General features: G+C 37.6%; 17 protein-coding genes, 1 long non-coding RNA gene and 2 pseudogenes across 27 annotated transcripts; 12 read left to right on the top strand and 8 right to left on the bottom strand.

Annotated features, from left to right (window-relative positions):
* Positions 1-5,061: 5,061 nt before the first annotated feature.
* LOC121778728 lies at positions 5,062-5,575 on the top strand (annotated as a pseudogene).
* Positions 5,576-6,916: 1,341 nt separating this feature from the next.
* LOC121792305 lies at positions 6,917-9,902 on the top strand. Of its 4 annotated transcripts, none has more exons than XM_042190195.1 (3): positions 6,917-7,032; positions 7,582-8,353; positions 9,581-9,902. In XM_042190195.1, exons 2-3 carry the CDS (start codon positions 7,810-7,812, stop codon positions 9,601-9,603), a joined length of 567 nt encoding a protein of 188 aa, XP_042046129.1. In that variant the 5' UTR covers positions 6,917-7,032; positions 7,582-7,809; the 3' UTR covers positions 9,604-9,902. The 4 variants fall into 4 exon arrangements, with proteins under 4 accessions (XP_042046129.1, XP_042046128.1, XP_042046131.1 ...); XM_042190194.1 differs by having other exon boundaries at positions 6,941-7,083; XM_042190197.1 differs by having other exon boundaries at positions 6,942-7,032; positions 7,587-8,353.
* Positions 9,903-11,958: 2,056 nt separating this feature from the next.
* LOC121768397 lies at positions 11,959-12,752 on the bottom strand. 2 transcript variants are annotated; one of them, XR_006043365.1, is made up of 2 exons: positions 12,691-12,752; positions 11,959-12,555 (listed from the first exon to the last, which is right to left on the bottom strand). It is a non-coding gene; the product is annotated as an uncharacterized LOC121768397 (long non-coding RNA). The 2 variants fall into 2 exon arrangements; XR_006043364.1 differs by lacking the exon at positions 12,691-12,752 and adding an exon at positions 12,629-12,687.
* Positions 12,753-25,954: 13,202 nt separating this feature from the next.
* Positions 25,955-32,077, bottom strand: LOC121792304 (importin subunit alpha-4-like). The gene is made up of 10 exons (XM_042190193.1): positions 31,689-32,077; positions 30,917-31,013; positions 30,743-30,834; positions 30,535-30,666; positions 30,212-30,397; positions 29,913-30,076; positions 29,665-29,743; positions 28,461-28,589; positions 27,560-27,687; positions 25,955-26,605 (listed from the first exon to the last, which is right to left on the bottom strand). The coding sequence occupies exons 1-10, from the start codon at positions 31,923-31,925 to the stop codon at positions 26,221-26,223; spliced, it is 1,629 nt and encodes a 542-aa protein (XP_042046127.1). The 5' UTR covers positions 31,926-32,077; the 3' UTR covers positions 25,955-26,220.
* Positions 32,078-42,500: 10,423 nt separating this feature from the next.
* On the top strand, positions 42,501-45,018 carry LOC121792303 (rRNA N6-adenosine-methyltransferase METTL5-like). The gene is made up of 9 exons (XM_042190192.1): positions 42,501-42,663; positions 42,736-42,792; positions 42,948-43,045; positions 43,128-43,197; positions 43,289-43,337; positions 43,578-43,666; positions 43,777-43,824; positions 44,582-44,641; positions 44,721-45,018. The coding sequence occupies exons 1-9, from the start codon at positions 42,604-42,606 to the stop codon at positions 44,829-44,831; spliced, it is 642 nt and encodes a 213-aa protein (XP_042046126.1). The 5' UTR covers positions 42,501-42,603; the 3' UTR covers positions 44,832-45,018.
* Positions 45,019-45,164: 146 nt separating this feature from the next.
* LOC121792302 (rhodanese-like domain-containing protein 6) lies at positions 45,165-49,269 on the top strand. Of its 2 annotated transcripts, none has more exons than XM_042190190.1 (9): positions 45,165-45,445; positions 45,562-45,723; positions 45,966-46,071; positions 46,275-46,419; positions 46,893-46,974; positions 47,269-47,351; positions 47,623-47,755; positions 47,884-48,037; positions 48,328-49,269. In XM_042190190.1, exons 1-9 carry the CDS (start codon positions 45,260-45,262, stop codon positions 49,086-49,088), a joined length of 1,812 nt encoding a protein of 603 aa, XP_042046124.1. In that variant the 5' UTR covers positions 45,165-45,259; the 3' UTR covers positions 49,089-49,269. The 2 variants fall into 2 exon arrangements, with proteins under 2 accessions (XP_042046124.1, XP_042046123.1); XM_042190189.1 differs by having other exon boundaries at positions 45,169-45,445; positions 46,224-46,419.
* A 1,952-nt stretch (positions 49,270-51,221) lies between these two features.
* LOC121764849 (protein AGENET DOMAIN (AGD)-CONTAINING P1-like) lies at positions 51,222-53,937 on the bottom strand. Its single transcript, XM_042160877.1, has 4 exons — positions 53,365-53,937; positions 52,505-52,633; positions 51,830-52,283; positions 51,222-51,497 (listed from the first exon to the last, which is right to left on the bottom strand). The coding sequence occupies exons 1-3, from the start codon at positions 53,830-53,832 to the stop codon at positions 51,831-51,833; spliced, it is 1,050 nt and encodes a 349-aa protein (XP_042016811.1). The 5' UTR covers positions 53,833-53,937; the 3' UTR covers positions 51,222-51,497; position 51,830.
* A 2,799-nt stretch (positions 53,938-56,736) lies between these two features.
* LOC121778721 lies at positions 56,737-58,130 on the top strand. Its single transcript, XM_042176126.1, has 3 exons — positions 56,737-57,267; positions 57,354-57,579; positions 57,679-58,130. The coding sequence occupies exons 1-3, from the start codon at positions 56,737-56,739 to the stop codon at positions 58,128-58,130; spliced, it is 1,209 nt and encodes a 402-aa protein (XP_042032060.1).
* An 8,216-nt stretch (positions 58,131-66,346) lies between these two features.
* Positions 66,347-67,813, bottom strand: LOC121792300 (galactinol synthase 2-like). The gene is made up of 2 exons (XM_042190187.1): positions 67,404-67,813; positions 66,347-67,257 (listed from the first exon to the last, which is right to left on the bottom strand). The coding sequence occupies exons 1-2, from the start codon at positions 67,737-67,739 to the stop codon at positions 66,598-66,600; spliced, it is 996 nt and encodes a 331-aa protein (XP_042046121.1). The 5' UTR covers positions 67,740-67,813; the 3' UTR covers positions 66,347-66,597.
* Positions 67,814-71,479: 3,666 nt separating this feature from the next.
* On the top strand, positions 71,480-74,235 carry LOC121792301 (ABC transporter I family member 20-like). Its single transcript, XM_042190188.1, has 7 exons — positions 71,480-71,868; positions 71,961-72,094; positions 72,453-72,572; positions 73,395-73,490; positions 73,574-73,726; positions 73,799-73,876; positions 73,985-74,235. Exons 1-7 carry the CDS (start codon positions 71,697-71,699, stop codon positions 74,186-74,188), a joined length of 957 nt encoding a protein of 318 aa, XP_042046122.1. The 5' UTR covers positions 71,480-71,696; the 3' UTR covers positions 74,189-74,235.
* An 821-nt stretch (positions 74,236-75,056) lies between these two features.
* On the top strand, positions 75,057-79,824 carry LOC121792298 (dihydrolipoyllysine-residue succinyltransferase component of 2-oxoglutarate dehydrogenase complex 2, mitochondrial-like). Of its 5 annotated transcripts, none has more exons than XM_042190186.1 (15): positions 75,057-75,075; positions 75,316-75,387; positions 75,505-75,579; positions 75,858-75,915; positions 76,008-76,035; positions 76,514-76,584; positions 76,871-76,948; positions 77,047-77,102; positions 77,337-77,381; positions 77,473-77,730; positions 77,817-77,911; positions 78,432-78,522; positions 78,598-78,708; positions 79,100-79,294; positions 79,399-79,824. In XM_042190186.1, exons 2-15 carry the CDS (start codon positions 75,337-75,339, stop codon positions 79,588-79,590), a joined length of 1,404 nt encoding a protein of 467 aa, XP_042046120.1. In that variant the 5' UTR covers positions 75,057-75,075; positions 75,316-75,336; the 3' UTR covers positions 79,591-79,824. The 5 variants fall into 5 exon arrangements, with proteins under 5 accessions (XP_042046120.1, XP_042046117.1, XP_042046116.1 ...); XM_042190183.1 differs by having other exon boundaries at positions 75,071-75,203; XM_042190182.1 differs by having other exon boundaries at positions 75,071-75,203; positions 75,313-75,387.
* Positions 79,825-82,964: 3,140 nt separating this feature from the next.
* LOC121778712 (histidine-rich glycoprotein-like) lies at positions 82,965-84,335 on the top strand. Its single transcript, XM_042176117.1, has one exon. The coding sequence runs from the start codon at positions 82,965-82,967 to the stop codon at positions 84,333-84,335; it is 1,371 nt and encodes a 456-aa protein (XP_042032051.1).
* Positions 84,336-88,266: 3,931 nt separating this feature from the next.
* On the bottom strand, positions 88,267-93,649 carry LOC121778702 (annotated as a pseudogene).
* Positions 93,650-94,151: 502 nt separating this feature from the next.
* LOC121778695 (putative clathrin assembly protein At5g57200) lies at positions 94,152-97,247 on the top strand. The gene is made up of 15 exons (XM_042176094.1): positions 94,152-94,237; positions 94,308-94,377; positions 94,508-94,605; positions 94,743-94,881; positions 94,983-95,110; positions 95,195-95,287; positions 95,359-95,409; positions 95,476-95,541; positions 95,604-95,669; positions 95,801-95,881; positions 95,959-96,039; positions 96,138-96,308; positions 96,382-96,457; positions 96,583-96,704; positions 96,825-97,247. Exons 1-15 carry the CDS (start codon positions 94,157-94,159, stop codon positions 97,245-97,247), a joined length of 1,746 nt encoding a protein of 581 aa, XP_042032028.1. The 5' UTR covers positions 94,152-94,156.
* Positions 97,248-97,640: 393 nt separating this feature from the next.
* LOC121792297 lies at positions 97,641-99,387 on the top strand. Its single transcript, XM_042190181.1, has 3 exons — positions 97,641-98,121; positions 98,860-98,963; positions 99,067-99,387. The coding sequence occupies exons 1-2, from the start codon at positions 97,725-97,727 to the stop codon at positions 98,928-98,930; spliced, it is 468 nt and encodes a 155-aa protein (XP_042046115.1). The 5' UTR covers positions 97,641-97,724; the 3' UTR covers positions 98,931-98,963; positions 99,067-99,387.
* A 134-nt stretch (positions 99,388-99,521) lies between these two features.
* Positions 99,522-102,769, bottom strand: LOC121792296 (TBC1 domain family member 5 homolog B-like). The gene is made up of 4 exons (XM_042190180.1): positions 102,667-102,769; positions 102,417-102,593; positions 100,117-102,026; positions 99,522-99,838 (listed from the first exon to the last, which is right to left on the bottom strand). The coding sequence occupies exons 1-4, from the start codon at positions 102,692-102,694 to the stop codon at positions 99,683-99,685; spliced, it is 2,271 nt and encodes a 756-aa protein (XP_042046114.1). The 5' UTR covers positions 102,695-102,769; the 3' UTR covers positions 99,522-99,682.
* On the bottom strand, positions 102,738-104,703 carry LOC121778681. The gene is made up of 2 exons (XM_042176076.1): positions 103,927-104,703; positions 102,738-102,770 (listed from the first exon to the last, which is right to left on the bottom strand). Exons 1-2 carry the CDS (start codon positions 104,701-104,703, stop codon positions 102,738-102,740), a joined length of 810 nt encoding a protein of 269 aa, XP_042032010.1.
* Positions 104,704-110,726: 6,023 nt separating this feature from the next.
* Positions 110,727-116,983, bottom strand: LOC121792295 (glycosyltransferase BC10-like). Its single transcript, XM_042190179.1, has 11 exons — positions 116,665-116,983; positions 115,788-116,280; positions 115,199-115,297; positions 114,552-114,652; positions 114,367-114,438; positions 113,843-113,933; positions 113,416-113,496; positions 111,711-111,773; positions 111,490-111,612; positions 111,282-111,320; positions 110,727-111,207 (listed from the first exon to the last, which is right to left on the bottom strand). The coding sequence occupies exons 2-11, from the start codon at positions 116,166-116,168 to the stop codon at positions 111,070-111,072; spliced, it is 1,188 nt and encodes a 395-aa protein (XP_042046113.1). The 5' UTR covers positions 116,169-116,280; positions 116,665-116,983; the 3' UTR covers positions 110,727-111,069.
* Positions 116,984-127,041: 10,058 nt separating this feature from the next.
* LOC121770507 (AT-hook motif nuclear-localized protein 16-like) lies at positions 127,042-128,032 on the top strand. Its single transcript, XM_042167225.1, has one exon. The coding sequence runs from the start codon at positions 127,241-127,243 to the stop codon at positions 127,913-127,915; it is 675 nt and encodes a 224-aa protein (XP_042023159.1). The 5' UTR covers positions 127,042-127,240; the 3' UTR covers positions 127,916-128,032.
* An 8,046-nt stretch (positions 128,033-136,078) lies between these two features.
* Positions 136,079-136,624, top strand: LOC121778663 (plant cysteine oxidase 2-like). The gene is made up of 2 exons (XM_042176054.1): positions 136,079-136,175; positions 136,266-136,624. The coding sequence occupies exons 1-2, from the start codon at positions 136,079-136,081 to the stop codon at positions 136,622-136,624; spliced, it is 456 nt and encodes a 151-aa protein (XP_042031988.1).
* The last annotated feature ends 3,760 nt before the right edge of the window (positions 136,625-140,384 follow it).

Below are 140,384 nucleotides of genomic sequence, written 5' to 3'. Positions count from 1 at the left end.
TAAGGGGATTGAACCGTCTAAATACACTCCGTCGTCGTATAAGTAGCTTTTAATTTAGAGAACTTTTGTCGCCCATATTCAAGTAGTGAACTTTTTTCAAGGCAGATGATAATATGAACGAATACAAATGATAATTCAATACTACTTCGGTCCATATAATTTCAAGCTAAAGAGACATCAAAATAAGAAATTTAAACTATCACAAAAGATGCACCTTGGGGGATAATTTCATTCAAAGTACAAGTAGCAAAGATGGACGCATTATGCTTTAAAATTGTCACCCGGCCGGGTGATTTATTGGTGCAAAACTCACCCGGTCGGGTGAAATGTCTCTGGACTCCGCCTTCGTTAAATTTGTCACCCGGGCGGGTGGCATTAGTAGGCCAAAAAAACACACCCAACCGGGTGAGTTTTAATAGACGCATGATCATCATGCGTCTTAGGTAAAGACGCATGAGGATCATGTGTCTTTTATTTTTTTATAATTTTACGGACGACGCATGAGGATCATGCGTCGTAGGGAGAGACGCATGAGGATCATGCGTCTCTAACTTGCTAAATGAGATAGAATCAGAATTTGCCCGAAAAAGAGAGGGAGGATTTTCACCCGGCCGGGTGATTTATTGGTGCAAAACTCACCCGGTCGGGTGAAATGTCTCTGGACTCCGTCTTCGTTAAATTTGTCACCCGGGCGGGTGGCATTAGTAGGCCAAAAAACACACCCGACCGGGTGAGTTTTAATAGACGCATGATCATCATGCGTCTTAGGTAAAGACGCATGAGGATCATGCGTCTTTTATTTTTTTAAAATTTTACGGACGACGCATGAGGATCATGCGTCGTAGGGAAAGACGCGTGAGGATCATGCGTCGTAGGGAGAGACGCATGAGGCTCTTGCGTCTCTAACTTGCTAAATGAGGCAGAATAGGCAGAATTTGGGAACAAAGCACAAAATACAATTTCAAGGAACAATTCATCAACACAATTCTATAAGAAATTACAATTCATCATAACACATTTGTGACAGATAGATGAAATTACAATTCATCATAACTAACACATTTCTTCTCATGCTAATTTCTCTTCGTCCCCAGCTCCTACACAAAATCAAAACTTGTGAAGAAAAAATACATGAACTGCAGACGTCACCATTTTCTTCGGGGGGAGGATCCTACATAACAGTCCGACAGTGCAATTTCTACCGTCATGCCCCTCTAAGCCGTAATTCCTGCACTTGCGGGGAGCTCTCGGTTCATCTTCCTCGCGGACATCCATTTGATTAGGAATCCTCCTTGTTCTGCCTCGTTCGCTTTTTCAGCGTCGGTCTCGCTGATAATAGCTGTCCCATCTTCTGTCCTCCTTGCTGGATATTTGCACACGGCATGCCACCTTCTTAATTTGCTCTCAACCACCCTAAATTTCCGGTGTTGCCTCAGACTCCACATAGTAATAGCAGTCTTCACATGCAGCTTGCTATCAAATTTTGTTCCCGCATTAATCCGATATGGGTGTTCTTCATCCCAGTACATGGTACTGCGTTCATTACCAACTTCAGGTGCCATAGAAGGACCACTCGGCAGTCTGCGAAAATATTTCAACCCAGTGTGAACGTATTCTGGAAGTGGTTGTTCACCTTGCACGACGGGTTTATACACTACCTCCTCATCACTAGAGTCAGCACCGGAATCATCACTTAAAATATCATCAGACGATGATGACGACAATTCTTGATCATCAAGGTCTCCTCGTACAACATGAACATCAGCATGCTCTTGTACATTCTCTTGAATATTCAATCCAACATCAGCAGCATCTGCAACATCTGTTTGCTCATTCATACCGCAATCAATGCTCATAGGTTCAAACCTCGTAGATGATCCAACACCATGATCAACAATTGGTGTGATGAAGGCATTTCCAACAGACGAATACTCAACAAATAATTCAATATGCCGAGTAGAATTTAGAGCCGCATTGAACATAAAAAACACACTTTCATCACTGTCAACCCCAGTACATACATAACTCGTACCGGTACCCAAGAAACAATGCCTCCAAGATATTTCGATGAAGTGTTGGTTTGAATCTATTCTTATCTTATCACATAGCATTGCAACTAATTCAGATAATGAAACACATGAATTCAATACGATAGAAGCTCTCACACGCGGAGGATCATAACAAATGCCCACTTGAGGAAGTTGATATATTCTACCACCCCAATATAAATTCACGAATACTTGCATGATTTCTGCAAAAATATATATACAAACCAACAACAATTAAAGACAATTTTTTTCAATAAACCCTAATTTAGTAAGTTTAAAATAAATTTATCAAAAACCCCAATAATATGCAAATAAACAACAAATAAGGGAGCAATGTTGAAAGATTGAAGGAAACTTACCGAAATGTGAAGGGAATCGCCAAGGAAATCGCCAAGTTTTGTCTTGCTCTCTTTCTCTCGCGTATTCTGCCTATTCTAGCTGATTTAAGCAAGTTAGAGACGCATAAGCCTCATGCGTCTCTCCCTAAGACGCATGTGCGTCGTCTATTAATTTTTTTTTAAAAAAAAGACGCATGAGGGAGATGCGTCTCTCCCTAAGACGCATGACCCTCATGCGTCGTTAAAAAAACGAAAAAAAAAGAGACGCATGACCCTCATGCGTCTTTATGAAAGACGCATAATTGTCACGCGTCTCATTAAAAGGAGACGCATGAGGGTCATGCGTCTCTCCCAAACCCGGAACAAAAAAAAAAGTCCAGTACAAACATGGAATGATATCTCTATTCTAGAACAATAAAAGAAAAAACCCCTTGAACTCCCATCTCGGCGAAAACATCGACCGCCGCCAACCTCGAGAGCTCCTCGCTGTTACACAGCACCCCGTCCATGTCAAACAGCACCGCCGACACTTTCCCCCATTCGCTGCTGGGGGTTTCTCTCTTCCAATCTCACGCACGCCTTCACCGTTCTTCCAATCGTTCTCCTCCCGCATAAGTTCGAAGATTTTTCCTTTTTGAGCAACTGATTTTCGAGAAATCTGGATTTGGAGTTGATGAAACACAGATTTGTGAAGTGTGCTCTTGAATTGCATACTGAAAAGGGGGTTGGAACTGGTCTCAAGGCCATGGATGGTGGTGGTGTTGATCAGGGAAGGGGAGGGAGTGAGTTTTGGTTTATGGTGGTAGGGAGTTGACAACCTTATCGTAACATGCATAATTTCTGCGCAATCGTGTAACTGTTGGAAGATTTTCTCACATTTTTTCGCTCCTCTTTTTCTGGTGTCGAATTTTTCAAAAGCAATAATACTGCACGGTTTCCGTTATAACTAATGGAACTATTCGCTAATGTCAGCGATTTTTATCAAACTCTTTGTAAGGTAAAAAGAAAAGAGAAAATAGCATATGATAGTAGTTCTTCCATAATCATTACTCAATTAGTCGGCTTTTCCCAAATCAATACTTATATAAAATGGGAATTTTATACACATTTACGAAAAACAAATTTCGAAACTTACATATAATTAGTTAGTTATTTGTAAATCACAATGAATAAAAATATGTATTTATAATTAGCAGACAAAAGAGAAGACAATTAATTAACTATGCATGCATCTTTATAATCCTTTTGTCCATTGCTAATATGCTAAAGTGCAAAAGGTAAAAAATAAGTGTTGTGAGTGAATTACTTTTTGTAACTGAAATAATTATATTAACTTAATTCAATGTGTATGATGCCGAAAAAATAATATTTAGTGTGTTTTTGAATTTGCATATAGTTGTTTAATGAAGTACTTGTAAAGGTTTAATGGCTCAAGTAAAATGTATATAGTGCTAAAAATATAATGTGCATTTTTAATTGTTACCGGACACCGGTGACAGATTCAGGGGACATGAGGGGGCGACCGCCCCTCCCCGGTGATCCGCTACCATGGATCCCGACATGATTTTTCTTTTGTCGCCCCCTCTGTTAGCTTCAGATAAATTTTATTTCACCCCTTCCATCTAAGGTTTCTGGATCCGCCACTGATTGTTACGATAATAGGAGTACGCATTTGGTCTATCTTTTAAATGTTGTTACAATTTACTACCATTAGTGTGTAAATAATGAACATGAAATAATTAATTTTCTACCACTTATTTTTTTAACCACTAATTTATAGTAGTATATATTTGGCTTAATTATGATATACTTAGTTAGATTTATTTTTACTTTATCAATTTAACTGGTTCAACCGTTTTAACTATAATTAATAGCTTAGTTGATGTCCATACCAGTTCGCATTTTGACATATTGGTTTTACGGGTATTTGAGTTTAAATTCATGTACTGTTCTGGCATTGGTGTCTCGAATCTATAGAAAAATCAGCGACAAAGTGAAGTAGTCAGCCAGCTGACCTAGCTAATCTATATATGATCTTCCAATTTAACGTCTAATCATAATTTGAGATAGTATTTTGATTGTTAATTGAGTAATATTTCTTTGGTTATTTTCTCCTAGTTGAGAGCACCGGAAAAATATAAAAATAAAAAATCATCCACGTCGTCATCATCAACTTCTTCTTCTATTATTATTATTATTAGTGAAGTTTACACAAAAAGATTGGCCACGCACCAGTTAAATCGAGCATTGTTTTTAGTTGAAAGATTTGATGGACTATAATACTATATAGTCTATAAGTATAAAATATAGTCATAAAACAGTTTAATTATATATGAGCAGAAAATCTATTTAAAAAAATTAAAGTCCGTTAGATGAGCATAGTAATTAATCAATTACTACAAAGCGGTTTTTACTCCATATATTAATTGCATCGATCCCGACTTCGTTTCATCTTCTTCATTCGTCAGTTAATTTATGCATCAAATTAAGTCCAGTAAAGAAGATTAAATGTCTCTTAACACAACAAACCCTTTATCTTTTGCAGTATACTCCTAAGTCCTAACTACACATGCATTTGTGATTAGTGTATAGTATATTAACATATGAACCATTAATTCAGTCATTATAAATAGGATAGTAATGCAACGGCAAAGTATCACTAAATTAAAACAGAAATGTCTTCAATTTCGTTGAACCCTAGAACCTCCAAATACCATGTCACCTTCGCCGGAACCACCGTCACCGACAAGGCCAGCATCGCCTCCGACTGGAGTGGCGGCCCCATCACGTCAGCTACATGAGCAACAAGTCCGCCACACTCCAGCTGTGCATCAACGACAAATGCCTCATCATGCAGCTCTTCTACATGGACCAGATCCCCCAATCAATCAACGACTTTCTCCTCACCCCTAATTTCACATTCGTCGGGATCGAGGTCGAAGACGATGTGAAGAAGTTGAGGAACTGGATTGCCTCAAGAGCAAGGACATTCGGGCCGCATCTAAAGCCCGCTGGCCCGGGCTGAAGGATCTTGCCAAGGGATTGTGTGGGCTCAACATGTTGAAGCCCAAGCATGTGTGCATGAGTAATTGGGAGGCTAGAGTGCTCAGTGAAGCTCAAGTTGAGTATGCTTGCATTGATGCTTTTGCTTCTTACAAGATTGGCCTTAAGCTCACTTTCGAGGTTTAATTATTGATGAGTATTATCATATGCATTTCCATTTTAAAATATTACCAGCCTAAATAAGAGCTGGACTGCTGGAGTTCGGAATATGTGTGTTATTGATTAGTTATGTTGCTCACTAAATGATCGTTATGAAATACAAGATACAATTACTCAAATGAATGATGTTGTTGTTCCACGTATTCACTGACCAAGGTCGTTAGTTTCCTTAGGTAAGGAAATTTTTCACTGCACCGTTAGTATCCAAACCTATCTACATTGTGAAATTTGATTTTATTTCTACAAGATACCGACTAGTATCTATCGTGATAAATATGTCCACTATTTTGAATCTACAATACAAAAGATTTACTCATTTGCTTTAGACATTAAATGGTGGTAAAATATCTCAAATGAATAAACAAACACAATAGTATAATAAAATTACTTCTTTTCATAGAGTTTGAAGTTTATCTTATACTACAAGTAGCCATTCATCCTGAAATATGTTTTTCTATCTCTAACACCTTATGGAAGCACACTATTGTTTAACTCTATTTGTTTTGTTTTATCATTTAGTTTGATTTTATTATATTAAAAAAATATTAGTATTTTTTATTTAAATTTTTTATAGAAGTTAAAGTTTGATATATTTATTTTATATAATTTTAAATAACTGAATAATTCAAAAAAATAACGTCAAACGTGTATTAATGCTCACTAGGCATATAATTTCTCAATTTTAAATTGCCTTAGATTTTACTTTCATGCTGAGTCAGCAGCATTATCTTAGGACACTTGTATTTAAATAAGAATATCAACATTCAATCATCCTGCATAATGGATAGTAAAATTATGGATATGTCACTCTTTTGTCCTCGCCTACTATTTCCCATGTGCACACGATGTCCGATTTTTTTACTGTGGATTTATTAATTGCTATATGCAGTTTTTGTTTTTCTTTTCCTCTTTAGTCTTCATCTATAATTGTAGTTAAATGGAAAAAAACGTCAAATAATATATGTTATGAATCATGTTTTTTAATTGGGATAAGATTATATTTTCAAATTGGGATATGATCTCATGTGTGTCTATTTATATGAGAGTATGACACATAATTATGTAATCTGGAAATAATCTGTAGCCACAATCTGAATACAATCTGTTCTCGTTTCCTGCTCGTGGATGTTCCTTTCTTGTCCGTGGATGTAGCCAATTGGTGAACCACGTAAATTCTATGTCTCTGTACGCTTCTATTTATCTTGATTACACAATTGCTCTATTCGGTCACAACAATATCAATAACCGTATTTATTTCTCCATTAAGTAAAAAATAAATTTAGTTAGTACTCCGTTTTTATTGAAAAGAAAAAGTGGATCAAGTATTGAAGTCAATTCGATTCAATACAAATTTCTCCTTGAATGGAGTACCAGTAAAGGAAGGTCTTTGACCAAATCAAATCCCCAACACTCGAAGCTTTTGGGTAAATCTTCCTTCACAATTCTTCTTCACTATGTTTCTGTTACATTCAATGGTATGTTAATCTTGTTTCCCGTTGTTTTTTCGCTACCTTCAATGCATCTCCTTGTATGCCTTTATCTCTCTGTGCTAAAAATTATGCTCACTTTCTGCTGCTCATGTTTGGGATGCCCTATTAATCTCGCCCCCATCCTCTCTATGTCCCTTTTTTTGTGTTGCTCCTGCTGTTGTCCACGATTTATTTTTGAGGAAATGTGGGAAAGCGTTTCCGAGTCCCTTCTAACTGATGAAAGACAGGTTTACTGGGTTATCCTCTTCGAAAGTACAGTGTTGAATTTATTTGTTGTTCCAGTGTAGATAATGAAATAGACAACAAGAGTAGTGTGAAAATGCTTTTTTGTTTGCAAATCATCATAGATTTCTTGGTTCCAAGCTGCTTAATTGCGTGTACATATGTTAGTTCTTTGTTAAAGGATTGCAGTTTTGGAGTGACATGATTTTCTGATATGGATTCCTTTGTACGAACTATTTTAATCTGTTTCGTGCTATTCAGTTCAGGACGCAAAGTGCAAAGACAGCATTGTGGATTTGAAGGAAATATATGAATGATTGTCAGTGAAGCTATGAGTTGTTGCTATTGATGAAGCTTTAACTACTAGCTTTAGCAGCTCCTTAGCTTAAAATTAGATATATTGTGAAAGGTACAACCTTTGGGACAGTTGAGTATAATTCTGTATACTAGCTGTTTTAGCCCATTAACTTCATAAAGAGGTTTTGGAGCATGAGTCAGGTTTCCAGTGGGAGTGATTTAGATTTAGACATTGACTTGGAGAGTGGAGGAACAACAAGTGAAGATGATGTGAGCAGAAATTTGGGCTGTGGTTATACGAATTCAAACAGGCTGTTGGGTAGGGTCAGGAGTGGGTTAATCAGTTCTGAGATACTAAGTGAATGTACAAGTGACGAAGACTGTTCGTGTTCACAATATGACAAAATAACAAGTTCTGATGAAATTCATGCCATGAACAAGGAACAGTTGGGGAGATATGCACAGGTGGGGCTTAAGAAGGGAGATGATGAAAAGCCTAAGAAGCAGAAGAATTCTACTAAGCCATCAAAGCCTCCTCGTCCTCCTAGGGGTCCTTTATTGGATGCTTCTGACTTGAAGTTGTTGAAGGAAATTACTGAGCTCAAGTTGAAACGTAGAACGATGGAAAGAAGTAGGACTATGAGAAAAGTAAAAAAGGAGAAGGCATCATCATTGAAAACTAATGTTCTTGCATGCTTGGTGACTGTGGCCTTTTTACTGGTTATCATCGTTGAAGGTAAAATCATGTTCATAATTCTTAAAGCATCTAGTGCTTGCAATACTCAGTATATTTTCTTGTGTTGTGCATTAGTCTAACGATTTTCATTCCTGGATTCAATGTCTCTCTAACTCTAAGTAGCTTCAAGGCTGGTCATGGCCGATAAGCTATTCAAGTTTTTTGGGTATTGAAAATATAATAGACCAAAGCTATATTTACATAGTATCTGGGTATATTCTAAAGTAGATTCTGGCTAATATCTAATCCAATTCTGGTTGATGTCTAGTTTAACTCTGGGATCAAGAGTACTGTATTAGTAACCTCAGAACCGCATATTTGATAAAGTGAACTTATGCTTCAAATCTAAGATGCTTATTCCACTTCTTGCGTAATATTAGGACACTGTATGTTCCATTCGATAAGGTTATTGCTTGGAAGAATTTGTTTGACATCCCTTTCAGAATAGATGCTTTAGTGCCTCTAATATGACACAAACACACAATCACACACAAAAAGGCCATGCTCTTCCTTTTTTCAATTTGATTTGTGAAAACTTGTTCTGAGGTCACAATAGCTGCAGTTTTCATTTACTCTTATCACTTCAAGCTGCTCTTGCTTTCTATACCATTAGAAATCATATTGCACGTTGCCACTCATGTTTACCCAAAAGTGTTGTAGGTAATTGTGTGACAAGGTCTAAGCTATCAGTAAGACTTCATTGCCAGCTATCAAATTTACCTTTGTCATTTGAAAGAGGGTTCGTAGATTAGAGAAGAATATGATAAAGTGGAACATGGTACTGGAAATGAAGAGAGAATAGTGTACTCATTGGAACATATCTTATAATTTCTTCTTTATGTTCTAATAGTTATATAATGGGTCATGGCATATCATGATCTTAGTTGTTGAATCTTCAGATTTTTGGGTTCACCAGTGTGACTCCAATTAGTGATATCTCACCAATACTTAGGTATTTTTCTTGTTCAACCTAGGAATTCTCCAGGTAGATTTGATTACAGTAACATGTTGAAAATATCATATGTGATTTAAGCCATCGAATAGTGTCTCAAGAATATTAGGTAATGTAAAGGTTCTAGTGAGCATGTCTCTGCTTCTTACTTAGTAGTATCAAATGCATTTTGTGTACTGATCTTTCTTGAACAAGATTCTCAAAGTAAATGGAATTTACCACTCAATGAGTTTGATGATTGATATAGTCTAAAGTGCTCTCTTCAACTATTGCAGGCTGCAGCGTAGTTATGCCATAACATAAAAAGTTCAGAGAGTAATGAGGGTGGCATTAGAGACCGGTGTGGTGGTGCCTCCACAGAGCTAACTTTTTATTTATTTTTTTTGTCTTTTCATTCCTTCTCTCATTCTCTTAGTTGAAGTCAGCACAATCTAGAGATCTTTGTTGTATGTCCATCACATAATATTTTTGTTTTAGGACTTTTGTGAGTCTTCGGGATTTTCAGGTGCGCCAATATTCATCATTGTACAAATTGGGATCTTCCTCCTAACACTTACTGATGGACTGACTCTTCACATATGTCTACCTTCTCTATCATTCATGTGTTTTTGAGTTCATTCTAGTCTTTTATTTTGTTTATGGAGTAGTATATGATTTGTGACCGACATAGTTCATTTAAAAAATTGTCTTTAGTTGTAAGTTTCTTGTTATCAAATTATATACTCCATGTAATTGAAATATTTGGAGCGAGAATGAGTTTGTCTTCTTTATTAACCTGTAGTTTTTAGGTATAGTTATACAAGTGTTTTGTCGTGTATGCAGAGAAAACACATAAATTAAAGACTCTCACTTAGTGATTTGGTTTATGACATTTACTTGTAATTAGGGATAGGATCTTATCCCTAGAATTTAGTTGATTGAATACTGGTCTGCTGAAAAAGTAAGCAAACTTTGAGATATCACATTCGCAGAGTAGTTCGCAGTTATCAAAGAAAGTTACTCAATAAAAAATTAGTTAAAGTTTGCAGCTTTAATGAATAATAGTCTTATATGTGCTCTACTTTTCTCGTCTTGCTTTTGGTTTGGTCCATTATATACTTTAATAATACTACTAGTAATAATATAGTAACAATAATAACAGCTAATAGGGAGTACGAATGTTATATAAGGAGGAACAAGGGGGAAAAAATAGAAATATGATTTCCTTTGATTGGAAAGGAAGCCAAATTGCATTAGGAAAAATTAGTGCTGTCACATTCCAGGCTAATTACACGGGATTAGTCATAATCAGACAGCTAGGTCCAAAGTTATAGCAGTCTGACATCATCATCTCTTCCCCAATTTATGCTGATTTATTTAAGTCTGCAAGTTAGACAATTTCTTCAATTGAGAATTAGTATATCTAAAAGTACCACTACCAGTCTACCATATATCCGTATATATCAAAAAGGAGTAATTTGTTTTAATTTAAAAGCTATAGTAGTACGAAGCTGCATTGGCTATGATAAGTGTCTCTTCCCAAATTAAAAAGAATAAACAGACGGATATTAAAAGTTTTATTAACTAGTAGTATTCGATATGTATATTCTAGTAGGAGAATGATTTTATTCTTATATTTTACTTTTGAGAGATTATATGCGATGATAAGACAACATCTCTAATGGTTCTCGACAGGTCATAGGCCTGTCATAGGCTAGCCATAAACTCCTTCTGCCACATTATCAGCACTAAAAACTCCCCCTGCCACATCATCAGGACAAACAATAGGCTAGCAATAGGCTAGCCACAATAAACAAAATACGGAATTAAATTTACGACACAGATACGGGAAAATTCAATAATAATATTTAAATTTAAAAAAAATACATTAATTAAAAAAAATCTAACGACGTGCAGTTCTCCGCGCCCACAACTCTTCAATTAAATCCTTTTGGAGTCGAATATGAGCATTCACTTGGCGCATGTGATGTGTAAATTTTGAGCTTTTATATTAATGGATTTAGAACACACAAGTTTAATTAATTAGCTCTAATATTACAATCTATCTGCAAGAGTACAGAGTCGATTGTAGTACTTCGAGTGTCGAACCACAGGGAGGCGTAGGTTATTTAACGAGAATTGACAAGATTAATAAAATAAATTTACAAACTAAAGTACGAAAATGGAGAAACTCAAGAGATTGAAAACGTCGCTCCTAATATGCTCCATATGTGAATTAACTTAACGGACCAATTAACCCTAGGATTAAAGATTAATCTAATGAAAGTTGTAATAAACTCGTTCATTCTACTCACACTGAACATGTTCGTAGATGCTTGAATTTAACCTTGCTGAACACTAAGATCAAATTCGTACTCGTCGGATTATCACTCCTACAGACGCATAGTAAGCTCTAATCCAACTTCTACGTTCCAACGTACATGATTCATTTACAAAATCAATTAAACATTCCTACAGACGCATAGTAAATGTCCAACAAATATTGTAACGACATGTAAATCAACTTATCCAAGATTCATATGCTGAACACGATACAAATCTCAAACTCTTTATCTATGTTTCCACCTTTTAACCAAGTTAAAGAGACATTGGCTAAAAGACAAGATTGAATCATAAAACAGGCCGGAATTATAATTCAACGTAAAAAGCACCGTAGAAAAGATCATAGAATAATATTAATACATAGAATCCTAAAGTAATTCACATCTTTCACTAATTAGGAGCAACGGAAGAGTTTAGTTACACATCCACAACCAAACGAGAAGAACCATAGAACTCAATGTGTAGATAGTAGTAAATCTCCTCCGAGATGATGAAGATTAGATCTCCCTTCCTTCCTCTTCTCTTCTTCTTCCTCTCTTCTTTCTCTCCAATCTCTGTCCCAATCGTCCCCAGGAGTCCTCCCCCTTTCTGCTCTGATTTTTCTCGTTTTTAATCCTCAAAACTGCCGCCAGAACTGCCATTTTGCAGTTGAAACTCCAAAACGCCCGACCGGGCGAAATTAGAAGAGGGAATCGCCCGACCGGGCCAAAGGCTTCTGGATGGCTCGCGGGGAAACGCCCGACCGGGCGTTCCGAAAGATGACATCGCCTGACCGGGCGATAAATCTGGACTCCGAGTTACCTTCAAAAATGACCCGGCTGGGTGGGTTTTCAACCCCACAAATTCACCCGGCCGGGTGACTCATTTTTCGAGCTTTCTGAACTCACGACGCCATTTGCACAACCTTTTCGCCATCCGAGCTTCATTCCTACACCATAAAACATATTTTTGCAAGCATCAAACTATATAAATCATGTAAAGTTAGGGGAATAAAAATGTACAATTTGATTCACATCAGCATGTCGGCATGTGCCTTGAGGCGGCCGACTTCATCGTGAGGTACCTCCTTCGTACGTTGGGGGCGGCCACGCCGTGGCTTGGGCCGGCTTCATTAGCATCGTCATTGGCCCAACTAGTCATTGTACATCTTCATCTTCGACAATCATGTTGTGCAGGATAATACAGGCGTCCATTATATCAGCAATGCAGTCGACATGCCACAAACGCGTTGGACCCCTAATTGCCGCCCATTGAGACTGAAGCACACCAAATGCGCGCTCCACGTCCTTGCGCGCCGACTCCTGGCCTTCCGCAAAGTAGGCCTTCCTCTCATGTGATGCGCATCTGATCGTCTTCACGAAGACAAGCCACCTAGGCCTCCAACTCTTCGTTCATTTGCCATTCGTACTCCGCAGCATCCCCACCACTACCACCACTACTACCAGCGCGTTACTCATTTCACGTTGTTGCTCTTGTACAGAAATTAAGATGAAGAGAAAACTCGTTAAAATAAATGGTGCGAATGAAAATGACGTGCAAATCACGTATATATATAGTGTTTTGAAAAATTAAAAATAAAAAATTGAGCTGGCCGATCAGGAGCCTGCAATGGCGGTCAGCCGACCGGCGAGCGGATCGGCCAGCGCCCGAAAATCGGCGTCGGGTCACCGATTTTTTCGCCGAAATGGCGCTCGCTGGTTCCAATGATTCGGGGAGCGGACCGGCCAACGCCGAAAATCGGCTAGCCGATCCGCTCGCCACCACTGGAGATGCTTTAATGAGTCATGAGTGGCTTGGTAAAAATGGAAATTACTGACATAAGAAAAGTAAACGTGATTAGTTAACTTATGCTTATACATTGACAAAACTGCCCTCGGCCTGGGACAGTCAACAGCAGTCACGAGGCAGGCCATCATTGGCTGCCACTCTCTAAAATTTTAAACAGAAAACCCCAAAAAGGGGAGAAGAAACCACGCGTTAACATCACGCGCCGTCATCATCAAAATTCCAACCGCCGTTTCTCCACCGAGAGTGTGGAGATTGTGCAGCCACAAAACTGAGGCACGAACATAGTGTACAGTAGAAGACGCCACATACTGACTACTATTAATTAATTTCCGATTCACAGAGTGCAGCCGCAGAAGACGAAGAAGAAGCAGAGGAAGGAGACCAGCGCCACCGATTCCATGGCGGAGATGACAGACCAGACGACGTCGTCCACGTCGGGGAGGCGGATGCGCGCGCTGATGAAAGTGAGGCTGGCGATGCTGCTGCTCCACCTCGGCGGCGGCGTGAGGTAGGAAGTGAGGAGCCTCGGCCACCGGAAAAGCGACGTTGGCAGCGAGAAACTCACGTCCAGCAACCGCGAAACCGTCGCCTCCGTCCAACCTGACATTTCCCTCTGTGTTTTACACGCTGCGTGTGTGTGGTGTGTGTGTTTTCTGTTTTGATGAAATTGGGACGAATATTCTAGTTATTAATAATATTTGGGGATACTGTGGGGCGATCTGAACCGTTGATTTCTTCGGTCGATCCGAGGCAGATTTCCAACGTTTATGGGCACTCCAGTTTACCCCGCTCATTCTTTACGCCATCCACTACGCTGTCTCTCGTCCCTTAACCGTTCCTTAAACTACTATTTGAGGGTTACATTGTACTTTTTTACTCCATCTCTTAACTAAGGGACGAAACCTGCTACGCTCTGTCCCTTAAATTACTATTCATTCAATTTCATTTTTTTATTTTTTTTCTCCAACATATTTAATTAATAAAAACAACATTTCATTAAAATAAAATAACATTACAACTTAAAATTCAAAAAATAGAAAAAAAACATAATTAAAATCCTAAAAAAATAAAAATGACATAATTTAAAATACAATTTTATAGAGACAACCAAGAATGAGTTTGTCTCTCATTGAGAGTGGAACATAAAACATTCAAGGATGTCTCTATAAAAGAGAGACAACCAAGAATGAGTATGCCTCACATCGAAAGTTGAAAATAAAACATTCAAGGATGTCTCTATAAAACAGAGACAAGCAGGAATGAGTTTGTCCCACATCGAAAGTGGAACATAAAACATTCAAGGATGTCTCTATAAAAGAGAGACAACCAAGAATGAGTTTGTCCCACATCGAAAGTGGAACATAAAACATTCAAGGATGTCTCTATAAAAGAGAGACAACCAATAATGAGTTTGTCCCACATCGAAAGTGGAACATAAAACATTCAAGGATGTCTCTATAAAACAACCATGTCGAAAGTGGAACATAAACATTCAAGGATGTCTCTATAAAACAGAGACAACCAATAATGAGTTTGTTCCACATCGAAAGTGGAAAATAAAACATTCAAGGATGTCTCTATAAAACAGAGACAACAAAGAATGAGTTTGTCCCACATCGAAAGTGGAACATAAAACATTCAAGGATGTCTCTATAAAAGAGAGACAACCAAGAATGAGTTTCATAAATTCTCAAGAGCATAAAATATATAAGGTTTAATACAAATTTATTGTATTCATTTATTTGTAAAAATTGTTTTTAAATATAAAAAACAATTTTAATAAATAAAAAATATTTTTTTTAAAATTCATTTTTTTTAAAAAATGAATTATTGCGTCAGCGTGACGACGCCCACTCGCGGGCCGGCGAGTGGGCGTCACGCATGCCCTGGGAGCTCGCCACGTCGCCTCGGCGCGTGGCGAGACGTCGCGTCCCGCGTCGCGTGGTCGCGGGCTACGGGACGGCATGGAGACGGGCTGTGGACGGAACGCCTCGCTGCAACGCGTCCCGCGGCGGTTCCGTCCCTCCGGAACGAAACGCGGGACGGTCGCGGGACGCGTAGTGGATGCTCTTATAACACCTAATATTAAATATTAAAAAATAATAATATCTCAAAGCTTATACTAGTATTTCATTTCCAGCCATATGATTTCTGTTATTTTGGCCGTCACTTTTACTACCATGGCTAGAATAAGTAAGTTCTCTTGAATAACAATGGAAAAATTCTCAAGTCGTTTATAGGCGTACTCTAACTATTACAACCGGAGAGTAATACAAATACAAGTGAAATGGAAATTACAACAAAAATAGAAAGTAACTGTACTAACTATAAGTCGAGTCGAGGAAGGTCCTTTTTCCGCAAGATAAATTACGCCCCGGCCAGTGCTCATGGATTGACGTAGTGTCCCCAACGATAAAACGACTTCGTCCTAGTGAGTAGAAGTACCTCAAACTCACTAGGCACCGGTGACCTTTCGGAGTTTCGAGAAAATGAGGAGACGATACTCCTAAAGCGGCTATATGTGAATGAGAGAATTAGTTTAGAGAGTGAAAGGAGAGCTTCTGATGTTGATATTATGAATTTCTCCTTTAACCTCCACACATATATACAGGCTTAGGAATGATGGAGTGGTGATCATTTTGGAATTTTCTTCTAGCAAGTTGTTATCCAAAATGATATTATAGTGATCATTTTGGATCTTGCTTGTTCCAAGTAGCTTCCAAATTGATCCTTAAGACTTAAGTGATCATTTTGGATTTTACCTCTTTCAAGTTGCTTCCAATTTGATCACCAACTTGATCCTTTAAGTGATCATTTTGGACTTTACTAATTCCAAGTAGTTTCCAATTTGATCACTCCAACAATCCCCCACATTGGTTAGAGCTTCACAAGCTCAAACCAACATATTAGTCACACCTCCATCGGAGGAATGCATATGCAAGTATGCAAATACTAGCCTCAATTCTCAAGATATAATATTGCATTTGAAATGGTAGTTTGGGGCTTTGAACCTTCCATAGTCAATATGATCGGGCATATCGGCGGCCTCGTGGACGTGATGCCATAAACCATTCCTCCTTGGTGTATACCGAGACAATGTTATTGACACAATATTATTTACAAACTCATCAGTTCTCACGTTTGTGTCCTTTTCGAGCCATGGAACACCATTTTGGATTCATAAGTGATTTTACACATTTTGAAACGGCCCTCACTTCTCACTTACATAGGGGATTCTTTTTCGAGTATCCTGCTATACTCTACTTCCTAGAGATTTCCAAGAAGCATTAAAAGTAAAAGACTTAACCTCTTACCACATGCAAGTTACAACACTCAATGTTTTCTAAGGAATGGGCTAAGAGTAAAATCTTCTGAGTGTTACGACTAGATTCATATAGCTTCGTTTTTTCCCATTGAACCAAACCCATGAGATCTCCAATCGTATGGTTGGGTTACCACTATAATCATCTTTTAGATGTGGTTTTTCAACCCCATTCCTTCTAGCAGCTTAAGCATTTGATCACGACATAACCCTTTGGTTAATGGATCCGCTAAGTTATCTTTTGACTTTACATAGTCAACTGAGATAACACCACTCGTGATCAATTGCCTCACGGTATTGTGCCTTCTACGTATATGTCGAGACTTTCCGTTATACAAACTATTATGTGCTCTTCCTATAGCCGCTTGGTTATCATAGTGTATCACCACAGTGGGCATTGGCTTCTTCCAAAATGGAATGTCTTCTATGAAGTTTCTAAGCCACTCGGATTCTTCCCCTCCTTTATCTAAAACGATAAATTCAGATTCCATTATGGATCGAGCTATACGTTGACTTCCACGAGACAACACCACCCCCCACAGTGAACACATATCCACTCGTTGAAAATGAGTCTTTCGAATCAGAAATCTAATTTGCGTCACAGTATCTTTCAAGTACTTGGGGATATCTGGTGTAATGCATCCCAAAGTTGAGAGTATACTTTAAGTATCTCAAAAGCCTACGAAGAGCTTTCCAATGTTCATTATTTGGATTGCTCGTAAATCGGCTCAGCTTGTTCACTGAACATGCAAGATCAGGTTTGTGATAAACATTAAACTCCCTATGATCCTTGCATATTCTTCTTGAGCAATAGGCTCACCTGTGTGCGCGCTTAAATGCACATTTGGGTCCAATGGAGTCTTAGCTGGCTCACATTCAAATGAGCGGAACTTCTTGAGCACTTTCTCAGCGTAATGAGACCGTGTCAAAGTAATTTCCTCGTGATCTCTTACAATCTTGATTCCAAGAATCACATCAGCTAGACCCATATCTTTCATGTCGAAATTTCTTTTCAACAGATTTTTCGTCTCGTTGATAATACGACTATTACTGCCCATAATCAACATATCGTCTACATAGAGAGTAGAGACACACAATAACAAACCCATTATTTGTGTTTTTAATGTAAACACACTTATCACACTCGTTGATAGTGAATCCATTTGACAACATCACTTTGTCAAACTTCAAGTGACATTTCAATGGCGCTTGCTTTAATCCGTATAGAGACCTCACTAGTTTGTGTACCTTCCTTTCTTGGTCAGGTACAACAAACCCTTCAGGTTGCTCCATATATATCTCTTCTTCCATTTCACCGTTCAGAAATGCAGTTTTCACTCCCATTTGATGAATCTCCAGATTGTGCAATGCAACAATCGCAAGAAGCATCCGAATAGAAGTGATTCACGTAACCGGTGAATAGGTATCAAAGAAGTCATAACCTTCTTTCTGCTTAAAGCCTTTCACAACTAAGCGAGCTTTGTACTTATCAATAGTACCATCAGCTTTATACTTCCTTCTCAGGATCCACTTGCACCCTAAAGGCTTACAACCTTCTGGCAAGTCCACTAACACCCATGTGTTATTTCTCATGATCGATTCAATTTCACTATTGATCGCTTCTAGCCAGAATGGCACATCTAGGCCAGACAGAGCTTTTGCTAGTGACTTTGACTCATCATCCAACATAAAAGTAATAAAGTCGGGACCAAAGGTTGATGCACTATTTATTAGCACTAAAAATACTTACAAGTTTACAGGGTAGAACTAGTATAGCTAAAGGTCAGTACCGGGATATCAGACACATGGAATAAGATTGCAACTGACTATCATATACTAAGCGTCATATACTATTTAGAGACACGGAGTTTTTGATTTTGAATTTTATAAACTAGACAAACAAAAAAAACAGAAAGCATAAAAATAAAATAATACAAAGCAGACAAAAGAATGTAGAGTTTTAGAATCCAACTACTATAATATAGTGATGATTATTCTTATAGAACCTTTACCTTTATGTGTCTCCAGAATTATTAGGAAAGTCGCGATTCTAGAATAAGCCCTCTCTCGAGTGCACCTATTCAGTAGATTAGACTTTAACTATCAAAGTCTACTTCCAATAGATTATATTCTAACTCCTTAAGTTCCTAAGACTCAAGCCCTCACAAAGGGTCCCCTCTCTCGAGTGCAGATTAACCTATGTGTTGTACTCGTTCCTTTTACCACGTAAAACTAGATATCTCTCGATTAATCTAGTTAAACGAACATAGTTCTCAAGTTGGTCAGACAAAAGAACAATAAAAGCATAAGAACAAGAAAAATAATCACAAGCTAGGAAAAAAGGTTCAATTCAATAAATCAAAACACATGTGTAATAGTTTTCACCAAAAAAAATCTACAAAGTATGTTTAACTACTCATAGACAAGTAGTAAAATCAATAATAAAAGTACTAGACATGAAAGAAATTGATAAACCCAAGGTTGAATGTTCAATCTTCAGTCTTCTCTTGCCTGGATCTGCAGAGCTCCGCTTCGATGTAAGATGGATGAATTATGTATGGAATATGGAATGGAAGAAAGTGTAGAGAGGGAATAGGATTGGAGGCTCTAAGATAGAGATTATGAATTAGGTTTGGGTATTTATAGGCGGAGAAAGGTTTATTTTTAATGATTTTCGTGCCCTACAAGAAATAGGAGAGATTTGGCTTCACAATATGATAATTTATTTTCTTCCGTGAATTTCCGCATAAATTCCCGCCAGTTTTGACTGCACTGCGCAACGTTCGTAGAATTGTCATAACTTTCTCCACATAACTCCGATTGAGACATGCGAGATATCCACGCGAAGCTTTTTCGAAGACGAAGAGAATGGCATGTAGTAAACACTAACCGGATTTCAAAATCGCTGGCAGAATGGGCTCGAACAGAGGCTGCTGCACTTTGGCCTTTTTTCACCTTTTTCTATCTTTTTCTATCATTTATCACCAAACACGTCAAAAATACCAAATGTATAATATATGCAATTTAAGAACATAATTTGCATGATTGACATTTAAAACCAGTCAAATATAGCCCTTAAAAACATGCAAAATCCGTGTTTGTCAAAGGTCTTTGCAACTTTGGCTCTTTTGCTACATCTTGGTTCTGCATTCTCAGGACTCAACCTGGTCCTTTTCAGAGAATGAGAACTAGTTGCTTCATCCACCATTCTTTCACTAGAACGGTCCTCTTGCTTCTTACAAGGATAAATATTCTCAAAGAATATAACATTTCTTGATTCCATGGTCGTTCCTTCAGCTATGTCAGGCACAGCTGACCTATGGACCAAGAAACGATAGGCGTAGCTATTGAGTGCATATCCAATAAATATACAATCGACAGTTTTGGGGCCAATTGCACTTGTTTTGGAAGAGGCACTTCTACCTTCGCTAAACATCCCCAGGCTTTGAGGTATGAATACGATGATTTCTTTCCTTACAACAACTCGTAAGGAGTCACATCCCTACCTTTAAGTGGAATTTTATTCAGAATATAATTTGTTGTTAACACAGTGGGGTAACCCTGAATTAATCAAAAGAGCATTCATCATCTCTTTTAGTGTTCGATTTTTTCGTTCAGCAACGCCATTCGACTGGGGAGAATAAAGAGCCGTAGTTTGGTGAATTATACCACGTGCATGACATAATTCTGCAAACGGGGCTACATATTCACCACCTCTATCACTTCGAACACACTTAATTTTACAACTAAGTTGATTTTCGGCTTCATTTTTGAAATCTTTAAACGCTTCAATTGTCTCATCTTTACCTCTTAACAGATAAAGGTAACAATACCTTGTGCAATCATCAATAAATGTGATAAAATATTTTTTACCACATCTAGTTTGCACAACTTTCAAATTGCATACATATGTATGGATCAACTCTAGAGGTTTTATGCTCCGTTCTACCGAGTGAAACGACAGCTTAGTCATTTTAGCTTCAACACAAACCTCACATCTTTCATGTGAGTTGAATTTGTTGACTTTTAGTAAATCGAGATTCACTAATCTTTTTATAGCACTTAAATTTACATGTTCCAATCTACAATGCCATAAATCGGAGCACTCAAGCAAGTGAGAAGAAGATGCATCATTTTCATTACTTGATAATTTCGGAGTGCGGCGCACAACCGTTGCATTTAGTTTGAACAGTCCATTGGAAAGATAACCTTTTCTAAGGAAAGTTCCAAACTTAGTCAATACAAACTTGTCAGACATAAAAACTAACTTGAAACCATGACTAACAAGTAGGCTAACAGAAACTAGGTTCTTCCGGATGTCTCGGACATGCAACACATCCTTCAGTTTCAGCTCATGACCTGACGTCATCTTGAGCTTCACTTCTCCCAAGCCGAAAGCTTCAGATGATTTTTTGGTTGCCCATGTGAAGCTTTTTCCTTCGACTTGTTTGTATGTCGAAAACTGATTTCGATCTGAGCAGACATGTACAGTCGCTCCAGTGTCGATAAACCAAGACTTTGGGTTATCTACATAGTTTACTTCAGAGACCACGACCGCCAAGTCATCCTCATCGAAGTTCTTCTCGACCAGGTTCAAGTCTTTCTTGGCTTTCTTTATCTTGGGTTTTTGGCAGTCCTCCGCCATATGACCCGATTTGTCACAGTTATAGCAATTGCCTTCAAACTTTCGGGCAACTGCGTTCCCTTTCCCTTTATCTTTCACATTCGGGCGGGGACGTTTTGAGGATCCTCCTCGCTCTATCAGATTTTCTTTCGCGTCTTCCGAGCTCCCGGGCTTCTGATGATAACGCTCGTTGTCCTCTTCAACACGAAGTTGAACAATCAGGTCTTCAGGTTTCATCTCCTTCCGTTTGTGCTTTAGACAATTCTTAAAATCTGTCCAGCACAAAGGAAGCTTCTCAATCATTGCCGCAACAATGAACTGATCTGGTAAGACCATCCCTTCAGCGTGGACATCATGAATTATGATTTGCAGCTCTTCTGCTTGTGCCACCAATGGACGAGAGTCCACCATCTTGTAGTCCAAAAATTTCACAACTACCTATTTTTTGTACCGGCTTCCTCGACGCGGTACTTCTTGTCAAGAGCCTCCCACAATTCTTTTGAGGTCTTAGTCCCTGCGAAGATAGAGTAAAGACTATCCTCTAAGCAGTTCAGGACGTAATTCTTGCATAAGAAATCGCCTTGATGCCAAACACCGTAGGCATTCCGGACATGGAAGTTTGTCTCTTCCTCAGATACGACAGGTGCATCTTCCGTGAGGAAGTTGAAAACACCTAACGGAGTTAGGTAGAACAACATCTTTTGTTGCCAACGTTTAAATTTAGAGCCCTTAAATTTCTCGGGCTTATCGGCCTGAGGCATCACCCTCGAGGTCGAAACAGGTGTCGGCGCCGATGTTTTAGCAGCAGCAAAAGTAGATCCATTTTGTTGGTGTTTGTTTCCTCCAGCTCCATGGTTTTCGTTCATTGTAGCTTCGATCGACATCACCTAGTTTACAACTAATTTGTCTTGCGACTGTTGGATAAAATTGGGAAAATTCCCGAGCCTTTACAGGCAATACTCTAACTATTACAACCGAAGAGCAATACAAATACAAGTGAAATGGAAATTACAACAAAAATAGAAAATAATTGTACTAACTATAAGTAGAGTCAAGGAAAGCCATCTTTCCGCAAGACAAATTACGCCCCGGCTAGTGCTCACGGATTGGCGTAGTGTCCCCAAAAATAAAATGACTTCGTCCTAATGAGTAGAAACACCTCAAACTCACTAGGCACCGGCGAACTTTCGGAGTTTCGAGAAAATGAGGAGACGATGCTTCTAAAGTGGCTATATGTGAATGAGAGAATTAGTTTATAGAGTGAAAGGAGAGCTTGTGATGTTGATGTTATGAATTTCTCCTTCAACCTCCACACATATATATAGGCTTAGGAAACGATGGAGTGGTGATTATTTTGGAATTTTCTTCTAACAAGTTGTTATCCAAAATGATATTATAGTGATCATTTTGGATTTTGCTTGTTCCAAGTAGCTTCCAAATTGATTCTTAAGACTTATGTGATCATTTTGGATTTTACCTCTTTCAAGTAGCTTCCAATTTGATCACCAACTTGATCCTTTAAGTGATCATTTTGGACTTTACTTATTCAAAGTAGTTTCCAATTTGATCACTCCAACAAGTCCTACTTGTATTATTATTATTATTATTATTATTATTATTATTATTATTATTATTATTATTATTATTATTATTATTATTATGTTCCAACAAGTCCTACTTGTATTATTGTTATGTTGTAAATGTTATACTAGTATTCCTTTAATTTGTGTTTTCCTATTGTGGATTTTAGAAGGAGAATACTTAATGCTCCCTCCCATCTTCTGACAAACTTTGTGTGATCCAAGTTTGTTACATTATGAGTTTGTCAGTAAAATTTATTATACATTACTACCCGATTTAAATGTCAATCAAATCTCAACAACCATTTCAAAATTTCAATTTCAACCACCCTATCATAGAGGAACTTGTTTTTAGTCGGTAGATATATGTACACGTACGTCATGACGTCAACTTCATCCGACAATTTTTAGCCAAGTGAAAAAATGTTTTAAAGCATTTTTTTAATTGTAATTTATTACTATGAGTTTATATGTGTTTCTTTCCGGAAAAAATAGTCTTAATTTTACAATTGTATAGTACAGCTTATAAACATCCATAGACATTCATAAGTATATTTCCAAATTAAAAAAGTAGTCCTATATTTAAAAGTCATGCATTAGAAATGTGAATCATTGGCATGATTGACGTTTTCTTTCCAAAGTGGGTGGAGTTTCAAATGCTTTCACCTCGAGCCGTTCCCGCTTCATTTGGAATGATTTTTTGCAAAATTATTTATGAGTATGATACAAGTACTATTTTATTTATGGAAGTTTATTCCCTACACAGTTGAACTAACCTAATCTAATTTATTGTCGTACATGTTTAGTTCACACTAAAAACACCATATGAAAGCACAGTATAGTATTAGTAAAGCCTTCCAAATAGATAAAGATGAATAACTGAATCATTCTCGCTCTTAACTTTGTCTTATGCATTTTCTCTTTGCCAAAAAGAAATGTAATGCTTTCGTATCTCTAACTATTTTTTAATTTTAATGGGAAAGTTATAGTGCTTGGCGTTTACTGATTTCCTAAAATTCCTACGCTTTAAATGCATTTTTCAAATTTTTATGGATTATTTCACTTTTGGAAATTTTATGATAGAGAAGACAGACAACTTCTGTTGAATGAGAATTGACAATTGACAAAATCGCTCTACCCCATAATTTTTGGGCATATGTCCAACTCGATAGAAATGACAAGTACCCAATAAACCTTTTAAGAACAACAAATCTATGTGACTAAATTTTCTATAATAAAAAATTAATTTAATTAAAAAAAATGTTTATTTATACATTTAATTAAAATATATGGATGCATATATAGTATATGGAAAGTGCATAATATTGTGGTCATATATTTATGATTTGTGTATAATTTTTTTTACTTTTTTAGAACCATAAAAGTAATTAGTGCATACTTTAATTCAAATTTTAAAAACAATAGAAAGGAAATTCAAATATAAAAATAAAAATTGAGGTTAAAGGTTAATAAGTCTTTTTAACTTGTCCACTTACTATATTTATTATTTTAATATATAATTAATACATCAAATTATTAATATAACCTTATTTTGGTTGTACAAAATTTGATTGTTTATCATCACTCTTTTAAGAAAGACTTCGTTAAATATAAACCTTTTTACTAATGATAGTAAAAAATTCTAATTTCTTAAGTCAACAACAATTTATATCAACAACGTATTTCAAAAAATATCCTCAAATTTCATTAAATATCACAATTCTCACCGTTTTTATAAAATGTTCAGCTATATATAAATTTAATCTCAACACATAAAACGATAACAAAAAAAAGAAAGAAGGGTCAATGGTTTTTTATGTATCCAACTCTTATTTTTCCTTAAAAGTTAAGAACACCTTCTGTAATATGCTATAATTTTGAAACACAAAAAACATGAATTTACTTTTGCTAAAATATGGTAGCTTTATGTGAAATGAATTAGTTTTACTTATTAACCCTTTCTTTTTTAAAGAAAAGCAAATTTCAGAAAATATTATTAATTGTGGAGCTTACAATTTGGTTGTTGTTATATAATGTTAGGACGGTTGCAATAAATAAAATTAGGGGAGTCGGAGTCGGCCCACATTATTTGGGTTAATGAATCAAATAATTTTGAAAGTAATAGTAGCAATAAATACAAGTGGTTGAGACATCCCACGTTATTTAGTTTGATGATAACAGCAATAGGAGCAGGGACATTTTTGTGTAGATTTTACTGCAATGAGCTTGGGTTCAAATCCCACTGTTATCATGTAGTTGCTTTCATGCACAAGTGTGAGACCTTGGGAGATGGGCTTCTGGCAGCTAGTGAGTTAAGGCCTCCCCCTTAACGGGCTACTGTGTACCCTGATTGAACTCCCTCACATGATGTCGGGCCGGAGTGTGGGGGCCGCCAAGGCGACGAATCGCTTTTTTTGCTGCAACGATAACAACAATAGGAGCAGGGACATTTTCGTCCAATCAGTAAGAAATTGTGTTGAGGGTGGGCTCAATTAATTGATGGATGGATGCCACGTTCTTCACATGCCCATTCCTTTCACGGAATACTGTTTTGATTTGTGAATTATTCCTGAATATCTATTCCCTCCATCTTATAATTTTTTTTTTTTACGTGCATTTGAAACAATACAAAAATTAATACACAATTAATAAAATAAAAGAGAAGTACAAAAGATAGTTAAAATAGTAGTAGCATTTGAAATAATATAAAAATTAATACACAATTAATAAAGTAAAAGAGAAAAACAAAAGATATTTAAAATAGTAGTAATAATGAATTGAAGATAACTTCCCATATACAAAATGCTCATATTTTTATGAAGTACACATATTTTAGTGGGATGGAAGGAATATGTCTTTTAAGAAGAAAAAAATAGTAACCGAAATGGTTGAAATGGAATTCTGAGGTGTATGTGTGTCCATTGCAAATAGGTGACACCATTCCTTTCTACTTCTCTTCCTATCACTTGATAGTAACATTAAATGTTGGGAAAGTGCTTATATATTAGTATCATACAACAATTTTACCCCATTCTTATATCAATGCTATCAGAAAAATACAAAACAACGAAGCTTGGCAATATCCCTCGAGACTTGATATGACTACACCTAAATGTAAAAAGGACTACAAAGCAAGCTTACACTTCCAACAATCCAAAATAAGATTTGTGAGACCAAAAACTATGACAGACGAAAACAAGAACAGAAACAGACACAGACAGTTTGAAACTCGAAAAACATGAGCAAACTTGAAATCAGGAGGCACTTGATAAAACCTTTTCAACCAAAGTTGAAGCCCCCGGGAGGAACATTTGGCTTGCCATTGGCGAAGCTGAAGCCTCCATCTCCCAGATTTGCATCCGCACCATCTGCCAGATTTTGATCATCATCTTCCTCGACCCAGTACTTCTCTAGTATCTTCACAGCCTTTTCGTATATTTCATTATTGTCATGGCTCTGGAGATTCTCTATTTTGTCCAGTCCTTCACAATCATCAATCATTTGTGCATATATATTGATTCCACCATTTTGGCCGTTTTCTTTATCAGCCTCACCTATCTTCAAAATGTTCTCGAGTCCCTCCAGGCATACAGTAACAATCCTTGCGTCAGGACAGATTAAGAGATCACACAGTGGCTTAATACAACCTTGAGTCACTAAGAATCTGCAATTTGACATAACATACAGTCAGTCGGCATTGTGGAGGTCCACAATCATAAAAACGGAAAAAGAGATACAAGGACAGTAGTCTTTGCCGATCCCTGCCAGCAAAAGCAAAAGTGAACGGATAAAACCAGTGAGAGATCATTTTACTAAATCATACTAGTAATTAATTGGAGTCACACCATTTTGAATGCCCAAATATCAGCTTCCAGTGAGAGATTACATTATGCTACTATTAATTTGACGGATTGTGGATTTGGATTTTGTTAGCAGACATACATAAAGACATAATACCTGACCTTATTACCAAAACAATTATTGGTCACAAATATCAAGATCAACAATTTTCTGAAAATTGCCTTATACTGCTAAATGCTTAGGCTGCAGTCAGATGGCATGCTATAAATTCTTTCTCTAACCTATACTAGATACATTTAGATTAGATCTCTCTCAAACATTTTCCAAGAAACCCCTAATTTTCCAGTGCAAGAGCCAACCCAGATCCTTAGATGGAGAGAAACAATGGTGATGTATCCTACAAAGAACATTAAATGCATTTTCTTATTCTTTGAAATTTATATGCAATTGTTCTATGGCACACTGATTTAGTGCTCATGTACTATCTTCACAAATATCAAATAAGGTTATTTTAGTAACAAAAAGTTTCAAGACAGTTCAAATTAAGAAATTTGACTACATTCTGGTACATCCAGAAAAGGTAAAGAGGACTAATTCCATGGAAATGAGGGAGTAAATGTGAAAAGAGGAGGAGAATATATATGAGGGTAGAGGGACTACTGACCGTGTCCTTCCAAATACTATGGAGCAGCGACCTATTCCTTTTAATTTCAATTTATTGAGTACTTTTGAGCTTATCTCTAATGAGGCATTAAGATCAGCTGAATATATATAAGTATAATACCCCCGCATTTATAACCAAATAAACCTGACATACCTAATCTGCTCCGGTGATCCACCAGAGGTTGCATTCGAGATGGCCCATGCAGCCTCTTTCTTTATTTCAAACTCGGCGTGTTGAAGAAGTTGCACCAATGGCAGAATGATGCCCGTCTCAATGACAGCCTGTTCCAGAATAATTAAACAGAGACGCAGATAGGAAACCAATCACAAGACACCAAAGCAATATAGATAGATTAAAAAGTATAAAAAATGCTTTGAAAATCCTTCTCTATTACTTCTGAAGAAAATTCAAAAAAAATCAGTCCGTATTCATAGAGATCATAAAGAACTTGCCTCTTCATTCATATAATTGCATTCAGTTAAACTCACATTAAGTTCGTAAACATCTACCCTTTTCCCTCCCTTTTTAAGATTAATTTATAGTCATCTTGTCCTCAACATTTATCAAAACTAAATCATAGCATTGCTTCCACCCATTATCCTACACATCAACTTGTCTTTGGCCAATATGGCTGGCAAGTATAAATTACTTGAATTGTTAATTGACCTAACCAAAAAAGAATATGCGTACTTGTTTCCACTATTTCTCCAGTATTGCCATATAGAATGTCTTACATTATCATCTCAACTATCAATTAACCAGGTTAAAGAAGACATTATGATTTTCAGTCCATACATTTGCATGAACAATAGCCATCTAACATAGATTCCCTTCTAGCAATATAAAGAATCAGCAACCACCGAAAAGCACAACAAACTGAAAAAGTCAATTAATATCCACTCATTTGTATTTGATAAGTAGATGCAGTAGGTTCCCAAGTTCATCATGGATTACACGAAGTGGTTTTCATAAAATGGATTTTCTTTATGCAGTTATAAAATAGGAATTCACTTGCAGGAAACAGAGAAGGGGTGTCAATTGGGGGAGGGGGTACCTGAATTTGAGCTCTATTACCAGCAGTGATATTAGAGATCGTCCAACAAGCTTCCTTTTTAATGCTTTTCTTATGGTTTTGAGTAAGCAGCTGTTGGAGGCAAGGGAGTACTTGATTGTCTATCACAAACTGCCAAATATATGAACTTAGTAAACATTCAGAGAATATGAAGTTGAAGTCAAGCAACCCAAAAATGAGTACTATCTTTAAAGGGTAAATTCTAACAAATCTTATATTAATTGTCTAACAAATACTACACAGAACACATCAAGTCATATTTATGAATAGAACTATTAAAACTAAACAAGATCTGAATGAAGATGCTTCCACAAGTACACTAGACAAAAAAAGAGATGGCAGGCATATAATCAATTGAGATCTTAATACAGGCACCTATTCCAGCTAATTAGTAAATCCTTCCTACTATGGGTGTCTGCAATGAGATAAATCAGTAGAGGTATAGCAACACCAAAATTCTTATATATAGGGTCGCGTTAAACTGCATTCAACCCTTATAATTTAACTAAGACTGATTCTTGACCATTGGTTGTACGATAATAAGCATGACAGAATCTGTATTTCAAAACAAATACATATTCATGCAAAATGGTATAATTGGAACAGGGAAAATAACCTCTCATGAATCCCGTAAAATCATAGTAAAATCAGTATATATTACAAACTCAAACCGTATATATTACAAACTCAATCAGTATTTTTTACAAACTCAATCAGTATAGCATTTTCTCAATATAAACATATGAAATTAGAATTCCATTAGAATCCTCATAAAATTACTTTTAATTTGATATATTGCTTGTGAAGATTAATGAATCTAGAGAGTTGTGAAAAATTTAACGTTTTGAGATATTTAGGATAGGAAAATTGGTTTCCATAACTAATTTAGTCATGATATACATTCACACCATAAAATTTGCTGTAAAAATGACATAATTTAAAACAAAAACAAGGTGATATATCATCCATAATCATAATGGAAGTATATCCAATAATCTGAACCATTAGCATTCATGGGTTAAAATTTGGGGGGGGGGGGGGCAATTTTCATTGTAACTGGAAGATCTTACTACTACTGGAAGCGTGTTCCTCTCAAATTTCTAATTTCTAAAAGGGGAGTTAAAAGGTATCAAGTTATGAAGAAAATGGTAAGCAGAAAGAGGAAACGTATGGAGTAGCCAGATACCTGTGTCTGAGCATCATCACCAGTGACAATATTCCCCACAGTCCGAAGAGCAGGTACTAGAACAGTGGCTGATGGATGGCTTCATGAGAAACAAATTGGTGTTAGCAACATACGATTGACAACTAGATTTTAGTACTTCTGAACAAATGCAATGAATAAAATTCCACAAATTGAAAGAAATACTTATGAGAATAATATATTTTATATATTTAAAGAAAAATAAAATCAGAGCATGAAAATGAACATACAGTAGGAGCTCTACAAGCCTTTGACAGACACCTGCCTCAATCACAGCTTGAATTTTGTCATTTGTTCCATCAGACAGATAGGAAAGAGCCCAGCAAGCATCAGTCAGAACCTCCTCATCATTCAAATGAATAAGTTGTCGTAGAACGGGCAATGCAGGCCTTACCTGAAAAGTGAAGAAATACCATGCTAAATTAGAAGGGTAATTCAGAACATATCTATGGATGCGCAATTTCCAGTATGTTTCCGCAACACCCCAATACTAAAATTACCAAGAAACTAGATCTTATATTCTACCAACCTGCTCAAATGGAGTAGGTGGCTTCCCACGACAGAAATTTGACAGTGTCCATGTAGCATTTCTTAGCATAGATAGCTTTGAGTTATCATTTAACTGAGCTAGCAGTGGCATAAGAGCACCATGCCCAAGAACAAGATCCCTACAGTTTGGAGAATCACCAGCAACATTTCCAAGTGCCCAAACTGCCTGCAGAAAAAGAGAAGTAAGTCAAGATGCATTAGCACTCATTTGGAAACTTATAATACATAATGACTATTTTCATTTAGCAACCTAGACAAATGGGTCGAGAAGTAACAAAAATATGAGAAAAACTCTTCAGATACCTGCTCACGAACATCATCACTGGCAGAACTGAGGAGTTCTACAAACTTAGGAACAGCACCATGATCAATAACAACTCGTGTGTGTTCGGATGTCCCAGAAGCAACATTTGTCAAAGCCCATGCAGCTTCAAACTTATTAAAAAAAGAAAAACTTAAATGATTATTTTTTGTCGAGATTATGAAAGAATTATCCTAATGGAGAACTTACTTGCAGCTGAGGCAGATCTAGCCTCGAAAGGAACTCAACAAATCTTGGGATAACTCCAGCTTTAATCACCTCATCAATAGGTGGGCTTCGCTCTGCAAAGTTGAGAAGTCACAAAATATATTATGCAAATATAATCCAGAAAAGAAAGGAAATCTAGGTTTTTATAGATAGTACCAATTGATAAAAGCTTTCTGAACTGAGTAGTTGCCTCCAGTTGAGCATTTGTATCATTTGACCACACTCCTTCCACCATTGAAGGTATACTTTCTAACTGCAAGAGGAATTCACTGTGAGCATCATCATAAAATAGATTGCATCAAGTGCTGGTAACTTCATCATTTGAATCAAGTAACTGTAGCTGCCCCCAATGTAGAGCCAGTTTTTAAAGTTATGAAAAATCCAACAATAATTTTATAGCATAAGAGGTCGAGATATGCATGGCCATCCTCAAGTCACATCTCAAATACTTGGACCTATAAACTGTACTAAAAAGGTCATTTAGCATTAAAAGGTGCAATCGTCACAATTAACTAAAAAACAATCATCCATTGGTTAATTTCACCATTTTAATTGATCAAATTAGGGTTAATCCAAAGCACATCGAGAAGATAATATAATTACACCATCTTTCAGCACCAATCCTCAATTCCTCGGTGATTATTTTATGACAATACAAAATCAAAATCACTCGAGAAAAGCCTTCATTCTCCTGCATTATCTAGATAGCCCCAATAAGATACCAAGCAGATGCAATCTGCCTACTACCAACCCACAGATCCTCGAAAACTATCAGATCATTACTTTTTCAGTAACCCAAACCACACACGGACCCTCAATTTCAAATCAGCAGTCATAAGAATAACAGATCACCATGCATTATAGCAATTTACAGCCAATAGGCACCAAATTTGTAAAAGAAATGAGGAAGGAAAAAACGGATACAAACTTTTCTCTCGACGGCGGCAGGGGATTGTGACGGATCGGGAGAAAAGAGGGGCGTCTGCTGGGGAAAGGTTCCATTGAGAAGACCCTCGCGGCGCTTCTTGAGAAGGTTATCCTCCCGCTTACTCTTCCTGATCTCGACCAAATTGTCCTCCCTCCGCCGCCGCGCCTCGTCGGCGTCGACGCCTGTCTTGTACCCTTTCTTCCGCACCTCCGCCCTGCTGCCCGGCCGCAGCGACATGGCTGAGCTCCGATTTCTCTAGTCCAGTTGTGGCGCACCTTGTGCAGTAAAGATGAATTGGGCGAGAGAGAAACAGAGGAATGTAGTAAAAGCAATAAATTTGAAGAAGAGTAAGGAAAGGGGTTGAGATGAGCAGAACAGAAAACGCGCAAACTCTCAATCCGACCCAATTAGAGCGCAGCGGCCGGACGTCGAACCGGCGTGCCGGATGTCTGCGCGGGACGTCCATTATTAGGCGTGGGAGGGACGGATGCGGACGTCCGCTGCGGACATCGCAGATCCGCGGCTTTCCGACGACGTCCGTCGTGACGTTCATCATTGCGGATTCTCGGCGGACGTCCCGATTTTTAATTTAAAAAAACTTTATATATACGGCTAGTTGAACTTCATTTCATTCGCACCACTTGTTTTAACGAGTTTCTCTCTCTACGTTTCTTTTATATATCCAAAATGGCTAGTGGTAGTGGTGCGGGCGGTAGTGGTGGAGGTGTTGAAGCCGTACGCCGACGAATTAAAGAACAGTTGCTGGCCGTTACGTCCAGGGAGATAAATCGCGCGATACAAGCGGCCTTGCAGCAGCAGTAGCCGGCGGTACCTTGACCCATCCATCGTCGAACTATAGTACCACGGGACCACATCGCTACACAACGTCGGTTGTATGAGGGCTACTTCGCTCCGGAGTCGCGGTTTGGGGAGAATATGTTCCGGCGACGTTTTAGGATGCATCGTCCGCTATTTCTGCGTATCGTGGGCGCTTTAGAGCGTCGAGACGAGTATTTCAGGATGAGAGAGGATGCATTTGGTAAACCCCGGCCACACGCCGATACAGAAGTGCACTGCCGCAATCAGGCAGCTGGCATACGGAGGTGCGGCTGACATGTTCGATGAGTACCTCCACATCGACGAGACGACTGCCTACGAATGTCCAAGTATTATTGTGAGGGCGTTAGGGAGATATTCGGGGATAGGTATCTTCGGAAGCCTACCCCCTAATATTGCCATGCTCTAATGGATATGTACGGGAGTCGGCACGGGTTTTCGGGAATGTTGGGCAGCATAGATTGTATGCATTGGGAGTGGAAGAACTGCCCCGCTGCCTGGAAAGGGGTGTTCACTACCGGTTTCAAGGGCAAGAACCTCACGATGATCCTTGAAGCGGTAGCTGACTACCGGCTGTGGATTTGGCATGCGTATTTTGAAGTAGCCGGGTCGAACAACGACATCAACGTCCTCCAGTCGTCGCCCCTTTTCAACAACCAGTGCATGGGCATTGGTCCGGCCGTCAGTTTCATCGCCAACGACAACCAGCACAATATGAGCTATTATTTGGCGGATGGGATATACCCTATGTGGCCAGTCTTTGTGAAAACGATCAGATGCGCAACAGATGAAAAGAAAATCTATTTTGCGGGTCGTCAGGAGGCAGTGCGCAAGGATGTGGAGCGGGCATTTGGTGTGCTCCAGGCTCGATGGGCGGCAGTGAAGGGTCCATCCTGGCTGTGGTATATTGACAGCTTCGCTGATATCATGTACGCATGCATTATTATGCACAACATGATTATCGAAGATGAAGGTCCAGCACTGACTGATTGGGTCAATGATGATGTTGATGTTGCCGGTCCAAGGCACGGCGTAGCCACCGCCAATGTACGTATGGGGATACCCCATGAAGAGGTCGATCAAGTCCGTGCATTTGCCGACATGCGCCAATGACAAGCTCATATTCGACTCCAGAACGATATAATTGAAGAGCTATGGACGCGGAGGGGTCGTCGTTGATATTTATAATGTATTTGTTTAGACTTTTTTTTTGTTGAAATGTACTTTTTTATTTTTTTTATTTAATGAATTTATCATTGCACTTTCTCCGTCCGTATTCGTGTCGAAATTTTAATTCCGTAAATTGTTTAATTCCATAAATTGTTTAATTTGGTAAATTTGTGCATTTTTATTATTGTGGATGTCCGTCACGGAAGTCCTAGGGGATGTCCGTCATTGTGCAGTGGGATGCCCTTATGACGTGACAGTGCAGTGGGATGTTCTTATGACATGTGTTTTTGAGAAGTCCGTCGGGACATCCGTCCAGTGATGCTCTTATCCTAATTCTAACCCAGTTCGAAAGTAGCATCATTAATAAGGCTCATTAATAGGTTAAATATTTAGGCAAATGGTCGGAAAAAACAAACATTCTGATAATTACCAGTCAGGGTAATTAATTAGGGATACAAACATTTTTCGCAATCGTCCAAAGGACAAAAATAATAGTGTAAACGAATCTATATACAGCCCTAATATGATTGGCCATGATAAGATATTTTAAGTAATTTACATAAGAAGCATATATTAATATGGCTATTTAATATTCATGTTTCTTTACAAAATAACCCATTGATAATAAAATTAAGGGATAACTACCTTAAAAGTCTCAAACTTTGCCCAAATTCCGGTTTTTCCCATGACCTTTAAAATTGGCGTATAAAGTCACCAACTTTGCATTTAGTTGCCCATATCCCATGATGGTTTTTCCAGTCAACGAGTGAGCTGATGAGTCGTTTTTAATTGACGTGGCCGACTCGTGGCGGCTGACATGTCAACAATTATTGACTGTGTAATAAAATAAAAAAAATTAAAAAATAAAAATTAAAAATCAAAATAACCCTAATTCACCCCCAATTCATCCCCAAATTGACGAGCGACCTAAATAACCTAAATTGATGAGCGACGTTGAGGCGAAGGCGACGGCGAGTAAGACGACGACGAGTCCATAGGCTTACCTGCAACGGCGACGGACGGGCGACGAGTTGTGCGTAATGTTTCCTCAACATGGAGATGTGGTCGGGTTTCTTCCCAGAGCCGAATCCGAATCCGTAAGTATATCTTTGCCATTTTTACTGCAAAAGCGTTGGTTGGTCCCCAATTTGCATCAATTTAGTTTACATTATCTTGAACATGCTTTGGTTCTGTTTTTTTATTTTTTCAGCAAGCCTTTTCTGCTTACCATGGGGGAATTTTCATTCCAGATGGGAAGATTTGCGAGAAATACATAGGTGGGGAAATGTGGGAAGGCGGTGGGTTTAATCCAGATAGATTTGGTTACTTCGACTTAGTGGATGAACTGAACAAACTAAGGTTAGATAGATGTGATAGACTTAGATTCAAGAGAAAGTGGGGAATGGAGTTTATTAACATCAAAGGTGATGCAGAGGTGATGTTAAAGCTGAAGTTTCTAACCACGGTTAAGGAGCAAGTATGTGATGTGTATGTTGTTGGTGGGAAGAAGGGTGGCCTAGAGCACATTGATGAAGATCAATCCGTGGGTGGGGGGAGGACACTATGGGTGATGAAGCTGTCAGGCATTGAGTGGTTGAGTTTGAGTCAGTGAAAATGAGTAATGTTGAGTCTGTGAATAAGAGTAAGTGTACCACAAGGAGTAGAAATTAAACAACTTCAAAGGCTGGCAAATTAAAGTCAGTTTCTACCCAAGATATTGTGGAGAAGAGTGTTGAAAGCAGGGTAAAGAAGAGTTTGTTCCAGTCTTCACAGAAGTCAGTGGTTGAAAGTGTGGGTAAGAGTGGGGGAGCTAGGAATTCTGCAGCTAAAGAGGTTGGTAAAAGTGTGGGTGAGGATGTGGGAGCTAGGGATTATGCAGCTAAGGATGTGGGTAAGAGTGTTGTTGAGGCTGAGGCAGATAGGAATTCTGATGCTGAGGTTTTGGGTGAGGAGGTGGGAGGTAGGATTAATGATGCTGAGGATTTGGGTGATGATGTGGGAGCTGTAAATGTATCTGTGGGAATGAGAGATATAACTAATGAGAGTGTGGGGGATAAGGCTGATCAAAGTATGGGAGTGGGTATGGGATATGATAGTGAGGATCGTGGGAGTTATATACCATCTTCTGAAGATGAGGAAACTGATGATGATATGGATGCTGATGAGTTGGTGTCTGAGGATGAGGAATACACACAGGGAAGGAAGAAAGCAAAAGACAATAAGGAGAAATAGTTTGTTGTTACTGATGACATCTTCTATGGCTTAGTCAGTGGAGGGAAGAAAAGTGACTATGTGTCTGAGGATGAGAATTCTGAAGAAGGTGATATATACTCTAGCTCAACTGATTCTCAGGATGAATGGTGAAGAAGGTTGGAAATGCATGCTAAAGTGATGTATTATCTATGGTGTGATCATAAGAATTTGAAATTGTGTATTGGAATGGGATTTATTGATGGTTTTCAAGCAAGAGATGCTCTGACAGACAACGCAGTTGAGAATGGTTGGGAGATTCATTTTAAAAGAGCAAGTAGGAAGGCATTTGAGGCAGGTTGCAAAAGTCTTTGCAAATGGTTCTGTTCTGGGAGTCTAGTGAAGATAAATGGTTCTGTAGTAATAAAGAAACTTGAAGAGTGTGGAAATGGAGAGTGTTGAGATCAATTCAACTGTGTGTCCAAAAGTAAGGAAAAAAATAGAAGCTATGGTCTATGAAAGTAGAAACTGTACCACCATTCCTGCTGTTGGGGGGAAATTTGAAGTTAGTCACTTTGAGGATACGCTGCTATTCATTTCCTCAAGCAGAATGTTGATGATTATGTACATGAATACTTCTCCTTGAGCAAGTACAAGTTGGCCTATGGATATGGGTTGCCAGCATTAAATGGGGAGAAGCTCTGGCCTCATGCTGAGGGGTATCCGGTTGTACCTCTACCTGTGAAGAAGATGCTCGGTAGGCACAAGAAGGTGAGAAGGAGGGATCCATTCGAGAAGGATCCAGCCAGACCCAATAGAATGAGGAAGATATGTGTGATGACATGCCAGAAGTGTTTCCAAGAAGGCGACAACTCCAGAACTTGCAAAAACGAGTCAGTTGAAGTTTTACCTAGGCCAAAGGTATTAAACTCTAGTTTTGATCAACGTAGGCTCTATTTTGTTACTAGTTATTACTAACATTGCAAGTACTCAACTTATAGTCCAAGATGGGAAGGCCTCGCAAGACACCATCCAATGCAGAAAGTGGTACCACCGCAATAACATGGGGAGCTGGAAGAAGGGGAGGCCGTGGTGGAGGCCGTATTGGAGCACGTGGTGGAGGCCGTGGAGTAGGTGATGGCTCAATCCCCACGCAGCAAAGCAACAACAACAATGGTTGAAGATGGTTGACGACCCCTTATGTATTTGGAATTGGGAAGTAATTGTATTTGGAAGAAAACAATGTTTTTTTTGTGAGGACCAAACTATGTATTAACAATGTGTTTTGTGAACACCAAACTATGTCTTAACAACGTGTTTTGGGAGCACCAAACTATAGGTGATTGGGTGCTAAATTATGTGTAAACCGTGTGTTTAGTGGCACCAAACTGTTATGTGTAAACCATCAGTTTTGTGGCACCAAACTATTAAGTGTAAACAAGGTGTATTACACCAAAAAACCAAACTATTATGTGTATTTAACCCTTGTCTTTGCAAACTTACATCATACCAACAATTCCTTTTAGTTTCCATCATTACAAAGTTCCTAATGCTTATAGCTTCAAATGGTATGCACTTTAACCATCGACAAAGGTAGCCATCAAGCGGAGTCCCAGAAGTAACAATAAGCTGTTTTTGAACTCATAACTCAATGCATTCATAGGGGAAAAATCACTACAATGTTCTTGGTTCCGTAGTGTATTACATTGGAGTTCAACTTGCATAGACTATTACATTGGAGTTCTATTAGATAAGCTACGACAATATCCAAATGACGATACATAAAATGCAAATGACAACATTCAAGTTCCGATTTTGACGCTGCAAATCTGCGACAACACCTTGGAGTGCTTCAACTTCAGCGGTTTTGGAACGGACGCTCTCGTCAAGTGCATCCTGCTTAGCAACTCTATCTCTCAATGATCTTTGCACGTTGTCCCTATCCATCTTCAATTTTTTAAAGAAGTACTCTTGATTCGGTGACAACGATGGATCAATCCAAAGAAAGAATTTGCAATCGTCCTCCTTCCAAACTTAGCAACGATAGAAGCGTCGTCCGGGATTGGCATCCGTATTTGATGTCACCACATCAGCTTCAAGACCGTGATCACAGACCATTGCCTCAAACCTCGGCCAAGTCATTCTGCTCGAATTCTGGGAAGACGTGGACATCCTACACCAAAACCACAATCATCCTGAACTATTAACCCAATTGAACATTCAAACCACAGTCATGAACCCTAAATCTGGATTAAACATTAATCTGGAACCCTGAAACGAACACAACTCTAAATTGCAAATTCAAAATTCGGGATTTCAAAACCACAGTCATGAACCCTAAATACAAATTGCCAATTGCACATTCGAAATCGCCCAATCCAACCACAAATCGGGAACCACAAATTCGCATATTCAAAATTGAACCCTAAATCGGGATTACAAGCAAGCACTAATTGAACCCTAGATCGAACCCTAAAACCAACAAAATCAAGCGCATATTCAAAATTTGGGATTTCAAATGTGAGTTCTCAAAAATCGGGATTTCAAGCCCTAAATGAAGCTATGATCTTACCTTGTCACGGGTGAATCGTTCGCCGCAAATGGAAGGAAAATCGAGATTGCAGCAGATTTGTAGGATGAATCGCGATTTGATTCTGAAAATCGATAGTGTGTGGATGAATCGCGATTTGAAGGATGAGTGTTTGATTTTGGGTTCAATTTTAGGTTTGATTTAAACCCAATTGCAGATTGAATGGATGAAACGACGTCGTTTTAGGTGTTAGAAACGACGTCGTTTTACGATTTTCCGATGCCATCCATGTCAACATTCAGGCATGCCACATAGGACACTTAGTTGTCGGAAAATACAGGGTCGGATCAATTTGGGAGATACCAGCGACCCGGCAAAGTTGGTGACTTTATACACCAATTTTAAAGGTCATGGGAAAAACTAGAATTTGGACAAAGTTGGTGACTTTTAAGGCAGTTATCCTTAAAATTAATACTATTATTAAATTCTTTAGCAGAGATATGAGTTATGGGAATTGGCGTCTAGGGAATGGGTCATTGCGACGAATGGCTGGATTTGGGAGTTGGCGATGTAAAGTACTTTCTCTGGAGGCGTTTCTTTTCGGCACAGAGATTAAGAAAAATTGTGTTATGTGAGTTAAGTAAAAAGAATATAAAGTGGAAAATGATAAAGGTAGGGAGATGAAAAAAGAAAAAAGTAAGAGAGAGTAAAGCAGGTGTGAAAAAATGTGTTGACTTTTACTAAAAAAAGGAAATGACTCTATTACTATGGAACGTACCAAAATGGTAAAATGACTCTATTACTATGAAACGGAAGAGGGAGTAAAAAATTTTAATAATCTTTAATTTAATTTTGTTTATTTAATTTTAGGGACTGTCATAGCAATAGCGGATTTAGGGGGCGGGAAGTGGCGATCATCCTCTACATACGACCAATTTCTTTTATCTGGACGTAAAATTGTGATATCCACCTCTACATTTGACCTCTTATACCACCAGGAAGACCGAAGAAAATAGTCACATTTGTCCTAAACCAAGTTAGTACTAAAAGTAACTTATAAATTAAGTTACTCCATAATATCAGTATAATGCCATATTTTAGTATTATCAATTGATTTAGTTAATACGCGTGTATACTAGTTATTAGTATGGAAACTATAGTACAGTAGAGTATTATATTTCCTCAGTTTTATAAAAATATAGGCACTTAAAATAAAATGTGATTTAATGCATAATTGATAAAGTAAGAAAATAAATAGAGAAAAGTAGTAGTGAACTTTTCATAAATGGCAATGCTCATAGTTTTATGGGCGGATGAAAATAAAAAATGCACATATTTTTATGTGAATGAGAGTGTATTAATTGTTATTTAATATTTTAATATATTTTATTTTTTGTTTATTTAAATGAATTAGATATTAATCAAATTTTGATTTTAAATTCAAGAACAACTGAAATAAATACTTGAAATCCAAATTCGAATTGGTATCAATTGAGACAACAAATCAGTTTAATAATCTAATACTGCTATTATTATAACCGCGTAAATGTCATAAATTAGATTTTTAAATTATTATAATGATCATTATATATTTTATAAATAATTAAATTATGAACCAGTATACTGTAAAAATTGAGACAACAAATGAGTTTAGTAATCTAATATACTACTACTATTATATAACCGCGTAAATATCGTAAATTAGATTTTTAAATTATTATAATGATCATTATATTTTTTATAATAATTGAATAATAATTTAATAGGGTTATAATCAATTGCTAACTAATTAACAATCACAAATTGAGACTAAAACTTAGTCATTAGATTAGGAGATCTAGTGATTGATATAATACTAAGTGAATTATATTTTAATTAAAAAATTTATTAAATAAACTTAAAGGGTATTAAGGTCAATTCTTGATAGTTAAAATTAAGCACTTTCACTTTCCTTAAAATCATCTTAAAATTTTAAATTTACGTAATATCTCTCGATTTAAATTATTTTTTTAAAAAAAATATATCAAATTAAAGATAATGAAATTTTATAATTTTATTTCGCTTTTCATATATTGATAATCAGATTTCATATCAATAAATGCATCAAACAATCTCAATATAATGTAATGTACAATATCAATAAAACTGTATTGATATTTTCTGGTACTTGTGTTGAGATACTCATGTCACGGTGTTGATATTTGTAATACATTGTATTGATATAAAAAACCGTGAAAATTATTATGTTATAACATATTGACTATATTACTCTTTTGTTGATATTTTATCTACTATTTTATTGAAATACGTGAACTTTAATCTCATCCACTCATTTTAAAATCTAATGGTGTAGAATTGATCTTAGTTGTAGATTGGATACTATATGCATTTTAACGTAATATACTGTAAATATAGATATTTGTATACACTACTAGTATATTTTTCAATATATTGTAAATAGAGATATTTGTATATATATATATTTTATTTACATTATTGTGTTCTATTATAATGAGGTATGCATATTGTGTCGCATAGTTAATTGGTTATAGATTTTCGACGACCCTATTACAGAAATCAAAACCGAATCTTACTTGGTTTCCACACCAACTTGTTGATTGATAATCGACCGATTGATTTGTAGGAGCTTGTTGTATACTTTTGTACATTCTCTCCATTATTATTTCTCTTACTTTAGTTTCTCTTCACTCTAATTACTATTTCTTATTCTTTCCATCTCAGCCTAAGTGAGACGTTTCATTTTCGCATATATTTTGGAAAAATGATAGTACTCCCCCATCTCTTAAAAATATATGCACTTTCCATTTCCATCTGTCCCATAAAAACATGAGGCATTTCCATTTATGGAAAGTTGTAACCAACTCATTGCACATATACATCAATTTATTTACAACTTATTCCACTATGACCCACCATTATAATCATTAAACACTAATAATAATGCGGGTTTCACTATCCACTAACAATACTTTAACTAACCTTCTCCTCATCTTCCTTACTTTACCAATTTTGTCTTAATTCCTGTGCCATATCATATGCACATATGTGCATAGACGGAAGGAGTAATAAATAGTTTAAGTGGAGAGAAAGTAAAGTAAGATATAGAATAATGTAGAAGATACTATATTCTATAATTAATCTCTCTTTTACTTTACTTTATCTCAACTTTAACTATTTATAAGTACAATTGATGGAAAAGAACAACAATAAATGTAATGAAACGAAAATCTTCTTTCCGCAAGACAAATTATACCATGACTAATGCTCTTAGATTGACGTATTGTCCCCAAAGATAAAACAATTTCATCCTACCATGTACAAGCACCTCAAATCTATTAGGCAACCACTCCTCATAAACTAATGCCAAAATGTGTGCACGTAAAAAATACTACCTCATAGTCATATCCATTAGGAACCACTACTCATAAACTAATGCCAAGATGTGTGCGGTATGCATGTAGAAAAGAGAACTTGAGAGAAGACTAGCTTCGTGTTGTGTCGTGTGTATTCTCCTCTATCAAATCCCACTATTTTGTACACTAAACAAAAATACTTGAAAAGCCATGCAATCTAAATACTTACTCCACCTCTTAATAAAGTTGGAAGATACCTGTATAAGTAAAATGCCACAAGCCTTGCCAAATAAAGGCCAATGGACTTTCATATCCTTCCTCACCTCCACATTTCCAACTAATTTATCTTTTTATTATCTTAGTACGTTATAAAAACTTGCTACACTGGTTATACACCAAACACCTTTGTATTTTTTTCCCTTATATACATAACTTTGCACTATTTCTTGTGTTTTGGTAATTTACCGAGGGAAAAATTGGATCATTCAAACGATAGGCTTGGCATAAGGGTTGCAATTGCATTTTTAATTGCAAAATTGTAAGTTAATTCAATCAATTTCCAGTGATACAACATTATGCATCAAGTATATGAATATATGATTATCAACTCTTAAAAATCGGGTCGAAATGAAAAAGAAAAATAGAAACATGGGCAATGAAAAAAGTTAAATAAAAATGAATTTTCCTATAAATAAACTTGGGCGGTGAAGGCGATGCCCATTGACTTCAGCCCACTACACTACTCCACAATCGACCGCATCTCTTCCGCCACCTAAACCAACCGGCGGGAGAGGGCGCGTGAGGTAATTTGAAGATGAAGTTGAAGCAGTTGGAGAGCCTTCTCGGCTCTCTTCAACAGTTCGACCGCCCCAAGGTCTGTCTTATACCTTCTGTCGGTTTGCTTTATCAATGATAAGTATAATGATATAATTTCATGGCGCAACAGATTGAATTGGAGCAATATCCCACAGGACCCCACATCGCATCTCGCTTGCTCTACACTGTAAATATTCTTCGTGTTTCCGTTCCTTTAATTTCCCTTTACCTTTATCAGATGCCTAAATTACTGCACATTTTATTTGTGGCGGGTTGGACATTCTGTATAGTTTGACATTTGTTGCACCAGTACTCAATATTCTTTTTGTTAGCCTATTTTAGGCAGAGAATTCGTTCGGGGATTTGAGTGATAAGGTAGTGGCGGATTTCGGTTGTGGCTGCGGTACCCTAGGACTTGCTGCTGGTCTTTTGGGGGCAGAGTAAACACCTTTTCACTTTTTTCAAAACTCTGTTTGGTTTATTTTGAAATTGATATGTAGTTCACATAATTTACTATATCAGGCATGTCACTGGATTTGATATTGATCAGGAGTCTATTGAAATTGCAACATCTAATGCAGATGAACTAGATGTACACGTTCTGTCTCTCCCTCTTTTTTCCCTCAGCATTGTGTACAGATTTTAAGTTTGTTTTCTAATCTCCTTGAGTTTTTGCCTTGCAGTTAGACATCGATTTTGTTCAATGTGATATCAGGAATTTAACATTGTCAGGTAGAGTTATCTGAAACTGCCCACCTCAAATAAATTACTACTACTATTGAGTTAACTAAAGGTCCTGAAGGGATTGCTGGGAATTACTAAAGTTCCTGAAGGGATTACTAAAGTTCAATAACATCTCTTTACGTTTTAGACAATTCTATGCTGAATTTAGCATATGTTGCACTCTATCATAGGGAAGCATCTGCTTGAGAGATGAGTAAATATTGACCATTGCTCTTGAAATTTGCACAGATCGGCATATCGACACAGTTGTAATGAATCCTCCATTTGGGACTCGGAAAAAAGGAGCAGACATGGAATTTCTCTCTGTGGCTTTGAAGGTCTAGTCCTTACCCATGTTGTAATTTGTCTATACCAATTAATTACAAGGTCTGTTACTTGCGTCTAGTGTCTACATGTTCTCATTTTCACTGGATTGCTGATTTGTCAGGTTGCTTCCCGAGCAGTCTATTCCTTGCACAAGACCTCAACAAGAGATGTAAGTTTATTTACCTTTTGAAACAGAGGTTTATTTATTTCTTGGTTACATCATATTTAAGTTTTGTGTTGGAAGATCGGTGCTTTTTTATATTTTTGTTATTTCTCATTGTCTACTACTTTCCCAAGAAATACCATCTGTGGTTGCATATTTGATATGAAGTTATACATAATACTCTGTTCATTTGCTGGTATCTTGAACTGATGGTTCTTCCATCCTGACTAGATATGTGTACAACACTTTCCTTAAGGTGAGTACATTTTTATCTGAACATCTTTTTTTTTCTCAGATAATTTTTTGGGACAAACCATTGTTTTATTTACTTCTGTATAGTTGAGAGTGTAGCTTCTTTTGATCTTTTCGCTTACTCGCTGATTTTGATGTGGTCCACAAACTATTCACAAAACATCAGCTGGAAGTATAATGATACTGTTATAGCTTACTGAGTCTGATCATTAATACTTATAGGATTGTAGATTGGTAGAGTAGAAGAGAAGTAATATAATGTTACATCATTCACCTGTCCTCTTGGTGAAGCACATTGTTTGATAGGAATGCTAGGAGGCATGAAGTGTTAGACAAGACAACGGTGTAACACCTGAATCTTCTTTAAAGAAGCACTAGCTTTTAACCATCTACTTCATGCATTTTGCCAGAATCTTTATATGCCCATTTTTTTAAATATTTGTCATTGTGAACTGGTGCTAATACTGCATTGCTTAACTGGGCTTGTACTTGGATTTATTATTGAATGCAGCACATCAGAAGAACTGCATTGCGAGAATATAATGCTAGCAGCGCTGAGGTTCTGTGTGAGGTACATATGCATTCCATGCATTCTTTGTGGCCTGAGTTATTTTCCATTGGTAGTAAATATGGCTTATATTTTTGTGCAGCTTCGCTTCGATGTGCCACAACTCTACAAATTTCACAAGAAAAAGGAGGTCGATGTGGCAGTTGATCTGTGGCGATTCATTCCAACATCCAATCAAGGAAGGCATCTCTAGCAGATTTGCATCCATTGCTTGTCACAAATATTCCCAGTAGGCACAGTAGCCAACAGTGCTGCCTTAAGATCTCGAATATGTGTGGAGGGACTAGGGCTAAAAACTCATTTGAAATAGAAATATGAGACATGATGAATTCTTTGTGAAACATTATGAATTAAAAAGGATGTAATTTATTATTCGCTCCCATGAAGTCCGTATTTAGCAATTTAGGACAACAAATTGATGAATTCATATTTTACATCCATTTGTGAAATTATTGAATTAAAATAAATTAATAAAGCAAATGCTTGGTCATAAATTAAAATTGCCTCTAATTTTAAAATGATCATATGTTTCTCAACCAAATGAAAAGATAAATTCACCGTGCACTCGCCCACGCTCGATCAAAACCTAAGGTTTTACTTCTCAAACTCTCCCAATCGTCAATGGCGGACCACCACATCAATCAGCAAACTAACCATGGAAATGGGAAGGACCATGGCGTGTTACTGTACTACAAGTACGCAGAAATCCCCAACCTTGAAGACCTCTTCGATTTCTACCATTCCAATTGCACCTCTCTCTCCCTCCTCGGCCGCGTCCGCCTCTCTTCTCAGGGCGTCAACGTCACTGTAATTTCCCTTCTCCGCTTCATCTGTCCCAGAATTCAGTTTATGCCATTTTTTTGTGTTTTTACCTCATTACTTTTTATTCCAAGGAACTCAGCATGCTCTGCTATGGTGCGTAGGTTGGGGGTAGATTGACGGCATTGGAGGAACACATTGAGGCACTGAAATCTAACCCTCTCTTTGAAGGAACCGACTTCAAGCTGGCCTCTTGTTCCGAGCCGTTGGGTGATCAAGTGACCAAGGAATGTGGATTTACTTCTTTGTCTATCCGGATTGTTAAGGTTGTGCTCAACTTAATTTGTCTGTTTAATTTATTTGAATGAGAGGACGAGTCATGAGCATGTGTAATGCTTGTTGCAGTGGGCCCCTCTATAGGGATTGAGGCTTGTGTGTTTCTGTTTCTGGACAGTAGAAAACTTCCTAGTCACACTTTCACTATCTATAAATCTATGGGGATTTGCAGAAGTCATCTGCTTTAGTTTCCTCACATTCAAACTGAAACAGGCTGTCATACTGTCAATAGGAACTGGTGACCTTAAGCTCTCACCCATTGTTGAAGTCTCCGGAGATTTCAAATGCTGGGAGACATCTCTCGGCAGCTGAATTTCACTCTGTTCTTCAGAATGCTGGTAATTTCTCTATGTATTTCTGCATGTTTTTTTCTTTTGAGTTGTGCACCATGGTCATTGGTTTGTGTACTTTGACTAATCTATTATTTTGCGCTGACACTAAACTTAGTTGCCAAGTCTTCTACTACTGAATATTTTGGTTATTTTTGCAGGTAATTGTCAAGAGTTAAGTAGTGGTTCTGACAAGGAATTGATACTGTTAGATGCAAGAAATTTGTACGAGACAAGAATAGGCAAGTTTCATGCTCCAGATGTCAAAACATTAGATCCAGCTATCAGGCAGTATAGTGACCTGCCCTCATGGATTGATGACAATTCAGAGAAATTAAAGGGGAATAATATCCTTATGTGAGTACGTGTGCTGTAGCAGTAATTTACTACTGCTAAGAGCTAAAGTCAGTTGTGGTTTCTATTTTAAAGCTTCTTTCACATTTGTTGTCTGCATTACTTTCCAGTATATATTCTACAGACACTGTATCCATGTTTTTGAGATGCATTTAGATGACCATCGTGATGTCATAATGCAGTGAGTTGTTAGATTTAATGTTTAACAGTCAGTGAGTAGCATGCTTAACTTCTCATTGTACCTATTAGCAAGCTAACTTCATTAACCTATGGAATGTGTGGAGTAATATTATTGGCTTCTAATTGGCCTTTCCTTTAAGCCTCTCCCGTGTACATATCCTTCTTGCTGTAATTGCACTGAATTACTGAACTACTGTGATTATTGGCTATTTCTATTTATGATACTGCATGATCCTCCATATGCATGGGTAAACTCATTTCAAGGATCTCAGTTGTTTGTTTGTTGGCATTCAAAGGTACTGTACTGGGGGAATTAGATGCGAGATGGCATCAGCCTATATCAGATCTAAAGGTTCTGGTTTTGAAAATGTTTTTCAGGTGAGCTCCTCCAAGCCTTTTTCCTGTAAAAGATCAATTCAACAAACAAATTTTTCTTCTAATATAACAAGGTGTTATACTTTTTTAATTTCAGCTATTGAGTTGATTTGGTTCAAAGTAAATTTGTTTGATAAAATTTCAATATTGGCTCATTTCAAGACATTTTAATATTATAGTGCTTATATAGCTCCTGTGTTAGGCATATTAAGATTGCTAAATCAAATTTCCCCCGAGGGATGAAACTATGTTGAAATCAAGGATGCTGGTGTTGTTTACGGTATTGCTATTTTTCAGTTATATGGTGGGATCCAAAGATATATGGAACAATTTCCAGATGGAGGCTTCTTCAAAGGGAAGAATTTCGTTTTTGACCATCGGTATGCTTTGCATATTTATCTATTTCCTACGTCTGATTTGCCTCGTGAATATTCTTTTATTACCTTTTGTATTTCTGCATTGTACTATTGGACCTGCACAAACTTCATCATAAGCTTGGGGCAGATCTTGTGAGTTGTCTTTGATAAAATAAATGCAAAATAGTGCTGTCCTTTTGCAGGATTTACATATTTTGTATGTTTAGGTAAAGCATGGTGTCTGTTAAGACATCAATTTCGGTAGTTTTGTAATCTTATGGATTTCTGCTTTCAGGGTTTCTGTTGGGAGCTTAGATCCTAATAAGTTGGGAACTTGCCTCTTCTGTGACATACCATTTGATGACTACACTGCACGTTGTCGGTGTTCTCACTGTAGGATGCTTGTATTAGTCTGTGATCGTTGTCAGGTATGTTTCATTCACATTGCAACTTGTGAAGTGTGTTGTTGCTTTCAGACCTTGCCCTTCATGCAACTTAAATTCTACATAAAATAGTTTGCTTGCGCCGATTAAAAGGTTGCAACTAATATTTGCAGGAAAGAAATTCATCTTATGTTTGTGAGTTGTGCCAGAAAGATGGCAAGCCTTTTCTCTCCATTTCCTCTATGGCGAAGGAAGTACCGGAAACACCATATGATGATCAAAATTTTGATATTGATCAATCTTCATCTCTTCTACCTATAAGTGAAGGTAAGGCATTATTCATAACATTCTTTAATTGGCATACTCAATATATCCTGTTTAAAGTAGACAATCTTTTGGAGCTATTAAACAATCTCTTGGACCTTTCACACATAAACTGCTTCTCATGTCATTGCTAACTCTTGTATGGTATCTTGTTAGCCAAACTATGGATATATAACATATATTCATCTCTTTACTTTCAGCTACTGTAACTTTTGCTTCATATTCTCTAGTTTTTGTCCGATGTTCTTTGTTATCCTTCTGAGATTATTAAGAAGAAAAATGGAATTGTGCAGGACAAAATACTGCTTTGACTAAGCCAATTAGAAAGCTCAGAATATTATGCTTGCATGGCTTCCGGCAGAATGCATCCGGTTTCAAAGGAAGAACAGCATCATTAGCCAAGAAACTCAAGAACTTTGCTGAGCTTGTGTTTGTTGACTCACCGCATGAATTGCCTTTCATTTACCAAGCTCCGCTAGCTGATCAGAATCATAGTAGTGATTCTGCATCCGAGCAGAAAAGCCCACCCTTGAACCATTGCAATAGGAAGTTTGCATGGTTGGTCGATGCAGATTATAATGGAAAGGATGATTGTGAGTGGAAGATGGCTAAAGCTCCTTTCGACTGTCTGCAGTACCAGCAACAAACAGAGGGGTTCGAAAGGTCTATTGAATACTTGAAAAGTGTATTCTCTCAAAAGGGACCTTTTGATGGGATATTGGGATTCTCTCAAGGAGCTGCAATGGCTGCCTTGGTCGGTGCTCGCAGAGAAGAGCTTAAGGGTGACATGGATTTTAGGTTTGTTATTTTATGCTCAGGTTTTTCTGTTAATATGACAAGAAATCCCGAAGGGTCGATCAACTGTCCATCACTTCATATTTTTGGGCACAAAGAGGGCAAGGACAGACAGATAGATTGCAAAGCCAGTACGCATCTAGCTTCCTTGTTTGAGAATGGATGCGCAGTGATTATTGAACACGACTTTGGTCATATCATCCCGACGAGATCTCCATACATTGATGAGATTAAAGATTTTCTTAGACGGTTTCAGTGATGCTGAATCTTAATGTTTCTCGTATACTTTTCCCAAGTGTGTAACTCACCTATCTTCTGAGATTCTCTATTCTCCCTCGATACACCAACATCAATATCAATCTGTGACATGATTTTGGCTCATTTTGCAACACAGTCAAAAAATTTCAACCTTATGGCATAGTTTTTGGCGCTTTCTAATATGCACAATGTTCCTGAGAATCTGTTAAAGCGTTAGAGCATTAGCAGCGGTGCGAATGTCCCGGCGGACATCCTAAAAACACCTTATGCCACGTCATACAGACATTCCACTGTGGATGTCACGTCATACAGACATCCCACTGCACAATGGCGGACATCCCCAAGGACATTCTGACGGACTTCCCACAATAATAAAAATTCACAAATTCACAAATTAAACAATTTTCGGAATTAAACAATTTACGGAATTAAAATTTTGACACAAATAGGGGAAAAAATTCCATTAAATAAAAAAAAGAAAATTATATTTCACCAAATTAAAATAAATACATTTCAATAATTAAAAACTACATCAACGACGACCCCTTCGATGCCATACTTCTTCAATAATATTGTCCTGGAGTCGAACATGAGCTTATTTTTGGCGCATGTCGGCAAATGCACGAACTCGATCGACTTCGTCGAGGGGTATCCCCATGCGTACATTGCTAGTGGTCACGCCGTGGCTTGGACCCGCAGCATCAGCATCAGCATCATCATTGGTCCAATCAGTCAGTGCTAGACCTTCATCTTCGACAATCATGTTGTGCATGATAATACATGCGTACATGATGCCGGCGATGCTGTCAACATACCACATCCGTGCTAGACCCTTCACTGCCGACCATCGAGCCTGAAGCACACCAAATGCCCGCTCCACATCCTTGCGCGCTGCCTCCTGACGACCCGGAAAATATATCTTCTTTTCATCTGATGGGCATCTGATCGTCTTCACAAAGACGGGCCACATAGAGTATATCTCATCCGCCAAATAATAGTCCATATTGTGCTGGTTGCCGTTGGTGACGAAATTGACGGCCGGACCAACGCCCATGCACTGGTCGTTGAAAAGGGCCGACAACTGGAGGACGTTGATGTCGTTGTTAGACCCGACTACTCCAAAATAAGCATGTCAAATCCACAGCCGGTAGTCAGCTACCGCTTCAAGGATTATCGTGAGATTCTTGCCCTTGAAACCGGTAGTGAACACCCCTTTCCAGGCGATGGGGCAGTTCTTCCACTCCCAATGCATACAATCAATGCTTCCCAACATTCCCGAAAACCCGTGCTGATTCACGTACATATCCATCGGAGCATGGCAATATTCGGGGGTAGGCTTCCGAAGATACCTATCCCCGAATATCTCCGTAACACCCTCACAAAAATACTTCAGGCACTCGCGGGCAGTCGTCTAACCGATGTGGAGGTACTCGTCGAACATGTCGGTAGCACCTCCGTATGTCAACTGCCTGATTGCGACAGTGCACTTCTGAATCGGCGTTTGGCCGGGTTTACCAGCCGCATCCCCTCGCACCATGAAATACCCGTATCGACGCTCTAAAGCGTCCACGATACGCAGAAAGAGCGGACAATGCATCCTAAAACGTCGCCGGAACATGTTCTCCCCATATCGTGGCTCCGGAGCGAAGTAATCCTCGTACAACCGACGGTGCGCAGCGAGGTGGTCCCGGGGTACTATAGATCGACGAGGGATGGGTCGAGGTACCGCCGGCTCCAAGGCCGCTTGTTCCTCCCTATCCGCTGCCTCCCGCACACGTGCATGAATCAGCCGCATCATGTGTTCATAATGCCCACCACTACCACTTCCAGCCATTACGGATATATAAAAGAAATTTAGAGAGAGGGAAACTTGTTAAAACAAGTGGTGCGAATGAAATGAAATTCAACGAGCCGTATATATAGACTTTTAAACAAAAAAATTAAAAAAAACGGGATGTCCGCACGGACGTCCGTCGTGTCTCCGCAATGGCAGACGTCTGCGGAACTCCGGTGTCTGCAGCGGACGTCCGTATCCGTCGCGACCTTGCACAATGGCGGACGTCCGTCGGGACGGGTGCCATTGCTGATGCTCTTAGAATTTCCTTTACATATTTCAAACTCGAAGGATATGATATTATGGAAAACACACCAAATAGTTGAATGCATTTAACAACCCTTCAGGAGTAATCAGTTGGATTACTATAGAAGTTGGTTCAAAATGTGACTGATAGTTCATCAAAAATACAGGTTACAGCAAAAGCATAATAAGCTAGAGGTGAATATGGCAAAATCAAATTCCTTAAGGTGCTACTATGCCCAGAATTAAAAGTAAGGTGTTAGATACAAGTGAAGAAGCAGAGGGTTAAAGCATTTACACTTGCACAAGAGAGGCCGCTACAACTTTGAGAACCTGCAACACAACCAAAACACCATTCAGTTACTCATTTCTTACACAGGCAATACAGCATTTTGGAGGTAAGGGCTACAACCATTGGGGCTTAAACGACAAGAGGAGACAATTATGCATGCTATGCTGTTTCTACTTACCTCACAAATTCAATCATTAACTAGTACTAAAAGATATTCCTCACAACCATGACCAATTTTATGATTTGCCTGATAGGCAACGATTGTAAATCACAATGGAAATGAAGCTCAAGTACTCCAAGGAGGAACTACAAAAGATAGGTTCTACTAGAAGAATGTAAATCACGATTGCTAGAAACTAGAAAGTACTAGTACCTTAGGAGCAATGCCATTTGCCATTTCTCCATTCTTGATGCACCCTCAAGTCAGAATGCTCAAACTTCAATTCCTCAGGCGGGTTCTCAAAGTACACAGAGTACCTTTCTTTCACAAGAACTTTCGTAACCCTACCAACCCACCAACAATCATTGTAAAAAGCATCAACTTGGTCATTGACTTTAAATCTGTCAACGACTCCAACATCAGGAGGGCTTGGCCTTAAATGGAGTTCATTGATCTCTTCTCTCAAGAAGCCTGTGCCATCATCGTTCATCAGTTTTTTGTACTCAATCAGATATTTTCCAGCTGCTGTTTTCTCGAGAACAGTTACAGGGAACCAAGCACCTTTAAAACCATCTTCATCGCTACTGGCTTCTGCATGGTCTCCTGAGTTAAAGATATGTTTAGTCACCACCATGCCGTCTTTCGCTTCAGCTGATGACGGAGTTGTCTGTATTAAAAGGCAAGACATTTATTAGCACAAGCTCTTAGTATTTGACAACCAAGGAGGCTAGCCTATATTGTTGAGAGAGAGACAGACAGAAAGAGCGAACTAACTCAATCCCACAGTTAGAAAAGGAAAATGAGGAAACATACATTTTTTCATTAGTAAAAAAAGGAAACTAATAAGGAAGTTATTGGGAAAATTGCTTTCACATAACAGCATATCACCTTATGATACTGTATGGATTCATTTTCAAAACCATCTTCATCGCTACTGGCTTCCGCATGGTTTCCTGGGTTAAAGTTATGCTCAGTTGCCACCGTGCTGTCTTCTGCTTCAGCTGACAACGGAGTTTTCTGTATTAAAAGGCAATACATGTGAGCACAAGCTCTTAGTCATTGACAACCAAGGAGGCTAGCCTATATTAAAGAGACGAAGCAAAATAACTTAATCCCATAATTAGAAAAGGAAAATAAGAAACAATTTACATTTTTTCACTATTAAAAAAGGAAACTACTAAGGAAGTTATTGACAAAATTTCTTTCACATAACAGCATATATCAACTGATGATACTGTATGGATTCATTTTCAATCCAGCAAAATGTATTATAGTATGTTGAAATTCACACCTCGGATTTTGCACATCACGCATCAGAATTATGGGCGGTAAACGAATCTAAAGTATTAGAACTCAGTACATAAGGCTAAGTTTGATATGCTAAACTGTTGTTTTGGTTCTATTTCCTTTTTGAGACGAAATAAGACGAGGCCCCAACAACTCTAATTCTTCAGTCCCATATGAATACCATAGCTTTCTCAACTCAACTCTAGTATAAAACACCTAATTAGGCTACGAACCACAAAATTAGAAAGTACTCCATAAGATGCATAATCACATTAAATTGGTTCCAATTTCAGCAAGAATATCCATTTGAGAAATACTATTAGCTAATCAGTTGATTCAATCACCAAGCAAACAGTAGGGTCTTTACTTCAAATCTTCTCTACTTGTATCAAAAAGGGGAAAAACTGAAATTTGTAATCAAGAAAGAAAAACATGAATAAAGATGAGAGAGGTATGCTTACATTGGGGTGGGAGGAGGGGAGCAAAGGCGGGACCCACTTCTCACCCGTGGCCCACTCGCGGTGCAGCCTCAACTGCGAGGCCGTGAAGGACAGCTCCTCCCTCGACCCACGGAAAAAGACAGTATATTTATCCTTGCCCTCGAATTTCCGGGTGATCACCCCCTCCCACCACCCGTCGTTGTAGTATGCATCCACTTCGTCGCTGAACTCGAAGGAGGTGCGATTCTCCTGAGGCGGCGGAGGGCGCAGCTGCACCAGCTGCAGCGGCTCCCTCAGCGGTCGCTTTCCGGCCTCGTCCTCCGTCAAGGTTTTGTACTCCACCAGGACCTTGGAGGATTCATCTTTCGGCGGACGGATCACAGTGGCCGCGAACCAAGACCCGCGAAATCCATCGTCGTCGCTGTTTACCTCGACTTCGGCTCCTTTCTTGAAGTAGCGTAAGATGCTGCTCTCGCCGCCGCCTGCCATCGGAGATCAAAGATTAATGGCGGCACTGTGTCAAGAATTTTGAATTTTTAGCCGAAAAAACCTAACAGTCTGAACTATGGCGGCACTCCGTGGTAGAAAATCTAATTGGTTCTATCGACCCGTTTAGGAACTCATCAAAAAAAATGTTACTGTATTTAATTATTTTATTTATTTTTCAAATAATATACTTTAAGTTTATTATTATTATTATTATTATTATTATTATTATTATTATTATTATTATTATTATTATTATTATTATTATTTTATCTGGCGCACGATCAAGGCCTATATATTATACTTTAAAGTTTAGGTAATTAGGTTTAGGTTCAAAAGTTTTCTTAGCATATTGTAAGTCCTATTGTAGAGAAATTTTCATACTACTATGTTGTTAGTCTCCTAATATCTTTTTTTGAGAAATTTACATACTACCAGTGTTGTTAGTCTCCTAATATATTTTTTTTAATTACTAAGATTATTCATCGGCCCAGTAATTATTTCACGCAATTATTTGGAGTTACCAAGATTATTCACCGGCCCAATAATTATTTCACCCGTTGATTTGGAGGCACCTCAAAGGTGGGAAAGTTGGTCCAAGGATTTAAAGCTACTCCATACCAAAGGCAGGGATCGATCCTCTGATCATTTGGTTAAGGATGGACGAGTCTCATGCCACTCGACCACACCCTTGAGTAAGTTTATAGTACATTTGAAAATAACATTACAACCTTTCTTGGTAGATCGTCAAAAGTCTATCTAGACCATGTGATAAGACCAATGGTGTTGGGTATCGAGAGTCTCTGCTATGACGTGAGCCATAGATCGATTGGGTCCGGGAATGAAAGAGAAGGCACCCAAAGGAAATAAAGCTCAATGGCATCCCGAGAATGAGAGGAAAAGAGAAGGCGCGGATTTGGGGACAAATCCTTCCCAAGAAGGAGAGGATGATACGATCATGGGTGGCGAGCTTCAAGAGTTACTAGTACGCCGTGAGCCTTGGATAGATTGGGGCCCCAAGAGGAGGGCAAAGTCATGCCAAGTAGCTAAGTTGCAACTTGAGCTGGATCCAAACAGAAATCGTCCTATCGAGATGATGTCCAAACTCTCTTCAAAGACAACCAATGTCTTCATATTCGAAAGAGCTTCGCGTGAGTATCTTACAAGTCTCAATCGGATTTCGGTGGAAGGAGTTATGACCCATTTATGAAAGTCACGCATTGAAGAGCAGAGACTCCAGAGAAAATGCCGGTCATGCGTTTTGTGACGTGAAGATTGCCCGGTCGGGCGTTTTCATTGTTTTTGGCAAACTAGTCCATAGAATTCGCCCTGGTTGGGCGAATTGAGGCGTGAAAACTGCCCGGTCATGCATCTAAGTCTGTGCACTCGAATTTCTTTATTTTTAAGCTTTTCATTGAGTTTGTAACACCTCCTAGATATACTCATTTGTGAAACATTAAAATAGAGACTTTGATGAATTGATATTGTATCTTCTTTGTGAGTTTTCCCTTTTGAAAGGTTATCAAATTCCTAATTTGTAGATTGCTTATTTTCTTTCTTTGATTGAATCAAGTAGAGGTATGCATCAATAACAGTGTATTCATAGAGTAGTGAAGTCAAGGGTAATTAGGATTAATGAAAGTTGCCAAGGGTTGTCACCATCTTTTTTTTATTAAGGTCCTATGGTTTTAATCCTAGTTATTCATCATTTACATATTCTTCCATTTCCAATCTTCCATCCAATTCATTTGGGTCTAGTTTTTTTGGCCAGATCCATCCTATCTTTATTTATTTTTGTATTTAATTGATAGATCAACACTTACAGCATAATCTTGGATAAATCACACGAATTTCATCACAAAGATCCTTATAACCATAAATTTTAGTTTTCTTATTTAGGCAAGAAATCTTTAAACCTAAATAATCCTCAGCCCATATACATGCATCGGACGTCTTCTTATTTGGGCCAATTTTTCGTATTATAGGGCCTTTTTCTATACGGGAGCTGAGATCTATTCATTCTTAGGGCCTGTTCACCTTATTAGATATAGGCAGATATGGCCTCATTTCTGACTATTATCTAGTGTTCAGTTTCTTTATGTTAATTTTGTATTGCCCTATAAATAACAAGGGCCCGCACTGTAGAAAGGGGAATTGGGCCAAAATAAATTCTCAAGAATGAGTCAATAATTATATCTGCATCGAGAGCAGCGTCAAGAAATGAGGCCAAAATACCTTACTTACCCTTCCATTTTTCGTTTCCCTCCCAAATCATTTCTTCCTCATCCATAAAAATTGAAGAACCCTACCTCTGCTTCCGACTAAAATCCACGGACGAAATTTTTGGATGAACGCTCGATTCCGTCCTTCCATGTGATTCACTGCAAGGTATTTCATAATTCGGTGGACTTCTGGCTATTTTCGTCACCGCGTAACGGATCAAGCACCGGCGTGTATATTACTCCCCCAATTAGATCTATCCCCAACTCTTCAGTCTATCTGGTGCAAGATTATTAACACCATCCAACTCTGCATTGTCACTGCAGGTTGTTTCAAACCCCGTCGGCAGATTTTCGCAAATTCTAGTTCTTCGATTCTGCAGCGACCACCTTGTGTGCTGAAGAAAGACCACCCACGGCAGTGAAGGTATTCCACGTCCCCTATCCCCTAATAACTTTTCCATATTTGATGGACATATAAAAATGATGCTTTAAACGTCATATTATTTGTATTACTTACTCTTGGTCTGTCACTCAAGATGGTCACAAAATTTCTTAATAATATTGCTGAGTCTGTGTTATGATGGATGTTCTGTGGTCCTCTGTGTTCGGGTTCTATACGGCTTCTGTAGCCGGAGGGTTGTTGTGGATTTTTTGAAGGGTGATACAACTGCATACATCACACAATATGCCTGATCAAGCTTGTAACAACGCCAGCCTGTGTATGCTACTTGAAGATCTTCAGTTTATATACCGTGTGGAGACGACAGTTCTAGTTGAGAAATATGTGTGTGCAAAAACTGCTAGAAGTAGACGACGAATCCTAGACAGAGCGAGACGGTACAGCGTGATAAAAAAGATCCCCGAACAAGTCAAGTATCTGGACAAACTCGCCCATGTGACCGACGCAGATTGTGTAGCAAATCTGAGAATGGATCGTAACACCTTCGCTAAGTTATGTCGGATCCTACACGCAAGGGGTGGACTGAGGATAGGAAAAACCTTAGGTGTTGAGGAACAAGTCGCAATGTTTCTGGGTGTACTCGCACATCATAACAAGAACCGTGTGGTTAAGTTCCATTTTGCACAATCTGGTGCAACTGTCTCACAATGCGTGCACAAAGTGCTTGCTGCAGTGCTGAGCCTACACTCGGTATTGCTATCAAAACCCACCCCCGTACCCTCTGACTGTACAGATCACAGATGGAAATGGTTCACGGTACTTTTCTATGATCCTAGGTATGCTTGAAAAATTGAGCATAGTGTTCATTTACTAATCTTTGGCTGACTTTTATTTTTTGTCAGGATTGTCTTGGGGCATTGGACGGTACCCATATCAATGTGCTAGTCAGCAACGAAGATAAACCTCGGTATCGCACAAGGAAGGGGCAGATAGCGACGAATACCCTCGCTGTTTGCGATCGCAACATGCAGTTCGTGTACTTCTTGCCAGGATGGGAGGGGTCAGCCGGAGACTCGCGCGTTCTAAGGGATGCAGTATCCCGAAATAATGGTTTCAAGGTCCCCCAAGGTATTTCAAAATCAACACCTATATTGCAGTCAATGTTGAGCTTATTGTTTGGGTACTATGAATTGTAAACTGAAACCATTTAAACAAAATGTCACGCAGGGTGTTACTACTTATGTGATAATGCGTATGCCAACTGTAACGGATTTTTAACCCCCTACAGGGGGGTTCGGTATCATCTAAAAGAGTGGGAAGTAGGTACAGAAAAGCCACAAGACCCTAAGGAAATGTTTAATATGAGGCACACCAAAGCTAGGAACATTATTGAGAGGGCATTTGCAGTATTTAAGATGCGGTGGGGCATACTTCGTAGCGCATCTTTTTATCCAATTCAGACACAAATTCGCCTAATTATGAGCTGTTTTTTACTTCACAACTTCATTCGCCAAGAGATGGATGTAGACCCTATTGAAGTTAAGCTTGACTACGACGAGCCTGCTATTTTACCTGAAGAAGACAGCATAGGCGTCGACTACGTTGACAGCGTTGAGCCATCTGCTCAATGGACGCAGCTTCGGGATGCACATGCGCTAAACATGTGGAATAATAGTTGACCATGTATGCATGAAGATATTACTACAAGTGTCCTGTTAACGGGAATCATCTGGGGTTTATGGGTTTAATGTTTGTCCTATTCGGTGTTCTGATTGGAAGGAATATGTAGTGACATAAAGTAACAAGTAGACCACTGCTGTTGTTGTATTTTGCGTAGAAAGATATGTATTTTGCATAGGAAGTTATTGGTGAAAAATTGTATTAAAATTCTACTAAAAACTATTTTCACTTAATGGATTTTCCATTCTAAATCAAGGCGATTTTCCAATTTAGATGTTCAAGGTACCAACGCGAAGCTATTTCGAAGACGAAGAGAATGATAGTTTTGCCGGATAGAATGATACTCTGAGTTGATAAAATGATACTTTTGACTGACTGATAAAATGATAAAATGATAGGTTTATTGCATAGAATGATAGTTTTGCCGGATAGAATGATACTTTCAGTTGATAAAATGATACTCTGAATGATAAAATGATACTCTGAATTTCGCCAAATATCACGTAAAATGATAAAATGATAAAATGATAGTTTTGCCCCAATAGAATGATACTTTCAGCTGATAGAATGATACTTTCAGCCGATAGAATGATAGGTATTTTTGGTGAATAAAATGACATTTTTGTTTAATAAAATGATACTTTTACCTTATAAAATGATAATCTAAGCGGATAAAATGACAGTTAGCTTATAAAAATGATAGTTTAGCTGGAGAAATTGCATATAAGCTGATAAAATGATACTTTAACGTGACAAAATGACATAAAACTGATAAAATGATACTTTTGCCCGATAGAATGAAAATATCATTCTACCCGGCAAAACTATCATTCTATCGGCTGAAAGTATCATTCTATCCGGAAAAACTATCATTTTATCAGTTTTATGTCATTTTGTCACGTTAAAGTATCATTTTATCAGCTTATATGCAATTTCTTCAGCTAAACTATCATTTTATAAGGTTACTGTCATCTTATCCGCTTAGATTATCATTTTATAAGGTAAAAGTATCATTTTATTAAACAAAAATGTCATTTTATACACACAAAATACCTATCATTCTATCGGCTAAAAGTATCATTCTACCCGGCAAAACTATCATTCTATCGGCTGAAAGTATCATTCTATCCGGAAAAACTATCATTTTATCAGTTTTATGTCATTTTGTCACGTTAAAGTATCATTTTATCAGCTTATATGCAATTTCTTCAGCTAAACTATCATTTGTATAAGGTTACTGTCATCTTATCCGCTTAGATTATCATTTTATAAATTAAAAGTATCATTTTATTAAACAAAAATGTCATTTTATACACACAAAATACCTATCATTCTATCGGCTGAAAGTATCATTCTACCCGGCAAAACTATCATTCTATCGGCTGAAAGTATCATTCTATCCGACAAAACTATCATTTTAGCATTTTATCATTTTACGTGATATTTGGCGAAATTCAGAGTATCATTGTATCAGTCAAGAGTATCATTTTATCAACTCAGAGTATCATTCTATCCGGCAAAACTATCATTCTATGCAATAAACCTATCATTTTATCATTTTATCATTTTACGTGATATTTGGCGAAATTCAGAGTATCATTTTATCAACTCAGAGTATCATTCTATCCGGCAAAACTATCATTGTATGCAATAAACCTATCATTTTATCAGTCAGTCAAAAGTATCATTTTATCAACTCAGAGTATCATTCTATCCGGCAAAACTATCATTCTGTGCAATAAACCTAACATATATCATTTTATCATTTTATCATTATTAAACAAAAGTATCATTTTATCATTTGAAACTATCATTTTATCCCCTCAAACTATCATTTTATGATGCAAAAGTATCATTTTACCATCCAAAAAATCTAAAACTATCATTATTAAAAACATGCAAAAACCTTGTTTATCTCCCTCTTAATTTGAGGCTAACCTATTTTGATTTTCTGTCATTACTAAACTTGTTTGCTTCACAACTACAGAATTAATAAGACCTTCAATTGCTGTCACACCATGGCTGAAGCAACTTAAATGCGACGGGACTCCAATAGACGGCGCAACTTTAGACTCTTGATGCCCCTAAAAATGGTGGTGCCAGGTAATGAGTGAATTTATCCACAAGAGCTCAGCTTGGTGTTAATACTCTATCTTATTAATTATGGTGGGTGGTTACAAGTCATCAACCACTAATAACTAGGGCTGGCAATTTTCGACACGACACGATAATCCGACACGAATCCGCACGAAATTATTGGGTTGGGGTCAAGTCTTATTGGATCCGTGTCCTTATCGGGTTGACCCATTAAGAACCCGATAATTTCGGGTTGGGTTCGGGTCGGATGCGGGTCGGATACGTGTAACCCATTAAGAAATAATATTATTATTTTTATTATTATTTAAAAATATATATATTACTTTAATGTTTTAATTTCTTATAAATTAGGTTTAAATAGTATAAAACGAATTTTAATTGTGTAAATTAGGTTAAAAATTAAGGTTTAATCGTGTAATATTAGGTTTTAATCGTGTAATATCAGGTTCGGGTTGTTATCGTGTCGTGTCAACCCATATTATATCGTGTCGATAACGGGTTCGTGTCGGGTGCGGGTCGTGTTCGGATTTGAAGGTAGCAGGTCGGGTTCGTGTTCGGATTTACAGTTTCCTTAACAGGTCGGGTTCAGGTTAGGCCTTATTGGGTTGGGTCATTATCAGGTTGACCCGATAACGACCCAATCCGCACGACTTGCCAGCCCTACTAATAACATCCATTATATAAGTTCATAACTACTCATGGCACAAACCACCAGCTTCCAACTTTATTTTCTATCATATTGCGCCGATGTACATCCCACCCCAGAGAGAGTATTTGTACCAAGGCCAATGGAGCGTAGTTTGTGACACGATCCTTATCGACTGCCTCGAACGTATGAAGGGTCATATTTACTGGGACACGCCACTCTTCCCTAGCTGGATTACTCTCTCAGCTGCCGTTGAGCTCAAGAATTCCGTCGGGGTTGTGTTTTCTGAAGCTGAGCTGGATGAACGGGTGGAGATCTTAAGAAAACGCTACAAAACCTTCAAGGCATTGGTGGGTACCAATGGATTTCGTTGGGATCAGCCCACAAAACAAATCATCGCATCTGATGAGATGTGGGAGAAGCTCATCTCGGTATGTTTTTTTAAAATAATTTCCTTGACTTGAGAAGTGTCTTCGCGGCCATACTATTTATGGATGCCACTTATTTTAAGTACTTATGCAGAAAAATGAGTTCGCTGGCGCATACTATCATCATGACGAGCCCATGTTCTCCCAGCTAGCATGCACATTCGGGATGAACGACGTCAAGGTGGAGGGGGCGAACGAAGTGGTGGTCATATCGGACAACACCCAGAAAGTATCCACAGAAGTCTTGGAAGTGTATGAGGCTGGAGTTGTTGAGGATGAAGTGACTTCTCCCATGGTCATCCCCCGTCCACCCGTTTGTCGCAAACTTTTTGATGATGGTGCTGATGTCACTGACAGAGAATCGACAACGAAGAAGGGGATGTATTTCATAGATATCGGTTCAGATGGCATGCTTGGGACTCGGTTCGAGAAGGGTGTGGCGTTACCAAAACCACCACCGATTGTGCATCCTGAGGCAGGCCCATCGGGAAGGTCACCGCATGGGAGTTCATGTGCATCCAATTCGCCTATTACTTGGTGGCCTCACAACTTCCGCCGTCCACCGTTCTAAGTTGTGTGAGAGAGGTGTCGGTCCCTGTTTAACGCCCAAGAGGGTGATCTTTGTAAGCTTATGATTAAATCTAGGACAGTAGATTTTAAAATACTCCCTACAATCTTTATTTCGGTCGTATGCTCGTTTTCATTCTTAAGGATGGTGTAGGTATTTCGTACGTGAATCCATGATGTAATGGTATGGTGGCGATAGAAATATTAATCGCCTGTTTTATAGTTATATCTACCTCTTGTTATTGCATCTCTTCGTATTATAAGATGACAAAGGTAATTAGGAAGAATTTAGAGTGTAGGATGCCTTAAAAAATATGGAGGAAGTTAACATAAGGAAATGCAATAGTCTTGATAATGAAGATGTTCTTAGATAATGCCTGCATCTAATTACAGAAAATGGGATAGATGAACACCTAAATCTATCCTCTATGCAGTTACAGAGTCAAAAAAAGTTTGCAGATTATACACAAGGAAACATCAAAAGTAAACATACTAGTCCATTAACACACGCTAAACATACTTAAACATAGCAGCAAAAACTACAACTACTCAGAACCGATCACCCGCAGCGACGACTCTCCTCGATCAGCTTCAGAACATATCCAAGACGCGCAGACGCTGGCATCCCAATGAAAACTTCAAGTCGTTGGGGTTTGTCACCCAAGATGTTGCATAAATCATAACGCTGGTCAAGACTTAGCCCATCAACCATCCCAAGCTTATCAAATACCTCTTGTCGGGCCTTACCCATGTCGAACTCGTACCCGATCCTAGATGCTATAACATCCAAACGTGAGTTTGTTTCGTCGTGCAGATTAGCAAAGAAAGCAAACAGCTGAGTATCGGGGGAGCTAGACTTTCGCTTGAGAGTGTTACCCTTAGTAGTTGACATCTCCTTCTCGGTGTAGCGCGAACTAGACTCGTTAAGCTCAGGACTTGCTGTGGCCGGGACACTTCCATCAGCGAAAGGTAAATCATCAAATGACGGGTGGTAGTCATTCTCGTTGCACTGACTACCGCCACCCAAATGGGACCTCTGTGCTCTGCAGCGGCATCAACCTGTTCAGCACCGCCTCCTCCAGCACGATCCTTTCCGAAAATACACTTCCATTGCTCCCAAAATGGCCACGGCTTATTACGCATAAACTTTGTATCCTTATTGGCCTACAATAAACAAATTTCGTATTGTTTTATATTAGTTGTCTCAGTAAGAGAAACACATGGGGAATATGGATAAAACTTTTTAATGAAATTAGTGTAATAACCTGGACAATTTGCTCCCATTGCTCGTCATCAATATCAATCTTGAAATCGTTGTGGAGATTGAAACCAACCCCTGTTCGACTCAAGATGGATCTAAGAATCCCATAACTCTTTTTCCAGGCGCCTATTTTGGATGTGATGTGTGGAGTCCCCCTGAGATCACAATTTGGAAATTCCGCACGAAGACTCTCCTCGATCTTGATCAGGTATCCCGTACGAAATCCATTGTCGGATTTCCATCCATGAGCAACTAGATCCAGCAAAGTGGCGGCTAAGATCTCCTCTTCACGGAAGAACCAAATCCGGCGTGAACGGTCCCCCTTACGAAACTTTTGCCTTCCCGAAACAGCCACACCTATTTCGTGGTAAATGTCAGCATAGAACATCAAATGCATACACTTACAACGACTTCTATGCATAAACATAACAAAAGAAAAAAACAGTAGCAACCAAAACGAACCATCCTGTGAGAAGGTACCAGTACCACTCTGCATCATTGGGCGTTTTCCATTTGACATACCACCTACAAGGACAATCAAAGCAGTTAATTGATGCCATAAATGCATCAATATTATATACAATTCATTCAAAAGGTACCTTCCTGTGAGAAGGTATCATTACTACTCTGCATCATTGGGCGTTTTCCATTTGACATACCACCTACAAGGACCAATTAAAGCAGTAATTTTATGCCACCGATGCATCAATATCATATACAATTCAGACAAATCGTGTGTTGCTTCAAGCTCCCCAAATTTTGCCCAACTAATTGATGATAATAAATGGCGATTAAATAGCATACTCAGCTCTACTATCCCAACCCATTATGTACTAAGCTTTATACGGTGTAAGATCCGAGGGGTCTCTGGTATATAGCCCCATTACAGCAGTCGAAAATACAGCTTTACAACAACGAAGAAGATGATTGCATAACGGTTGATCGAAAGAGTCCGGACTGCATTTTGAGTTGCGGGAACGATTCTGCACTCTCCTCCAAATGTGAGTTCTCCAATTGAGAATGAAGCTTATTTATTGAGAGATTTACGCCGCTCAAATTTTTCAAAGTCGCGCCTAAATTTTGGCATTCCTGCGAAACATGTTTTTAACCCAAATGAAGGGGCAATTTTGGCAGAACATGATTGTTGGTCAATATAGTATTCAATTAATTATTTTTTCAATGACAAAACTGCATCTATTTATTAAACACTGAACGCATGGGAGTGGTGTTAATTAAGTGGGCCCTACTCCCTCAATTCTAACTCAGTTTTATATCTCACTTTCCCATATCAGGGTAACTAAACACGCCCTTATTGTTTTTAAAAACATTAGAATTAGTTCATTTAAGTTTGGATATCCTGTGATTTACAATTAGTCCTATCTATCTAAAACAGGGGACAATTGTAAAAGAAAACCTCGTCTTAAGCTGGACTAAAATTATGAATATGTCGCTTTAAATCTGAATTTGTACTTTTTTCATAATGAAACGCTATGAGTCAAGTTTATGTGCTGTGCAATACTTACGAGTTGTAATCCATTAATTTATAAAATTCAATTCTTATGTATTTTTGAACTTGAACTTAATTTGGTACCAATTGCCAAATAGTAATACATGTCGGCGCTGAACAATTAATTAGCCAATCAATCAAACATTACAGTATATATGGATATTAAATACTAGTAGCACAAAGATTCACACTCTAGTCTTAAATTGTTGGGACAAATTGCAGGTGGACCACTATTAATTAACAATTACTTCGATTTTAATTAGGCGTGGGGTTTGAATTTATTAAGCAGAAGGCACGTGGTGATTGGTTGGGCCCCAAACAATACGCGTAGAAGAAATCACTGGTTTTTGCAGTTAAGATTTGGTCCTCAAATCGGCACACGTGTCCCAGTTGAATTTAGATCTCTCTTTCACGTCATTAGATTTTGTTGGTCGTTAATTAGTTGGTCTTCTTTTTTTTTTGGCGTTTTGCTACATCTTTGACTAACCTATTAACGGCGTTACGACTGGGTTAAGTAATTAATTAGGATTAATGTTTAATTGGGAAAAAAATAGGCAGTGTCCAGAAGTAGCTGACTATTACCGAGCAAGGTTTTAAATTATTAAAACGCTACCATTATCTTCTTCTTAATAACAAAATTTGCTACGATTTAGTAGTTGATGAATCATGCTCTATTATATTGAAAGCATTTATTAACTACGTAGGTATATGGCGTCATGTCAGTTGGGATTTAGGATTGTGTGCGAGAGAGTAACGTAGTAAATGTGAAATTGTATTTAAATACTCGTGGTACTATATCATTATACATAAAAAAAAGTTAAAATAAATAATTATAGTTAATGTTTTACATAAATTCTGTCCAGTGAACTTCTATACGTGTATTAAAAGGAGGGTATTGATTTTATGTGTAGCATCATTTGTAATAAATTTTCTATGTTATGATAACATGTTTTTGAATTTTATTAAAAATATTATAACACGTTTTTGAATTTTTTGAAACTTAGTTCCACATTTTTTTAATGTGATCACTGATTTGATATCTAATTATCAAATAAAACTGAATATAATAATAATTATTATTTTATGTATATTTTTAAAAATTCAGCCCCGACTACTTAAGTTTTCTGGTTCCGTCCCTGTCCTTGTCAGTAAGTAAAGCATATTATATTATTATTAACTGGAAATACATGATTCACCTGTCTAACTGTTGAATGCCTGCAAGTTTTACTACTACTACTAATTTAAGTCTTACAGAATTTTGAATACTGTAAAGTGGCCATTTTAATTAATTTTTCTTTTTGAGCCTAGAGTGGTGAAATGTATAAATCATCGTTTGTGAATATAAAATAAGTTGCAGTCAGATGTAATTTTTTAAAGAATTTCTGACTTTTCCTTCTCCAGAGAGAAACATTTCTATGTCGTCTCATTCTTTTAGGCCCACGAGAAGCACTTATGATTATTTCAATAATAAATGAAATGTCAAGAATAAATAAATCAATTTAGGAATTAATTAGTTGCAACTCAAGTCTTGGGGTTCTTATGATGAATTTTCAGTTTTCAGTAGAAGAAATAGGTCTCTAATAAAAACGCATATATTTGTAGACCATCGAATAATTTTAGAATCAACCATCAAGTCATCATAGTAGTGCACATCCTGCTAATTAAATTGTGAAAATAAAATGAACACTTCTTTCTATATATATTTTCAGTTTTCTAAAAGTGTATGTATTATATATATTTTGAAGTAATTACAACAAAGGTGAGATGGGGACATACTCGATCACTCACAATCACACCAGCAGAATTAAAAGAAAAGAAATAAATAATAACACTACTTAAAATGGAAGAAAACCAAGTGTAGTGTAATCTCCCTCTGTTGGGCCTCTCTAATAGCTGAAGCCTAATTATATTTCACACTCCAAAAACCAAAATAGAAATAGGAATGCTTTAGCCTTTATGCTTAGGCGGCGGAAGGGGCTGGAACATAACGAACCAAGCCGCGAACCGGCATCAACTGCTCAGGTGCAGCAGCAGCAGCAGCGATCTCTCCCTTGTAGTCGAGGCTCTGGTCGTTGTAAATGTCCCACCACTTACCCACCACCATCTTGATGTCTTCTCGGTCCATGTTCTCCTCCTGGCCTGTGTAGCGCCACGGCTTGGACCCGGCGGCGCAGTAGTGCACCACTTTGACCTCCTCCAGCCGCACGTTCTCCGGGTGGCGCCACAGCATCGCCAGCACCAGGTTGTAGTTGTTGGGGATGGGGCGGTACACGTCGCGGAAGAACATGTTCAAGAAGTCCTGCTCTGCGAAGGGCGTCGCCTCCGTCACCTTCAGCGTCTGCAGCAGGTCGTGGTAAGTCGGCAGGCTCGGCTCGAACACGAACATTCCTGCGTTGAAGTATTTTGGTGGCTTCGGACCTAGGGAGTCTGGCCACTGCACCCGGTCCGGGCACTGCTGGCAGTAGCCGATCTGGAACTGCGGCGTGTGGCTCCACGTCTTCTCGCAGAAGCAGTCCATCACGGCGTAGAAGTATCCGTTGTCCATGTCGAACAGATGGTCGATGTTCTCGAACACCTGGATGTCTCCGTCCAAGTAGATCATCTTGCTGTACTCCACAAACTGCAAATATTGATTACGAATTAACTAAATGAGTAAAGTTATTGTTCAACTCCAATTAGTTTGGGGTCTGAACAAAAAATAAATTCGGGCGAACAGGCTTAACCCAAAATGATCGATGAGTTTAACAATAATATATAGACATATACCTCCCAAATGCGGAGTTTGGAGTAGTTGATGACGTAGTAGGCCATGGCGAATTGCGTCTGATTCTCGGGCGGGTACACCGGCTCGATCTCGCGGACGATGCAGCCTTGGTCCACCAGTATGCGGCGGTGCTCGGCGGGGACGTCGGGGAGAACAGCGACCACGAGAGGGTAGATGGTGCCGACCTTCCTGAGGCCCTTGGCCAGCCCAACCACGCCCTTCACGTAGTCGCCGTTGCCAGCAAGGAAAGTGACGTAAGCGCGGCTGGGGAGGCTGCCGGCCTTAGCCAGACCGGAGGCACCCCTATTCAAGGGACGGTTCATGATTTCTGGCGCCATATTTTGTTCTTGATTTGGAAAAGAAGAGTGATATGTGTTGTGTTGCTTGTTTTTGGTGTGTTTGAGTTAAAATGAGGGGAGTGGCCGCCTTATATAGAATTTCTCTGAGGGGGAAAAGTAACTGTTGCATGGAAAGCAACATTTAGAAAATGTTGGATGAATCGAGGTGGGAAGTGAAATTTGTGTTGAATTGTTGATAGGGGTGTTTGGTAAACAGAGTGTGCATATGAAATGAATCTGGGCCGTACGCGTGGAATGCTTTAAGCTTTGGTGAATGTTCGAGTGAGGATGTATAGATTATAGGAGGGGCGGTGGAAGTGAGAAAAATTGGATTGGCCCACCATGATATGCTAGCAGCTTCCTAATAGCATTTTCATAATCCTTTAGTATTAATTAGTGGTAATTGAGTAATTATCTCAGTCATTAGGGCTAAAGCACTTCAGCTGCCTTGATTGTATATTCATGACTTTTGGACTTTGGTGCCAACTTCCCACGCTAAATGTTTCATTTTTTCAATTCCACTAGGTCCCATCTTATCTATGAGTACTGAGAGAGATCGTACCAAATTAAGTAGTACTACTATTACTTCATTTTTAGTTATTTATTTGACTAAGATATCGGTTTTAGAGTTTATTAATAATTTATTTAAAAGTAAATTGTTCCTAAAACCGAAATTTGATATTTACGTGAAGTTAAAATTTGATCATAAGGCTTTGTAGTGAATTTCCTATAAATTCAAATTTTTTTCTACTAAATCAGTTTTTTCCTCAATTCATTTCATACTTAATTTTTATAGTATATTATATGAAATGTGGGTAATCCAATGTTTTATGTGTTTAGGATTTCAAATCCTATATTCATTCATCTAATTAGACAAATTGTGTAGTACATATTTTACATAGGAGTTTCAATAAATTTAATTGTAACTAAAATACGAGATCTATTTTTTTTAAATAAGAAAAAGTAAATACCAACTTTTGAAGACGACAAAATGTGTATTTGAACCACCCTTAACCTAAGTACTTAATTTTGTTAAATGTCACATTTTGACCATGCATACGCATATGCATATACAATAATATGTTTGTTATTCTACTAGGTACACATTCTTTAGTGATTATAACAACTATATTTATTTTGCATGAATTTTGGATCAGAAAGAAAAAAATTCTAAAGCCACCATTTAAACATATAATTACAATTAAAGCACTATATATTTGATTCATAGTATTAAGAGATCATCCTAAACCTTTCTTTACAAATATGGCTTATTTCCCCATGAGTTCGATATTTTAAAAATAACACATATATACGTCGTAATACAAAAAAAAAACGTTGCCATAATTGCAATGTTTTAAAAACAGGACCGACAAGCGAACCAGCGACGTTACTGGTTCACGGTTCAACCGGTCCAACCGGTCGAACCATCGGTCTAACCGTTTTACTGTTACAAATATATATAAAAATATATATTAAATTTAGTAAATGATTTACAATTAATAATATATCACAAAACATTAAACCTTATAGATAATTAGTGATGTATAAATATAAATAATATTAAAATTTAGTAAATATATTCAGATATATATATATATAATATTAGTTAGTCTAGATAAAAAAATTAATATTTCATGTAATAAAATAGATAATGTTTATATTAATTAAATACGAATTAAGTGCTTATTAATTAGTTTAGATAAGATTATTCATTAATGTCAATAGCTAGGGTATATAAATTAAGTATGTAATATAAAAAAAATTATTTATAGTAAATAATGAATCTTATATGGTACTAATAATAATAATATAGGTGGTAAGTAGAGCATCATTAAAATATAAAGGATGATAATTATATATATTATAATTAACAATTATATTAAAGAATAATAAAATTAAAATGAATTATAAGTTTTTGTAGATAAAATTAATGGTTAATGTATAAAAATATTTAATGTTCAAATTGTTCAATGAGCCCATATGGTGGATTGGTAGAGGTCTTTTTAACTAGAAGAGAGGTCATGAGTTCAACCTCTACCAACAACAAATTTTAAAAAATTTTGAAAAAAAATAGAAAACCGGTTTCCAGTTCACGGTCCAACCGGTCCGACCGGCCGCTTCCACAAGTTCACAGCGGTTCAATACAGTGGTGGTTTAAAGGGGTGAACCGGACCGGACTACCTACCGGTTCGCGGTCCGACCGGTCAAACCAGACGGTCCGGTCCGGTTTTTAAAACATTGCATAATTGTTTGATGTGCCAAAAAAGAGAATGATTATGTGTTGTTTGCAAACACTATCATGTGTTGCCTGGATAATTGTTGGCATTAAAATTAAAGTACTAGTGTTTAATCTTCAGATAAGTCTAGCCTTGATCTATACATATTTATAAATTAGCTATTAATCCTATAGACTTCTATACTTACTAGTATCAAAAAAATTTAACTCTCAATAAAAAAAACTTTCTATATCGGCTATTTGCGTTAAATTTTAATCTGAAATTCATAAAATTATAGCATTTGCATATCCCTAATATTTTTACTTAAGAGCTCGTGTCAAACTTTTCTACCAAGTTAAAGTACACGTGGTTTTCCATAAACCAATTTTCGGAAGGAAAGTTTAAGAATTAACTTCAATAGTAGTATTAAAAACTTATTTCATTTACTTGTCTACAAGTTTTACTAAAATTCTAGAGTTGAATACCAACTACTCTAATTTGGACAAGAAATAGGATAAGAAAAAGAAAGGTAACTGCTCCATAAAAGCAGGCGCAAATAAACGTAGCTCCACCAACCGTCACCGACCAAATCCCGCTCCCCTGCATGTATACCGCGTGTCAGGGGTGGGCCCATTTCAAATCTAGCGATTCACGTGGCACGCCTCGGTGCACCAGATTCCACCACGTGGGGACCTCCTTCAATTCTGCAACGTCTGGATTAAGTAACAACCCTCGTTGCCGACTATCTCTGGAATTGGAGAGATAGAGTGGTGAAAGTGACTCGAATATAATATGAATTAAATTTTTTTCATCCTATACTATTCCAACGAATTCATTGTTAGTTGTTGAGAACTTTATGGTCATATATCTATTTTAACCTTTAACTTTTTGTGCCGCGGTCTCTTTTTTAGGTAAAAAAAATGTTAAAATTAATAATATTTCAAAATTATATCTCTGATTTAAAAGATAATACAAGATCCAACTTCAAGCTTGAAATAGTCGAGCCTTGAATTTTTTGTTACTCCTATTTCTTTTTCAGGTCTGTCAGTTATTTAGGATAGAATTGCTTCATAAGGCGGACGAAGAATTCAAATGGGCTTGATAACTTTTTTAATTGGTGGGCTTGATATTGTTATTCTATGGGTTTTTGAAAAAAAAAGAAGTTTGACCTTTTAATCCTGTAAATATTGGGATTGTAATGAGAATGGAAAGGGAAAACTTTCTTATTGGGCTTGTTTTTTAAATAATTGGGCTCCATTCTTATTGGGCCTTTTCATTGTACTGAAAACAATACTCCTACTTAATTTCTTGAATTTTGTTTCTTGAATTAAGGTTGAGATCAAATTTATAGAAATTGAAAGTGAATAAGTTAAACTTACAATCTACTTAAGCTAACAAATTATGAAGTAATTAAATTAAGCTAACAGAAGAATATACTTACTAACAAATACCCCTAAAATTCACGAGATACTTTCGACTTTAAATCATTCGAGCTCAGCAAAGAGTTGTGGGATCTCTCTTAAATTTTTGACACGACGTGTAGATTTGTGACTCCAGAGATCTCAAACTGTCAAACATATTGGCTATTGCGGCGTTTAATTCCAACTGCCCAAACTTTAAACGTAGTTGGAAGAGAACAAGCGCTCCAAGTGAAACCACGACATCAAAATTGCGTCTACCAACCTTCACTGTTCAAACTCCAACCTCTACAAAAACAGTTACACCAGAAAACGAATGAACTATGGCGGTGGAGGTGGAAAAGTCTCAGCCCACAGTGCAGGTGACCAACCTCAAATTCACCTATCCGGGAATTGACGGCCATCCTCCGCCCGGCGCAAAGCCTCTCATTCAGGATTTCAATCTCTCTCTCTTCGCCGGCAACCGCTGCCTTCTCGTCGGCTCCAATGGCGCAGGTTCGCTCTCCCTGTTCATCGTGATTGCTAATTATGCTGCAATTTCTGCTCAAGATCCCTTTTGTTAATTGAATTTCATGGTGGGGATTTAGGGAAAACGACTATCTTGAAAATTATTGGAGGGAAGCACATGGTGGATCAGGAAACCGTCAGGGTTTTGGGAAGATCAGCGTTTCACGACACCGCATTGACCGCCTCCGGCGATCTTTCTTATCTTGGCGGCGAGGTCTGTCATTTTTCGATTTTTATTTTCTGGATTATTTTTTCGTCTCTTCAGTCTTGATCTGCATAGGTTGGATTTGGTTTTGATGTATGATGGAAATTTTGAACTGCATTTGCATTTTAGATAAAGATGTTATGAGGTGAATATTGATGAATGTTGAGAATTTCTTGGAATTTGGAATACGAGAGAACAAGTGATGGATCTTAAAAAGAGAATACTAGAATGAAGAGAAAATAACTTCTCAAGCTCTTGCTATTTAGGAATATTGGAGAATTGTTTTCTAATTGTTTCTAGGATGAAGCAAATGATAATCGTTTGCAAATGTACTTGGTTTTTTATTTGTGGAAGCTTAATTATCCAGTGGAGGAGAGAAGTTGCTTTTGCTGGTTATGAGGTTCCACTTCAAATGGATGTGCCTGCTGATAAAATGATTTTCGGGGTAGCAGGTGTCGATCCCAAAAGACGAGATGAACTGATAAAGGTATAATGTGTTTCCTTGATTTCTTTTTCTCTTTATACTTAATATATTTTGTGTTTTCATTTTTGTCTTGAGATGTTTGCATTTGGCCTGTCACTTAAAGATGCAAAATGACAGTCTTGATAGAGAATGTGGCTGATGTGAAATTTTTTTCAAATGAACTGAGCAAATAAACTGAAGTTTACTGCTATTACACCATATCTGGTCAATCATATCATAAGTATATATTCATTGAAAGCAAAGAAAAAAAGGTTAAAACTATATCCTGCTCTCTATCTATTTAAATAAAACATAGACGACGCTTGAAAAGCACCAGCACGCCCTTTTTTTGATGTATAAAGTGAGTGACTATGGAAATGCACGCCATAGTCCTCTTTTGAACATTCATATAACTTGTCATTCACAGTGCCTAGGAAATGCCTACGAGGAACCTTGTGATTATTATGGTCAATTGCGCATGGCAAGTATTGCAATTGTGAGATTCTGATTAACCTTTTAGTGACCAGAGAGTCCCAATTTAGTATTTTGAACAAACATTTTTCAAGGGGTGCGTTACCTAAGTGGGCTCGGTGAGCTGATGAGTTGATCAATATAAAAATGGTGTCTAACTTTGATCAAAATGCATCTTGTGTGTTACACACAATGGTTTCTTGCTTGCACCAAAATGAAACTAAAGAGCAGATTGTGTGCCACCACAAGGCTAGTCGTTGCTGAACTTACTTTATTGAACTGCTTCGTCTTTGTTCCGTGATCACATATACTTAGATGACCAGTAACCAAATACCGAGATCTAGGAGAAATATGAATTAATATCTCATGATGTAGGTTTTAGATATCGATCTGTCATGGAGAATGCATAAAGTATCTGATGGTCAAAGAAGGAGAGTTCAAATATGCATGGGTCTTTTAAAGACATTCAAGGTATGTTTGTGATCTTTTTCGACAACTAATTGTTTTAATGAGTTACTAATAGAGAAAAGACTTCATTATGCCCTTGCTGTCAGGTCCTTCTGCTCGATGAAATCACAGTCGACTTAGATGTTCTAGCTCGGGCCGATCTCCTAAAGTTTCTGAAAAAGGAATGTGAAGAGAGGGGAGCCACAATCATCTACGCTACACATATTTTCGATGGCCTTGAGGATTGGCCGTCTCACATTGTAAGTCTGATTCCAGCATGTCTGCGTCAGCTCTTCTCGGTCTAGCTAATTCTCAACCATCATACTTGTCAGGTTTACGTGTCTCAAGGGAAGTTGCAACTCACATCGCCAATGAATGAAATCAAGGAGCTTAGCAATCTATCCTTGATGGTCAGTTCCTCTTAAACTACAAATACAAATTTTAATTGGTATTGGAATCCTTGCATCTTCAGATTGAAGATATAGCTTGAAGCTCATGTTGTGGTATTGGCGATGCAGAGGACCGTGGAGCGTTGGCTGAGGAAAGAGAGAGACGAGGAGCGGCTGAGGAGGAAAGAGAGGAAGGCGAAGGGGCTGCCGGAACATGAGAAACAAGTAGAAGGCAGCCGTGTGATAAACAACGGGTGGGCTGCTGGGAGGCTGAACTCAACTGTTGCTGGGGAAGAGAATTTTGTATTAAGCTCAAATAGGGTCCTCAGATAAAAGGAAACACAAAACTACCAGGAGTATTATAAGAGCTTGATGTGTCATTGTTGGCCTCATCATATTATTTTCCAAAATTGATTTGCTGATTGCAGCATTATAGTACCAAATACAAATATAGTATACACATGTATTTTTATTTAATTAAATTTTAGAAAAAACGGAACTATAAATCACCATACCAAAAAATCGCAATTAATCTCATCTTTCTTCATTTAGGCGAAATCAACTTTGATGTGCCAATCGAAAATATCTATATGGATAAAACGACGGTGACTGGTTTCGCTGGAACATGACTTGGCCTAGCTAGAGAGAGAGAGACACACACGTTACGGTCGAAAGAAAAATGGACTATCCGTTTCAGGTCAGAAAGAAAGTTAAAAAATACTACTTCATATCAAACTTCTTTCGATATTTTAGCAAACCCTTCAAATAAATTATGGTTTTGCAAACTAAATGGAAATGAGCCTTGTTCGTTTCAAGTCATAAGTAAAAATAGAAAATACTTATCAAACTTATTTTGAAATATTTTAGCAAATCCTTCAAATAAATTATAGTTTGCAAACTAAAGGAAAATGTGTTTTATTCATTTTAGGTCAAAAATAAAAGTGGAAACACTTTATATCAAACTTCTCTTGATAAATTTTAGCAAATCCTTCAAATAATTTACAGTTTTGCGAACTGAAGGGAAAATGTGCTTTATTCGTTTTAAGTAATTACTCCTTTATAAAAGATAATGTGGTAAACGCATTCGAATATGTCATTCTCATTCGTTTAAAGCCCAAGCCCAAGCCCAAGCCCAAGCCTAAATCAAAGACCAAGCCCTGTTTTGTACAATTATTCTAGAGGCGCATTCTACGCTTCTGGAAAGTCAATCAACAACGAAGGTAGAAGATCTTACTGTAATTTGGAATTGTTCTCTCTTTTCCCCCCTCCACGCTGTACTTGTACCTTCACACAATCAAACCCTAATCAGATTACATTCTCTCTTCTCTCGATTTCGCCTTGCATTCACGTAATCACTTAATTTGAGATCTATTACCTGGGTTGGCGGTGATGGTTTTGTTCATTTTAATCTTGTGTCATATCTTTTTTTTCCCTGAAGGATCTTTATGTTCGTTTAGCAGGTCGAAGAGATCGAAGGCGTCATGTTAGGTGTTTTAAGGCGGAAAGCCGCTTCCGGCCCCTCATCTGCCTCGGTAAATTTCTCCTACCTTTTGAGTATATCTACGCGCATGTAATTTCTCAATGATATTCTGTTTCGCTGGATGAGAAAAGATGCGTGTCGGTACTCACGTGTGCATTTCTTTGTGTAGGTTTACGGAAAATCATTTTACAAGCTTAGGCCTACAGGATCTGCTCACCGGGTGAGCTCTGCAGTGGGAGAGGAGGTAATTTGATGGTTTAATTTGCAATTGGTAAATGCTAGTATCATAGAAATGTGAATACATGCATGTATATTCTGCTTTCACCTATTACTCCTGTTTTGGTAGAAATGGTTGTCCATGAGTTGCTTCATACTTTTCATAACTTAAGTAATTGCGGATGAAGAAACTGTATCTGGTTGCTAATTTGCTATGAAGTTTGCTATTTAATTGAGTTTGATTTTGTGATTGAGATGTCTCTGACTATATATGTCACTGTCACTTATGTTTGAGATGTTGAACAGATTAATGTCGTAAGGGGATTTGGCAATGTTCGAGCATTTTCTCACCTTCCTTTGGCTGGTATGAGCAGTTTCTTATTCTTTGCCCTTACATAGACCAAATTACTCATTAGATGGGTTTGCACCAACGATTTATCTATCATATTTTTACAGGACGAACACTGTCTCTGATGCCAAAAAGGTCAGTGTTTCAATATCGTGTACATTTAACAAGATTTTCATACATTGTGCAGATTTTACTTTATGATGAATAGTAGGATAAAATGGGACTAGCATGTGCCAAATAAGGAGAGTAATTCTAGTTTTAAATCAAACACAAGTTTGATTATGCTTATCAGGTGTGATATTAGAAAATTGAGTATTAGAACAAATGTTTATTTAGACCACAACATTGCACTGGATCTTGTTGGACTTGTGAAAGCAATGATCTTGCAGTAGTAAAGTCTCTGCTGTAACTGTTCTAATTCTGGATTAAGAAATTTATATTGGACATGGGTGATTATATCATGGAGACTGCCAGCATCGTGAAATAGCCTCAAGATTTATTGGAAAGTTGTTACTTGACCTTCATATCAATTTATTAACTGAAAAGGCACAAATTGTACATTCTACTGAAAATTCACCTCAGATGGATCTGTTTTTTTTGGTTTTATTTGCAGGGAAGCACTGGACAGTTCCCTGAAAAATGTGACTTTACAGACTTGGAGTAGGTCATTCAGTTCTGACAGTGGTATGTTATCTACTTTGGTGGCACTAAATAATGCTTATAGGTGAATCATAGGTGTTTTCCTCTTCTAGAATTAGTACATACTGGTTTCATTATCTCATTTGCACTATGGCATTAATCTTTTAAGTGTTCGCTATTGAAATTATTGATCGACTCACATATAATATCAGAATTAAGATTGGATATAGCCATGCAGATTGCTCGGAGACACATTCAATGTATTTATTTATTATTTTATTCATTTTAGCTTCATGCTTGTAACTTGCTCATCTTATTGATGTATAAGCAGATGGTGATGTTTTTGAAGCTGTTGTCCCTTTTATGGGTGAATCTATAACTGATGGCACTTTGGCAACATTCTTGAAAAGTATGTTTATTTATCTATGCAGAATGTTTTCACAAAAGTAATTAACCTCATAATGTTAATCTGATGGTTATTTTTCAACTGATTGCTGTTTTGAGCAGAACCTGGGGATAGAGTTGAAGTGGACGAGCCAATAGCTCAGATTGAAACAGACAAGGTACTCACTTTAATAACAGTGAACTTAGAATATATCTCTACTGTTTCCTGCTGCAGAATCATCATCTGCTATTACTCCCTGCTATTGATGATTCTGGATGTTAATGTGACTCTTTTTTGCAGCTTTAATATTGTGTTGCATATCCAGAGCTAAGAGAAGAGACTTTTTATATACTTAAGATTCTTCTCCAAGGCTCTTATCTTACATTTTCCATTTGGTTGCTCATCATTCCAGGTCACCATTGATGTGAATAGTCCTGAAGCAGGGGTGATCAAGGAGGTGAAATTTCATAATTGGAATAGTAATTTTGTCTCATTCTCTGTTTTGTTACTTTGGCCTTGATGTTATTTTTCTTATTGTCTGCTAATAGTTTGTAGCTAAGGAAGGAGATACTGTAGAACCTGGTACCAAGGTTGCTATAATATCAAAATCTGGTGAGGGTGCGACTCATGTTGCACCTTCTGATGAGAAACCCTCTGAAAAATCTCCTTCACCTGCTGCGGAAGAGAAAAAGGAGAAGCCAGCACCTAAAGTTGAGACGAAACCCGCTGTAGAAAAGCCTAAAGCTCCTCCTCCCAAACATTCCGCTACTGAGCCCCAGCTGCCCCCTAAAGAAAGGGAGAGACGTGTATGACCAAAGTTTCCACATATTTGGCTGATACTATTATATATTTTTCATAAGTGGAGATTGTAACATTATATGCTCTGGTGCAGGTGCCTATGACAAGGCTTAGGAAAAGAGTTGCCACACGATTGAAGGATTCTCAAAACACATTCGCATTGCTGACAACATTCAATGAAGTTGACATGTGAGTTTATTCATCTCCGTGTGGTGTTGATTTGCTCGATTAAAGAGGATATAGGCCTGCTCAGATATTTGTGATTTCTGCTACCTTTGTGGCTTAGTCAATCATGTCCTTTTGTTTTACCTATAACAAAAACAAAGGTAGTTTTTGACATTCTGCTGGTTACTCACCCGTTAGTTATTTTGCTGGTTAATTTTCTTTTGTTTCTGTTTATATCTGGAGTTTAACCAATTTTGTATGTATGCAAGTTTTGAAGTTTGTATTAATTTCTGAGTCTCTCTTGAACATTTATTTTAGCTGTTTCACCCTTGTCAGTAGACAAAATTGTGTGACTGATATTTCTCAGTTGGCATTTGGTATTTTTTTCAAATCTTATAAATCCCGTTATTATGGCATCCAACAATATTTGGAATATTTATCAATCAGTTGCTCATTACCCTTTATGAAATCTAGAATTTTTTTATACCATGTGAATATCATGGTACATCTCTGACAGCTAGACATCTATTTTGTTTTTTATCAGGACGAATTTGATGAAACTTCGTTCTGACTACAAGGATGCTTTTGCTGAAAAACATGGTGTGAAGCTGGGTCTAATGTCTGGATTTGTAAAAGTATGCTTGAATTAGTACAAGTTCATATTCTTATGCATGTTTAATGTTACCCAACCTGTTATATTTTTATTTCAGGCAGCAATAAGTGCTCTGCAGAAGCAGCCAATAGTCAATGCCGTTATTGATGGGGATGATATCATTTACAGAGATTACGTAGATATTAGCATAGCTGTTGGCACCCCCAAGGCAAGATGCCCGCATTTTACTTCTTATTTTAAGATATTTACTTGGAGATAAAACTTTGAAATATTTAATGGAGTACACAGCTTACATATGTCTATTTCATGATGGACATGGACGTATGAAGTAGGATCAATCGTAATTTACTTCCATGGATAGACATAGGACTGTGAATAGACAGAATCTTTTTCATATATGGATATAACACTTTTTATATTTCCACATGTAATCTTGCTAGGGAGTTTTTGTTTTATCAAGTAATGAGAAAAGCTAGCTTTGATTGGCTTCTGCATAAAATTAACGGACTTGATTTCCCTTCCCACGTATACCTTTTGTTAGCCATGTAAATTTGTAAGGTTTCTCAATCACTTATTTGGTGCAATTTATATATCATCAGGGGCTTGTCGTTCCAGTTCTACGGAATGCAGAAAACATGAACTTTGCGGAGGTTGAGAAGGAGATTAATAACCTCGCTAAGAAAGCCAATGATGGCAGTATATCAATTGATGAGATGGCTGGAGGTACGTTTACAATATCGAATGGTGGTGTATATGGAAGTCTTCTGAGTACTCCCATCATCAATCCTCCCCAGGTATGTGCCTCTTCTGTTTTATTGATATGTTGGTTCTTCTTTCATGCATGTGTACATATATTCATTTAGTGATTGAGTGGTTCCTCCTTGGCTTGAAATTGTAGTCTGCTATCCTGGGGATGCACTCGATAGTGAGCCGCCCTATGGTGGTTGGAGGCAACATAGTTCCGAGACCCATGATGTACATTGCACTCACATATGACCATAGGCTGATTGATGGGAGAGAGGCAGTGTTCTTCTTGAGAAGAATCAAAGATGTGGTGGAAGACCCTCGCAGATTGCTGTTGGATGTATAATGCAGCTGTGGTTGTTGATGCTGCTGATGCATCCATGTGTTTTAGTTGGGCAAAATAAATGCACAATATTGAAAGTTTTTTTGTAGTCATTGCTTCGTCTTTGAACGAAGATTGTGTGGTCTTTTGCATGCGGCCACCCGTGTCCGAATTTGGAAGGAGTATTTATTGTCTTACGGTGCTTGATTGTTGAAAATTGCCAAAGTTAAAACCGTTTAATTTATTTTGTTGCACCTATATGGTTCTCTTCTATAAATGATTGAATCTGGTTTACTACCCTAATTTTAGTGTTGAAGGTATTATATCGAATTAGTAAATAGCATAATTAACATGAAATTAAATTAAGTAGATGATCAAGAATTTTTATGCATAATAAGAGGAATTAATACAAACGTAGGAAAATAGAGTGTAATTTAGCTAATTTTAGCAGCATTAAGAGGAAATAATACACAGGTAGGAAAATAAAGTATGAGTATATAACCTAAGTAAACTGCCACTAAGATTAGAGGCACTCAGTCCTACGACAGTTTGTGAAAATTGACTAATCAAACATTCAAACAAATTAGTGAATAGATTCGAATAAGTTTGATGGTATCAAAACTATGACAAGTCTATTAACATAATTATATGATTCATGGGAGTGATGACAATGAAGGATAAATGAGTAGAGACGACTGTGACTGCAGGATGTGATTGATGGAGATTTGTGCGAACAGTTCCTAACTTGGGCTATGGATATGCAACGCAAAATTGCGGACGAGGATATCATGAAGAAATTGGAAGAGTTAAGAAACAAAATCATCTGAGATTGATGACTCCTTACATTTGTATTGCAGGCTTGTTGTTTTCCTTGTTTCTAAGTATTTCATTGTTGAGGCATCATCTTGTGTAGTATATAGTTGAGGTTTTTTCAGTTGTTGTTTCTTGCTTGTGTGACATTTGCCCAAATATTAACTCTTTTTTTACATTTCTTTATCAAAATAAATACTATCTCAAATCTACTACTCCTTCCGTCAACTAAAATCTAACACACTGGTAGACGGCGTGTGTTTTAATTCAAAATTGGTAAAATAGGAGAGAGAACAAGAGATAAAGTGAGTAAAATAAAAGAGAAAAAAATATGGGCAAAATAGGAAATATGAAGAAATAAAGTGGATATTGCAAGAGACCGAACACAAAAGGTGAGCAAAGTAGAAAAGAGAAAGAGAAATACTATGATCATTTTCACATAATGCATATAGCTAATTAGATAATAAATATTACTTCCGTCCTAAAAAAATAGATCAACTTGTGAATGATATGAGTTTTAATATACAATTGGTAAGTAAGAAACTGATAGGAAAAATGTAAGAGAAAGAGAAAAGACAATGAAATGAGTGTTAGTGGATTGTAGGCCATTATAAATGATTGTCGGAAACCTTCTTAAATGTATCCAGTCTTTTAAAAAGTTAAATTACCACTAATTTAATTTGTTCACGTCGTGATTTTTCTATATGAAATAATATTACTTTATCAATTTAATGACGGATTTTGGAAACAATACTTATATGGTCGGACACAGTAACAAACACTATGTAATTTTAATTTTCTTCTTTTTTAAAATGAATTATTCCCTCCGTCCCAACTTAATTGTCACTCTTGGAGTGGACACGGGTATTAAGAAATGTAAAAAAAAATTGGTTGAAAAAGTTAGTGGAATATAAGATCCATTTTTTTTATATTAGTTTTATAATAAAATGTGAGTAGAGTGAGTTGGTGGAATGTGTGGCCCACTTACTATTCATGATAAAAATGAAGTGTGACAAGTAAGTTAGGACGGACCGAAATGGAAAAGAGCGACAATTAAGTTGGAACGGATGGTATATCATAAAATGTTCATTATTAATATGTGATGATAAACTAACCTAATTAATTTGAGGTAGGCTCCTGTGAACATGATCATTTATTTTTTGAACAAGACAGTCAATTGGACATAATGTTAGGAATTTCTCTTTTTGTCTACCATTCTTTGGACCCTAAATAACTAGCCAACAAAATCCACATTCAATTAAACTAGATATTCAATTTTTTTTTAACTCGACTAGCCTTCCTTCCAAACATATTTATTTTATAATGTACTGAGTATTGTTAAAGGACAAATATCACTTTTATTTTTAAAAATAATAATTTTTATTCACATAAATAATTCTCTAACTTCTACTTATATGAACAATAATTTTTATATTCAACAATATTATAAGAAAATACAATTGTTTTGGGAAATTAAATTGATGTTAGCCATTAAATGATAATAATAGGATATCATTCACTATTAAACTTATTTGACTGAATGCAACAAACTAATTAATAGGCATAATGTATTTTGCACTAAATAAGTTAAGATCCAATCCAAATATGTTAATCTCCTTTTATATTTAGAAATTAAAATCTTAAAATTATACTAAATCTTATTCTACGAGTCAAATTTTCCAAGAAGAATAAGTTTTATTCATTAGAATGATACTAAATTTTTTCAGAAAAAAACAGTAACTTTTGTCCATAAGAATAGTAACTTTAATCATTAGAACAATAACTTTTGTACATCAAATAATACTACTGATTTTTATTTATTACAATAATACTCCAACTTTTATTCATTGGAAAATAATATTTATTTATAAAAATAATATACCTATTATTCAGTAGAATCATAATTTCTTTATCTAAATATAATAACTTTTATTCAAAAACTAATAATAATAATTTAAAAATAAATGACTTTTGTTTAATAAAAAAGTTTTAGCAATAATGAACCATGATATGTCTTACTACGAAAATAAAATTAATTATAGATATTATTAAATAGAATGTTATCTGATTTATGACCAAAAAAATGAAAGAAAATGGAAGAATACCAAAAACCATTACGCCAAATTCAATGGAATTAAAGCCATCAAAATAAAAAAGGTAATCAGTTAATTTTATCATTTTTATATAAAGATCTAAACAATTATGGCCTATCGCGAATTGAATGTTTTTCAACAATATTATAGGAAAATATTGTTTTGGGAAATTAAATTGATGTTAGCCATTAAATGATAATAGGATATCATTGACCAGTTATTGACTGGAATACAACAAACTAATTAATAGGAATTATGTATATTGTTCTAAATAAGTTAAGATCCGCAATCCAAATATGTTAATCTCGTTTTATATTTAGAAAATTAAAATAAAAAAATTATATCTTACTCTATAAGTCAAAATTTCCAAAAACGAAAGGTATCTACAATTAAGGTTAAGGGCAACCATAGTGGAAAAATAAGACAATAACTCTTATATAAAGCAATGCATGTATTACTAATTTCTCAAGCAACATTGCAAATTAACAAATAAAAATGTCAAACGTCTATGGTCTCGTGTTGTTTTTTGGACTCTTGGCTATTATCAATACCCCTTCTCTCGCTCGTGAACTAGAAGGTGGCGTGATGTGGGATATTGGTTCACAAATCAAACATCACCACCACCATCGTCATGCTCCCTCTCCTCACCACGAACATGAGTATGTTTGCCCTCCTTCCCACCATCACCACGCTCCATCTCCTCATGCTCATCACACTCATCCTCCTCATCACCACGCCCCATCTCCACATGCCCACCACGCTCATCCTCCAAGATATCATGGTCATGGTCATGCTCCTGCTCCTGCTCCTGAACATGCTCATTTTCAAAGAGACCATAGTCATGCTCCTACTCCTCAACGTACACATTCTCCTAAAAACCATGGTCATGCTCCTGCCCATGCTCCTCAACATGCCCATTCTCCAAGACATTGTGATCATGATGATTCTCCAAACCATCATGGTCATGGTTATGCTCCTGCCCCTATTCCTCAACAACCTCATTCTCCAAAACATCATGATCATGCTCCTACCCCTGCTCCCCAACATGCTCATTCTCAAAGAGACCATGGTCATGCTCCTATTCCTGCTCCTCAACATGCTCATTCTCTAGGACACTGCGGTCATGCTCATTCTCCAAAACATCATGGTCATGCTCCTCAACATGCTCATTCTCCAAAACACCAAGATCATGCTCCTACCCCTGCTCCTCAACATGCTTATTCTCCAAAACACCATGATCATGCTCCTACCCCTGCTCCTCAACATGTTGATACTCCAAGACACAACGGTCATGCTGACTCTCCAAAACATCATAGTCATGCTCCTGCCCTTGCTCCTAAATATGCTCATTCTCCAAAACACCATGATCATGCTCCTACCCCTGCTCCTCAACATGTTCATTCTCCAAAACACCATGATCATGCTCCTACTCCTGCTCCTCAACATGCTGATACTCCAAGACACAACGGTCATGCAGATTCTCCAAAACATCATAGTCATGCTCCTGCCTCTGCTCCTAAATATGCTCATTCTCCAAAACACCATGATCATGCTCCTACCCCTGCTCCTCAACATGTTCATTCTCCAAAACACCATGATCATGCTCCTACCCCTGCTCCTCAACATGTTGATACTCCAAGACACAACGGTCATGCTGCTCCTCAACATGCTCATTCTCCAAGACACAGCGGCCATGCTGATTCTCCCAAACATCATAGTCATGCTCCTGCCCCTGCTCCTCAATATGCTCATTCTCCAAAACATTATGATCATGCTCCTGCCCCTGCTCCTCAACATGCTTATTCTCCAAGTCATTGTGGTCATGATCATTCTCCTAGACACCATGATCAGGATCCTGCGCTTTAAATTAAAAAGCATAGTATTTTTAAATAAAAATTTAGGTGGTTATCACTGTAATAGCTTCAAATAAATAAAGACTATTACTTTCTTGACATAGAAATACGTTTCTGATTAACTGTTTGAAGTTAATTTTTGTGAAATCAATTTGAATATTGTGGCAATTTAATTAGTTTGTGTTGATGATTTTTATTTTGCTGAAATCAATTTGAATATTTCTACAATTAAGTTGTAGGCTAATTAATCAATATAATTACACGAAACTCAATCTTATATGTATATTAATAAAAATGTATAAATTGCAGAACCCTAAGTATATACTTTTGGCAATCTATGTCACTTAGATTATCACATTATCATATCATCTAATGGAGTATATGTCAAAATCACTTCATTAAAATTAATACATACTGGTGTTGAAAAATGTTATACTAATGAAATAATTATAAAAATTGAACTTTTGTAATTTTAAATTATGTTGAGCTTGTGGAAGCTTATTGAACGTTGAAAGAAACCGAGGCTAGGGTTGAATGAAGTGCAAATACTTGAGCTCACAGGAGTTAGTTGTAATGAATGGTATTTGTTTGGATTCGGTTTATCCAATGGAACAATGAGGCGAGCAACTGTGAGTCGTGATGTTTATGAACTGATTCATTATGTAGTTAAGTCAATACAGTTAGAATGAAGCGAGTGAATTTCATCAAGATTGTAGTCACAGTTTCTGTAATATTATCAAGATTTGTGCATGGTTCTTACAAATGATCAATTAGCATATTTCGAACTTCTAGATGAACATTTTTATTTCGTATAGCACCATATCGAGTCAATTATTCTTAAGAAAGTCTTCATTTGTTATTGTAATTTATTGTTCGTGTTTTAATTCACATTAAATAAATAATAGTAATGGACTGATTTGCAATGTCTCATAAATTTTTGCAGTAACACCACATTTGGTGTTGTTTCTAAGAAAAACTAAAAAATGAGTTTAAGTTTGGTGTATGGTTGAGATGATTTCTACATAAAAAATGAATTTTGGTGTATGGTTGGAAATGGTCTAGGCCATCTCCAATCATTTACGCCAAACTCAAAGTCAAACCCATTTTTGAGTATATATCACACCAAAAAATAGTTTTACTCCAACCATTTACACCATATTTAAAATTTACACCATTTTTGGGTATTTGTCTCACAAAATTTTTGCAGTAACACCAAATATGGTGTTATTCCATTGAAAACACTAAAAATGGGTTTAGATTTGATGTATGGTTGGAGAAATTGTCTACACTAAAAATGAATTTAGGTGTATGATTAGAGATGGTCTAAGACTCTAAGTAGCTAAACTCATAAAATTATAGAGTTCGAGAGTAATTGACTCTAATGTTTTTCTAATAACTTATCCAATAAACTAGCCTTGTTTTACTCCCTCAGCTTTACTATAAGTGATTTTTTTTACATAAAATTTAAAAAAATGATATTTATTAAGTTAAGTATTGGAGAGAAAATAAAGTAAGATACGATAATTTAAATAGAGAATAAAAGAGTATGAGAGAATGAATGTGTTCTTTTTTGCTAAAATTAAAAACTAATCATTAATAGTGTAACGAGCAAAAAAAGAATATCAATCATCTGTAGTGGAATATATGGAGTAATCTTTGCAGTGATATTTTTGATTATCCAGCCAATAATGAATAGTAGTATTACGTTGTTCAATTTTTTAAAATAATCTAAAAGATGAGTGTGTTAATTTTTTATTGTTCAGCCAATAATGAATAGTATTACGTTGTTCAATATTTTTAAATAATCTGAAAGCAGAGTATTAACACTTCTAATAGCATTACTTTTCCGGCTTCTTATACAAAATTTGGCCCTTTTTGTATTTCCATTAGCAAAAACAATACATGCATTCAGTTAACACGCCCTCTTTCTTCAGATACACTATTGCCATATAGTGTGAAAGAGCATGCTTTGTGGCCATTTTGAAGCTTTGTTGTAATTTTTAGGGTGCAATTTAAGTACATAAAACAAGTAATAATTTTCTAAAAATACTATCTCTGTAAGTATACAAACGTGCAATGCAATATAAAAGGTGTCGAACCCAAAAGGAGGAGATTAATTGCTAAAACTAGTAAACCTAACTAAAAAGCAGTAAAATAGTTTAATTTTGGGTTTTTCATCAAGAGGCGAGTGACAGACGAAACGAGAAGGAAAAATACGATCACGATAAAGAGGGAAGACTACTCCTAGCTTGTTTCGGGTTACTTGTTCACATGAATCCTAAAGTCTAATTACTTTCCATTATTTATCGGGATCGTGTTGATTTTACACTCTCACGCAGCTGATCACTGATCGTGGAATTTTACACCTAGGATAAACTGATCGCGTCTCCTAGACTTTACTCACCAACCCCTCACTCCTACAGTCGCATAATAAGCTCGGGATTGGCTTCTAAAAACATTCAAAACACAAGATCCACCCTGGACTAACCCCTGATCAGTTTTAGCCTAGGGTTCCTTATCTATGTTAGCTCCCTACTCCAAGTTAAAGAGACATTGAAGTTAAGGCCATTACCGGATTAAGTTTGCTAGCAAAACCCAACACGTATTGAAATAAACACATAGACAAGAACCAAAATAAGGAAATCAATCAAAACACAATCATGGATTCATATTTACAAGCTTCCCTAACTAACTAGGAGTAATCCCTAAAATCTAGCCACTCATAGTGGGCAACAATACAAGAAAATAAGTAAATGCTACCATATGGGCAAGATTAGGAAAGAATTAGCCTCAAGCTTCTTCTTCTTCTTCCTCCCAAAAATGGGCTCCAAGCCTCTTTCTCTCTCTAAAAATCGCCTTCAACCGACAAAAGATGCTTTGGAAGTCGTGCCCTAGCTATCTAAATAGTTAGAGCTCAAAAAACTGGCACAGTAACATTTGCCCGGTCGGGTGATCTGGGACTTAGAAAAAGCCCGATCGGGCGTTTTGTCCGTCTCTCGACACAGTCGCGCGTTTGAACGCCTGGTCGCACGTTTTTCACTACATTGCGCAGTCTACGTAAAACAACCGTATCTTCTTCTATCGAACTCCGATTGAGACGTGCGAGGTGTCCACGCGAAGCTCTTTCGAAGATGAATGCAATGGTGTCCTTGTAGAAGCATTTGAAATTAATCTTGAAGGGCTAATTACTGATCAGATTCGTACCTTTTTCTTTCTCCTCTCTCCCTTTGAGCTTGGTCTTTTGTCCTACAATATATCAAAATGAATCCATTTTTCACCTTAAAAAGGATGTTAAGACAATGCAATATAGGACTACAATTTGATTCACATCAACCTTCTCGAAGATAGAATCCAAAATCGATCCAAAACAAACATTCTGTTACAAGTTGGCGACGCCTCCAATTTCCAAATTAGCAATTGGTTTTGTTTCTCTGACTAGGTGTTGTGATATACTCCCTCCGTTCCATAGTAATAGAGGTGTTTCTTTTAGACACGGAGATTAAGAAAATTGTGTTAGATTAGTTAAGTAAATGGAGAATAAAGTGGAAAATGAAAACGGTAGAGAGATGAAGAGAGAATAAAGTAAGAGAGAGTAAAGTAGGTGTGGAGAAATGTGTTACTAAAAAGGGAAATGACTTTATTACTATAGAACGTATCAAAATGACAAAATGACTCTATTACTATGGAACGAAATGAGTATTGTTTATTTATATTGCGAATTTCTGCATTTCAATGTAACCCCACCCAATCCTTTTTATTTTAAATCCAACACCAAATCATTCATTTTCACACAAGTCAACTGATATTTTTGAAAATTATTACAGCTAATGTTAGAATTCTAATAATGAATTTACTCTTGTTCTAGTATGCCCAAGTTGGTGACATAAATGAGGTAGACTGGCATTCTAGCTGGTTGTAAGTTGTAAGAAAAGCACTAGAAAAACTACAACTAGAAAAGCTTTATCTATATAAACTCATTGCTGATGTTCATCTAATAATACACAATTTATCTACAACTACAGAAAAGTCTTGAGATGCCTATCTATTCACCAAAAATGACTCTTTTCTCTCTAATTGCAGAGAAACAAAAGCACAGTTCAATACAAAAAGAAGTAATAATGAAGGGAAAATATGATCACCTTCTCTCCTTTAATTCTGCTATTGGTACAAAAAGAACAGACCGCTCAGCTGAGTTATTTCCCCTAGCTTTGCCTATCCTCGAACATGGAAGTTCAAGAAGAAGTTGGTGCAATTTCTCTACTCTGCTCTTGATTTCACACAGCCTTTGCATCTCGTTTTCTGCTTCCAGCATACCACCCTGGATTTTGCAATCCAATTTCTTCTTGGCTTCCTTCGCTTTGTCTCTTACATTTTTCAGGCTCACGTCATCACCAAGATCCACACTCATCTACAGCAGCCAGTTTCAATGAATAAAATGTCCATGCATATTGTGGTCCAAGTAAACCCCCCCTCCCCCCGTCCCATCCCCATAAAAATGATATTCCATAGATGATACGGAAGATGACAAATCAAATATGCAGTTGTGACTTTTCTAAAATATTCCTGTTAAGGGTTTAGCTTTAGCCCCATAATACCTGGTTTCTGATTGCTGATTGTGACAAGGGGTTTCCGTTGCTGCTTTATCTTGTAAGAATGGTTCAGCAAGTGTGTATTCCTTCGTTGAGGAAACCTTTTTGAAATCTTAGACTTCACTGCTGCAGTACCGTTCCTTGATGAGATTTGATCCCAGACACCCTCTTCAGTATCTGATTAGGATTCCTTTTGAATACCAGGGCTGCCTGCAACTTCTGCTCTTCCGGTCTGTTCAGAGTCATTGTTTATCAATTATTCCAACTTCAGATTTAAACATGCATGCTTAATCCACGGTATAACGATTTCACTTGAGGCATGACATAATACACAGAAAATATATATACCAAGATCTTAAACAGGTACTTACTTGCTTTCTCGCTTTCAATGCTAGGTAGCGCGCATTCTTGAACCATTTGTTCACCTACAAATGAAAAAATAAGTAACTATGGACCGCACATAGTTGACATTAAATATTCCATGCTTCTACATATGTCTCTCTTTTGATGGATCAATGTTTGGCAAGTCAGTATATTGATTGGCATAACAACTGGTCATCATCTCGTTAGCCCCTTCTATGTGGCTACTCTGATGTCCTTATAGGTGTAGTTCGTGATTAGCACACCCAAGATGAGATTGTATATATTCAATAGCACCATTAATCATCTTATTTCATATTTCAGACAACTTAGCAAGCTGTAGATGAACTTCAGGTGAGCTAGCATAAATGCATTGGAAAAATAATGAAGCCAGCAAATTTAAACAATTTTAGCAAATAACTGTTGTTTTTTAAGAACTTCGTCTGAAATTTGTATAATCTCCTTTTAATTTGCTCACATTTAATTCTTTCCAAATTTAAGGAGGCATTACCTTCTCAAGTTCTAGGCCTAGCTGCTCTGAAAGACTCACTCTTACTGCTCTTTCTGGAAGTTCATTCTCAGAAAAAACAAGTCGAAGCTTCTGAAAAAATAACAACAAATAATGAGCATACCTGGTGAATTGATTGCAAGTACTGAGAAAACAGAATCAATGTTACCTCAACTGCAACATGCGGGAGTCTGCAAGTTGGTCTTTTCATCTTCTTGGTTAACTGTTTCTCTTTCAAATCTGAAAGAGTTTCTACAGAGAATTTGTTATCAGTTTCACCTAGAGTCATCAAAGTGTTGGCAGCATTAGTCTCCTTTGCTTTCCGCTTTCTTTTTGTGGGACCCCGGTCTTCATCTTCACTGATTTGTTTACTTTCGGTAGGATTCTTTCCGAACATTTCCTAAAGGCAATGGAGCAAAATCACATGCCTGACAATATGGTTTCCGGAATTCCTATATATTTATGGGAGGTAAAGAAAAATTATCAAGATTTTAAACTCATTTAAGTGCTTCATGGTTTGTTCTCCAAATAAAAAAGGTGCTTAATGGCTGAATACAAACATATAGATTTCAAATGGCGAAAGATTCTTCTTATCTCATTAAACAAGAAAAGGAAATCATTCAATATTTCAAACAAAACCCCCATCCCCTTCAAAGAATTTAGTGAATATAAAGACTTCCCGATCATCGAGATAGATGATTTTCAGAAGATCCTGGGGCTTTCAAGATTAAATACATTAAGCAAGCACAGATCAATAATTATTCACCAAGAAGTAGAGCTGTGTAGAGAAAATCTTGATTTCTTACATTGTATAACTCGATATAGTCGACGGCTGGTCTCTGTCTAGGATGGGATACAACTCCACCATTGTGTATCTCATCAGAGTCTACTCCAATTAACTCTAGAGTTTCATCAAAAGATCTATTGCTTCTCACTTCAAATCTCCCATCTTCATCCTCAAGCGAACCCAGGAAACTGGAACTATACTGAGAAGCATCAGATTTGGACATAGACATATTGCCACTGCAGCTACACTCATTTCTATCTGGATCATAGTCATCATCTGCAGAATCATCCGATGGCCATTCCTCTTCTTGGAACAACACAGAATTTACACCATCAGGTAATGCAGCTCCTTCCTTGAAAACATCCTGTTACAATTCTAGATGCCAATGTATCAAATTATGGATGGTGACATATCAATGTGACTGGTTACAAAACAGCCTACCTGCCAATTACTATCCAGGGGAAAATGAGTCCCAAGGTGAGCATTTGTTGCTTCCAGTATCTCTGTCTTCTTCTTACAGAATTTGCAAAATTGCTAACTTCATCACATGTAGTTTACAAAGTAAAGCAGAATTTGGCATATGCTACTGTAAAGGTATGAATATTGATCAACAAGAAACAACAAAAATTGAGCTCACTATTTTCTGGTGACAATGGAGGATCCATGCACTTCTGGTGAAAAGCAAAATGGCATGTCCCATGACAATGAATAATGCCATTATCTGGGAGCGCTTCACACAACTTACATTTGACACAGATTATCTGAGTATTAAAAAATAAGAATGCCATGAATTTAGTGAAGGAAAGATGTTATGTGTGTAGATATGTAGAGGATTTCCCCAATAGATTATTTACTTCCAAATATGACAAAGTCACTATATATGCTTAATGGATTATGGTTTGACAGTCAAGATATCAGTTGGCAAACATATATCATTTCATATATCCCCCCAAATTACACGAAGAAAGAAAAGGGGGCTGACATGTTCATGGTGCATAGATCCATCAGGAGCACCTGCGGAATCATTAATATGCCCTTCCTAACTTAGCAAATCCAATTGATGGATGGCTTCTCGTATACCTAGTTTGCACTTCAATATCTGTTGTTTGGCTCTTTGTAGTTCTTTCTCTGGTTTAATCTTTTCTCGACTGGTGGGAATAAAAGTCACTTCATGTAAGTAATTAGTAGCGTGCAGTACATGCCAATGAAAAAATGAATAGACAAATGTAGTTGAATGTAATTGATCCTGAACAAATTTAATACACAGCTGATTCTTCTCATTAAGTAAACCAATTTTACTTTCAAATCAATACAAACAAAATGTTCAAGCTGTATGCTATCAGTTATCCATTCTTCATATTTCACCCAGACCTTCTCTCCTTTAAAATTACTCACCCTCAGACTAACATAATAATTTGACAGCAGGGATGTACAGCAATACATAAATAAAATTGCATCTGCAAGTAGGCAGTTTAGATTTAAAAAGGGGCATGATATTATACCTCTGACCTTTCCAACCTTCTGTAGAGTATGCATCAATTAGATTCTGCTCCAGCTTCACTTTTATTAATAGGTATCTTGTCCTCCTCTGCAAGCGAGAAGCGTCATCGAGCTCCATGTTGTTTTTTGTATTCTTTCTCCTTCTCTTTGATTTTCGCAATATTTCATCTTTATCATCTGCTTTATCACTCTCCTTTGAGCTATCAATAGTAGAATTATCTTTCAGAACACCCAAAGATGGTTGCTTCTTGGAGGTTTTGGCCATATTCACAGCAGTTTTCTTGCCAACCTTTCTCCTCTTCAAGCTCACATTTTCATCATCTTTTCCTGAGCTCTTGCCTTTACACTTAGATAAGGATGACTGAACCTTGGTGCCAGATTTTATTTCCCGTGCTTTATTTTTAGATTTCGAAGCATGAGCCCTGTATAGAGGTTTTAGTTCTTTTTTCAAGTTTTCTAAAGTTCTTTCATCATCTTCCACATGCAATTTCTTACGAGTAGCCCTATTGGCCGCCCCAGGTATATTGAATATACAATATGAAGTGTCAGCATCAAAACTGAGAATTCATACAAGGAAAAACAGACATGGATAAGATCAACAGAAACTAATAAACTTCACCATCAGTACAGGGAGAGAAGAAAACATTTTCACAATAAATATCTAAGCATAAATACAATTAAATTCAGTAGCCACGATCACTTGAATAGTGACCTACTCTAAATCAACAATCAAAACATTTGATCAGGTACATGGAATTCAAATTTAACACACAGAAATGCACAGAACCCGAACGAGCAATTCAATAAATCCCCCGACAGATTTCCAACCAAAATGCTAAAGATAATAAATACTCATGTTGAGTCAAACGAGCAGAACATGAAAGAATTGGTCACCTCAGACAAAAAAAGGATAATGGAAAAGTGATCGGAACCTCATGCAATGACCGGTAGCATGATCCAGACGGATGGTGGATTAGGAGAGAGGAAGAATCTCAAATTATGAGTAGAATTGATGAAGTAATTGAATTGATAGGCAGTAGGGAAGTTGAATTCAAATATGTGAATATAGTTGAATCTGGTGCGGCGGAGCAACTCGCCGGCGCTATTGTCGTTCACGGCCAGCCAACTGAATCATGTAAATTAATACTTAATAATAGATCGAATATCGTAGAAATAATAATGGCATTAGTTTATTTGTACCTTGTTAAATTAAATAAAGTAATGTTTGTTAATTAAGAACCGAATCACAAATATTTTAATCATTTTTGGGATTAATGAAGATATTGATTTATGACAATTTCCTGCATGCATAACTTCGCAACAGGAATTTGGGTTTCCCAACTTTAAGCTTAACCTCTTCTCAAAAAGGAATGCTCGTAATTACATTAAGTTGAAAACTATATGGCTTCATTCGATATCATGGAGTTGATCTTAGCATAATATTGAATAAAATTGTTTATTAAATATTTCCACCAATAAATATCAATTGGCAACTTTATATTGGATGTGGATGTACACGCATCAAAAGACCATATTCCACATGATTCTAATCATTGACTTTATTTCCCTGCAGTACAATGCATAATTCCTATTTTAAAGGGAATCATTATTTTTTACAACCACCAAATGCTATTTAGGAGTATTTATATTACTATCTACAAATGGTTAGTTTTAAGGTTTTACTAATGAATACATGATTCTAATCAAAATTATGTTTATAGTTTTGATTATTTTATGTAATGTATTGATTTCGGTACGCCAATAATGTTATTTTAAATTGATGTGTGATTTGATTATGATATCCTACAGTCAAATTTTTAGGGAGTATACTTAGTTTTGATATAATGCAAGGTTTTATAATATTTTTTGGAGGGAACATGTGGTGGCATATTGTTGAGAGAGAGGGGAAGAGAGAAATTCGCTAGGCCAAGTTTGGTAAGAGAGAGAATCTAGATTTGGTCATTATTGAAATGAGGTTACGCAAAAATAGAGAGGAAGAATTTGTCAAAATCCCCTTAGTTTGTGTGTTTCTGGGATGTGTGACATGTTTGTTGTGAATTGTGATGATGAGCAATGATGATTGATATGAGATGGAAAGCTTTAGAAAAGCCTACGGAGCACTAAAGGACTCCACCAAAGTTGGTCTAGCCAGTCTCAATAGTGACTTTAAGGTACTCAAACACATTCCATATATCCCACTCATTTTTCATTGGATTATTCAAAATTTGTATATGTTTCAAGGTGTTGGATGTTGCAATTGTCAAGGCTACCAACCACGTCGAATGCCCCCCCAAGGAAAGGCATGTCGTAAGTAAGTGCATTCATTCAATCTGTTTTTAATTTTGTTGTGAGTAATGCATCATTAATTTCTACCTTTTTCCATGTTTCTTTGCAATTAGGGTATTTTGTTTTTATGTTTTGCTCATACTAGTGCTATGCAGAGATACTTGCAGCAATATCTGCAAACCGCCCACGAGCAGACGTAGGCTATTGCATTCATGCACTATGCCGGAGATTGTCCAAGACGCGCAACTGGATCGTATGCTCTTTCGATTACAAAGTTCATTTTGATTTCATTAGTTATTGCCCATTATAATTAAGTTGCAGGTGGTTCATTATGCAAATGTTAATTATGATTCGAAGTGTGTACAATATTGATGGTTGAGCTCATTTCAGGTTGCAATAAAGACTTTGATAGTTGTTCATAGGAGTCTTAGAGAAGGGGATCCTTCATTCAAAGAAGAATTAGTACGTTACTCTCAAAGAGGAAAGTTGTTTCAACTATATAATTTCAAGGATGATACAAGTAGTTTAGGTAACATATCTTCATGATCACACTAGTTTTCATATTTCAACAAAAAGAAAATCTTGTATTCTCAATGAAACATTGTTAATACTTATCTAGTTCTGATGTAGCTTGGGACTGCTCTGCTTGGGTCCGTACATTTTCACTCTTTCTAGAGGAAAGAGTCGAGTGCTTTAAGACCCTGCAGTATGATGTGGAGGGCGATAGAGGATCAAAACCCGGTCCTCAAACATCCAAGGCATGCCTTTTGTTTCTCCTAAAATTGTGCTCAATTTATATAAAAAAAAGCTACTATGAATTACAGTGGTTTTTGTTGCACCAGATGCAAAGTAAGACACGGTTTTTGAATGGCGAACAATTGTTAGAACATTTACCTTCGTTGCAACAGCTTCTCTACCGTCTGATCTGTTGCCAGGTTAGCCAAGTAACGAATGGTTGTTCTGTTTATGTTCAATAGAATATCTGACTTTCGTGAATACTTTGCAGCCTGAAGGATTAGCCTGTCATAACTATCTAGTACAGTATGCTTTGGCCCTGGTATGCAAAAAAGCAGTTCCAACTTTACCTACGAATCGTGCATATTTAACACGAACTGTAATGTAGGTCTTGAAAGAGAGCTTCAGAATCTATTGTTCCATCAATGATGGGATCATTAATCTTGTGGATTTGGTATGTGATAATTTATTATATTTGTTCCTAAAACATTTATATTCAGCAAGATTTCTCTGCAGTTTTTCGACATGCCCAAGCATGACGCTGTTCGGGCTCTTGATATATACAGAAGGGCGGGAAAACAGGTTCGTATCTTTACTTGTATATTAGCATGTGGATCCACCAAGAAATATAGACTAATGAACTGCCATAGAACACTTGATAACTGATGTTGGTGCTCTTTTTTGTTGTTGTTGTCGATCCATGGTTCGTTTAGGCAGCACATCTTGCTGATTTTTATGGCTTCTGCAGAACGCTAGATCTTGCTCGAACCTTTCATTTCCCTACACTGAAACAGGTTTCCACCTTATATATTCATTGTGGAGTGATCTCCTTGTCGATATTTTGGTAATTACATTCATCTGCATGCCTCAGCCTCCCCCAACGTTTCTCGCAACTATGGAGGAGTATATAAAAGAAGCACCGCAGATGAGTTCTCTAACCGATAATAGACTGGTGAGAAGACCATCCTAGCAATGATTTCTCATACAAGTGCAGATCTGAGGTATGATGAATGGTGCTATAACATATTTATGCTATTCTTGCACATACAGGAGTATGGGGAGGCGGAAAATGAATCAGAAGCAGGTGATGAGGAAGAATCTCAAGTAGAAACTGAAAATCAAGTTAAAGATAAAGAAGAAGATGTTGTCGTAGAAGAGGAAGAGGAGCCATCTCAGACTGAACCAACGCCACAGCCAACTGAAGAGCCCATTGATCTGCTTGTGAGTTTCTTCGTAATTTCTACTACTTTGTTTTTTTTTTTTGCAGGATCCTTTAGCCTCAATTGTTATGCAGGATTTGAGTGAAGTAAATGAAGACGCCTTAAAAATAGAGGAAAATAATGCACTTGCCCTTGCAATCTTTGAACCTGGTGAGTCATGCATGCCTTAAAGGATTTATCCATTTATTAGTTATATACTAAATGCAATGCATCCATTTTAAACTAAATAATAGTAGTATTATATCACCCTAAAATTGGTTGGTTGTGTTGAGCAGATGTCAATCCACCTTCATCTAGCAACGCCCTAGCTGAAATTGGAAGCACAAGTGGTTGGGAATTGGCTATTGTTGAGGCCCCAAGCAATATGACCAAACCCCAACTCGCACAACCCCAAATGGTATGTAACGTTAGTGGTGCAATTAAAATCTCACATTAAATTGATCTCAAAACTCAATTATTCATGCATGATAATGAGGCAAATATTAAACTGTCATTACTATGATCGTTTTGTCATCAGGCTGGGGGCTTCGACAACTTGCTGCTGGATAGCCTGTACGAAGACTCCGCGGCTCGGAGGACCATGGAGCTGCACAGTGCAGGATACAACACGAGCTACAGATATAACCCGGGCATGCAAGTGACTCCATTTGATCACCAACAGCAACACTTTGACCCTTTTGCCATGTCAAACAACATCCCGCCCCCAACAAATGTGCAAATGGCGATGCTTCAACAACAACATATGACAACGACGATGATGATGCCAACGACGGAGGTGCATCAGGGCACAGGCATGGAACCGTATAATCCTTATACTCAACAGGCGGGAGGCTACTTCAATCCTTTTAGTGATCCCTTCCACTTTCCACAGCCTGCAGCGCCGCCACATGAGGAAAATAATAGGAGTAATAATAATAATAATAATAATACATTGATCTAATTCATTCATTCTTCTTCTGCTTTATTTGTTAAGGCCTTGTTTACTTTTCTTGATTAGACGATATATATACATATATATTATTTGTTTAGGGCAGAGTCTAATGAGATATCCAAGATTATTTCAAGTCGATGTTGATCATTGTATTTTTATGTTATACTAAAATTTAGCACTTATGGTTAAACTTGAATTGATCGAACTATGATCGGAATCGGCAAATCCACAAGTGAAACAATATTTTCGACTCAAATTCGACAAAGGAAACCGAAGAGAAGTATATACAAGGCCGAATTAAGAACACGTTGTGTTAGCTAATTTGGCCCTATGATAAAACAAAATTGAAAAAATAACATTAATTATAAACCAAAAATTACATAATTTTAAGGTCGGTCTACTTTCAATCATTCCCTTCACACCTCATTCTCTCCGAAACCACCATAGCTATTTATATTCGTCGCTCTCTTTCAATTTCATCATCAGATGGCTATGTCTCGAATTCTCTCCCAATCCCTCGCCCGCGCTTCTCTCGCCCCCTCAAACGCCCTAATTACCCATCACCGCCACCGCTCCACCAAACCCGGCCGCGCTCAGCTCATCGAGGTCGACCTCGACTCCGATTCACCCGACCCCGAGGCTGTTTCTCTCGGCGTTAAGAGGCTCCAGGACGCCATCCACAGCATCATCGTCCGCCGCGCCGCCCCCGATTGGCTCCCCTTCCTCCCTGGCCACTCCTATTGGGTCCCCCCACGCACCGCCTCCTCGCGCTACACCCTCGCCTCCAAAAACCACCCATTGCAGCATCAATTGTTATCCGAGGATGAGCAGATGTCCCTTTTATCGCCCAAGGGCTGGCCTTCCTCCACCTATTTTATTCAAGGTAATCAAATTCAATTTCATATTTCTATGAGATCAAATCAATAATTTTTCTTTTGTTGTGGCCTATTTTGATTGAAGTTCATTCCTTTTTCACATCTAGAATGCTAAGAGTTGCTATCAAACTTGAATTGGATAATTGGAATAAGATGGGGAAAGCGTAATTTTTATTCATTGATTTTCGGAGTTCTCAACCATTGTATAACATGTACCTTCTGAGGAAAACCAATCATAACTAGTTCATCGTCATTGTTATTCCCAAACGTATCTAATTTGATCTCTTGTATAACAAACAAATACACAGATAACATGTAGGATTTGGCTGAGCCTTTAGGGGAGGTTCTATGATGTTTATTTAAGATAGTGGTCAAATAGTTTTAGGCGACGTTGCACGCACCAAAACATCTTATCATACTACTCCCTCCATTCCATGTTAATAGAAGCGTTTCATTTTCTGCACTCATTTTGGAAAAATAATGATAAATAGTTAGAGTAAAGAAGAGAGAATAATATAGAGAAGACTCTATGTTCCACATGTTCTTACGCTTTCTTAGAAGCATCTTCGGTAGCATGTCTTGCAGAGAATAGAGATCTGACATCTCGGTTGTTTGTTCACCATATTTAATTTGAATAGCTGCAGTCTTCGTTACAAAGTAAATTAGTTGAAATATGCAAAAGACCATCACCTACTTGTTTGTAACAAGTTCTATTTATGTCTGTGATGTGGTGTTTGCAACTCTAGGTACTTCACCACAACATCCAATCCCAATGCTTGTACTTTCGGACACTTCTAGCTCCAAGGATGAACCTTGACTCCCATTCAATGTGATTGCCGGGTCACAGCAGGTTGGGAATGTTACTTTGGTGTTTTTTAATGATGTTGGGTGATCATTCAAATATTTGATGTCAATAATAGCCCCTTGAAGTTTGTCTCTTTTTCTTTTGACAGGGTTGCCGTCGTTGTAGATATGAAAAGCATGGAATAGGTGAAGGCAGAGGCAACTTGAAGGAAGAACACAGATTGAATTTGCATTAGCATGTCCCCGGTAAAGTGTATTCGAGAAGATAATCACATGCAATACCTGAATAGAGAATGTATATACTTACGTAATGTTATTCTAGTAAAATAGTTATATAGTATGATGAAAGCTGAGCTCATTAAATAAATAGCTCGTTTTTCACATAATATTCAATTTATGTCGTCTCACAGAACTGAATTCTGTTGTATTCACCAACTTTACTTCGTGAAGCATATTGTACTTATTTTTTACATGAATGTGCAGTATAGACTCTTAAGACAGCCCAGTCAGGGTAAATTGTTGAATGAAAACAGATGGTACGACTACAAATAATTCACAAAACTTTTGCTGGATATGTATTTGGTGAACATAATAAACCGTGATATCAGTACACTTAACTTTTATTTCAATAATGTCTGTATATACAACCACACAATGGTAATACAAAATTTGATGGGATACAATAGAAGCCTTGGGAGGACCATTTATTGTGTTTACTCGAGAGGGATATATAACCAAATTTACATATTAGTAATGGCATCAAAATCACATCTCAGAGAGAAGATTGCTGATCTTTCTGAGCTCTTTGAGTGCAGCCGTGGCTGTAACTTGTCCTTTACCAACAAGACCATTCTTCGACAAGTTCTCTGAGGACCCTGCAACTTGACCACCACGATCCTGCTGGAACACAGACTCCAGCACCTGCAAGGTTCAAGTAGATCTGTTGGAAGATGCCGTTGCTACACTACACAGATTATATAACCATGCATGGGAAAGACCTTTTACAGATAACATGGTCAAGCTTGTTGCTCTCAATGAAATTCCTTGAATTTCTCAAATAAACCCAGTTTCCATACCAAATTATATGAGAACCGATCATGGAAGAAATAAATGTGACAATTATGACAATAGAAACTAGACTAGGGTACTGAGACCCTTTGTCCCTAACATAAAAACTTAAGCACGGTTTAAATAAGTACCTGAATGTTCTCAATCATGGATTGACCAATATTCTTCCAACTAACCCTCAAATTTTGGTCCACTGTCTCCCCCTTGCTGGTTTCAGATGAGCAGTTACACCCATCGGCAGTGGAAATATCAACAAAATTGTTCTGGTCAATTCCGTTACTGCAAGCTTTTGCATCCTCAGGAACAGTTCTCACAGATGTGCCCTCGTTCACATTCCTTCCAAACTTCCATAACCACTGAAACTTCCCAGATAGATGTTTAATCTCCTTTATCCCTGTAGCTAATTTCCCTACAGCCTCATCATTTCCTGCTGATTTTGATGAGCCGCCGTCATGGTGGCTTGAGACATATACATGGGAGCATTCAGGATTATCTACACACATCTGAGTATCATTTTCATTTTCATCAAATGGATTCGAGACAGGCAGAGGGGAGCATTCAGGACCATTAACACATATCCGAGCATCATTTTCATCCATTGATGAGTTTGATGCAACACTACTTCTTTCTACTTCGTTCACATTATCACTACTTCTATGAATAGGACCAGAAGGCTCTGAGAAATTGGAAGAATTGTCTTCACTCCCAGCAGCACTTGATGAACTCTCATAGTTTTTATCAGTTACATCTTCTCTGTTGACATCCACTGAACCCCCGATGCCAACATCTGCATCAGACACTGTATCCTCTTTAGTATCTTCATCTGCTCCAAGCTTCCGTGCAAGATCATCCAACAAACTTCTCCTGACAAATGGCTTTGGAATTTTGGTTCTTTCATTTTTCTTTGATGGGGAAGGATCGGATTCAGTCCTAGACAAGTGGAGTCTTACTCTTTCTGACCAACCGTTTCTGCGATTTGGAACTTGATCTCCCCCAGCACTTAGCTTATTTCCTTTTTCTTTATGCAAAACTCTCCATTTCTCTTCCCAGTAGCTATCAGGTACCACAGTTGGAGGAGTATTTGTAGAAGAAGAATCCATAGAAAGGCTATGACCCCTAGTTACGTTTGACTTCCTTCTGTCATATGACTCTGATTGAATTGGCACAGGGGTTAACTTGTTTGCATCTCTGCCGATGGCACACAAGGATTTTGCCTTCGCCAATAGCTTTGCAAGTTTAGTATCATCAGGAAAATTCAACAATCTCTGAAGAGAGATAGTAGCATTCTCAGTGGCAAGCAATGAAGACCTCAAGTTAAGTATCATAGAAACTGCAAAAGCGCATATGAATGCTCCCCTAGGTGACTCAAGAAGTGCAAAGTTGGATTCAGCATCACAAGCAACAGCAGGACTAGACACCGTATTTTCATGTGCAAAAATTTCATCCCAGATTACCAGAAGCTCTTCCAAAGAAAATTCACGTCCAAATAATACCCGTAGCCAGCGAAGTGCAAAATACTGGGGTTCAACTCCCAACTCTACAAGGTGAGAATGAAGAGATGAATCAACATTGTAAAGCAAGTGATAAAGGGCAGAAGAAGCTTCAATTACAGGAGGGGGTCCGGTATGTGGCTTCCCAGAAGGATGAGAGTAAAACTTGGCCATTGCTATGGCACCACCAGATCCACTCATCAAAGAATCAAACATGGAATAGGCATCATGTTCCATAAATTTCTCAGACAAGACAATGCCAAGTTCACCTTCTGCTCCATAGGCATCATTTAGTAAAACTGTAGTTTGAATCTCAGGATCAAATTCATAGAGACTACTAGCTTTTGCAGAAGTGTTTTCAAATCCATTATTATCTCCCTGGGACTCTGAGAATTTCTTGAAGTCAAATTTGTATGTCAAGTCATTTTCATGAAATGAGAAGCCATCAAATTTATCAACAAAGTGGTCAGCATATGTTCTTTTCACTTCTGACAGATTTTCCACATCAATATGAAGAACATATAACAGGGGAGCCAAGATTTCATGCATACCTGAAAGTACAGTTTAGAGAGACGCATCAGTACCAAGGACTAAAAGATTAAACAAATTTTCTAAAATTCAGAATGTATTAAAAAATATACGCTCCTTGGTCCCATTTAGCCAACAACAAGAACTTTTGAAGATTGGGCAATCGATTAAATGCCTCAATGTAAACAATGTATAGTCAAAGTTTAACTGTATTCTTCCACAAAAGGGAATTCTTTTGACAGGATGTAACTTTACACTGCTCCACAAAATAAGTTTAGAGATAATCCGAGGTTTATTTTCAGACCTAAAAGAACCCATAAAATAACCTTTAGAATGAAAATAACCTTCTAAATGTATACATCTTCCACAAACTAAAGGACCAGAAAGACCAGATACAAACAATATGAACCTACCTTGTCTGTAGCCATATTCTGGGTTTCTAAGGCACCAGAGCAGCAAAATCCGCCTTAACATGCCTTGGCATACACTTGTCTGGAAATAGCTGTCTCTTTCAGGATACAAGCGCGTCAAATCTTGATCCAACATTCTCTCCAGTTCAGAAATTTTGAAGAATCGACCCCACATGCTATCTAAGAGAGGCACACCACCAGTTACAAATAGCTCAGAAACACAGAAAGCATTTCAGCAAGACCAAAATTCTACCTGGGTTTTGGGATAGTGGATTGTCCATGACACGATCAGGAGAGCTACTTCCATCTTTTGGTATGAGCGGATCAACAAGAAGCTGTCTTCTTAACGCAGCATACCTGTGATCACAAGCTTTCCGTCTCATTTTTTTAAAAAAAAATCGAAAATAATACAAAAAATTGAAAAAAAAAATTAGAATCCCAAAAATATAGCCGTTTTATTACCATTTTTTAAAAAAAAATTTATTGAAATTTTTTTAAAAAAAATAATCCCAAAACCATCTATAAATACACATATTCATCATCCATTTGGATGAAATTCGGTCACTTATAAATTTAATTGTATAATTTTTAATTTTTAGGATTTTAATTACGTACTTTTTAAATTTTAGGATTTTAATTATGTAATTTTTATTTTTTAGGATTTTAATTATGTAAATTTTATTTTATTTGTAATTTGTAATATTATTCCGGATATTTTTAATGCATTTTAATTTTGTGGAAATGTTTTTATTCAAATTGAATAATAGAATGGTGGGGTCATTGTGCTCGTCCTTGCGGAAGAGCACAACTATGGGTGTTGTGTTCTTGCCTAAGAGCAGACAGAAAAAGTGGGGTCGGGCCCACAACCGTGTTCGTTGGCAAGAGCACGGTTGTGGATGCTCTTAGCACTTGTGCGGAAGTCCCGACGGACATCCCTGCGGACATCCCAAAAACACCTCCTGTCACGTCATACGGACATCCCACTGCGGATGCCACGTCACACGGACATCCCACTGCACAGTGGTGGACATCCCGACGGACTTCCCACAATAAAAATTCACAAATTAAACAATTTACGGAATTAAAATTTCGACACAACTACGGAGAAAATGAAACCACTTTATTTTTAAAATAAACATACTTAATTAAAAAAATACATAATTATTAAAAAAATTACATTGTTAAAAAAAAACTGCCTTCACACTCCTCGGATTCCCCGCCGCCAGTCCCCTCGTCGTCCCCTTCGCCGCCACCCCCCTCGTCGTCACTCTTCGACATGTCTCTGAACCCCAAATCGCGCCGCATACTGCTGATTGATATTCTTAAGCGACCGCTTGTAATGGCGGTCGGTCGATTGGCACCATTCAACCATTGCACGTAACAAGGTTTCATGTGCAGCGATGCGAGCGAATGAGGGGTTCTCGGGATCGTTTTGGGTGGGTGCTGCCGATTGGGCCTCGCCGGATCCGCTGGCGCTTCCCCTCGCCATCCGCGTAGCGCACTTTTTCCCAACCAGGCCACGGCGGCGGCCCAACGATGTGGGCGTCGGGAACTCTGCCTCGGCGGGGGGGAGTTCATGGAAACCAACACTGCTACTGTACTCCTCGGAGGCGCTGATCTTCGTCTGCTTCGGCCATCCAGATTCAACACCCGCAGTGAACTTGGCCGAAGTCTGCACCATAATATAGACCTCCCAATATTTGAATTCCTCGAACCCCTGTGCAGTGTCGATGAACTGATGGTGAGACAGGAGCTTCACATCCTCGGTAGACATGACGCTGGTTGTCGAGCGGAGGCTGTTTGTGTAAATGTCAGCAAATCGGCTGAGCTGCCTCCTCAGCCGCTCCCACTGTTTCCGACATTGCTCTCCATTGTGAGGCTTCCCCCCTGGCGGTTTGAACTGTAGGAAGCTTTGGTTAATGCGCCACCACATCCTGTCGATGTGCTGGTTAGCCCCGACGTACGGATCCTCCACCACACTGATCCACGCTTTCGCCAGCGCGATGCACTCCTCCTTGCTCCAGACGATCCTCTTCTTCCCGATGGACCACTCCCCCACCTCAGCGGCCCCCGCCTCACCACCGTACATCGGGACGGGCGAGGTAATGCCCCGTCCCCTGCCTCTCCCTCTCCCTGACCTCCTCCCCCTCCTCCCTGTCGCTGTTGGTGCGTCGGTGGGAGAATCCCGGATCAGAGATAGCCCCAACTCCTCAAGCGAGAACGTCTCCATGCTAGTGAACTGAGTCTCGAGAGGAGTACTCGGCGGGTTGTCTGGCGCCAGTAAATCCATATAGGGCCAATAGACATTGTCCACCGGCGATTGGGGGACCCCCTGCCTACTCCCCCCGCAGAGCCATGCGATCCCTGCATCATCCCCGACATCATCATCCTGGGCATCTGGGCATCATTCCCGGTATTTGGGGCATTCCGGGACTCGCCCCGGGCATCTGGGACATTTGGGGCATCATCTCATACCACTGCGGGTACATGTTGTAGTACCCGGGCATCATCCCCGCCGCCGTTTGAGATTGTGGCATCATTCCCGGCATTTGGGACATCGCGGCGGACATCGGCGTACTACCGCCGACGGGAAAATAAGGCGCCTGTGACTCGCTCGTGGCGGGGAATCGCTATCGTGGTGCTCCATTGTTCTTTGAAAGAAAAGTATTTTAGAGAGAGAGATACTCGTTAATACAAGTGGTGTGAATGAAATGAAGTTCAACGATACGTATTTATAGAATTATTAAAAAAAGAAATTAATGCAATAATCGGGACGTCCATGCGGATGTCCGTGGGAATCAACGCAATGGCGGGCGTCTGCACGGACGTCGCGACGGATATCCGCGGAACGCCGCGAAACTCCGGTGTCCGCACTGGATGTCCGTATCCGTGACTCCCTTGCACAATGGCGGACTTCCGGCACGTCGGTCGGAATTCCGTCGGGACGGGCGCCATTGCTAATGCTCTAAGATTATTATTATTCCACTTTAAGGGATGTTTGAATCAACAATAGGAAGGACTTCTCCACGGACTAGCACTAGGACTTCTCAAAAACATCTTCTGCCACGTCACTAGGACTTCTCATCCCACTGCCACATCACTAGGACATCACACTACACAATAGTGGACAAGCACTAGGACATCTCGGCGGATAAGCACAATAATAAAAATTCACAAATTCACAAATATGCAATTACGGAATTAAAATTTCGACACGAATACGGACGAAGAAAGTGCAATAATAATTTCATTAAAAAAAATTAAAATAATACAATGCAACAAAAAAACAACAATTTAAACAAAGTTAGTATGCTTTGAATCTTTATAGTTTGCCGCTAGCCGAACGGGGGTCTCGATGTGCATGATATGAAGTGCAACGAGTCGGATATATAGAGTTGAAATTAAAAATAAATAAAAAATCAAAAAAATGCTCTCGTCCGTCAAGGACCCACAATAGCGGACGAGCGGACGGACGTCCGAGAAATCCGACGGACGAGAGGTCGTCCGTCTGGATCGTCCGCTAGCCGCTCGCAATAGTGGGCGAGCGCGACGGACGAGCGCGACGGACGAGCGGCTCGCCGGTCGCTCGTCCGCCGACTCGTCCATTATTGTGGATGCTCTTATTTTATTTTCTCTTTCATGGAAATATAACTCGTATTGCTATACTACTACAATACTCCCTCCGTCCCTCTATAGTTGAGTCGTATTCTTTTTTAGGTTGTCCCACTATAGCTGAGTCGTTTTTTTTTTTGCAAAAAATAACTTTTCTTCTCTCTTACTTTATTCTCTCTTCATCTCTATACTTTTTTCCTTTTCTACTTTATTGCTCCCTCCGTCCCTGAAATTTTGTCACATTTTTCTATTTTCATCTGTCCCACAAAATTTGTCACATTTCATTTTTTACCATTTTTGGTAGTGGACCCTACATTCCATTAACTTATTCTCACTCACATTTTATTACTGTAAAACTAATGTTTTAAAAGTAGGACCCACATAATACCAATTTTTTCAACCTATTTTCCATTACATTTCTTAAAATCCGTGTCTGGTCAAACTGTGACAAAATTTGGAGGATGGAGAAGGAGTATTTATTTTTATTTAACTTACTTAACACAACTTTTCTTAAATCCCGTGTTGAAAAGAAACGGCTCTACTACAGAGGGACGGAGGGTGTATTATTCTTATTCATAAATTTATTTTACAATAAAATGTGACTAAAATGAATTATTGGAATATGAACTATTATCAATTACTAAAAATAGTAAAAATAAAAGTAATAATTAAGTGAGAACAAATGAAAAGGAAATTGTTGGTAATTAATAGGAACGAGGGAGTATATATTTTCCATCCGTATAGAATTTGATACAATAATTTAAATCCTAATAATTAGAGTCTAAAATTCCATTACTGATTAGATAATCTATACCGAAATTCGTCATGTCAAAATGAAAACAATGCACAATATGAACATTGTCCATTAAGGTCTTTTTTACGAAATTCGATAGCTATTAAAATATATAAAATTCTTGTTAAGAAGAAACAATGCATAATCTATACCAGTTTAGATCATTTCAAAATGAGAACGATGCACTATATGGGTTGCGAGATGAATTATACAAATATTCGTCTGTATTGCGTTCTATATATTCAGTTGTAGATGTGAAGAATATATTTTAAACAACTAATTACATATAGTCCAACATTTCATTCAATATATATCTAAAAGTTAATTTCATAAATGTGAAACGGTTCCAGTTTCTTTTATATATGTGAAAAAAAAGCCATTTCTTACATGTGAAATGTATCATGTTTGTTTATCTGAAACAAGTTACTATTTCATACAGGAGTCGCAATTATTTCGTTTAGATTAAAGGACCTTTTAACCATTAAAGTCAAATGATCTTAAACATAATTTCATCCATCTATTTTTTGAACAGCTTGGTTAGATTTGGTTTCTAATTATAAGTGATGGCTCTGTAGTAGTACTATCCTACTTATTTGTTCATTTTTCCATAAGATATCTCTTAATCCCGTTATTATATATTCATATTTTTGTGTCTGATTTACTCTTTTAAATGCCATTGAAGATTTTAGTGTAGCTTCCTATGTAAATAAAAATTGATTATAATTTAGATAACTACATTCCCATTAAAAAGAACCCAAGCACAATATCTAGAGCCTTTTTATTGTTTATCAAAATAGTCCGATAGTAAATAATAAATTTGTTTTTTAGTGTGAAGTAAAGTAGAGAAAAGTATGGAGGTTGGATTGTTTTATGTGCATGTTGCGGGTCACTCACCATTCACCATGTTCTCAACTTTTTCTTTTTGTGCACAATCCAAATAGCTGCAATCATTCATTTCTATCATAAAATTTAACTGATTACATCTACTATTATTCATCCATATACAAATAGCCTTGTTTTTACAGAGTTCAGAAAAATAAAGCATTAGACAAAGATTTTTTTCTAAGATAATTGGTCAAATTAATAAATCAAAGTTCTGTTATTCAAGTTCAATTTCCATGAATTTGCCGCTAACTTTAGTCTTAATTCTTGCTTTTGTTAAACTGTTACTAGCGTGTTAATGATAGTACTATATCATTCTTTCTTTATTTAGTGAATACTTATGAATTAGTCTCACTTTCATGAATATAAAATGAGATAAAATAAAAGTGGGGATTCATTTGTTGACGCCTGAATTTATCAAATGTAAATTGAGATATCAATTCCAGGCTGTCATGTCGACCAAAATAGTGGATATTTTCATGCTAATCTATATATATCATAGTAATTGAAAAGCTCCTAATATTTGGCATTTTTCGCTTTCCAGTATTAGACAGCAGTTAACAAATAAGAAAACGGCACCTCTATTTGATTTTGGAGGCTGATTAAGACCCAACAGTCTCCAACAAAGAGTCAAATTAATTAATCAGACACCAAAACGATAAGTCATATTACACGAATATTGGAATATGTTTTGTTACGTTCCCAAAATATAGAAAAAGGACTGTGAACTAACTCTGAGCATCTCAATCACACTTAATAAACTTGGTAAACAACTCCATAATCTCTCTCATATGCTTAAATGGTGTTAATTGCACACCTAATCTTCAGATAAATGCATCTTTAATTTCCATCATTTTTCACAATTAGATTGTTGAACTTTCAATTTGCTCAAAATTTTATTATGTTATCATTAAGTTTAGCACCAAATTTTAAATCCAAGTTTTTACCCAATATTCACCTAATTTAACATATTTTTAGTTATTGACATAATATATATTTACTTTTTGCATTTTTAATGAGATGTGGATCAAACCAGCACAGCAGTGTACACAATTCTTATAAGTTATAACTAACTCATGATAGGGAGATATTCAAATAGTACTGTTAACGTTAACAACATTTTAATTATAATTAATGTGTTTGTTCCATCTAAAAAATATTTTATAGAATAAAATTATTAAAGAATGGGTATGGCGGTTGAAGACGAGGACGTATGACCACATGCGAATTCGACAACCATAATACTAATTTAATTATCACATTTCCTTATCTTACCGACCACTACCGCATGCTGTCGCTACTCCTCAATTTTATTTTATTTTATTTTATTTTAATTTATTTTTTTGTGGTGGCTTCCATCCAATAATAAGAATAATAATCTTCGAATTACGTCCATATATATTTTGTCAAGTAATATACTAATATCTACGTTTGCAGCCCCACACAAATTTTATTCAGCTGTTTTATTATTTTCATGCACAATTTTCCTTTCACAAATTTTATTATACTATGAATTATTTCTCCTTCCACAGTCTGATGGAGTGCAGGCGTTGACTGAGTGGGGAAGGGTTGTAATGGTCTTCCATTAATTTTGAAAATATGTAGAAGTAATTCTATAATTATATAGAAAATAATTAACTCATCTTATGCCTACTCACACTGTAGGGGTGGGAAAACGGGTATCCGTGGAAACCCGACCTGAAAAACCAAGCACCTGCACCTGAATGATTGTCCACTTTACCTACCCGACCCGATTATACATCTGTGTACCTTATTACATGATGCATGTAGCCAAATCCGACCAATTGGGCACCAAAAAAACTCGAGTTTCTTTTGTTTTTTTACCATCCATTTTGACCGTTTCAAGCTTTGCCACTATTTAATTTGTATACCCACATCATGTCCATAACTAATACTCTGGGAGGGCCATGAGAGCTTAAATTATACTCCTATCACTTTCAATGTGTTCAATGCAAAAATTCACTTTAAGATTACAAGTTGCAAGTTACAAGGTTAGTTTAGTTTTAAACTGACCACGACTAATTCCTTGTATTTATATTACGTACTACTGTTTTATCAGGACAGAGCTAGGTGTTATTAGAAATTATGCAGCAACTTGTGCAAATTGACACATTAACTTGGAGATAAACACCAAGATATTATTAATAAATAGTAAGTATTTGATTATGATACAACTGCATTCTAAATAAGACTCTGATTTCTGCCTAACTTCGTTCAATTTGATGTACTGTCAATCTATTTTTGTTTATCTTGTCAACTAGAAAAACATTCAGTCCCCCTTCCCTTCCGGTTTCTAATGCCCTTTTTTTAGGTCACGACACGCCTTAAATGTCTCGGATGCACATCCATCGTGACACGACCTCTATTTAGTATTTAAAAGTGTCAGATCATTACAAAACTGTATATTAAGTTCTATGGTTTTTCTTCAAATCGATTTTTAGAGGGTATTTATTTCTTCCAATAGTTACCTTAAAAGATTATAAGTTCGGTAGTATTGTTATGATGGTTATGTGTGATGGGATTATAAGCTCTTTTTACCCTGGATTTCAATTCTACAAGGAAAAAGATTATTTTTCACTCAAACATCGCAGAGCATATATATTTTGCTCAAACAAAAATATCTAGTAAACAAGTGCATAATCAAAGGATATTCGTTTTTCCACCTGCAATCTTGTCGCCCTTTAAAAGTTAAAACAGCATCCCACTCTGCTATAAATATAGTATAGAATGGGATCAAGTTTCACGTTCCCCAACACCAACATCTCAAGCCTCAAAAGTTAAAAAAAAAACAAAACATCTCAAGCCACAAGATGAACATCCCATAACTACTTCGTCAACCAAGATTTTGTAGCATCAATTTTGGGACCACCATATTTGATGTTGAACATAATAACACCTACAACCTAGAATATAGAATTTCAGATCACCCAAATCCCCAAATATAGGTCTATTCTTGGACTTCACCCATTATATTTGAGAGCTCTCCGTTTCTAAATCAACAACTCTTTAAAACGATGCCTGACTTATTTTATGGACATTTAAACCAGTTAAGTACGGTATAAAACAATTAGAAAGTTTCTTACATCACAACTGCACTACTATGTGGCATCCCCATTTCGGAATGCCAACTTTAGAAGGAAAACAAAATTTGAATCAAATAAAAAAAGGGATAAATATCTCGAAATAAAATGATCATACCGAGGTTGGTCATTTCTTCACCTTCTGTATCTCCGCTAGCACTTGACATGGAACCACTTGTTTTACAACAACAGAAGCTAGGCTATAACTGGAGATGAATGGGTCAATTGCAATGGCTTTAATCGACCAAAGAATCCATATCGTTGGCTGTCAATCCGCCTCAACAGATGTATAACTGGGGAAAAGACGTAGCAGCCTATTCAGTGTTTCAGGTAAGAACTTCCTTGCAAATAGAAAACACGGGTGTTCGACTCCATTCCTTAAGCACGGTGTAAGCTTCACTTGTCTCTGAGTTCACAAGGAAAAGTAACATAGTTTTAGTATTTAAGCTCAACAAAATAATACACATCCATTAAACTAACCTTTTTGTCACTTGTTACGTGCAAACTTTCTGAAATAGACTGCAAAAAAGTTGAGAAGTTTAGTGTCTAGAATCTAGATAGTCTCAGGCAACTAGTTTACAGCAATATCTTATCCAAGGAATATTTTCAAGCAGAATACAGATAAAAGTTAATATATCAATATAATTCAATAAATTCATGTATAAGCTTTGGAAGAACATAACCATACTGTGATATTTCTCAAAAGCTCCATGGTAACATCCTGTGATTCGTATGACTTTGGGTGCCACTTCATTTCTGACCAATCAACATGTGTTACTGACCAATTGGCTATTCCAGCCGGATCAAGCATCTGAAAATGCAAACTAGAATTATACACAAAGAGAAGGGATGGAATAGTGCATCCTATGTTCCTAACCAACCGAAAGGAGAAAAACATGACAATCTCACATGGAAGAATGTTGGCAAATAGTGTTCATCTGAGTAGCAGTTGCGTCCTCCTTCCATGCCTGGCTGTTCAATCAAAAGAAAGGAATTAGCATTAGCACTTCGGTACAACGTGATAGTGGGATTTCATATTGATCAATATGCCACAAAAAATTGAATAAAGAGAAGTAATTTCTAGCTAGCAAGAAAAATGAAGCCCTAAGTAGCACGTGCCAAGTGGTAAATTATGTCCTAAAGCCTCAAAAGTAAACACATGCAATACAACATTTATACATTGGATGTACACCCTCCCGCACGCACAGAGGGAGGCATAATTATCAATGAAGCACGAAACAAAGGCTTGCATTTTGATGTTCACTATCCCTATAGTAATCAGGTAGTAATCAGGCAGATATCTGTCAGTGATTGGAATAGGAAAGCTGACAAGCTGCTGAGATCAACTAAACACCTATGCAGGTAATCTTGATTCTGGGTTTATTATGTGGTATATTGGAAGTTCATTAAGTTTATTTCACAATTCAGCAAAGAAATGAACTACTCCTATTTCACAGCAGAATAACCATCACCATATTCACATCACTATATAGTGCTTCGTATAAAATGTAGTCAATCAGGACAAAGTTCTGCAGAAATAAAGCTCTATTAATTATTGTGTTTGAGCCGGAGATATGAAATGATGTCATGGTTTGTACACTGTATGCAACAACGGAATGTAATCATGTACAAGTGTGAGAGAGGGTGTTGGTTAGAATAGAGAAGAGCATAAGTACACTGTAGGCAACAATGGAGTGTAATCATGCCTCATAACCCAGTGAAACAGAGTAGAATAGATAAAAAGAATTGTGACAATCAATTACCTGTCTTTGCGAACTATCATATCCTCTAATATTTTGAGCTGAAATTATATACTTTTTTAAAATTAATACTAAAATATATTTTTCCAACTTAGCAAGGTTTTAATGCAAAAAAGACTCTTTTTCTTCTCTTTTTTGAATGAAATTTTAATCAAAAGTACTTATTACTAGCTTATATTCAGAAACTGCAACAAGAAATTTCATAGTCATCACAATGTAATTTTGAACTAATTTCCTTTATCATTTTCAGACAAGAACCTAGTAACTACAAAATTGAATGCATTAATTTGATAATTAAAAACATAGTCTTTGTGTATGAATTGTAAAACTTTGAATCAGTAAGAATTCAGTAATAACAATCATCTACCATGTTAAAGTAACTGCCAATATTGTGTACTAGGAATACAATATAACCACAGAAAAAAATGTATAATGGCATAATCCAAAGTAGAATGTGACAAATGAAATAAAGACTATAGTACACATATCGAGCATATTTCTTGTCCTCTAGGCTCTAACTCATCTTCATTCCTATGCATATACATGCATATATAGCATCCACACATTGAGACAATGTTCAATGTGCTAATTACTTTATTTCTGGTATATTAAACCTACATTCCTACCTTTTACAAGGATAAAAATAAACAATTTAAGGAAGAGGCATTTCTAGCAACAGACAGAACACATAAGTTTTGTTCATCTTGTTCAGGTGGATTGAAGGAATGTTCCAATGCAACCCCCAAAATCATGAGGAAGCATATGAAGTTACAAGAATAAATGAAAACTATATAAAATGCAGAAGTCAAGAAATTACTTCTAGAAGCATTATTCATAAAATAAACTTTAATGACCTTGCAATGCTCCCTGAATTTTCTGAAGTAGAGACTGTCAGCCATGACTACGATAGCATGCTGCCTCTTCATTGTGAACCACTGCATGTTGATATACAGCATGTTATGGCATGAATTAGAATGAAAAAAAAAGTGAACAGGTATAGATTTTATTAAAAATGCCTCTTGTCAACTCCAAAGCTCCCCAGTAGCTAAAAGAAAAATGTTAAAAATCATCATACAACATAGAGAGCCTTGAAGGTCCAATGCACATTGTTAAATGCCCAGATGAATTTCAAAGGCATTTTATATACTTGAACAATATAAAATCTGAATACTTATTAGTTATTAGGGGTAGAGCTGATAGCTCCTATTTATCAAACCTTTAATATTTGAGAATAATTTCAAATCAGAACTTTTTCCCAAATAATCACATGATGAAACACACCTGGGATCCTTTGCGAAAGTCTTTCTTCTCTACTTCAGGTAGCATATAGTTGATATACCGGCCACTTCCATGAGGACCAGGATCCTCAAAGCTGCAGAAATAGTATTGTATTTACTTCTGATTTGTAATCACAAGCAAAAGTCAGATTTACTTAAAGGGTTTTGATTACTAGTATTCAACTGTTCATTGATATCTCAAGGGGAATTAACAGTGAAATTTGACAGTCTTCATTTCTTTTATGATAAATACTTGGAATGGGGAGAAAGGATTTTTATCAGGGACGGGAAAAAAATACTTGGAATGGGGTGGAGTATATTTTTGTAAATGACTTAGTTTTGGATGTTATGCTCAATATGATGCAAATCTTAAAAAGCAAAGTAGTCAATTTAACTAATTTTGGTCTCAGTTTATCCAACCTAGATACATAAAAGCTTGCGGCCAAGTATTACATAAACCTGAACTAATGGTAATACATGGCTCAAAATAAGCAAAGGAAAACGATGAAATGAAAAAGTCAGACTTACCAATCTACAAAGCTAACATTTGTCTGCATGAGATAGTTATACACAAAATCAAAACTACGAAGTGGTATGCAGCTGCATTAATTAAAAATTCCTGATTAGTGTTTGAGCCATTCCATGAGATCACATAATAGAGAAAATGTGAAGAAACTTGTCAGAATTAATAGTGGTATTTATTTTACAGCTACCTATCAGAAAGTAGTACGAAATGTTGGTTGTCTGAATCCTTGAGAGCAATGGCTAGAAGCCGTCTTTCAGCATCAACCATTGAAATTTTCCCCCACTCTACCTGAAATTATGACATTAACACGAATCAAATCTAATGGAAATTTTAGTCCACCAGTGGTAGAAGGGTTTTCCAATTTCGACCTGGACAAACCAGCTATAACACGGATAAGAATTAGGTACTGCTACAAACCAGTATGGGGAAAAATCTTGGCTGTACTTTAAGTAAAATCGTGCTGACTGTTTAAGCAAAAGAAGAACTTAATCTATCATGTCTTACTGAAAAACATTTTGGTTAAAAAAGAATGCAATCAACTAAAGTAAAACGCAGTATACATAATGGTTCAGTTGGACATGCTAGATAGTGTTCAGTGCATACTTAGACCAAAATCTTATGAAACAATAATACTCTAACTGTGCAATGTTACCACTCACCACTATTACATAGGTCTAATGATATTCACATATAGTGATATAATTACGTTTTTCAGAAGCACAGGAAGCTCCACTAATACAACAGTTTGAATTACAATACACACAGGTAATAACATTATTTTTGTCGATTGTGAAATTATACTGACCAAGATGGGTAAAGAAATTGAGAACAGACCGTGTCACTACGAATTTCCCGATTGATAAAATAACGGCTAAAATGAACGGGTTTATCCTTGGATGCATGAACGTACACAGAAAATCTTCCTTCATTACCCTGCCATAAAACAGGATTTTTTTTTTAGAAAAAGATGTTGCCAAACTGAAAAACATAAAAAAAGAAAGTCATATAATTTCAAGTAGTAATAATTAAAATTTATATAAAAAGGAGTCTTCATTTGCACCCTTCACCTCAGCATACTCTTTTGGCAGGAAGAGTTGGTTCACATATGGGTGATGAGCTAGTTGGTGATACTATAGATACCTTTATCATACCTTTACAGTTAGTTCACATATGGGCCTCTCCTTTCAATGTGTATGATCATATATACTAAACTTTTTATTTATTTAGATCAATCATAATTATATATAATTGAAATCAAATGGGATTTTTTTCAAACAACATCCTTTTAAAATAGAGAAATCAGAAACTACATAGAAAGACTCTTAACTCCATGAAAAGACAGTTTCAATCTCTTCAGAAAACAATAATTTATCGAAATAGTAATTTAAATTGTTGTGTAATCAGTAAAGAGAAGTTGAATTACCTGGAAAAATTTGTCCCATAACTTTTCAAACGGTAAAGCACCAGGTGTCAAAAATAAGAAGGCAATTTTGGGATTGAGGGATATAACGGGAGGCCTACTAAGGATATCTTTAATTACAACTCGAGAAGCAACTTCATCATCTGTTAGTTCTTTGGTAAGTGCAGGAGGATTCCAATTTTCCCATGCCTCGCAGCCATCATATGAGAACACATAACATGCTGCGAAATTCTGAGGATAAACATATGAACAAATCAAGAACAAGCTGACTAATGAGACCAATACAATGATCCATGTTGGCTTCTTTGAATGGCTGCGGTGGCGAGCCATAAGCAACACAGGTGATTCTTTTGTGCCCATACGCCAGCCCTGAGTTGATTTCATCTAGAAATGATGCATTGTATGTCAATTCTGAAAAACACTCGATCTTGTTCCACAGGTCGCCTCAGATACGAAATGCACCAAAGCAACATTACATAACCGTCTAAAGCAGAGCCTGAAACAAGAGTCTGTATATTAAGAGCAGACGCGCATAACGAAAGTTCAAGTGCATAAGGGTCACTAATTCAAACTATAAGGATATAAGCGCGTCAGTGTTATGATCAAAATGGTGATTTGGCATAGTATTGAAAATTGCAAATAGGATAATCATGTTGCAAAACATGAAATGGAATCGCAACGAATTGAAGATTCAAATTCCTAACTATCAATATCATTCCACGCGAAATCCAAAAGACAACACCGAATCTGAATCCACGACTTATGGAACCTTTGAAAATTCACAACTCAAATCGGACATGGATAGAGAGCAACTGTCGAGAAAACACTTAAAAATAACATGACTCATGCAGTCGCAAAAAAAATTAAATGAGCAATTTACCTGAAGAAGAAGAAGAAGAAGAGAGATATGCATAGAATTAAAATTTGGAACGAACAGTGATATAATGTATGTATATGTGAGATCTAGTATTTGAGCAATGAGGGGGAGAAGAGATGGGTTGACGCCCCAGGCTACAATATAATTAGGTTGAATAGACACAATTGATGCATAGGTAGGTGGCGGGAGAAAATTCCAAGCTCTCGTGTGTGTGTTCGTTCTAGTATTCACTTCTGCATTGAGAATTTGAGAGATAAACGACGTTCCCCATCAAAGAATAACAAACATTTGTGGCCGGCGACGAGAGTGGGAGGCACGCGCAGGGAGCGAGCATGGGCTAATTTTGGGTCGTTACTTATAAGTGGCATGTTACTTATTATCATTCCATTTCCATATATTTGACCCAAATTCGTGGACCAAAATAGCATGCCTAACTAAAGCACCAGGAATCTGGTATGCTTGGCCAATCAATTGGCTCTATTGCACTAGAGTTCACAAATAAATAAATTACTTCATCCTCTATCCCATAAAAAACTTTTTTGTAATGCATTTAAATTTTTAAAAGGTATTTTTAATTCCCTTTTAATATATTTACTTTTTTTTTATCATTTTTCATATGTTTTGCAAAGCATTTCAATTCTCTTCTAATGCATTTTATATTTTTATCTTTTGTATTTTTAATGCATATTTTTTTAATTTTTTTTAAAGTTCTCGAAACTTTTCTTAAATTTGCCAAAAGATATTTTTATCATTAAAAATAATGCACTCTGCAAAAGTTTAAATAAATTATCCCTATTATATAAATAAAAGAATTTTCATTTGAGACCGGTGGAAGTCATTTAAATAAAAGTTAATGAAGCTTTTTTCAAAAAATAATTGCATGTTAAAAGAAAAGATAATTAACCGATTATGAAGCTCCAAAATGATATAATAATTAATCGTATCGGAGACTAAAACTCCTAGATCCGCCACTGGGATGGAAGGATATATCATGAGATGATCTTTATTGACTAATTATACTCACTTCGTCCCTCAATATGTATCTAACTTTGACTCGATAAGGATTTTAAGAAATGTAATAGCATCACGATCCGACCTTTTTTTACTAATAATAATATATAAATTAGATTCTGAATGGTGAGAAAAAAACACTCCATCCGTTCCATAAATATATATGCATTTTTTATTTTCATCCATCCTATAACAATTTGGACATTTTCATGTATGGAAATTTGTCTCACACTCATTACCCATAATCAATTTATTTACAACTTATATCACTATGATTCACAATTAAAACTCATTAAATACCAATAATAATGTGAGCTACACTATCTATCAACACTACCTTAACTACCCACCCTTCTCCTTACCTCTTTTAATTTACTAATTGTGTATTAATTCTTATGTCATTTCAAATACATATACTACTTTTAAAAAATTTAAATGCATTACAAAAAGAAATAAAATACAAAATACTAAAAATTTAAATGCATTACAAAAAGAAATAAAATACAAAATACTAAAAGGAATTAAGCTTGAGAATAGAGAAAATATAAGAAAACTAAATATATTAGTAGAAAATTAAAAAATACTATTTTATAAGAAAAAATCAAAGGAATCGAATATTTTAATAGTTACTACTCCCTCCGTTATAAAAGTAAAAAAAATGTATTGTATAAAAAACAGAATAGAAAATGCTTAAATGCTCCCAATATATGAACTTGGAAGGGGCGGGCCATCTACCGCTGCGCCAATAACCTCACTTGTCAGTCTCAGATGGAATGCTATATAGTTTTATTGAACAATTTGGGTGTACCCTTTTTTCCTTGTGAATCCCTCCACTCATCGTCAGGTTGCAAACTACTACTATAGGATACGTCTTTCATGTCATGAACTTCCTCTACTCTATTGAAGATGAGTCATTTTTCTTCTTGACTTACCAACAAAGATGACTGATCGTTATTAAAAATAGAAATATTGGCATTTCCTAGAATTTTGCAGAAAATAATAAAAATACCATCGTAATAATTTTAAGAGAGAACATATTTTTCAGTACATCAACTATCTCAAATGAGCAAATTTAGTCCGTAACATTTCATAATATCTTTTGAGGTCCATTAACAATAAGTTAATATAAGTTCAACTACTTTTTGTCTATTTCCAATATTTTCATGACCAAAGTACCCTTAGAGCATCTCCATCCGTGCTCTTGCCAACGAGCACGGATGTGGGCCCGGACCCACTTTTACTCCTTGCTCTTAGGCAAGAGCACAACACTCACATCAGTGCTCTTCCGCAAGGACAAGCTCAAGGGTCCCACCATTCTATTATTCAATTTAAATAAAAATATTTCCACAAAATTAAAATGTATTAAAATATCCGGAATACTATTACAAATTACAAAAAAATTAAAAATTACATAATTAAAATCCTAAAAATTAAAAAGTACATAATTAAAATCATAAAATTAAAAATTACATAATTAAATTCATAAAATTAAAAAACCCCACTACTCGTGGCCGAATTTCGCCCAAATGTGTTTGATTAGGTCTTCTTGTAGCTCAATGTGGGCTCGGGTATCGCGCATTGTGTTCCTTGTTTTGATCCTCTTGCCCATTGTCGTATACACACCTCGGCATGGGGGAGACCTCGCGATTGAGCTTCCGGCTTCATCCTCGTCGTAAAAGCTAGCCGCCATCGGTCCTAGGTCAGCTATAATCATGTTGTGCAAGATAATACACGTGTACATGATGTCGGCGATATTTTCACGTACCACAGCCGAGACTGGGCCTTCACAATGTTGAATCGGGCTTGAAGGACCCCAAAAGGTCTTTCGACTTCTTTCTGAGCGGACTCTTGACGCTGCGCAAAAAGAACTCGTCTCGGGTCTTGCGGGTTGCTGAGCGTCTTCACGAAAGTCGACCACCTTGGGTAGATACCATCGGCGAAATAGTAACCCATGTGGTATGCATTTCCGTTGACGGTGAAGTCGATCGCCGGCGCTACACCATTCAAAACATCATTGAAGAGTGGTGAAGAATAGAGCACGTTCAGGTCGTTGTTGGATCCGGCAATACCAAAATATGCATGCCAAATCCATAGGCGGTAGTCGTCGACCGCTACAAGGATAAGTGTTGGGCCGCCGTCTTTGTGGCAACTTAAGTGTTGCTCCCTCCAAGCAGTCGGGCAATTCTTCCACCTCCAATGCATGCAGTCAATGCTGCTAAGCATACCGGGAAAACCATGGATTGTTTCGTGAAGACGAAGCAACCGTTGGCAATCATCGGTGGTGGGTGCCCGAAGGAATTCCTCACCGAAAGCTGAACGAACGCCGTCGTAAATTTTTTTAAGGCAAATGATTCCAGTTGACTCACCGACATGCAAATACTCGTCGAAGAGGTCAGCCGTTTGCCCAGTAGCAAGTTGTCGGATGGCACACGTACACTTCTGCAACGCCGAGAGACTTTACCAACCGGTTGCGTCTGTACTTGTTTGAAAGTATTCAACATGGGCGGATAATGTGTTGACGATACGCATAAACAAGCGTGTTGACATGCGAAAATGCCGCCGAAAGTAATCTTCCAGATGGATGTAGCTGCGAGTTGATCTAGTTGGTCGAGGAGGAGGGGCGAGGGTATTCGCGGTGACATAGGCTTCATAGGCGGCACAATATTGTTCATAGTATTCTTGTTCTTCGCGCTCCACTTCCGCAATGAGATTGGTGAAATCCATTTGAGAGGGTTTGAGTGAGAGAGGAAGATGTAGATAAGTTGAATGAAAAAATATGAATGAGAGATGAATGGGAGATGATTTGATGTGAAGAATGGATGATAAATGTGTGTATTTATAGATGACTTTGGGAATAAAAAATATAAAAAAATCAAAAAAATTCCTGAAAAACGGTAAAAAATGGCCATATTTTTGGGAATCTGATTTTTTTTGGGTATTATTTTCTATTTTAAAAATGAATTTCCAACAGAAATGTCGTTGGCCAATCAGAATGCGCCACGTCAGCTGCTCGTTGGCACTGACGTGCTCGATGAATCGAGCAGCGCCGCGCCAGTGGCGAGAGTGCAGCGACGGACAGCGGGTGCCGTGCCGCTGGCACGGACGGACGGACGCCGTCCTTCAACCGCTGTGGATGCTCTTAAGGCCATGAAGGGCAATTTAATCTATTTATTCATCCATTTTTTTCTTTCTTCCAATTTATTTGGGATTAAGTTTAATAGATCTTATACTATTATTATCAATATATATAACATACCTTATTTGAATATTATGATATTACATTTTGAAAACTAGTTAATACTTTTATATGATTACATTCTCAATTATTTAGATAAAACTAAGGTAAATATTTTATTTTAATGAATCTCGTAATTTTATTAAACTGAAAATTTAAGTTAATCATAATATATCATATATATTACATTGAAATAAAAATTTAATAAAGTAGAAAAAATATGATTCGCGAATAGTCAAGTGAATAGATATGAGAACTATGAACAATTTTCATGATGTTGTAAATGGTCTAATGATAATATGAAGACGCGGCATTGTGATATTAAACAATTGATAGCAACTATTATTTTTTTTATTTAATTAAACAATCATAGATTTAAATTAATCATATATTCAACTAAGAATGTCGTTGTCTTTTTTATTAAATTGATTATTGATAATTTCAACTAATTTTTTTATACTACAATTACTACATAGGAGTAGATAAAATAAAACTTAGCTCTTTGAATTATTTCAGATTCTAGGTATGATAATAAATTTTAATTTATTTTTAATTATCAATTTTGTATTGCACTTAAAAATAACATATTCTATGTATAGCTTTAAGATTGAAAAATTAATATTCCATCTAATAAATTGAACTACTTTTATATATAAATATTGTATAAGCATAATGTTTACATATATTTATATCTAAGTTATTTCACTATTAATATTAAATATAGTACAATGATTTAAAATATTACAAATAAGTAAAACTAAACGTAAATAATTAATAGTAATAGAATATTAATATCATTAAGATATTTTTATTTTGAAATTAAAATTACTCTTTTTTGGTACATCAAGTCATCAACTATCCCAAATTACATACTTTAATGAAAACGAGAGGATAAATAGATTGAATTGCCCTCATTGGCCTTAAGAGTACTTTGGTCATGAAAATATTTGAAATAGCCAAAAAGTAGTTGAATTGATATTAACTTATAATTGATGGACCTTAAAAGATATTATGAAATGTTACGGACCAAATTTGCTAATTTGGGATAGTTGATGTACTTAAAAAGATGTTTCCTCTAATTTTAAAGATATACTCCATTCGTTTCATAGTAATAGAGTTATTTTGCTATTTTGGTACGTTCCATAGTAATAGAGTCATTTCCCTTTTTAGTAAAAGAACACATTTCCCCACACATACTTTACTATCTCTTACTTTTTTCTCTCTTCATCTCTCTACCTTTTTCATTTTACACTTTGTTCTCCTTTTACTTAACTCACCTAACACAATTTTTCTTATTCTCCATGCTGAAAAGAAACGTTTCTATTACTTTGGAACGGAGGGAGTATAAGATTATAAATTAAAATAATTGATTACTATAAAAAAATATTAAGAAGTGAATATTTTTTATTATTATATAATAATTGGGAAGTGAATAGTTTTGGATGAGATGAAATGAAAAAGTTTTTTTTGGTAAACAATGCAAAATGAAGCTATGGTATAAAATCTCATTTGTCTAATTCACTGGCCAATGTATGGAATGGTGTGTAACAAACAGAAGAATGGACGAGCGGTGATCGACGAGCAGCAGAAGAGCCTCCGCCTCACAAATGAGCATATATGTGTTACACTAGTTAAATTAGGACTCGTTTGTTTGGCATAATAGACCAACATGTGTTAGCATATAGGCAACAATATATTTATGTTTTGTGAATTGTATAGTAATCATCTACTGGTGTTTGTTTGGCACAATACTTAACACATGTTTGCAATTCAGTTGTTTGGTATGGCACACCGAGACGTATGATACAATGGTACATTCCCAAAAATAGCCTCATTAATTTTTCATAATTCCAGAATTGCCCTCCAAAAACCCTTATGGCGCGTCCCCAAATTCACAATTCGCGCCTCCGATTTCGATTTCACTCAATTTGTGAATTAAAAGCTAACTTCAGATTATTTTGGCGACACTTTGACGGAGTTACCATTGTCAGCCGTTTGAAGCTCTTGCAGAGTTTGTTGAATCCGACCGGCGATCGATTTTGTTTAGCGGTGGTATGCTTTCATAGCTTGTCTTCTGTCAATGAAAAATTGCCTTTATCAATGTATAACTGATCAGCGGCACACATGAGATAGGCTGGCGTAACAAAATTCTGCTAGGTTTTTACAATTACATTGCCTTCGTCTACGATAATGCAGTCTGAGATTTGTGTTGTGTTGCATCCCTCGTCAGGGTTGGTTTGGGAAATTTATGAATTGTCGTGCTTCTCAGTATACTGTAAAAACTATATATTGGAAACCAGATTGTGCATTAGAGATTTATTGATTCAATGTGTTATTTGTTGTTGTTGCCGTTATATAGTAATCATTAGTTGAAGCTAGCTCCCATGGGTTCCCAACAATTGAGTGCCAATGACGCCAACAACAGTCCAATGACGGATGGTAATCCCTCTATTAAATTCCTTCACTCCTGTGTTATCAGTTTTTGCAACATGGAACATGAGGACATTCTTTTGTTGCCAGTTGAGACGGAACCTCATCTCGGAAGAGGGATTGCAATGGACAGGTCAAGACGTGTATGGACACAACGTGAGGAGGAGATCCTTATGTCAACCATGAAGGAGCCGGCTGCAGCCGGATGGAAATCGGATAATGGCTTCCGTGCAGGATATTTAACCCGAGCAAAAGAGGCACTTCGCCGTGAATTCCCAAAGACCGACTTATGTATTCACCCTCATATCAAGTCTAAGATCAGTACTTGGAAGAGGAACTACTATTCGCTAACATTGGTGGGGGTAATTATGTATTTTGGCCGAGGGAAGCCTAGCATTTTTTTGCTGCTAAAACTCTAACACAATGAATCAATAGAGACAGAGTTATCAGCTAAATGGACCCTAATAAACACCACCATAAGCGGGTCGTGTGAATCAAATCCGGGTCGCTTGTATTACAAACATGGCAATCAAACGCAGACATAAAGGTTGATAGTGGGCTCTATCCACCCACTAACATACCAAACAAACATACCCTTAAAACACAATTAACGGGAGTTACATAATTTACTTAGCTTGCCGAATTGGGATCTTCAAAGGATAAGAAACGTGTCCACTAAGATGGAGAGACTAATGGCGTGTCAAATTCAGATGAAAGAGACTATATACTAGTAATAAATAAAGGCTGCTGTCAAAATAGCTTAATGGGTTATGGGCCTAGGTTTTAATTTGTAATCAATGCGTCGTGGAGTCCAAGCACAACGACATAAGCTCAAAAGCTTGATTCTAGCGCTATTCATATAGGCTGGTGGTAGGTTCGGTTGACTCCAGCCCCTCGCGGCGAGGATCTGTTAGGATTGGTATACTGAAAAACATATTTCGAGCATGTTGCACGGATAAAATTGCTTGTATATAATAAATTCCACAATCCATTTTTATCCCAAGGCGAGAAAAAGTAATTTTATCGCATTGATGTTTGTTTGTGTATTTATAAGATGTTTCTCAAACATTTAAATGTATAATAAGCAAACAAGTTTAATTCTTCTTCATAGTAGACTGGTCGTGAACGACGTCACAGAAGGTGACACAATCGGTCATTTGTAGAAGATAAATATAATTTCACAACCTAGATTGACTTTGGCTACCTATCGTGAAAGGTTGCAGTGTTAGTCCGCATGTTTCCTTACCTTAGGAAATAAACGCTACTGGTGTGGTATAGCACTGAAGGATCTAACAGTTGAGATAAGTCTTTCTTGCTATTTACTGAAAGACGAGGTCTCGGTGATTGTTATTTCTTAATCATTGTTGACATAACATTGAGCATACGATATTGATTATGCACTACTTTGATTTATCAAATGGTGTGAATTTTTCGCAATCCAAGAATCCTGATATCTTGGGTAGTGGTGATTAATGTCTAGAGGTGCTAGTATTGTTATTGCAATGAATCGTGTGCTGGGTGAGTCCAGTTTGATAATATCCTCAAGAGGTGTTCGAAAAAGGTATTATTATTCAGAAACCCGGCCGGTTGGAATTTATTCCAAAATAATAAATAAAGATTTTGAACTAGACAACTCTTGGAAAAAGATAATAAATTAAAGTCAAATAGCAGACTTAAATTAATTAATGGATATTTATATCTTAAACACGAGAAATAATAAATTAAAGAGGTAAAACCCGGATTACTTGTAATTTGGGATTGGACGGGCAGTCAATATTATTTTACTGTAGTGGCTGATTATAATATTCTGTTGGACTTGTATTAAATTGGAGCTCAATTTAATTAGTAAAAGTCCAACAGGTTTGGCCCAATCGCTCCTCTCTCCATATTGAACGTGTTTTTCAGTTCTCTCCAAAACTGAATTTTTGTCTTCTTCTCTAATCAAAGTCCTTTTGATTCTGACGAGCTTTACCCACCCAAAGGCCAGATTCTGAGTTCGTGATACAAATTAGAAGGTTCGTGGTTGAGTATGAAGAACATGACGTTGAGAAGGCGCAAGCAATCGACGATTATTTGGAGAATCAGATCGGTAATCCTAAACCGTAGAATATCATGAATTAGGGTTCTAATTCCTTAAGCATGATTTTTGTACGTTCTTATATGGAATTTTGTGTTTAACATGTGAATCAATTAATCCCATAATAGGTCAAATAGATCTGTAGATTTGATTTATTTGTGTATGCATGACTTCCGCTGTGCAAGGCCAAGGAGCACCAAACCCCAACAGGATCACCTACAATAAATCCTACAACATTTCCTATTCCATCCCTCACAAACATAATATATGATGGTGGAGTCTATTATCCATGTTTGTGAGTGTAGAGTAGAAGATGTTTGTGAGTGTGTAGTAGGTGATCCTTACCCGGCCCCTTGACTCCTCCTAAATTTGTCCCTGTATCATTTTTGGAAAAAAAAAGGAATAAATTTATCTTAAATGCAGAAAATAATTAAATTAAAGATGAAATTCTGGATTACTCGTAAATTGATATTGGAGGAACAATTAATATTATTCTACTATAGTACCAGATTATAATATTTTGTCCAGACTTGACCTAAACTGAGTGATTTAAAGAGAATTAGCCCAAATAGGTATGATCCAGTCCAACCTCTGTGCATCCCTAATCAGACTCAACATAACTCTATATAAAGGAGAGTAGGAGACTAAACATGAGATGAAAACCCAATCTAGCCAGAATTTTCGGAATAGTGGAGAAAATTTCAAAATTCTCCCATTGTATTTTCACAACATAAATTCTTCAACTCATTAACCGTGTAGTTGAAAATTTTGGCTCTTTACTACTCTAGCCCTTAATTTATTCAATACGTTTTGCCCAAAAAACAAATAAGGAGTTTAGGAAACAAATCAGAAGATTTATGGCATAGTACAATAAATCGCGAAGAGATGTACCAAGCCATCGAAGATTCTCATTAAAATCAACTGGTATGACTCTAAGCCGTAGATATGATGTTTTCTAATTTATTACATGTGATATAGACATAGTAAATGTGTTTCTAGCATGAACTTGTTTTATGCACGAATTGGTTTAATATAAGATCATTAATTTAATCTGTCCATTGCAAAACCCAACCTGCATGCCCTCTATTCTTCTTATAATCTTATCTATTGAACAATTGTGGTTTTTCACATTGTTTGTCATTATCTCAATCGAAAAAGACCCGATTTTGTTCTATGCATCGTGCTCGCCAAATTTTCTCATGTCCACCTAAATTTTATTTGTCATAGTTGCTCAAATATTGTAATCGAACATGTAAGAGATTTTTAATCCAAACATCTCAAACTAAGAAATTGAAAGACGATGGTATTGGATATTGGAAATCACATCGAAATTATATGTGGTAGTAATTGATAACCAAATCCTCATTAAAATTAAATACTAACAATTACAATAGTTACGTTAACTGTGTTGGTTTTGGATATAGGTGTTGGATAAAATCAGTGTCGGAGAAATTATCAACCAAAAATGAAAATCAGATATTGAGATTATACGATGAGCAATGGTGGATATGATAAGAACATGAAAGAAGATGAAGGTGAGATATAACAAGTGTATCTATTTCATATATAAATCTAGCAAAGCTAATGAAATATTAGAGGTGACATGGAATATAGTAGTGGAGAGGTAGTAGTTGAATGTTGTGGAAGGCCACAATAGACATGAGAGGAGAATCCGTTGAAGGTTAGGAAATACACTAATTCCCCTTACTTAACCAAATCCTAACCATATCCTAATCACCTCAAGTTTCCCAGTTGTTTTTTAATCACACTCTCACTACTATAAACACCATCCACTCCCCTCCCACATTAATTAAGGCACCACCAAAATGACCGGCGGAGCAGATTCCCTCCATCAAACCCCGGAGCTCCTGGGCGCCAAGCCGCTGAACATGACCCGGCGGCCGCGGGGGAGGCCCGCGGGGTCGAAGAACAAGCCGAAGCCCCCCATCATCATCACCCGGGACAGCGCCAACGCGCTCAAGGCCCACGCCATGGAGGTCGTCTCGGGCTGCGACATCGCCGAGAATCTAATCGGCTTCGCGCGGCGCAAGCAGCGCGGCGTCTGCGTCCTCAGCGCCACGGGCTTCGTCACCAACATCACCCTCCGCCAGCCCTCCTCGTCTGGCTCCATCGTCACGCTCCACGGCCGCTTCGAGATCCTGTCCCTGCTGGGGTCCGTGCTGCCCCCGCCCGCCCCCGCGGGGCTCGCGGTGTACCTGGCCGGGGCGCAGGGGCAGGTTGTTGGGGGGAGCGTGGTGGGCGCGCTCATTGCGTCGGGCCCTGTTGTCATCATGGCGGCCACGTTCATGAACGCCACGTTTGACCGGCTGCCGTTGGACGACGGCGAGGAGGTGGGGGCGGGCAAGCATTATCAGAATAACAGACAGCAGCGCCACCACGTGGATGATGTGTATGGGATTCCGCAGAATCTGCTCACTAATGGAGCTTTGCCTTCCGACGGATATGGGTGGGGACAGGGCCGGGCCGGGTCGAAACAGTGATTGGATTTCTTGATTCAAGGATGGGATGTTTATTTTCCGTATGTGGTATGGATGTTGTACGTGTATGCTATGCAAACCAACTTTAAAGTACTATAACTTCATTCTTCATTTCTATTACCATTAATTGCATCTCTTTCGTTTTCTATTGTTTCTTGATTCCTTCGTTTTTTCATAATTAAATTTAACTTGTCATTCCAAATCTCCAATTACATCGCTTTTAATTCGTTTTCGTTTTTGTGGCCATTGGTATCTTTGATTATATTTACACACGAATTGTAATTTGGAACTTGGTCGATACGAAGGTAAAGCCAAAAGCGTGTGTGATTTTCATAGGAATTACTATCCGAAAATTTTCCCATTTTTGGGTCTACTGTTTACGTGTATGACTAAAACCTTTACAAATTAGTAGTAATTTTTTATCATCGAAATTTATTTATATATGGGCGCTGAAAAAAATATTACTATTACTCATTCACATTGATGGCAAAATTATTAGATTCAAATAAAGAAATACTATAACAGCATAGCATAAAATCCAAATACAAACATGAGAGGGGACTTATTCAGAATGCACGCATACGCATATATTAATTTAATTGGAGTACGTAATTTCTCATCATAACTCAAAATAGTGAACAAGTCATTTAGAGAGTGTCCACCATAGTGGCTCTCAAGGGCCACCAAATGTGGCTCTCTTGGGCTCTCCACAATGGTAAATAATAAGGGCCACGAAATATGGCCCGCTCCAAAATAAAAATTAATTTATTTGCTTTTTTTAATGATATTTTTTAATTTAACTACAATAAATTTTATTAGACTATAATTTATGATATTTATACAACGAAATTTTTCTAGTTTAAAAATGGAACTCCAGATTTACCGCTTCTTGGTACCGTTCATCGTCGGAATCCATATTTCAGAAGTTGAATTGAAATAGATTGGAAAGATTGGAAAGAGTGGTGTTTGAATTGGGGTAGAAAAATGGAGGAAAAATGATGTGTATTTATTAAAAAAAAAGCAAAAAAAAAATTTATTTTTCGGTGGCCGGGCTGCGGCTCTCGGCCTGCTGCAGTGGTGGGCCGCGGCCGCGGCCGCGGCTCCCTCTCGGCTCTCGGCTCCCAACCGCCCGTCGTGGCTCTCTGCAGTGGGGGCCGCGCACCCGAGCCATGGGCCGCGGCTCCCCCACTGTTGACACTCAGAGAAGCACAATGGAAAATATTGAACAAGTCATTCAGAGAAGAAAGAAAAGTAAATGTGAACAATAATTCTAACTTGGGAGACTTCGTGCTTGGAAATTCTGGTCTATTTACCTGATTAATAAACGATAAAAATTTAATAAACATGATTTGACATGGGGAATGTAGAGATGGATAATTGATTAATACACGTGGCAATGAAAAGCAAGTGTTTGGAATTTGGGTAATTAAGAGGAAAGAGAAAGTGAAATGGATAAAACAATGGGACTAGTAATCTAATCTTGGTGCGGTGCGGCGCGGGTAAACAAACTGCCTTGCTTCCTTTTGTAGCTTAAATCAAAATATCTGCTATTGCACTTTACCGCCTATGGCCCCTGGTTTATCCTTCAAACATCCACCGTTATCCTTTTTATTCCTCTTCTTCCCTATTTATTCCCCCTCTTTCCTCTCCCATATATACCCCTCATTCTCCATCAAATTTCTCAACGCTCTCTTCCTTGCATGCCGGAATGACAGTTAAAGCGGCGAGTTTAGTGAGAAGATCGGATTATTATAAGGTGATTAAGAAGAGGAGATGTCGGAAGAGGGTTAGACTTCAATTGAGGCGCCCCGCTGGAACTCTACAGCTCCTTTTTCACTCTTGCCAGACAGCCTTCAAGGCCCCGGGGACTGTTCCTTGTGCTTCTCATGTCCAAATTCTGTGTAGCATTCTTGGTAAGCAATCCAATTAATTATTTGATCGATCCAGTCGTCTAATTAGTAGATGTGTATCAAAACTAACTGTAGTATATTTATGGCCTCATGTTTCAGATTGTATGTGTTAGTGTTTGAGCTCATCAAGATCGGATTGAGCTGGTGGAAGAATCAAGTCAGGAAATAGCCGTTGGGAACCGAAACAGAAACTAGCCGTTGGAAACGGTTATAACCGTTTTCGGCAAAAGGAAGCTGTTCGCCAAAAGGTGTTCGCCAGAAGGTGTTCGGCAAAAGGTGTTCGCCAGAAGGTGTTCGGCAAAAGGTGTTCGCCAAAAGGTGTTCGCCAAAAGGTGTTCGGCAAAAGGTGTTCGCCAAAAGGTGTTCGCCAAAAGGTGTTCGGACAAAAGGAAGCTGTTCGGCAAAGGAAGCTGTTCGGCAAAGGAAGCTGTTCGGAAAAAGAAGCTGTTCGGCAAAGGAAACTGTTCGGCGGTTTTTCTTGATCGGTATTACTTAAGGAAGTTGCGATTCATTCCAGAACTAACAACAACAGAAATCAAAAGTGATAGAGAGAGAATTCAAGAGAGGAAGTGTTATCTTTCAGCTGTGCGTTTTTAGCTCTCGAAGCAAGAAGTTTTCGGGCGAGTTGAGGGTTTTCCATCTTGTAAATTCTTGAGAGTTTTGAGTGCTCTTGTGTTTGTAATCTCTCGAGTGATCAATAAAGAAACACACCAGATTCTGCCCGTGGATGTAGGCTTACGCCGAACCACGTAATTCGCTTGTGTTCTTCCTTGCATCTTGTCATTTCATTAATTTCCTTTTCGATCATCACAACCATAGGTTCGTTCTTCACAACGTGGCGCCGTCTGTGGGAACTTCACCCACTGAATTGATCGAGAAGGCACAAAGTTTTGGGAGTTCTTTCTTTGTCCTCAAGAAGGCGCTCAACCTGTTTGAATAATGGCTGCAGCAAGGTTTGATGTTGAAAGGTTCACAGGCCGAAATGATTTTGGTCTATGGAGGCTGAAGATGAAAGCAATCTTGATGCAACAGGGTTTATGGGAAACCCTAAATGGTGGAGGCAGTAATGAGGGGGAGAAGCCCGAGCCTGATGAAAAGGAGAAGGCAAAGGCTCAAGACAGAGAGTACAAGGCATATAGTACCTTGATACTCAACCTCAATGACAGAGTCCTCAGAGAAGTTTCAAAGGAGGAGACAGCGGCTGGAGTTTGGTCCAAGTTGGAGTCATTATACATGGCCAAATCTTTGGCAAATCGGCTGCACCTGAAGCAGAAACTTCTCACTTTCAAGATTGCTGATGGAAAAGGTGTGTTGGAACAGCTCGAAGAATTTGGGAAGTGCATCGATGATCTTGAGAACATTGATGAAGAGATTAAAGATGAGGACAAGGCTCTGATGTTGTTGAATTCCTTGCCACCAAGTTATGAGCATTTCAAGGATGCTATACTTCTTGGTAGAGAGTCCAAGATTGGATATGAAGAGGTGTACTCTGCTCTAAAGCTCAAGGAAATCCAGAAATCTAATCCAAAGTCCACTGAAATGGTGTCTGAGAGTCTGAGTGTTACTGATCACAAGAAGAATGTGAAAAGAAAGTCACAGAAGAAGCCATGGAAAAACAAGACAGCTGACTGGAAAGAGACCAGATCATGCCATCACTGCAAGAAACCAGGCCACATAAAGAAGAATTGTTGGGTTTGGAAGAAGAAGCAGGCCGAGGAAGAGAATGGCAAGAACAATGCTGATATTGCAGAAGAGTTGGTGGTCCCGGAGGCTCTGTGTGTGACTGAGGACATGGAAGAACTTCCATGGATCATGGATTCTGGATGTAGCTTCCACATGTGTCCAACTAGAAGTCATTTTGAGGAAATCAAGAATGCAGCTGGATCAGTTTTGTTAGGAAATGACCAGATATGCAGAATCAGAGGAGTTGGGTCCATCAGGCTTAGACTTCATGATGGCTCCATCAGGTTACTCACTGGTGTGAGGTTTATTCCAGAGATTAAGAGGAATTTGATCTCTATTGGAGTGTTGGATGCAGCAGGATATAATTGCATATTGTCTGATGGGATTATGAACATCGTCAAGAATGGTGATGTTGTTATGATGGCTGAGAGAAAGAGAAGCCTATACTATCTAAAGGCAAGTGTGGTTACTGGATCTGTGAATCTGGTATTAGACTTAAGAATGTGGCATCTCAGACTCGGACACTTGGGAGAGAATGGAATCAAAGAATTGGCCAAGAAGGAGCTGATTAAGCTGGAAAATCCCAATGAGCAGTTGGGTTTGTGTGAGCAATGTGTGCTCGGAAAGAGTAAGAAACTGCCCTATGGGAGAGGAATTCACAGCTCAAGGTCACCACTAGACTATGCCCACAGTGACTTGTGGGGCCCAGCTACACCAGCTTCATTGGGTGGAGGTAGATACTTTCTATCCATTATTGATGATTTTTCTAGAAAATTATGGGTGTTTATCTTGAAGGAAAAGTCAGAGACATTCATGAAATTCAAGGAGTGGTGTAGGGAAGTGGAGGTGGAGAAAGGGTGTTCTTTGAAGTGTTTAAGAACTGATAATGGGCTGGAGTTTCTGAGTGGGGAGTTTGATTCTTTCTGCAAGCAGAAAGGTATGAAGAGGCATAGGACATCTCCATCTAATCCCCAACAGAATGGAGTCGCTGAGCGCATGAATAGAACCATCCTAGAGCGAGTTAGATGTATGCTCTTTGGCTCTGGAATGGCTAAGAGATTCTGGGGTGAGGCTGTGAGTATGGCAGCAGTTCTCATCAATAGAAGTCCTTCTTCAGCTATAGCTTTTGACACTCCTGATCAGAGATGGTATGGAAAGGCCATGGATTATTCGAATATGAAGATTTTTGGTTGTATGGCTTATGCACACATCAGGCAAAGTAAGTTGGAGCCAAGGGCCTTGAGATGTGTGATGATTGGATACCAAAGGGGAGTGAAGGGCTACAGGCTGTGGTGCATAGAGCCAGGAAATCAGAAAGTTATTATCTCTAGAGATGTGCAATTTGAAGAGAGTAGGATGCCATTTCTGGAAAAGGCTCAAGAGAGCCAGAGGCCATCTCATTCTGAGAAAGAACCAGAGCCTGAGAGGATGGTGGAGATGGGTGTTCCAGAACCTGAGGAGGCTGAGGAATCAGTTCAGGTGGAGGTTTCTGGAGCAGATAGAACTGCTGAGCCTGAACAGCAGATGGGAAATCATAGTGAACAAGAAGAAGCAGGTGCTGATGTGTTGAACCCTGAGCAGCAGGATTTGGGTGACTATGTTCTAGCCAGAGATAGGGTCAGAAGAATCCCTAAACCATCTACAAGATACAGTGAAGAAGAATACTTGCTATATGCACTATGTGTTGCAGAAAACATAGAGTATGCAGAGCCTTCAAGCTTCAAGGAAGCTATGAGTTCTAAGGAGAGCAAGCAGTGGATGGAGGCTATGATAGATGAAATACAGTCCCTGATCAAAAACAAGACATGGGTGCTTGTGAAGAGACCTTCCACACAAAAACCAGTGAGTTGTAAGTGGATATACAAGAAAAAATTGGAGGTTGGGAACAAGATTAGGTTCAAGGCTAGGCTTGTAGCTCGGGGGTTCACACAAGAGGAGGGAATAGACTATAATGAAGTATTTTCTCCAGTGGTAAAGCATGCCTCAATCAGAATTTTGCTAGCTATAGTTACTCAAAGAAGTTGGTTTTTGGACCAACTTGATGTGAAGACAGCCTTTCTTCATGGAGAGCTTGAGGAAACTATATACATGAATCAGCCAGAGGGATTTGTGATACATGGGAGTGAAGATAAGGTTTGTCTACTAAAGAAAAGTCTATACGGTTTGAAGCAAGCAAGTAGACAATGGCATATCAAGTTTGATGAACATATGCAGAGTATGGGATTTATAAATTCCAGATATGATAGTTGTGTCTACTTCAAATCAAAGTCTGAGGGACCTGCTGTGTATTTGCTATTATATGTAGACGACATCTTGCTTGCTGGACCAGATAGACAGGAGCTAGATAGGGTGAAAGCCTTATTGAAAAAGGGATTTGAAATCAAGGATCTGGGGAGTGCTAGCAAGATTTTGGGAATGGATATATTCAGAAGTGCAGATAAGAGGGTGTTGTGGTTGTCCCAAGAAGGCTACATTCAGAAAGTACTGCACAAATATCAGATTGACAAGAGTAGAACAACCTCAGTTCCACTATCACAACAGACTAAGCTGTCCAAATCACAATGTCCCAGAAATCAGCAAGAAGAAAGAGAGATGAGCCAGATACCTTATTCCAACATAGTTGGGAGTGTGATGTATATGATGATATGCACAAGGCCTGATATTTCTCATGCGGTAAGCGTGGTGAGCAGATACATGTCCTGTCCGGGAAAAGAGCACTGGTTGGCTTTGAAAGGGATTCTCAAGTATCTTAAAGGAAGTAGTGATCTGGGAATAATGTTCAAATCAGAGAATGAAGGAGATAAGGATAGCATTATTGGGTTTTGCGATTCAGATTATGCAGCTAACCTTGATAATAGGCGCTCACAATCTGGGTACATATTTACCTTGTTCGGCTCCGCGGTGAGCTGGAAGTCTAATCTCCAATCCGTGGTGGCTCTATCGACGACGGAGGCAGAGTATATAGCTCTTGCTGAGGCAGTAAAGGAAAGCTTCTGGCTTAGGGGTATAGTTGGTGATTTTGGGGTGAAGCAAGAGAATGTTGTGATCAAGTGCGACAGCAATAGCGCGATTTGTCTTTCGAAACATCAGACATATCATGAACGCAGCAAACATATAGACGTGAGGCTGCATTTCATTCGAGATGAGGTTGAGAAGGGTGCGGTGAAGATTGAGAAGGTCAGCACCGAGCACAATGCGGCTGATGCACTTACTAAAGCCCTACCGAGATCCAAGTTCCGACATTGCTTGGATTTGGTTGGGGTGGTCCGAAATTTGTAAGTATGGGAAGGAAGGTGGAACTGGTGGTGATGGATCTTAGATTGCTCAAAGGTGGAGGATTTGTTAGTGTTTGAGCTCATCAAGATCGGATTGAGCTGGTGGAAGAATCAAGTCAGGAAATAGCCGTTGGGAACCGAAACAGAAACTAGCCGTTGGAAACGGTTATAACCGTTTTCGGCAAAAGGAAGCTGTTCGCCAAAAGGTGTTCGCCAGAAGGTGTTCGGCAAAAGGTGTTCGCCAGAAGGTGTTCGGCAAAAGGTGTTCGCCAAAAGGTGTTCGCCAAAAGGTGTTCGGCAAAAGGTGTTCGCCAAAAGGTGTTCGCCAAAAGGTGTTCGGACAAAAGGAAGCTGTTCGGCAAAGGAAGCTGTTCGGCAAAGGAAGCTGTTCGGAAAAAGAAGCTGTTCGGCAAAGGAAACTGTTCGGCGGTTTTTCTTGATCGGTACTACTTAAGGAAGTTGCGATTCATTCCAGAACTAACAACAACAGAAATCAAAAGTGATAGAGAGAGAATTCAAGAGAGGAAGTGTTATCTTTCAGCTGTGCGTTTTTAGCTCTCGAAGCAAGAAGTTTTCGGGCGAGTTGAGGGTTTTCCATCTTGTAAATTCTTGAGAGTTTTGAGTGCTCTTGTGTTTGTAATCTCTCGAGTGATCAATAAAGAAACACACCAGATTCTGCCCGTGGATGTAGGCTTACGCCGAACCACGTAATTCGCTTGTGTTCTTCCTTGCATCTTGTCATTTCATTAATTTCCTTTTCGATCATCACAACCATAGGTTCGTTCTTCACAGTATGAAACCTGAAGATGTCGGGCTTAGCAAGGATCTACACTTCTTTAAACCCCACACCCAAATTGATCCGCATCCTCAAGTCACCTCAGCAACCATCTATAAATGTGACAAATTTGAGGTATATATCACTTGATTCAACAACATTTGGAAAAATGTGATCATATGCATAAATATATACTCCCTCCAGCCCATGTTTGGGTTGTCTCATCTCATCTCAAGTGATTGATTTCCTTTTTTAGCTAAAAATAAAACTTCAGCCATCTCTTACTTTATTCTCTCTCTTACTTTATTCTCTCTTTCTTATTTTATTCTCTCTTACTTTTTCCTCTCTCATATCATTTTTTTAATTCCCGTGCCGAAAAGAAATCCATCACATGGGATGGGATGGGATGGGTTGGGACGGGACGGAGAGAGTATCAATCTAATCAAGAATGTGCTACTTTGTGTAGTTGTGCATATTCTTCGTACCTGAAAATGCAGTGATACCTCTGCACAATCACCCGGAAATGACTGTTTTCAACAAGCTTCTCATGGGGACAATGCACATTAAAGCATATGATTGGGTTGATCTCGATCCCCTCACTTCTAAATCACCTACTAAATGTAAGAGGTCTTTCCAACTCTACCAATTATACTATAAACGTAAGAACTACGTAATTTAGATCAATCCAATTCATCTATATGTTTTTGTAGTGTTACATGTGGATGGAAGTTGTGTACGGTTAGCGAAGGTAAAAGCCAATGGAACGTTCACAGCCCCATGCGACACTAGTGTGTTATATCCAACTTCAGGAGGAAATATCCATGAATTTACTGCAATAACGCCATGTGCCGTACTTGATGTAATCGGACCTCCATATTGTAAAGATGATGGCCGTGATTGTACACATTACCAACAAGTGAGTGAATTCGAAATAGAAGAAGAAGAAGAAGAAGAAGATGTGTACGGATGGCTAAAGGAAATTGAAATCCCCAAGGAGTCCAAGATGGACAGAATAGAGTATATGGGTCCACATATTAACATTAACACTCCTAATCCTTCTTCTAGTTAAACACATTTCTTTCTTTCTTTTTTGTAATTAATTATCTTCACCTGCTGCTGAGTTTCTTTCTGTAGTTTCATTTTGTATGCATACAATACAAGTGCCCCTTTGTAGATCAATGGAAAAGATAAGCTGCAAGTAATTAAGAAGGAAGGCCAATTGTTATATTGGAGGAAACCAAGCAGCCAATCCCGTCGATCTTAAGATAATTTTGAGGCATAAAAAGGGAGGTCATGTTGTTAACACAATTGCTGTGATACCAAATCGGTCTCAAGAATGACGTGAAACGAAACCAATCGATAGAAAAACTTAATTTATAAATCTTGTTTATTAAATATTCCAAAAAACTACCATTAAGGCCATTATAGAGGCAACAAAAAATACTAATACGAATTGGAAATGAAAACATAAATTCAATCCCTTAAGTTGGAGAGACATAACTATCTCGCGGACTGCTTTTATTCCGCATTTGGTTGCCAATATTGAAAATTATGTCAGCTCCAACCCTCTGTCTATACTATCTCACCACCTCTCTCTTTTGTTCCCCTCCATCTTTTCTGTCTAAAGGAATCGGTACAGAAAGGGATTGTATATTCATTCATATTATTCTTGTACATAGAGTACTATAATATAGGCCTATGATCTTCTATACAAGGTAAGGACTTTAATTACATTGATTTAGCATCTTCTATGTTTGGTATAGCATAATTCCGCATATCTTCGGTAATTTGGAAAATATTCTACGAGTTCTCCGTAATCTTCTCCAACACTCCCCCTCAAGTTAAGTGACGGGATTCCCGATACTTAACTTGCACAATACTTCTCGGAAGGACTTCGAGTTCACCGTCTTAGTCAATATGTCTGCCAACTGATCTTCAGATTTGACATAAGGCATCTCAACTACCTTTGCTTCGATGTTGTCCTTTATGAATTGCCTGTCGACTTCCACATGTTTCGTGCGATCGTGTTGAACAGGATTCTCTGAAATGCTTATTGCCGCCTTGTTATCGCAGTACAACTTGCACGGTTCTGATGAGAAAAGATCTAGTTCATTCATAAGTTTCCGAAGCCATAGGAGTTCGGTTAATCCACTCTTAATACCCCTGAATTCTGCTTCTGCACTTGAAAGTGCTACGACCTTCTGTTTCTTGCTCCTCCATGTTACAAGGTTACCTCCTACAAAGGTGAAGTATCCCGCTGTGGATTTTCTATCATTTGGATTCCCGGCCCAATCAGCATCAGTGAATCCATGTATCTGTAGGTGCCCACGCTTCTCGAAAAGAATTCCGTGTTCGACTGTCCCCTTCAAGTACCGTACAATTCGTAGAACTGCCTCTCAATGCTCCTCTTGGGGTGCGTGCATGAACTGGCTCACGACCCCTACAGCATATGCAATATCTGGTCTTGTGTGTGACAGATATATTAACTTCCCGACCAATCGTTGGTACCTTCCTCTGTCAGTCTGTTTTGCCACTTCCTTTATCTGCAGACCGTGGTTCTGGACCATTGGAGTATCTGCTGGTTTACAATCTATCATCCCAACTTCAGCGAGTAAATCCAGCACATACTTTTTCTGATTGATGAAGATTCCTTTCTTTGACCGCAGCACTTCTATACCCAAGAAATACTTCAACGATCCTAAGTCTTTCATCTCAAATTCGCTGAACAGATTTTTCCTCAACTCCTCCATTTCTTCTGTATCATCCCCGGTGAGAATCATGTCGTCCACATATATAATCAGGCACGTGATTTTCTCCCCTCTTCGCTTGATAAACAACGTGTGATCAGAGTTGCTTTGTCTATACCCATACTTCTTCATTACCTCTGTGAACCTCCCGAACCAGGCTCTTGGGGATTGTTTTAACCAGTAAAGGGTCTTCTGCAGTCTACATACTTCTCCTCCCTGGAATTCGTCAGTGAACCCGGGCGGGGGATCCATGAATACTGGTTTTGGCAACTCTCCATGTAGGAAGGCATTAGTCACGTCAAACTGATGAAGTGGCCAATCCTTGTTAGCAGCAATTGAGAAGAGAACCCGTACAATATTGATCTTTGCCATCGGTGAGAAAGTCTCAGCGTAATCGACACCATAGGTTTGGGTGTATCCCTTTGCCACAAGTCTGGCTTTATACCTTTCTATTGTGCCATCTGGCTTCCTCTTTATTGTAAATACCCATCTGCAGCCAACTGTTCTAACTCCTTCAGGCAACCTATCTTTGACCCACGTATTGTTCCTTTTCAGTGCTTTTATCTCGGTCAGCATGGCCTCTCTCCAGTGTTTATGCTCCATCGCCTCTGTGGCTGTTTGTGGAATTTCCTCTTCATCATATAGGGCAGCTTCGAATGCCCTTGCCATTTTTGTCAGGTTTCCTTGCACGAAGTTTGCTACTCCGTATCGACTTTTCTTTCCAATCTTTTCCGGGGAGTATCTTTTTGGTGGAATTCCCCTCGTGCTTCTGGGGGGAAGGACATATCTTCCAGTGCACTATCAACTGTGTTGTTCTCCTCCAATACTTCTGCATCTATCGGGTCAGTATCAACCGTATGGACATTCGGTTCAGAGATTACCTCGGATATCGGCGAAGCAAGATCGAGGAATTGCGGTTGAGAGGACTCACTTGGCAAGACATGCTCGGCGGTAGTGACAACTGGTTCTGGTGGCTCCTCAATCGAAGAATTTGGAAGTGGCACAACCCAACTTAGATAGTCCACAGAAGTATTAGACTCATTCTCCCCCTGACTACTAAGGTGGGTGTGGTAGAAGAATTCGGTCTCCAAGAAGTTGCAGTTCATGGTAGTGGGTATTTTTCGAGAGGTGGGATCAAAACATCTATAGCCTTTCTGGTTCACCCCATACCCAACGAAAACACACTTGGTAGCACATGGGGATAATTTGGTTCTCTCGTGTTTGTCAATATGGACATAGACTGTGCAACCAAAAATCTTGGGTGTAAGGTTCAAATGTTGGGGAATTTGGGTTAGAGAGGATAGGATGTCAAGTGGGGTTTTTTGGTTCAGGATTTTTGTGGGCAGCGGTTCATGAGATAGACGGATGTGGCTATGGCTTCTGGCCAAAAATATCGGGGAACTTTGGATTCAATCATGAGGGCACGGGCTATTTCTAGGATTGTCCTATTTTTTCGTTCGGCTACCCCATTTTGTTCAGGTGTATAGGCGCAAGAAGTTTGATGGATCATCCCCTTTTCTTGAAAAATTTTTGTCATAGGGTTGTTAACAAATTCCCTCCCATTATCGGATCGAAGAGTTTTGATTGAAGTATGAAATTGGGTTTGAACCATGTTAAAAGACAAGATAAACTTATCTAACACTTCAGATTTATGTTTCATGAAATAGATCCACGTCATTCTAGTGCAATCATCAACAAATATAACGAAATATCGAAACCCCTTCCCCCCAATAAAAGGTGTTGGACCCCACACATCAGAATGAACCAAAGAGAAAATAGATTTCACACGAGTGTTTGAAAGCTTAAACGACTGTCGGTGGCTTTTCGCCAAAACACAGGTTTCACAAAAGAAATCATGAGGAATAGAAAGTTTTGGAAATAGTAATTTAAAGTAACCAGGGGAAGGATGTCCTAGTCTTCAGTGCCACAGCCAAATTTCTTGTTTCATGGACCCGTGAGCCAGCATCGCACTACCAGTTTGAGCTATCTCGTCCACGTAGTAAAGTCCACATTTCTCAGTGCCACGCCCAAGTATCCTCTTCGTCCGAATATCCTGTAAAATGCAGAAATCAGGGTGCATCA

This window comes from Salvia splendens, chromosome 2 (assembly GCF_004379255.2).
Source record: "Salvia splendens isolate huo1 chromosome 2, SspV2, whole genome shotgun sequence".
NCBI lineage: Eukaryota > Viridiplantae > Streptophyta > Magnoliopsida > Lamiales > Lamiaceae > Salvia > Salvia splendens.
Note: the sequence above shows the minus strand (reverse complement) of the source record. Positions and strands in the feature narration are given on the sequence as shown.

Bases quoted from the DNA above. Each gene is read 5' to 3' on its own strand.
- LOC121792298 (XM_042190186.1), top strand. From the start codon at position 75,337: ATGTTAGGTGTTTTAAGGCGGAAAGCCGCTTCCGGCCCCTCATCTGCC. The intron at 75,580-75,857 runs GTAATTTGATGG...GATGTTGAACAG, and splicing joins GCTCTGCAGTGGGAGAGGAG to ATTAATGTCGTAAGGGGATT. The intron at 77,382-77,472 runs GTGAAATTTCAT...GTCTGCTAATAG, and splicing joins AAGCAGGGGTGATCAAGGAG to TTTGTAGCTAAGGAAGGAGA.
- LOC121792296 (XM_042190180.1), bottom strand. From the start codon at position 102,694: ATGGACAATCCACTATCCCAAAACCCAG. The intron at 102,594-102,666 runs GTAGAATTTTGG...TGCCTCTCTTAG, and splicing joins TCCACTATCCCAAAACCCAG to ATAGCATGTGGGGTCGATTC. The intron at 102,027-102,416 runs GTAGGTTCATAT...CTGTACTTTCAG, and splicing joins AGAATATGGCTACAGACAAG to GTATGCATGAAATCTTGGCT.
- LOC121764849 (XM_042160877.1), bottom strand. From the start codon at position 53,832: ATGGCAGGCGGCGGCGAGAGCAGCATCTTACGCTACTTCAAGAAAGGA. The intron at 52,634-53,364 runs GTAAGCATACCT...CTTTTAATACAG, and splicing joins TCCCCTCCTCCCACCCCAAT to AAAACTCCGTTGTCAGCTGA. The intron at 52,284-52,504 runs GTGATATGCTGT...CTTTTAATACAG, and splicing joins AATCCATACAGTATCATAAG to ACAACTCCGTCATCAGCTGA.
- LOC121792300 (XM_042190187.1), bottom strand. From the start codon at position 67,739: ATGGCGCCAGAAATCATGAACCGTCCCTTGAATAGGGGTGCCTCCGGT. The intron at 67,258-67,403 runs GTATATGTCTAT...CAATATTTGCAG, and splicing joins CCAAACTCCGCATTTGGGAG to TTTGTGGAGTACAGCAAGAT.
- LOC121792295 (XM_042190179.1), bottom strand. From the start codon at position 116,168: ATGAAATCAACTCAGGGCTGGCGTATGGGCACAAAAGAATCACCTGTG. The intron at 114,653-115,198 runs GTCTGTTCTCAA...TCATAATTTCAG, and splicing joins GGGAAATTCGTAGTGACACG to GTAGAGTGGGGGAAAATTTC. The intron at 111,613-111,710 runs GTGAGATTGTCA...TTGCATTTTCAG, and splicing joins ATTTGCCAACATTCTTCCAT to ATGCTTGATCCGGCTGGAAT.
- LOC121770507 (XM_042167225.1), top strand. From the start codon at position 127,241: ATGACCGGCGGAGCAGATTCCCTCCATCAAACCCCGGAGCTCCTGGGC.
- LOC121778663 (XM_042176054.1), top strand. From the start codon at position 136,079: ATGACTGTTTTCAACAAGCTTCTCATGGGGACAATGCACATTAAAGCA. The intron at 136,176-136,265 runs GTAAGAGGTCTT...ATGTTTTTGTAG, and splicing joins TTCTAAATCACCTACTAAAT to TGTTACATGTGGATGGAAGT.
- LOC121792302 (XM_042190189.1), top strand. From the start codon at position 45,260: ATGGCGGACCACCACATCAATCAGCAAACTAACCATGGAAATGGGAAG. The intron at 45,724-45,965 runs GTTGTGCTCAAC...TACTGTCAATAG, and splicing joins TGTCTATCCGGATTGTTAAG to GAACTGGTGACCTTAAGCTC. The intron at 46,072-46,223 runs GTAATTTCTCTA...TTATTTTTGCAG, and splicing joins CTCTGTTCTTCAGAATGCTG to GTAATTGTCAAGAGTTAAGT.
- LOC121792304 (XM_042190193.1), bottom strand. From the start codon at position 31,925: ATGTCGCTGCGGCCGGGCAGCAGGGCGGAGGTGCGGAAGAAAGGGTAC. The intron at 28,590-29,664 runs GTATCTGGCTAC...TATATTTGGCAG, and splicing joins GTGATGATGCTCAGACACAG to TTTGTGATAGACAATCAAGT. The intron at 26,606-27,559 runs GTATGTCAGGTT...GTCAAATTGCAG, and splicing joins GGATCACCGGAGCAGATTAG to ATTCTTAGTGACTCAAGGTT.
- LOC121778695 (XM_042176094.1), top strand. From the start codon at position 94,157: ATGGAAAGCTTTAGAAAAGCCTACGGAGCACTAAAGGACTCCACCAAA. The intron at 94,378-94,507 runs GTAAGTGCATTC...AGTGCTATGCAG, and splicing joins CAAGGAAAGGCATGTCGTAA to AGATACTTGCAGCAATATCT. The intron at 96,458-96,582 runs GTGAGTCATGCA...TGTGTTGAGCAG, and splicing joins CCTTGCAATCTTTGAACCTG to ATGTCAATCCACCTTCATCT.
- LOC121792301 (XM_042190188.1), top strand. From the start codon at position 71,697: ATGGCGGTGGAGGTGGAAAAGTCTCAGCCCACAGTGCAGGTGACCAAC. The intron at 72,095-72,452 runs GTCTGTCATTTT...TTAATTATCCAG, and splicing joins TTTCTTATCTTGGCGGCGAG to TGGAGGAGAGAAGTTGCTTT. The intron at 73,491-73,573 runs GTATGTTTGTGA...CCTTGCTGTCAG, and splicing joins GTCTTTTAAAGACATTCAAG to GTCCTTCTGCTCGATGAAAT.
- LOC121792303 (XM_042190192.1), top strand. From the start codon at position 42,604: ATGAAGTTGAAGCAGTTGGAGAGCCTTCTCGGCTCTCTTCAACAGTTC. The intron at 42,793-42,947 runs GTAAATATTCTT...AGCCTATTTTAG, and splicing joins CATCTCGCTTGCTCTACACT to GCAGAGAATTCGTTCGGGGA. The intron at 43,046-43,127 runs GTAAACACCTTT...TTACTATATCAG, and splicing joins GCTGGTCTTTTGGGGGCAGA to GCATGTCACTGGATTTGATA.
- LOC121778721 (XM_042176126.1), top strand. From the start codon at position 56,737: ATGCCTGATCAAGCTTGTAACAACGCCAGCCTGTGTATGCTACTTGAA. The intron at 57,268-57,353 runs GTACTTTTCTAT...ATTTTTTGTCAG, and splicing joins ACAGATGGAAATGGTTCACG to GATTGTCTTGGGGCATTGGA. The intron at 57,580-57,678 runs GTATTTCAAAAT...AATGTCACGCAG, and splicing joins TGGTTTCAAGGTCCCCCAAG to GGTGTTACTACTTATGTGAT.
- LOC121778681 (XM_042176076.1), bottom strand. From the start codon at position 104,703: ATGGATTTACTGGCGCCAGACAACCCGCCGAGTACTCCTCTCGAGACT. The intron at 102,771-103,926 runs GTTGGGAAAAAG...TTGTGATCACAG, and splicing joins TGGGCCGCCGCCGTGGCCTG to GTATGCTGCGTTAAGAAGAC.
- LOC121792305 (XM_042190195.1), top strand. From the start codon at position 7,810: ATGAGTCAGGTTTCCAGTGGGAGTGATTTAGATTTAGACATTGACTTG. The intron at 8,354-9,580 runs GTAAAATCATGT...CAACTATTGCAG, and splicing joins ACTGGTTATCATCGTTGAAG to GCTGCAGCGTAGTTATGCCA.
- LOC121778712 (XM_042176117.1), top strand. From the start codon at position 82,965: ATGTCAAACGTCTATGGTCTCGTGTTGTTTTTTGGACTCTTGGCTATT.
- LOC121792297 (XM_042190181.1), top strand. From the start codon at position 97,725: ATGGCTATGTCTCGAATTCTCTCCCAATCCCTCGCCCGCGCTTCTCTC. The intron at 98,122-98,859 runs GTAATCAAATTC...TTGCAACTCTAG, and splicing joins CTCCACCTATTTTATTCAAG to GTACTTCACCACAACATCCA.